The 144179-nt window shown below is 34.3% G+C and overlaps 2 protein-coding genes, 3 long non-coding RNA genes and 5 pseudogenes across 5 annotated transcripts; 2 read left to right on the forward strand and 8 right to left on the reverse strand.

The window, feature by feature from the left end:
• Nucleotides 1–5184: 5184 nt before the first annotated feature.
• On the reverse strand, nt 5185–8835 carry LOC107403826 (elongation factor 1-alpha-like; annotated as a pseudogene).
• Nucleotides 8836–17436: 8601 nt separating this feature from the next.
• Nucleotides 17437–19178, reverse strand: LOC107403825 (elongation factor 1-alpha 1-like; annotated as a pseudogene).
• A 6209-nt stretch (nt 19179–25387) lies between these two features.
• On the reverse strand, nt 25388–27324 carry LOC112489603 (protein LIGHT-DEPENDENT SHORT HYPOCOTYLS 4-like; annotated as a pseudogene).
• A 1850-nt stretch (nt 27325–29174) lies between these two features.
• LOC125423593 (uncharacterized) lies at nt 29175–30906 on the reverse strand. Its single transcript, XR_007242300.2, has 2 exons — nt 30781–30906; nt 29175–29549 (listed from the first exon to the last, which is right to left on the reverse strand). It is a non-coding gene; the product is annotated as an uncharacterized LOC125423593 (long non-coding RNA).
• Nucleotides 30907–43619: 12713 nt separating this feature from the next.
• Nucleotides 43620–49160, reverse strand: LOC107403823 (elongation factor 1-alpha-like; annotated as a pseudogene).
• A 12071-nt stretch (nt 49161–61231) lies between these two features.
• LOC125423198 (adenosylhomocysteinase-like) lies at nt 61232–62272 on the forward strand (annotated as a pseudogene).
• Nucleotides 62273–62684: 412 nt separating this feature from the next.
• LOC107403830 (elongation factor 1-alpha) lies at nt 62685–63211 on the reverse strand. The gene is made up of 2 exons (XM_048476840.1): nt 62923–63211; nt 62685–62773 (listed from the first exon to the last, which is right to left on the reverse strand). The coding sequence occupies exons 1-2, from the start codon at nt 63209–63211 to the stop codon at nt 62685–62687; spliced, it is 378 nt and encodes a 125-aa protein (XP_048332797.1).
• A 35833-nt stretch (nt 63212–99044) lies between these two features.
• Nucleotides 99045–106538, reverse strand: LOC107403829 (elongation factor 1-alpha). The gene is made up of 3 exons (XM_016010738.4): nt 106349–106538; nt 102574–103046; nt 99045–100277 (listed from the first exon to the last, which is right to left on the reverse strand). Exons 2-3 carry the CDS (start codon nt 103030–103032, stop codon nt 99237–99239), a joined length of 1500 nt encoding a protein of 499 aa, XP_015866224.3. The 5' UTR covers nt 103033–103046; nt 106349–106538; the 3' UTR covers nt 99045–99236.
• A 2073-nt stretch (nt 106539–108611) lies between these two features.
• On the reverse strand, nt 108612–110614 carry LOC132803320 (uncharacterized). The gene is made up of 2 exons (XR_009638441.1): nt 109769–110614; nt 108612–108935 (listed from the first exon to the last, which is right to left on the reverse strand). It is a non-coding gene; the product is annotated as an uncharacterized LOC132803320 (long non-coding RNA).
• Nucleotides 110615–113783: 3169 nt separating this feature from the next.
• On the forward strand, nt 113784–115436 carry LOC125423399 (uncharacterized). Its single transcript, XR_007242014.2, has 3 exons — nt 113784–113972; nt 114513–114618; nt 115069–115436. It is a non-coding gene; the product is annotated as an uncharacterized LOC125423399 (long non-coding RNA).
• Nucleotides 115437–144179: the final 28743 nt, after the last annotated feature.

A 144179-nucleotide genomic window follows, 5' to 3' on the forward strand; every position in this document is an offset into this window, starting at 1 on the left:
AAATTTATGTGCTCTACTTTGTTTAGGTTTTATTTTTTAAAAGACCATAACAAGTATTTATATTACCGTATGTGTTATTGTATAAAGCCATCTCCAAAAGGTTCAATCTTCTTACCGGCATTGTCTCTGAAGTTGCTATTACGGTAACGAAAGACCCGACCCGATTGAGAACGGCTTTAAACAATGGGTTTGAGCAAAGAAGCTGAAGGAATGAACTGGGTTAGGACCCAACTGAAAGAAGACGATTGAGCCGTGGGTTTCTTTCAAATGGTTTTAGTCTCCTGGGGTCGAGGAAGAGCCAATACTCGTGTGTCCTTTTCTTTTTTTTTTTTTTTTTTTTTTTTTTTTTTTTTGGTGTTAACAAAAGTTAGATAAAATAAAACAAAACACAAAAAAAAAAAAAAAAAGTGACCTCAATATTCATAACGGTCAAATGTAAATAATTTTTCCTTTTTCCTTGGTCAAATGTAAATAATTCAAAGTGATTATTTTGATTTTTTATTTTTAACTGAGTTTTAAACGATGTATACCTACATTCATGCATTCTTTTATTACATATTTATTAAAAAATTCTCTCTCAAAAATAAAAGAAAAAAAAATTCTTTATTTATTCACAAACTGGAAGACCCTACAAAAGTGCATGGCCCATTGCAACCCCTAAGTTTTTCCCTCACTTGATGAAAGCTGATTTTATTCCCTAACTCCCCAGCCATATTCCTTCTCCACATTTCTATAACCCCAAAAGCAACAATCTGTCGCATCTCACTAATAGTAAAGCCTCCTAATAAGGAATGACGTTTGAATTTGATGTGAAGCTAATAGCTTCTTTTGCCGGATCATTTAGATGCATCCTACTCACATTTAAGATCAATCTTCTTCTTGAAGTAGAAACTGATATTGCCTTTTGATTTTTTACAGTGAGTGCATGATGGAATTTAGAGGTTTTATAATCACCTGTGGATGACAGAGACAATTCTAAATCATCAACCAATGAATGCCGTGTGTAGATTTCTCTTAAGGATTTTTGAAAATAGTAATATAATTTTATGTGATTGCAAAAGGGCCAAAAGCAAAGCTTCCAAATAGTGGACCAATTTGGGGAAGATAATGTGGAAGAACAATTCCGGATATAGTTTTCGCTTAGACAACAACTTTTTTGAAAGGCCACGGGTTGATATGTATTTTCCAGAAGTGAAGTAGGGTCATGTTAATTTTTTTGGATACATTTACAATGTTATGTGCGTCATTATATTTGAGTTTGCACCCCATTAATTTATGTTTTCGTTTTTTATTTTTTTCAATTTTATGTTTGCAGCCCGTTAATTTATGCTTTCGTTTTTTTTTTTTTTAATTTTATATACTCTATATCATATAATATCACAGTTTCTATGTTTAAACTTCAACAATAATGGAACATAATTTGGTATGTAATAGAATTTTTTATTTTTATTTTAGAAATCCTTAAAATCACATGATGAAAAATGGAAACTCATTTTATTTTCTAATAAATTTTTATGTGATTTCAGTTCAAAATCTTAATAAAAAGTGTGTTGAATTTGGTTTTATTTATTCTCAAAGAAAAATATTCTATTTTATTATTAAATATAATTTATGAATTACTAGCATATAAATAACAGTTAAGGAATTTATCAGATAATGCCTTTTTTTTTTCTATTTTTGAAAAAAATAAAAACAAAACTAATCAATGGAATAATTCTCAGTACAATAATTTTTATATATAATATATTAATATAACGATGACATAAAATAACAATATATAAAAATTTAAGTTAAAATGACATTTAAAAATGTTTTGCGGTATTAAGTGTAAACGACGGAGGAAATCACTCTTACAAAATTTTGAGGTAGATGGTTATGATAAATTGGACAAGTTGTCATGTGAGAGACTCCAATCCCATGAAAAAGCATAAACATGTATGGTGATGAAAATGATTAGCTCAATATTTCACTTACCCAAATGCCAAAATTTCATACCAAAAGCCCTCCATTTTCCCAAAAAGAAAAGTGGGTTCTGTGGTCATTAGGTGGGGCTAACAACTTGTTCCTTGCTTTGTGAAAGGTCGGCAAAATTACTGAGGTTTGAAAGTTTGGGTTTTGGGTTATTGGAATTAGAAAAAGGCAAGGTCATTCGAAGGTGGTTAATTTCTTTCATGATTCTTTTTTTCTTTTTGCGCTTGGTTTTGGTCCACTAAAAGCTTTTTTTTTTTTTTTTTTTTTCATATCGCTGACCCTTCTCATTTAATAACCTCTGAATCCTGCACTAAATGAGGAGCAGAGAGAGACCTTTTCTACTTGTTTGGTATTTGTGTTTTGTCCATTAGGTTGACCAAATTGGGATATACATAATGCCAAGGGAAATGAAAGACCCGACCCGACCCGATTGAGAAGGGCATTAAACAATGGGTTTGAGCAAAGAAGCTGAAGGAATGAAATGGGTTACGACCCAACTGTAAGGAAGAGGATTTGGGCCGTGGGTTTCCTCAGCTTTCTCTTAGTGGATTTCCTTTGGATGGTTTTAGTGTTTTGGAAACATGGAAGAGTCAATACTCATTTTTATTTTTCTTTTTTTCTTTTCTTTTTTTTTCTTTTTGACAAAAATAAAATAAAAAAGTTACCTCAATATTCATAACGGTCGAATGTAAATAATTTTTCTTTTGTCTTTGGTCAGATGTAAATAATTAAAAGTGATTATTTTAATTTCTTATTTTAGCTGAGTTTTAAATAATATCCAACAATCACACAATCTTTTATTATATATTTATTTAAAACATTCTCTCTCTCAAAAAAACAAAAAAAAAAATCTTTATTAATTCACAATGCATCAATAACAAACTGGAAGACCTGCTACAAATGGTGCATGGCGCGTCCCTCTCTTGATGAAAGCAGACTTTATGCCCTCAACCCCCTAACCATATTTCTTCTTCTCCACATTCTCTATAACCTCAAAAGCAACAATCTGCTGCATCTCACTAATAGTAAGGCCTCCTAATAAGGATGAGGTTTGAATTTTATGTGAAGCTAAAAGCTTCTTTTGCAGGATCATTTGGATGCAACATACTAGCATTTAAGATCAATCTCTTCTTCAAATGGAAACTAACATTGCCTTTTAATTTTTTGCAGTGAGTTCAACATGGAATTAAGAGGTTTTATAATCAGCTACGAGTGACAAAGACGATTCTAGATCATCGATCAATGAACACCATGTGTAAATTAATCTTACTAATGCTTGATGACATTAAATAATTACAGAAATTTTAGGAGGTCCAAATAAATTATTGGTCAGGCTGCGCTTTTCACTTACACTTTTCACAATTTTATTTTAAAGATTTTTGCAAATAGTAATATAATTTTATGTGATGGCAAAAGGGGAATAGTCTTTAGTATTTTTTCCTCTTTAAATTTATAATTGTTAGGTGTGTCTATTAGTTAACAATAAAGACATTTGAAGCAAGCAATTTGCAAACAATTAGATTAAAAAAAACTAAAACGAAAAATATATTACCAAAATGACACATAAACTGAATACAAAAATAACATGCATGGCCAATTTAAAATGAAGGAAAAATAGAGGATTCAAATTAATTAGTCACTCACTCCCTTTGGTTCACTGTTTTGATCCTCATGAAGAAGTCTCCACCTGGCTATGCCCTGGGAGAAAAAACATAAAATCAAATAGAAATGGTGCTCTTCATTACAAATCACAAGTATTGCCATTTAGATAATTAAAGTATAAAAAATACAAGAATTGCCATTGTTAAGAAAAATAGAACAAAAATAATAGCAATAGAAGAATAAAATCAAAACACATACAAATTTACGTGAAAAACCTTTGACAAGAAAAAAACACGGATAAAAAGAGGTAAAACCTTTTTATTGATAAAGATTGGTACAAAAAGTGAGCAAATATAGAGACAAAAACTCAATACATCCGAAAACCTTCGAAAATATATCTATATATATTGTACGAATGGAATAAATTTTAAAATTGGATCGGCCATTGACCTCCGCTATCACCACATAGCTCAAATTTTTTTCTCAAAATAAATTTCACCAAACAAGTTGCACCGTGAACTTTTCGAATCAGGTCAATAAAAATTCGGATTACTAACTTTAACAGCCACTTGGATAATTAAAGTATAAAAAATGCAATAGCAATTCCTTTATTAAAATTATTTTTCTTTCCATAAAATATTCTTTTATCTATGAACCAAAAAATAACAAAAAAAAAAAAAAAATCTTTTTTGTACAAGCAAAAAATAAGCTTTTATTTATTTATTTATTTTTATCATAATTTTTTTTTTATTTGAATTAACTTAACTAGTACATTTTAAAAGCCAAACATTGAAACGTTATGATACGAGAAGAAGAAGTGATACCAACAGAGTGCATAAAAGACTAGACGAGTTATTTATTTATTTATTTATTTATTTTGTGAATAAACATCTTGATGAGTTGTCATCACCCTCATGGTGACAGAACATTCTAACCATCAATTTCTGAAAGGCCACATATAAATTACTCTTATTAGTCCTTGATAAAATTAAATAAATAATCGTACTAATTGTGAAGAAAGCAATGCTATGTGTATCAATTTGGTTATGGATCGATTTTACTAACTAATATATAGAAAATATTATTAGGTCCGACAATTATGTCCAAGTTACCTTTCACGTTTTTAGTTTTTGATTTTGATAATATAATCTATGTGACGCAAAAAGGCTAACGACGGCGTCCAAATACAGGGCTAATTGGGGAAGATAGCATGAGAGAAGATTAAACTTCAAGTCTTCAACAAAATAACCAGAGGAAGAAAAAAAAAAACACGAAGAAGAAAATCAAATAATTAAAATGTGACTCCATAATAAATTTTCGTAAGGCTTATTAAATGTGTAAATTGTAGTCCAAATTTTAAGAATTAATATAATATTGTTAATACATATTTTGATAATGTGAGACTAAATTTTTTTTTTTTAATGTAAACTATATATTTGATTGTACGTACTTTTTAAAAAATATATATATATATATATATATATATGGAAAACACTTACTTAATCGTCGTACATAATAATAGAACCATTATAATCAATATATACCTCAACCCCAAAAAAAAAAAAAAAAAAAGGACAAAACAACAAAAGAAAATAAAAATATACAACCAACCATAAAAAGGAAAAAATAAATAAAAATACAACAAGAAGAGATTGTTTCATTACATGATCAATAAAAAGCATTCTTTCACAGATACAAAATCCAAAAACAAAGGAACATATTTCGAAACACGGTCCTTATTAAGTGCCTACATTTAATGTTCAACACAGTTAAGTTGCCAGAGCCACAGCAACCTGGATCCCTCCTACAACACATGCATTAAGACAAGGAGGCCCAAATTTCTTACCCCCTTCAGCTAGAGCAGCCCAAGATTTCTTACCTCCAGTAATCGTAGCAACCACAAATTTCTTACCTCCATTAACTATAGCAGTCCCAAATTTCTTACCTCTCTTCATGGCAGCAGACTTGATTCTCTTACCTCCATTAGGATACTCCTTCTCAAAACATTTGTCAGAGGGTCTCTTAGGATCTTGAATCTGGTGAAGTGCTTCAAGGAGAGTTGGTCCCTCGTACCAGGGAGGGTTATTCGACCTCTCAATCAGGTTGTCCCCTTCTAAACCTGAGATGGGAACAAAAGGAATCTTGGCCGGATTGTACCCAAGATTCTTCAGGCAGGAAGAGGTTGACTTCACACAATTTCATCATACCTCTCCTTTGAGTAATCGGCCACATCCATCTACAAGGGAAAAAGCATTAAATATATATAACACCATTTAAGTATTATATATCAAACAACTATTTAGCAATTGTCCAAAAATATGTCTACGAGTCCCGATACTCTGAAATGGACACTTAATTTTAAGAGGTTTAATCGGGAAATAATCACCTTGTTGCAGCAACAGATAACATTAAGAGGTTTAAACAATGCATGCTCGGGAGTCTGTCCATTCCCAAAAGTGTCAACTTCAAAACCACCAGTACTGGTGGAATCAACGACAAGAAGGGCACAGTCAGCCAGCGAAGCGCCTGAGATAATGGCCTTAATAAACTCGGCATGCCCATGAGCATGTATGAAAGTGAAATGGTACTTGTCCGTTTCCAACTCCGACATGCCATTGTCAATGCTGATACGACGCCCACGTTCGGCCACCCCGGCATAATTGAACGAATTCTGGCTCATCTCAGCAGGTTCTTTCTCAAGTTTCTCAATGATATGCTTGTCAATAAGTCCAAGCTTGTAGATAAGACGGCCAATTGTGGTTGACTTGCCGGAGCCAACATGACCAATGACCACAATGTTAATATTGACCTTCTCCTTGCCCATTATATGTATAAATGAGAAATTGAACTATAGTCGAACACAAGAAAATTCCCTATGAGATGCATGGTATCACAAGCTCAAGAATTATATAACACAAATATGAACTTCTGATTCAAATGAGGCCCAAAGTACCTTTTTTTTTTTTTAACAAGTTATTTAAATTACAGATTATCCAAAATTCTTTATGTTTTTGTAAACATAAATAAGATATTCTGGAATTATCTACTTTATCACAGGCCAAAGTACCTTGAAAAAAAAAAAACAAAATCAAAATTTTAACCTAAATTGATATGGGTTTATGCCGGATATCGGGTCGAATATTTAAAATCCGACCCAACGCCCCTTCAAAGTCAAAATTTTCATTTTTTATAAAAAAGAATTTACCCAACCATCAACAGCCACGTTGCGGTTTACCCAGATGGCCAACGAAACCCTGTCCTGCAAACAGGTACAGTTCGCCGCAGGAATTTTTTAATTTTAACAACTTATAAATTGTTTTTCTTCCATATTCTTTATCTCTACTCTCCCACTCTCACAATCTCTCTCTTTCCCTCTCTCGTCTTTCTCTGTCTCACATTCTCTCTCTCCTCACTCTCTCTCTTTGACAACTCTCTCTCTCTATCTCTTCTTAGATTTTTTTTTTTCTCTTTTTTATTTTTGAAACACCAAACATGAGAAAAATTTGTAATCTTTTTTTTTTCCTTTTTATTTTCCTCACAACTTTCTTTGATCTAAAACTTAAAGATTCCATTATCTGCATGCATATTGAAAAAAAAGAAATCTTTACGAACAAACAAAACTAAAAAAGCAATAAATAAGCCAAAAGACGTAAAAAGAAAATACTAATCCAAAGCAAAACATTGTAAATGGGCTAACACACCGTAACCATCTAAATCAAAGATTAATATACTTAAAACCATATTGCTTCTGAACAATAAGAAATCAAACTTGCTGGCCAACGACCATTTGATTCTCTCCGACATTCCAGATAGCATCATAGCCACTCCGTCACTTCTCGACTGCTTCGTCGGCTTTGATGCCACCCAATCAAGTAGAAAGGACTTCGTCCCTATTAGCAAACTAAGGGACATTAAGTTCATGAGCATTCAGGTTCAAGGTCTGGTGGACCACCCATTAGGTTCGGCTCAAGAGGCTTGACGAAAGCCTCCTCAACCGAATTCCAAAGCCTTCTTTATCTTCACACCGGCGATGATTCGATCCTTTCGCTCATGTTAAGGAAGCGTGCATGAAGTTCAAATGGGAACTTCCAGGCTTTTGGAGGAGAAAACCCCTCGGTATATTTTGGTTGGTGCACGTGGGATGCATTCTACTTTAGGGTTAGGCGTTTTGGAAGGGATTAAAGGACTCGTTTGAAAGTGAGTGCCCACCTGGGCTTGTCCTGATCGACCATGGATGGCAATCCATCGGTCATGATTAGGATCCAATCACTCAGAACTTGCCAAAAAAAATAAAAGAAAAATACTAATCAAGCGAAAACTTACATGTAACCGTCTAACTCCGTCGCTATTTAAATAAAACATTCATATGACCAAAATTAGAACCATCAAAATCATGCCTCAATAGTAAGAAAAAATGAAAAGTTGCTAACGTACATAAAAATTTAAAATAAAAAAATCAAATTCAAAAATATCTAACATGTAAAAGGCACAAAAAGCAAAAATAAGATTAAAACATTTTCTGGCTTACTTGAGTTGGATCTTGGAAGTTTTTGAGAAAGAAAGACGGAGAGGATAGTTGAGTTGAAGAAGAATAGAGTGAGGGAGCGGCAATTTTCTCTCAGCTAGCTACATTATATAATGAAAGGTGACTACTTCCCTCGTTTATATATTCAGAGAAAGAGAGAGGAGAGAGAGAGAGGCATAAGGGAAGTTGTCCCTTTACAATCCCTTCTGGGAAGAACTTTTTTTAAATTATTAAAAGTAATAATAATACCTTCTGGGAAGAACTTTTTTTAAATTATTAAAATTAATAATACATATTTTTAAAGGTGTCTACTTCCCTCATGTATATATTGAGAGAAATGGAGAGGAGAGAGATGTTCTGTATATGAATATTGAAAGAGAGAAGACAAAGAGGGTTAGAGAGAGAGAGAGAAAGAGAGAGGGAGAGAGAGAGAGAGGCAGGAAGGAAGTAGTCACCTTTACAATCCCTTGTGGAAAAAACTTTTTTTAAATTATTAGATATAATAATATATATTAATCTCCTCATGTATTGAGAGAGGAAGAAAGAAGAGAGGAGAGAGCTGTTATTTTTATGTAATATTGAAAGAGAGAAGAGAAAGAGGGTTAGAGAGAGAGAAGCGGGAGACAAATGCATTGAGAGAGAAAAAGGAGGGAGAGAGGAGACAAATGTATTGACCATTGAGAGAGAGAAAGAAAGGAGAGAGGCGAGAGTCGTTATGCATACGAAGAGGGAAAGAGAGAAGAGAAAATGGCCGAGAGAGAGAGAGTGTGAGAGGGAGACGTAAGGGAAGTAGTCATCTTTACAATCCCTTTTGGGAAAAACTTTTTTTAAATTATTAAAAATAATAATAGTATATATTTTTAAAGGTCTCTACCTGTTTCATGTATTGAATGAAAAGGAAAAAAAATGAACAACCATCTATTTTTGTAAAGTTATTCATAAATTATGTTTTCGTATAATAAAATTGAATTTTAAAATAATTAATATGATTTAATATTTTATTATTTTAATTATATTTTATCATATTATAAGATGTTTGTTGAAAAGTTATGTAAAATTGATAAGATGTTTATACAAAAGTTACGTAAAATTGATAAGATGTTTATAAGAAAATTATGTAAAAGTGATAAAATGTTTACGAAAAAGTTATGCAAAATTGATAAGATGTTTATAAGACAATTATGTAAAAGTGATAAAATGTTTACAAAAAAGTTATGCAAAATTGATAAGATGTTTATAAAAAAATTATATAAAATTAGATTGCTCAAAGATCATTTGAATTTATCCCCGAGAGGAGAGAGAGGAAGAGGAGACAAGTGAATTGAGAAAGAGAAAGTAGGGGAGAGAGGAGAGAGATGTTCTGTATATGAATATTGAAAGAGAGAAAAGAAAGCGGATTTGTGAGAGAGAGAGAGAGAGATGAAGAAAGTGGTAACCTTTACAATCCCTTGTGGGAAAAACCTTGTTTATTTTTAAAAAAACAATAATATATATTTTTAAAGGTGACCACTTCCCTCAAGGGGAAAGAGAGAGAGAGGAAAAACGAGACAAATGTCGGCAGAAAAAAGGGAAAGAGGAGAGAGATGTTATGTTACTTATGTACATGTTATATCGAAAGAGAGAAGAGAAAGAGGCTCAGAGAGAGAGAGAGAGAGAGAGAGAGAGAGAGAGAGAGAGAGAGAGAGGGAGATAAGGGAAATAGTCGCCTTTAATTAGAATCTCTTGTGGGGGAAACTTATTTTAAAAATATACGTCATTAGTCATTATTATAAATAACGCTGCGATAGGATGGGACCCAGAGAGGGTCAGAGGAGAACAGCACAGTTTGTTTGTTTTTGGGTGATTTGGGAGAAGGGCAAAATATTCTCTCTTCAACATTACAGAGACCATATCCTCTCCTCCTCTCTTTCTGTCTCATTGTTGAAAATTTGTACATAAAGACTATCTGTGAATGGTGATGGTGGGCCATGGTAGAGCAGTGTGAAGCAGCTAATAAGTCTCCAAAACATGTAAGAATTTGACACCACGTAATTAGAAGAGAAACAGGGTTAGAGAGAAAAGTTTAATGGCATCCTTCTCTTAAGTGGGAGAAAATTTTCCATACAACAGGATTTTTTTTTACATGGGCTACTAGATCGTTTCGATCATAGTTTATTTTATTATTATTACTATTTTTTTATTAAAAGGGGGCAAAAGCCCAAAAAGAACTACATCACAATCTCATCAGAGGATAAGCTCCCAATGCTATCCAGATGCATCAAGTCATAATTGGCTAAAAAGTCGGCTACTTGATTAAATTTTCAATGTACATGAGTTGTAGAAAAATCAACGTTCTGTTAAACATATTTTTGCAGCCAGCAGTGATTCCAAAGGAAGGATGATTCCCATCCAAATCCTCGTTGGTCCAGTCAACTACAGCAGATAGTCTATTTCAACTTTAACTTTCTGGAAACCAAATTTTTTGCCAGGTTAAAATTATCAGACAAAAATATAAATAAAATAAAAATATATTTTTTATCAATTTAAATTTTTAGAATAAGTGATATTTGAATATGATATAAAAATAAAAATTCATGAGGTTCTGAATTATTTTATTCAAAATAAAAAAAATAAATATAAAGATCCAGAAAAAAAATCTAAAAATATAGGTTTACATTTGAAAACAAGTATTAGAAAAAAATAGGGATAAATGTACTTTAATATCTTTGTAATCACAAATATTTCCATTGAATATTTTAAAATCAATTTTAACACATTGATATTTTTTATTTGAAAAATTATTTCAATGTGGTTTAATTGTATTAAATTTAACGGATTCCATCAAACTGGTGCACGTGACCCTTGAAATTTTTTTTTTTATTTTTAAAATTTCATTTGTTTGTTTTGTGGGAGTAAAAGAAAAAAAAAACACTTTAATACCTTCTAAAATACCAGAAATATCAAATACTAAAAAAAAAAAAAATTGACATTCTTAAAAAATACCAAATATTTTTAAAAAATTTAAGAGTAAAAAAAATATGATACTAAAGTGTTTTTTTCTTTTACTCTTACAAAATAAATAAATAAAATTTAAAAAATAATAAAAAATAATTTTCCAGGATCACATGAGATGCACATTATCTCAATTTAACGGAATATGTTAAATTTAACACAATTAAAATATATTAAAATAATTTTTCAAATAGAAAATATAAATATATCAAAATTAATTTTAAAAAATTAATTAAAATATTTATAATTATAAAAAATATTGAAATGCATTTATTTCAAAAAATATATATAATAGCCGTACACCATATAAAGCAGCCGCCAAACAGTATTCTCCTTCCATGGTAGCAGACTTTTAGCCCTTGGTTCCACAAGATATTCCTTCTTCTCTTAAGCACTTAAAAAATAACACTAATTACAATAATATTTTGGTGCCAAATTTAGCATCATGTCCAGCAACCGAGTGGTAATATAATAATATTAACCCCCTTGAGTTGATTTTTTACTTTTAATTTTTTATCCTATACGTAGAGAGGTGTTTGAACTCATAATCTAAATTAATTTCCTTTTACCTAACAATGTGGTAATTTTTTTATTACAATGTGAAAGTGAGGAATTTATCACTGATTCAAACATACTAATATAATAACATGACAAATTAATCTACTAATGTTGTGCCTACAATGATCAAAACAAGAATAATGCTATGATTAATATTTAATACAACTTGAATAGATACTTCGAAATTGTCGAATAAAGTCCTACCTTAACTAAATTTGGTTATATTTATATTAAATTCGGGATCCTCCTCCGAGAGTGTCGTGCTGATGAGATTTTGATTTTTCAGTAAATGACGTTGTTGTCCTTGGTATGGAATATAAATAAACAAATAAAAATCTGGTTCCTTGTTATGATCATCAAATTGATTAATTAATACATTTTTTTTAAACTGCCAAAGTACATTGTCAAATCCTGGTTATGTCCCTTTTCTTATATCCCTTTTCTTATATGTGATATTTTTATCGATTTATTTAATGTTTAATTACATATACTTTCTTTTTATTATTTTTGTGTTAAAAAACCATTAATTATGTATGGTTTTGTATAGATTATATTTATTTAAAAAAATGTTATATTTTTAGAAATCTATTTTATAATTAAATTTAAAATGGATTCTATTACAAGTAAATAATGATTTAATAAATAGATTTAAATTTATACGTTACGATATAAAATTTTAACAGCTATTTGAGTAAATAAATTATTACATGAATACAAACACAACGTGTGTTTATCCATATATAGTTCATTTTTTTGGACTACACAAAAAAAGAGTTATAATCAAACTTATAAAGATATGGATACACTTCATTTTAACCCTGAAGTTTTATCAATTTCAAATTTTGAACATTTCTTTATAAATGTTGTAGATAATGTGAATTCGGTAATAACTTTTCAAAACGAGAGTGAGGTACTTAATATCAACCTATAATCATAATTTTCAGATTTCATGTAAAATGTATGTCCTCTTTTTCCTTTTTTTTTTTTATTTGGGTTTTATTTTTTAAAACATCACAAAAGTATTTAAATTGTGTTATAATATGGGTAACTGACACGTACAGTCAGGACTTTCATACGAGTAAGTCATACGCAAAAAGGTTCAATCTTTGAGCCGCCATTGTGGCTGAAGTTGCTCATGCGGGGATGAAAGACCCGACGCGATTGAGAAGGGCAGTAAGCAATGGGTTTGACTTTTGAGCAAACAAGCCCCAAGCTGAAGGAATCAAGTGGGTCACGACCAATCTGCGAAGAAGAGAACTTGGGCCGTGGGCTTTATCTGCTTTTTCTTGGTGGGTTACCGTGGATGCTTAGTCTTTCGGAGCACGAAAGAGGGAGTCGATTTTTTTTTTTTTTTTTTTTTTTTTTTGTGACAAACAAAAACAAAACAATAAGTTACCTCAATATCCATAACCGTCAAATATAAATAATTTAAAGTTTCTTCTTCTTCTTCTTAAAAAAAAAAAAGAAAAAAAAAAGTAAATAATTTAAAGTGATTATTTTGATGTATCATATTTTTAGCTGATTTTAAACAAATATGTTTATACCAACAATTTGCACATTGTCTTATTATATATTTATTAAAAACATCTCTCTCAAAGAAAAAATCTTTATAATTCACAATGCATCAGTTTTAAATTGGAGCACTGCTGGAAGAAGTGAAGGATCCACTGCAGCCCCCAAGTGAAGGGCATATTTCAGTTTAACCTGAAGCTGTATTAATTGCAAATTTTGAACATTACAATTAGCATTTTTATAAATGTTTTAGATAATACTTATTTTAAAAGTATAAACGAAATAATAAAAGATCACAATAAAAACTTTTCGAAACAAAAGAGGAGATTGATATTATTATTAACGCAATCTCTAATCATAATTTTCAGATTCATGCAAAATTTATGTGCTCTTCTAACCGGCATTGTCTCTGAAGTTGCTAATAGGGTAATGAAAGACCCGATCCGTTCGAGAAGGTCATTAAACAATGGGTTTGAGCAAAGAAGCTGAAGGAATGAACCGGGTTACGACCCAACTGCAAAGAAGGCAATTTAGGCCGTATGTTTCTCGGCTTTTTCTTGGTGGGTTTCTTTGGATGGTTTTAGTCTTCTGGAGCCACGGAAGTTCCGATACTCATATGTCCCTCCTTTGTTCTTTTTTTTTTTTTTTTTTTTTTGACAAAAATAAAATCAAATAAGACCAAAATTAAAAAAGTGGCCTCAATATTCATAACGGTCAAATGTAAATAATTCAAAATGATTATTTTGATTTCTTATTTTTACCTGAGTTTTAACGTAGATACCAACATTCACACATTCTTTTATTACATGTTTATTAAAAACATTCTCTCTCAAAAATGAAAGAAAAAAAAATCTTTATTAATTCACAATGCATCAATAACAAACTGGAAGACCTACTACAAAAAGTGCATGGCTCATTGCAGCCCCCAAGTGCTTCCCTCCCTTGATGAAAGTAGACTTTATGCCCAGCCATGTTCCTTCTTCTCCTTATTTCAATAACCCGAAAAGCAATAATCTGCTGCATCTCACTAATAGTAAAGCCTCATAATAAGGAATGACGTTTGAATTTGATGTGAAGCTAGTAGCTTCTTTTGCAGGATCATTTAGATGCAACATACTCACATTTAAGATCAATCTTCTTCTTCAAATGGAAACTAATATTGCCTTTTACTTTTTCGCAGTGAGTCCAAAATGGAATTTAAAGGTTTCATAATCACCTGCGGGTGCCAAAGACAATTCTAAATCATCAAACTTGATGAAATTAAATAATTAATCCTTGATGAAATTAAATAATTACAGAAATTTCAGGAGGTCTAAATAAATAATTGGCCAAACTACTCTTTGCACTTTTCACTTTTCACAATTTTATTTTAAGGATTTTTTAAAATAGTAATATAATTTTATGTCATTGCAAAATGGGGGCCAAAAGCAAAGCTTCCAAGTAGTGGACCAATTTGGGGAATATAGTGTGGAAGAACAATTCGGAATATAGTTTTCGCTCAGAGAACAACTTTTTTGAAAGGCCACTGGTTGATATGTATTTTTCAGAAGTGAAGTAGGGTCATGTTAAATTTTTGGATATATTTACAATGTTATGTGCATTATTATATTTGAGTTGCACCCCTTTAATATATGTTTATTTTTATTTTTATTTTATATACTTTATGTCATATCATATCCCACTTTATATGTTTAAATTTCAATAATAATGGTATGTAATAGAATTTTTATTTTTATTTTAAAAACCCTTAAAATCACATATGAAAAGTGGAAACTCATTTTATTTTCTAATAAATTTTTATGTGATTTCAATTCAAAATCTTCATAAAAATGTGTGTTGAATTTGGTTTTATTTATTCTCAAAGAAAAGTATTCTGTTTTATTATTAAATTTAATTAATGAATTACTAGAATATAAATAACATTTAAGTAATTTATTAGATAATGCCTTTTTTTTTCTTTTTTAAAAAAATAACTAAGTAATGGAATAATTCTCAGTACAATAATTTTATGTATAATATATTAATATGACGATGACATAATATAACAATATATAAAAGTTTAAGTTGAAATGACATTTAAAAATGTTTTGCGGTATTAAGTGTAAACGATAGAGGAAATTACTCTTATAAAATTTTAATCCGGTTATAACATATATTTTCTATGATATTTTTTACTCTCTTTTCCCCCTAATTTCATAATTGCTATGTACATTCATTTTTTGCTAGTGTTTAACTCAAGTTTGCTTTTAATATTAGTTTTAAATAGATCCCGCATTTTGAATTTTTTGAACTGAAGTCTTCAGTCTTGGTCAAAACATCAAAAAAATTTGGACAAAATAAATGTCTTAATTCTCATTATAAAACTTGAGTCAAGATAGAGGGTCCCAAAATATTAATAACTTCTAGAGTGAAGTTATTAATAGAGTGAAGAGAGGAGCACACGTCTCCCTCTTCACCATTACACAAAACATCTCCTCTCATCTTTCTCCCTCATCTTTCTCTCTCATCGAAAACATCGCCTCTCCTCTCTCTCGTTGTTGAAATTTTTTACGTAAAGTGTCTCTCCGAACAGTGATGGACCGATGGTGCGGCCATGGTAAAGCGGTATGAGGCAGCGAGAAAAAACTTCTATGGGACTGTCACACAGCTGACATTGTAGAACCGACCAACAGATAATGACCACGTGTTATTTTGCTTAAAAATATAACCTTTTTTTTTTTTTTTGGTTTTTTCCAACTCTTCCCCCCGTCCGGGCTTCATCCCCACTTTCCTTTTTCTTTCTTCCCCTTTCATCGTCCCTATTTTTTTTATTTACTTCTATTATATATAAATATATATTCACACACACACACACACACACATACATATATATATATATATATATATATCGCTCCTATTGATTTGTTTCCCTTTCCTGGCAGCTTCTTAAAAATCCACTGGGCTGACATTGATTATTCCCAGGAAATGGGGTGGGTGAGGGTAAAGCAACGTTGTTAAGCTTCTCAGCGTGTTTGTTGGGGGATTATAAATTGCTATAAAAAAAAAAAAAAAAAAGTGTTTGTTGGGGATTTTAGGGCTATTAGGCTCTAGAAAAGTCGTTTTGACAACTTAGAAAAATAAAAATAAACGTCTTTGACCCTTATAGGACAAAATAATAATAATAATAATAAATAAATAAATAATATTTTATTTATTTATTTATTATTATTATTATTATTATTTCTATTGAGGAGCTCTTTGCATTATTATTATTATTATTATTTTTTCTATTAAGGAGCTCCTTGCATCTGCAGATTTTTTTTTTTTTTTTTTAATCATTAACAACTTTTTTCTTTTGGCTTGGAAGATCATTAACAACTTGCATAAGAAGAAAGACAATCATTTTTTTCTTCCATAATCTACCAAATCATGGGTCCTCCCCTAGTCCTACTTTATTGAATATTATAAAAAAAATAGACAAAAAAAACTGAAAACACCGAGCCTCTATATATCCACAAGTACGCCTTATAAAACTATACATAATGTGAACAAGTAGGATGATATTAGGGTTCTTATTATTAAAAAAAAAACCCCAAAAAAAAGGGTAGAATGCTATTAGTGTTTGAATTTGTCTAAATAATATTGAATCAATATCATTATTAGTATATTAAGGATCTCTTCTAAAGTGATTTATAGTAATAACCTTAAGTGCTTTTCAAAGAATCATTTAATTAGCATTTCTTCGAAAATCATCAAATAGATTAATTTTTTTACAACAAAATCACTAAAAATGATTTTTAATTTTTTTTTTGGGGTCAAATACTATTGGAAATGTTGTTATCTTCTTTGCCGCTCTTTTAAGCCTTTAAAAATTACTTCTAAATAGGTTTTAAATATGTTAGTTAATAAGTTGTTAACAATGGAATATCATTACAACTTATTAACAAGTTAAAAAATGTATTTTTGAAATATATTTTGTATTTATTAAATATTCATTATTTGTTAATATTGTTTCATATTATTTTCTTATACAGTGATTTATTTATATAGGAATCAATAAAAAAAAGTAAAATAAATAAAATTACAAAATAAAAAGTACGAACCGTAAAATAAATAAAAGTACAACAACAATGACACACCGTTTTATTACATAATTATTAAAAAACATTCGTCCACACCTCCAAAACCAATAAAGGCATAATTATTAAAAAACATTCATGCACGCCTTCAAAACAAAGGAAAAATATTTCAAAACCTGGTCCTGCTCCTTCTACACTACCAAACATTTCACGTTCAACTCAGTTAATGTAATGTAAAGCGAGCTGGACCGCTGCTGCAACAGATCCATTAACCAAAACATTCCCAAATTTCTTACCTCCATCAACCATTGCAGCCCCAAATTTCTTACAACTCTCCATGACAGCAGACTTTGTGCTCTTATCTTTATCAGGATAATCCTTTTTCTCCACACTTTTAACAACCCCAACACCAGCAATCTGTTCCTTGTCACGTATCATAAACCGTCCCAGTGGCGGACACTCGCCGAAAGTCTCCACAACCATTGGCTTTTTGGGAATCATCTCCACAATCGCTGAATCACCATTCTGCAAAAATTCAGGCTCTTTCTCAACCTCCACGCCGGTGGTCGGGTCAATCTTGCTATGGAATTTCTCAATCTCTACGGCACCACTATAGGTGCCGAAATCAATAATTGGTGTATATCCTTCAGAAATCTGTCCTGGTGGTTGGTGATAATGATCTGGGATGTGAAACTAATAGCTTATTTAGCAGGATCATCTTTAAAGTTGAATACAACATACCCACGCCTTAGATCCTTTGGATCGATCTTCTTCTTCAGTATGAAACTAACATTATCACCAGCCAAGGCTTCTTCAACAGCCTTTTGATAAATTTCAATAGACTTTAGCGGTGATTCCAGTTGGGCCAAATGTGACCTTCATACCCGCCTTGAGTGTTCCTGTCTCTAAGCGACCAACTACGATGGTGCCAATTGCGCTGCCGATCTTGTAAACATCCTGAATTGGTAGCCTAAGAGGCTTCTCCAAGGGTCTCTTAGGCTCCTGAATCTGGTCAAGTGCTTCAAGGAGAGTTGGACCTTCGTACCAGGGAAGGTTATTCGACCTCTCAATCAGGTTTTCCCCTTCTAAACCTGAGATGGGAACAAAACGGATCTTGACTGGGTCGTAGCCAATCGTCTTCAAGTAGTAAGAGGTTGACTTTACAATTTCATCGTACCTCCCCTTTGAGTAAATGGAAGTGGTCGCATCCATCTACAATGAAAAAAGAAACATTAAATATGAACACCATTTAAGTATTATCAAACAACAAGTTAATTTAATTATTAACTGTCCAAAAATAAAAAAATAACGGCTGTTTAGCAAAAGAAGAACAAGATATTTTATCCTCAATTTCCTATGCCAAAAAAACAATAATAATAATAATATGAAGATATTGATATATATATATATATATATATATAATTACTTAGATACTGAGTTGTTTGCTTCCAAAAATACCACCAACATATCTTCCAGAAAAAGCGGAAACCCTCATAACAACCTTTCACAATGAGAGTACAATAAAAACCTTATTGATGCAACAGATCATCTGCTTCACACCAAGGAAGTAAGCAAGGAATTCAGGCCCAAAAGTACCAACTTCCAAACCACCAGTATTGGTGGAATAAACAATGAGAATAGCACAGTCAGCTTGCCAAGCCCCGGTGATTATGTTGTTGATAAAGTCGGGATGCCCACGAGCATCAGTGACAGTGAAATAACTTCCACATCGTCTTGTCAATATTGATGATATCACGCTCACTTTCAGCCTTGAGTTTGTCGAGCACCCAAGCATACTTGAATGAGCTCTTGTTCATCTCAGCAGATTCCTTCTCAACCCTCTCCACAACACGTTTGTCAATTCCTTCAAGATTGTAGATAAGATGGCCAGTCGTGGTTGACTTGGCAGAGTCCACATGGCCAATGACCAAAATGTTAATGTGGAGCTTCTCCTAACCCATTATAAATTTGAAACTAAACTGCAATAGAATACAAGGAGATTAGCTTTCACATGCATGAAATCACAAGGCTATAAATGATAGTACAAATACAGACTTAGTATTAAAAGAAAAAAACAAAAAAGAGTAAACTTGTGATGCGATTCCGTCCGAACCCACACAACTGACAATCCGTTAGAGTGCTGACCTTATATGGATAAAAACCGGGCTGATCACTAGGGCTCAAGCTAAGAAGTTTAGGGACAACCTTGCTGCCTTTATCCAGGGAGTAATTCATTCTCAAGAGGGCTTGTCTATACCCGAAGATCTAAGATCTGTTTTGAGCATACAAGTGGTAGAAGCCGATACGGACCCGCATAGCTGTTTTCGTGCAAATTTGGACTTCGAGCAACAAGGCATGGTTACAACACTTAATGAACTCAATGAATATCATTAAAAGGACATGGAATCCAGTTAAGGTAGAATCAAAAGCATCTAAAATGGACCTGTATAGACAGTATCTCAATTTGGCTGAAAATGTGCTGTTCAGCCACTGGCTTTGACTTTTCTTGTTGTTTGATTTATTCCAATCAAGGGACAATATATGAGAATCATTATTAATCATATTTGGCATCCTACATGGCATATGGAGGCTGATTTGGAGCCCAAAAAAGCTGGAGATTGGTTAAAGATATCTTAGTAGTCAAACTAGTTTCTAATTTGATTTTGATTTTTTGTTTTAGAAAATTAGTCTTTTATTTGATTTATATTTATTTATTTACTGGACAAATCAACATAGGAAAGTTATATTTTATTATTTTCATTGTAAATTAATTAATTCTTGATTCAAAATAAAAGAATTAATTAATCCAAATTAGATTAGAAAAGTAGGTGAATTTCGGCCAAGCTAGGTTTCCTATTCTTTGGTGGCCGATTTTACCTATTGTAATTAGGGTTTATTTTGTTTTCTCTTAGCCTATATAAGGTTTACTTTTTAGGAAGAACAGACCATATAATATTCAGAATTTATTTTGTGAATTGAATTTCTCTTTATTCTTTTGAACAGTTAAAACACCATTAGTGAATGAGTGTTTTAATTTTGACTTATCAATAGGATATCCATCACCTATTGTGGCGTCTTTATTATACCAAGGTTTCTAATGACAAGTTGGTTAGGGGTTAAGGTGACCATTAGAATTTGAATATAATTAGATTCGGGCTAATATAATACGGGTTTAGGTGCAGGTCGTCCTAGGTTCGTATCATTTAGTATTAGAGCCGAATTTTGTTCAAGTTTGATCTATCTTTATTTGCTTTATTTGTTTTTGTGTTATTCTGCAATTTTAGCATTAGGTTAAGGTTGCTTCTATCATCATACACGCTCTGCATATTTTTTTTTTTTTTTAAAATTTCATTCCTAGTCAAATTAGGTTTTCCTTGTTTTACCGTATTTTTGTTTCCTAGTTTGTTGGTTGTCTTTCATTATTGTTTTTGTTAATTTTGGTTTTTGTTGATTTTTTCTTTGTTGTTTTAGTCTTAAATATTTGCATTCATATATTCAAAAAAAAAAAAAAAGGAATAGATATTAAAAAAAAAAAAAACTGCACATTTGTTCTTTATTGGAGGCCACGGGTTTGGTGAGATTTTGCTATTGGAATTGCTACTTGGTTGCTAATTTATGTTACTGGATTTGCATTCCATATTCAGTAAAAAAAAAAAAAAAAAAAAAGAAGAAGAAGAAGAAGAAGAAAAGTAGAATAAAAAAAAAATTCAGTTTGTTGAATTTGGTGTTGAAAGTTGTTGCTTAAAATTTCTTGGAGCTGCTGTTTTGTTGATTATTTATTAAATATTTGGAGTTAATGGAGAATTATTTTTGTTGCTGGATATTGAATTTTGGGCGCTTAAATTGTTTGGATTAAAATTAGTTCAAGGAATTGATACAAAACTAGCATTATAAGAACAACAAACAACATTATTCTTTAATTTTGTTCGCATTGATTCTTGTTCGTGTTTGAAATTCGTTTTTCTAAAATTTTATTCTTGAATCTTTAATTTCTTACCATCTGGTCCAGTTTTTATTAACTCCAAAATTTTCTTGTTGATTTGCTCTATTTTGCCTAGAAAGGCCGAAAACTAGGTTTTGTTAATTTATTCGGTCTTGCTTACGTTTTACTACTGTTTTGTTGATAAGTTTAATTAAAATATACTTTTAATTTAATTGCTATTTTTGAGGTATTTTAATAAGAACTTTGAGATAATTCATTAAGACGAAAAAGGCAAGAGTGTGTGAGTTCCAAAGAGTGTAAAAGGCAAAACTAATGAGCAAACACGAGTGTCGAGACCTTGTTTAAGTGAAACACGTAAGAGAGTGAATTTGGTGAGGTTTTATTTTATTTTTTGTGTTATTTATACTGACATGGAAGATTCAAGGATGAGGAGAGGAGATCCACCACTAAGAATTAATGAAGAAGAATCTATAGGATTCCATGGTGATTCCCGAGCTACGGGGAGTGGTTAGTAAATGGACATGAAGGCTGTCTTGGAACAATTGCAGCAGATGAATGCTCAATTCAACCACATAAATCAAAGCATAAACATAATAGAAACATCTCATGGTGGACCGAATTTGAGGCAAGAGTTCCATGGAGGTCGAGGTCGAGGTCAAGGAGGCCGTGGACGACCTAGAGAGGAGTTGAAGAGGAAAATTTTGGAGATGATTTTGAGGAAGGAGTGGATGAAACACTTGCTATCCAAGAGAGGCTAGGCCATGAAAGGTATAGGAGAGAGGGGGTAGAAGATGATCTTGGCAACATCAAGGTAAACATACCATCTTTCATGGGGAAAAGTGACTCGGAGGCTTACTTGGAATGGGAGAAGCATATGGAGATGATCTTTGATTACCACAACTATTCGGAACTAAGAAGGTGAAATTGGAAGCAATGGAATTTAGCCATTATGCACTCCAATGGTAGATCAATGAGCAAAATACCCGAAGGAGAGTTGGTGATGACTTGATCACTAATGGCGATAACTGAAAGGAGCCATGAGGAAGCAATTCGTACCATCACACTATCATAGGTTGCTGCATCAAAGGCTTCAATCTTTATCTCAAGGAAATAGGTCCGTGGAGGATCATTACAAGGAGATGGAGATGCTTATGATGAGGTTAAGCATGAATGAAGATAGAGAAGCAACCATGGCAAGGTTTCTTGGTGGGTTGAATCTTAAAATAGCCAATCAACTAGAATTACAACAATATGTGGAATTGGAGGAGATGTTGCATGTAGCTATTAAATTAGAGCATCAATTCAAGAGGAGGGGTGTAGGCTTACGATTTGGAGGAGTTTCCAATAGCAGAAGATCAAATCCAAGTGGCTGGAGAAACAATCCAACCTTTGAGAACAAGCTAAAGCCGAAAGTTCGAGAAGAAAGCATCAATTGGCCAAAAAGGGAGTTCAAAGCGAAATCTGTCCAAGCACCAAAGAATGAGGTAAAATCTGATTCTAAACCTTCAAGATCTAGAGAAATTATTTGTTCTAAGTTTCAGGGACGAGAACACTTTGCTAGCCAATGCCCAAATAGAAGAATCATGGTGTTAAAGGGTAATGGTGAGCTAGAATCGGAAAGTGAAGAAAGTCAGTGTGAGACCGAACAAGGAGAGGAAGAACTTAAAGATGAAACCGAATTAAACTTGGTTTCTAGGAGAGTACTTGCTGTATACAAGGATGAGGATCAAGTCCAAAGGGAAAACATCTTCCACACCCGATGTGAAATCCAAGGTAAGATTTGTAGTATGATTATTAATAGTGGAAGTTGTACAAATGTAATTAGTAACATTGTGGTTGATAAATTAGGCTTAACAATTATTAAACATCCCAAACCATACAGATTACAATGACTCAATGATAGTGGTGAAATGAAAGTGAATAAATAAGCCAAGGTAAAATTTAGCATAGATAAATATGTGGATGTTGTTTTATATGATGTTGTGCCTATGCATGCCGGACATATTCTATTAGGTAAACCATGGCAATTTGATAAAGATGCTACTCATTATGGTTGACAAAATTGCATTTTTTTTAGATTTAAAAGTAAGAAGGTCAAGCTAGGGCCATTAACTCCCAAGGAAGTATATAGAGCACAATTACAAATACAACAAAGGAGGGAGATGGAAAAACTCAAGGAGAAAGCTAGTATGGCACCAACAGCTTCACCATCCATCCAAGAAGGTAAGTCCAAACTTGCTGTCCAAGGTAAGCATTCTAAAGCATAAATTGAGTGGAAAAATCATGAGAAAGCTGAAAGTGGAGTGAGAAAAAGAGAGGAAGCCGAGAGACAAGGTGAGAAACTCGAGAGACAGGGAGAAAGTGTGGTGGCCAAGAGAGAGAAAGGAAAAGAAAGAAAAGAAAGGAAAAATAAAAATTTTTATTTGAGTTTTAGGGATGTTAATAAAGACATCTTGAGTAAGAAACCATTGCTAGTCATGAATTATAAAGATGCTTATTTAAAAATGTTTTTGTTGTATAGAACTTTATCCGCCTTGTTAAGAGATTTACTTTGTGGAAATTCGAAAATTTAAAAGAGATTATTTGCTAACTTTAAAAAGTGTAATTTTTGCCATAATGAGTATGTATTTCTAGATTTTGTTGTGATAGTGTTTGACCCAGGAGATTTGATTTGGTTGCACTTAAAAAACGAGAGGTTTTCTGAACAAAGGAAGTCCAAGTTTATGCTGCATGGAGATGGACCTTTTCAAGTTTTGGAGCAGATAAATGACAATGCTTATAAACTTGATTTTTCGGGTGAGTATAATGTTAGTGCTACATTTAATGTTGGTGATTTATCTCCTTTTGATGCAGGTGATGACTTTGATTTAGGACAAACCCTTGTCAAGAGGAGGGGAATGATGCGAATCCACCCAAACCCGCACAACTGACAACCCACTAGAGTGCTAACCCGATACGGATAAAGACCAGGCCGATCACTAGGGATCAAGCTAAGAGGTTTAGGGACAACCTTACTGCCTTTATCCAGGGAGTAATTCATTCTCTAGAGGGCTTATCCATACTTGAAGTTTTAAGATTTGTTTTGAGCATACAAGTGGTGGAAGTCGATACGGGCCCGGATAGCTGTTTTCGTGCAAATTTGGACTCTGGGCAGCAAGGCATAGTTCCAACACTTAATGAACTCAATGAATATCATTAAAAGGACATGGAATCCAGCCAAGGCAAAATCAAAAGCATCTAAAAATGAATTGTACTAACATCATCTCAATTTGACCGAAAATGTGCTATTTAGGCTTTGACTTTTCTTGTTGTTTGACTTATTCCAATCAAGGGGCAACGTGTGAGAATCATTATTAATCATATTTGGTATCCTACATGGCATATGGAGGCTGCTTTGGAGCCCAAACAAGTTGGAGATTAGTTAAAGATAGCTTAGTAGTTAAACTAGACAATTAGTTTCCTAAGGAAATTAGTCTTTTATTTGATTTTTATTTATTTATTTACTAGACAAATCAACATAGAAAAATTATTATTTTATTATTTTCATTGTAAATTAATTAATTTCTAATTCAAAATAAAAGAATTAATTAATCCAAATTAGATCAGGAAATGAGGTAAATTTTGGCCAAGCTATTGTTTGGTGGCCGGTTTTACCTATTGTAATTAGAGTTTATTTTGTTTTCTCTTAGCCTATATAAGGCTTGTTTTTGAGGAAGAACACACCAATAATAATATTCATAATTTATTTTGTGGGATTGAATTTCTCTTTGTTCTTTTGAACACCTAAAGTACCATTAGTGAATGAGTATTTTAGTTTTGACTTATCAATAGGATATTCATCACCTATTGTGGCATCTTCATTATACCAATGTTTCTAATGATAGGTTGGTTAGGGGTCAAGGTGACTATTAGAAATTGAACATAAGTAGATCCGGAATAATATAATACGGGTTTAGGCGCAGATCATCCTAGATTCGTATCAACTTGTAACACAAACATATATATTTCAGGCTAGAATTGCAAAAAACATTGATTCAATTGGAAACCAAAGTTCTTAAACTTAAGGAATGTTAAAACAGAGTACTCAAAGAGCAAATAAATGAATTATTTCAATTGAAAAAAATCAAAATTTTAATCTAAAAAAATTATTTACGAAACTACTTGAAAATTTTAAAAATTAAAGTTCTCAAGTTCTTATTTAACCAAACTATATGCTAGAAACTAGTGTTAGAACCTAGGGGGAGATCCACTGTAAGGAAGCTCCAAATTCCAAAACCCATAACATCTAGAACAAGCACAGCCAAAAAATAAAAAAAAAATAAAAAAATAAAAAATAAACAGGAGTCATGAAAAACAAACATCCTCGTAGAATTGCAAAATTGGCGGGCTAATAAGACCAAACACATAAAAGCCAGAAACGAGAGAGCCGCCCGGGCCTCTAATCCACGGCGGTGGACACTGTGATGCCACTCACATCCCCACCGACCAACCTGTTTCCCTTCCGTCAAATGTGATCGAAAAGGTCTCCTCCATCACTATCGCAAGCCTATGTTCAATCGGTTGGCCTGCGGCGCGTGGCTTGTCGTGGTACTCCTGTCGGATATTAAAAATCGAAACAGCACGCGCTGTTCAGATTCGGCCAGCGGGGGCGCGTCACTCGTCAGTGGTCTTGCCCACAGCCAGTAGAAATGGGATTATGCATTTGGTATTTGGGGTCGGATATCTGAAATCCGAACAGCACGCTGTTCTGATTTAGCCTGCAGCCGCGTGACTTTTTATTGGTGGTGCCAGTGGCCGATAGAAATGGGTTTATGCATGGGATTTGGGTCGGATAGAAATGGGTTTATGCAATGCCGACAGATAAGAAGCTTGACTACAACTACTACTACTATTATTATTATTATTATGAGGAGGAGGAGGACTTTTTGAGTTTTTTCTTTTCATAGCTAATACCTCTTGCTTTGGCCTGTGAATCACGAACTTCTCGCAGATACAATATCACAGCTTTTGCGGCGAACGGATTCGCCTCCGGTCTCACTCCGTGCTCTTCAAAAGCAGCGCGGAGGCCGCAGATGAGGGCGTCGAGGCTCCCCCAGTCTTCGCATAGAGGGAAGGGACAGGGTGCCGGTGGGTTGGGACCCCGAAGAAGGGACAGAACTAGGTGTGAACCTTAGTCTTCCCGAATTGGTCCAAGCTCCCGCAAGCTTGGCGTAGAGGGAAGGGACAGGGTGCCGGTGGGTTGGGATGGCCGAAGAAGACAGCGGCGGCCTGTGGTTTCGCAGGTATTGACCAAAAGTGTTCCAGTCTTTTCGTTTCTGGTTCTCGTACCGGCTCAGCGTCGAGCTCGGCGACGATGACGATGAGGATGACGGTGACAACGCTGATGCTGCCCCAGCTGCTGCAGCTAGTGTGGTGCTGCTGCTGCTGCTGCTGATGTTGGTGTTGATATTGATGATGGTTGAATTTGTTTCTGGATTTGAATCTGTTTCGAATTCTTGAAGTGAATCCTTGGGATATATAATTAAAATCCGAATAGCACATGCCGTTCGGCGAGTTAGTGGCTTGTTAATGGTGGTAATTGATAGAACGACCCCTGTGAACAAGTCCAGTTCGCCGTAGGATCTCTTGCTCTTAAGCACAAACAAAAGGGAAATTTACGTTTTCCTTAAAGATTCCTCCATCATCTACATGGATATAAATAAAAAGAAATCTTTTCGAACAAACAAAACTAAGAAAGCAATAAATAAGCCAAGAAGACGTAAAAAGAAAAATACTAATTCAAGGGCAAAACATTGTAAGTGGGCTAACAACGTCACCATATTAATCAAATATAAATATATATATATATATATATATATATAAACCGAATCTTTATAATCAAAACCATGCCTTAGAACAATAAGGAAAAAAAAAAAAAAAATCGAACTAACACACAAAACAACAACGACAACCAAAAGAAAAAAAAAAAAAAAAATCTCACTTAAAGACGCAGAAAGCAAAATAAGTCATGTCAGATTAAAAATATCTGGCGGCTGCTTACTTGGGAATGGTGGTTGCTTGGTTGTTATTGTTGTTTTTGAGAAGAGCGACTTGAAGAATAATGTGAGAGAGAGCGCCACTCTCATTTGTAGCTGCTGCCTTTTATAGCCGAGAGTGGAGACCATTCGTTCCAGTTAGTAACACATGGTCATGGGCGGGACTCTGACTGCATGTGTATGGTTAGGTACATTTTTATTGATTAATTTGTCCTTAATAATTATTTAATTGTTTAGAAGCCTCTATTACCCAAATTTCGGTACCTTGGAAACACATTAATTTCATATATCCTTTTGTATCCATAATGGTCTTGTGTTTCGAATAAACTATAATTTTGATGTTTCTATTCCGATCTTTGATGCTGTCTCGGTTATCCCTCTATAGTTTTATAATATTGGTTTCGAATAAACTACAATTTTGATGTTTCTATTCCAATCTTTGATGCTGTCTCGGTTATCCACCTACAGTTTTATAATATAACAATATCAATTATAAAAAAATTGAGTGTTATATATATATATATATATGACATAATTTGGCTGCTGCGTGTTTGTTCGGTGTCAGGATTGGTGAATCTGGAAAGCCAAAATATGTCAAATAAATGGGTCCCGTATAATCCACGTCAAATAGATCCAAATGAAGAAATATGTAACTTTCGACCGTATGACTGGTCTGATATTCTTACACTAATACCCCAGCTGCCTACCCTTTCCCACACATGTCCGGAATCCATGCCCAGGGCATAACTGCGAGCGTGCTTTCACCACTTCAGCCACCCCACCTTGACGATCGTATGCGAAGGTTGACTTTGGGAAAACAATACTTTTTATTTATTTATATTTAATTTCATGCTTGGTTTAATTTTTTATGCTATTTTTCTTGTCTTTTATTCCATTCTTTATTTAATTTTTTAATTTCGTCATTTTTTTTCTATTTTTGTTATTTCATTATATATATTTTTATTTCTTTTTTTTATCTCCTTATTTTTCTTTTTTCTTTTTAATTTATGTTATCCTATTTCTCTATTTTGTAAACAAAAACTTTATGTCAAAAATTGTAAAAAATATATATATATATATTAAAATATAAAATAGTTCTTTAATGAAAAAAATAATTAATTTATAATATAAATTAATAAAAGACTAAATAAGTTGGAAAATAAATTAAATAAACTACATACAGAAATGTTGAATTGATTTGATTTTGTTTACGTAAACATATATTCAATAAATTAAGTATATTTTCATAATAAATATAATATTAAGCATGGCAACACGCTTAATATTTCCTTTTTCAAGTTTTATTATTATTATTATTTTAATAAACAATTTTATTTCTCGGTCATTCTTTATCGTTTAACTCCAAAGCTCATGCCCTATCCTATAGAGCATGTGCATCTATATCTTTCCACGCAAAAAATAAAAATGTGACAAACTGGAAAAATTTTCCAATAGGTATACATCTAGTGGTAAAAATCTGAGTTCAAACTATTTTCCTAATGTCAAATATATATATATACATATATCTATAAGAATGGTAAAAATGTATATATATATATATACAAAATAAATTCTTCATAAAACATATGAAAAAATCAATATTTGTCAGTAAAAATCTCTGAGGTTATTTTTTTTTAATGTTGATTTTCTTTTTTATCCAATATTTTTAATGAAATCACATCAAGTTTATACAAAAAACAAATATAAATAAGGAGGCAAGTTTATTTTCAAAATAATAATAATAATAATAATAAGGAGGCTAATTTGTTAGCAACTATCACTTAAATAATGAATGAATTATTAAATATGTTTGGTATAATTTGAATATCCTTTCAAGTAAAAAATTATCTAAACAATTTAAATTAATCATAGAAGTTTAAATTTTAAAACTTTTATATAATAATATTTGTAATTTATAGTTTTGAAACAAAGCTAAAATAAGAAGAATTGGTTAAGTGAATTATATTTTAATAAGATAATTCTACAGGAAATGAAAGATTTATTGATTTAAAGACCAAATTAGACTAAATTGGGCCACTTTAGTATTTAAGGGGTACAAAAAGTAAATAAGTAAAAAGATATTTAAGAATATTGGAGAAAAAAATTGAGCAGATCGCGTGTCCCTGTTCTTAAACTTCAACGAGGAAGTAGTGATACATCGCTTACGTTCAGCCTTGAGCTCGTCAAGCGGCGAAGCATGCGTGAATAAACTCCTCACTTGAGCGGCTTGCTCATGAAGCCTGTCAATGACATCGTTGTTAATAATAACTCTACGGTCCACGAGCCAACGTGACCAATTACCACAGTGCTAATCTTAACCTTCTCCTCATCCATTATTTGTCTGAAAAACTGAACTGCAATAGAATAATAGGAAATTTCCTGTCAGATGCATGAAATGACAAGCTCAAATTATAACACAAATATGAATTGATTGAAATGAGGCCCCAGAGTACCCAAAAAAAAGAAAATACAACACAAACATGTATAATCCCAGAATTGCAAAATACATTGGTTCAATTGAAAATCAAAGCACTCTCAGTAAAAAACAAATCTCAGCCTGAAAAGCAAAACCCATATAAACAAATTTAGGATTGACAAGAAGTCTCAACGGAAAAGCTCAAACTTAAAACAGAATCCCCAACTTCAAAAACCTATTAACATTTTTAACAAACCACATGCAATAAAATATAAAATAATAAAATATCCATTATCACATCAAAGAGCAGAAGTAAACAAAGAAACATAAAAACAAGTAAAAAGCAAAATAAGAACCAAACATGTCATAAAACTGAAAAACTGCCAGTGTAAAACAAAATCAATCGAAGCCGAAAATAAGAACCCGTCCCGGCTATAATCCAGGCAATGGCCACTTTGATGCCGCCTCTATTCCTCTTCGTCTATCACTATCGCAGTCTAATCGGTTTGCTTGCACCGTCGTGTCGGGGGCGGCCGGAAAATAGAAATGGGCTTATATTGTCGGATATCGCGTCGGGTATTAATAATCAAAACCAAACCCGTCTCCCAAAGTCAAAATTTTCTCGGTTTTAAAAAGACGTTAACCCAACCACCAACAGCCACGTTTCGTGTTAGCCTGACGGCCAACGCAACCCCGTTCCACCAACCTGCCCATTAAGTCCGGTTCCCCGGCATCGGCATCAGAGAATCATGGGAATTCGCACAAGTTAAAAGATCTCATCCGGGATTTTTGTCCAAGAAGCAAGTTATATAGGTGGATCTAACTTAGATTTCTACACAAAATTTGTCCGATATTTCGCGGATGAGAGTATAACTGTACATCAGAAAATCTTTTTTGAATAAGAAAAATCTAAGCAATTCAAAAGCCAAAAAAGAGAAAAAAAAAAAAAAAAAACTAATCCAAGATAAAACATGCGATAGTCCAACTCCATCACCATCTAAATCAGACATCCATGTAACCAAAATTAGAAATCATCAAAATTATAACGAACATAAGAATTTAAAAAAATAATTAAAGAAAGAAATTCAAATTCAAGAATCATTAACGTGTAAAAGACACAAAAGAAAAAATAAAGTAAAACTAAGATTGAAAATTTTTGTGTGGCTTACTTGGGTTGGTTACTGGATGTTTTCGAGAACAAAGACGGAAGCGGTAGCTTAAGCTACACTAGAATAGAGCCAGGAAGCGGCACTCCTCTAATATAGAGCTTCAGAACTTTGAGACATCGAAACTCGTGCGAGTGGGACTACCGTCCGTGAATTTTCACGGCGTCTAGGTAAATACGTAGCCGTAGTTGTCTGGGTTTGATACGAGTGTCGTTCATGAATGACGCTTTTGTCCTTATCCTTTTAAGACTTCGGACAGGACAATAGGACTGGTACATCCCCCTCTAAAGACATTCTTGGAAAAAAATTAAAAAAACGATATTTTGGCCGTTAAATCTAACGGAACGATATCATACGCATTACGCGCAATTTTCTTCCCCAGCTCCGCCCACTCAACTGGCGTCCAATTAAAAAAAAAAAAGACTGGTAAATGGTTTTTTATTTATTTTTTTATTTTTTTTACTCTTTTTTATTTTATTAATATATGAAACATTTCTTTTACCAAAGAGAACTGCACGATACTCGGATAATTTCGCTTATTTTGAGTTCAGAGTCCCTTTCGACAGTTCAGACCATTAATGATACTTTCTAGATTGAACTCAAGATTTCCCTTTCCAATTTATCAGACATAAATTGTGAGTTTAATTGTGAAACCATTAATTATATTATTTTTACATGTATAGTTTAAGGGAAAAAAACAAATAAGCAATTTTGAGCAAGTCTATCTATATTATGGAAACATAGATTCAAATTGTGAAGATGAAATTTGAAATAATTTATAATGAAAAAAAAAATAGTTTAAGAAAAAAAAATTTTAATTATTAAAAAATAAAAGTAAAAAAAAAAAAAAAAAAACAACAAAAAATTTCCCAGTCACACTTAAGCGTTCAATTTCTTTCAAAGAAAAAAAAAAGAATCTTTAGCGTTCAATACGAACGGCCATAACATTATAGCCTGCGCCACATAACTTTTAGAACTTGCTGACTAAGAAAATAAGATGCGGCAAACTGCTTATACCGTAGTGACATGGCATAGTCACAACATGAAAGAGAAAGTGATTCTTATCCATCACCTACGTCAGATTCCGAAGTAATCTAAAATCCTTTTAGAAAGTGCATTTTCTATGGAATCTGAATTTTCATTTTTGAGTCTAAAATTAATGCAGTTGAGAAAACCAGATATACATGCTGCATAACTCTTTCTTCTTTTTTTTTTTTTTTTTTTTCTATCTATATCTTATAACTAAATAAGCAAATACGCTGCGTTTTGTTTCTTTTTTCAAGTTTCTTGCTGATGTGGCTTTATCTCTTTTATTTTACTCACCCTGTGTGGTGGAAAAAAGGATATACGGATTAGACTAGAGAATGTAAGGGGCAGAGACCTTTTATTTTGAAATATTGAACTTGACTATTTTTTTTCTCTCTTCTGCTATTGTTCGAAAGAACATGGAATTGGACCAGAACATTTTTGGACAGGTTGAAGGCTTGAGAATTGTTTTGTGGTGATTCCACTTTGACTCTCTATGTCAATTGGTATCAGAGCCACCGAAATCCTCTCGGAGTGCTCATGGCCAATCCTGGCGAAAGCTCACATCGAAATTCCCGCGAAGAAAATCACTTGAAAATTCTTCTATCTGCTGTTGCTAAACTAGACCAAAAATTTGATATTCTCTCAATGAGATCCGGCAGCTTTGTTCCGTGCTTAGCTCCACTTTGGTGCAAAACAATGGGACTGCTACTACTCATCTTCTTGACCGTTCTGGTGACAGATCCACAACAACTCCGATTCAACAAACACCTGCCCAGCTAGTAAATCTTCCAGATCTGGACCTTCAAGACTCTCCACCACCTCGAATCCCACGAGTCCAACGATGGCAATTTCACAATGTGCAGCCCTGCGCTCCTCTTCCACTCGATTCAGATTTGGAGGATGAACTAGAAGCCATGGCACTGGGTCGCCGTATTCAATCCACAATTGGTAGGTATGCCCGAGATCAAAATACTTCCAATTACCGTATTAAGGTAGACATACTAAAATTTGATGGGTCTCTGAACATTGAGGACTTCCATAATTAGTTGCAAACTGTTGAATCTTTCTTTGAGTATATGTCGATACCATAGGAAAAACAGGTCTGATTGGTAGCTTATAAATTCCATGGAGGTGCTTCAGCCTGGTGGGAACAAGTACTTAGTAACAAAAGGAAACAAGGGAAAGGTCTGATTCAATCTTGGTCTCAATTACGTCGAATGTTGCGAGCCAGATTCCTCCCTACTGATTTTGAGCAAATTCTTTATCAAGAATACCATCATTGCCACCAAGGTACCCGTTCCATTAGTGAGTATACTGAAGAATTTTATAGACTGAGTGCTCGGGTGAATTTGAATGAGAATGAGGGATAAGTTGTTGCTAGATATGTGGCCGGATTAATCACCCCAATTCAGGAGAGGTTGGAACTTAATCCTGTTTGGAGTCTCAGTGAAGCTATTAATTTGGCTTTCAAGGTTGAGAAACAACTAGAGAGAGCAGCCATTAAAACACCAACTAAATGGAAGCCACCAAATGACTTTTACCCATCTAAATCTAAGCCCCAGTCCTCTCAACTACCTGACCATAAGAATACACCCATTGAAACCTCTATGAAACCAGTTGGCAAACCTCAACAGCCATCTAACAGGACCTCTAATCCTTATGCCCGACCTTATCCTCTGAAATGCTTCAAATGTGGCCAGCAAGGCCATAAATCTAATGAGTGCCCACTCCGAAAGCAACTTAACCTAGTGGAAAATCAAGAGGATTCAGGGGAAGAATTTGCCACTGTGGGAGATGAAACTGAATTGGTAGATGAGGATCAAGGAGAACTAGTAGTGTGCATTATACATAAACTTTTGTTTTCTCCCAAACATCCCACGGAGCCTCAACGCTATGCTATTTTCAAAACTAAATGTACTATCAACAAGAAAGTGTGTGAGGTGATCATAAACAGCGGGAGTAGCGAGAATATAGTGTCTAAATCCCTAGTTAAATCCTTGAAACTTCCCACCATGAATCACCCAAATCCTTACAAAGTTGGGTGGATTAAAAAGGGGATTGAAACTAAAGTTACTGAGTTATGTAAAATTCATTTCAGCATAGGGAAGCATTATGTTGATGAAGTTGTTTGTGATGTCGTGGAGATGGATGCATGCTACATCCTCTTAGGTTGGCCGTGACAATTTAATAATTCCGTGATACATGATGGTCGACAAAATACTCATTCCTTTCATTTGAAAGGAAAGAAAATTGTTCTACTCCCTTCCAAGCTGCAACCTGATCCTAAATTCCTGCCCACACAAGGACTCCCACCAGCTCAACCTTCGGACAAGGGTCCTATACTTTTAAAAATTTTCAGGAAGCATTTTGAACTACAAACAAAACAGTCACAACTGTGTTTGGGTATTGTTGCCTCAGTTCAAGCCACAACAGGTCCTCAAATTCCTCAACCAATTCAGCAACTCCTTGATGATTTTGCCTCACTCTGTCCAAATGAGTTGCCCAACTCCCTACCTCCCATGAGAGATATTCAGCATGCCATTGACTTGCTGTCCGGAGCAAGACTTTCCAATCTTCCTCACTACCATATGACGCCAAAAGAAGCTCACATTTTACAACAAATGGTTGAATACTTGCTGAAAAAGTATCTTACCTGAGAAAGTCTTAGTCCCTGTGCAGTACCTGCTCTTATTGTTCCAAAGAAAAATGGTGAATGGAGAATGTGTATTGATAGCCGGGCCATCAACAAAATCACTACCAAGTATCGGTTTCCCATTCCCCGCTTAGAAGACATGCTTGACAAGTTGAGTGGGGCTCAAGTATTCTCCAAGTTAGACCTCCGCAGTGGGTATCATCAAATACGTATCCGACCCGGAGATGAGTGGAAGACTGCATTCAAGACTCCTTCGGGTCTCTATGAGTGGCGAGTTATGCCTTTCGGTTTGTGTAACACACCAAGCACCTTTATGCGCTTAATGACTTAGATTTTGCAGCCTCTTATTGGACATTGCATGGTGGTATACTTTGATCACATCCTTATCTACAGCCATTCCAATGAAGTCCATATTGAACATGTAAAGCAAGTTTTCCAGATTCTCAAGGATCACCAGCTGTATTTTAACCTCCAAAAGTGTTCTTTTATGACTACGGAGCTTCTCTTCTTAGGATTTATAGTGGTCAAACATGGAATCAAGGCTGACCCATCCAAAGTGGCTGCAATTAGTGATTGGAAAACCCCAACAACAGCAACTGAAGTTCGCAGCTTCCACGGACTCGCCACCTTCTATAGTCCTTTGTTAGGAATTTTAGTTCTATTGCAGGACCTCTAACAGATTGTCTAAAGAAAGAAAAATTCCAATGGGGCTCTATCTAACAGCAAAGCTTCGAAACTTTGAAGAAACACTTTACCGAAGCACTTGTTTTAGCCCTTCCAAATTTTGATAAAGTCTTTGAAGTTGAAACGGATGCATCTTCCACGTGAATTGGAGTTGTTCTTATGCAAGAACAACGGGCTATTGAGTTTTTCAATGAAAAGTTATCCTCTGCAGTCAACTATGGTGTGCTTACGAGCAAGAATTATATGCAATTGTGCACGCTTTCAAGCATTAGGAGCATCACTTGTGTAACACCCCGTCCCAAATCGCACCGGAATCCGTGCACGTTGACCGAGGTTGACTGTTGACCGTTGACCAGAGGGGTCAAAAGTTGACTTTTTGACTCGGTGGGAATTTCGAGATGACTAGGGCACCGTGGCGAAGTGCACGATGCCACGAGTTCGTAGACTGGTAGCACGTCGAAAACGGAGCTACGGTTTGGAAGTTATGGACGAAAAAAGTTGCGGTCCAAACTGGACAAGGAGTGCTGAAGTTGACTTTTTGTTTATGGGGAATTGAGCTTTGACTTGTGCATGGTTATGAAGTGCTCGTCGATACGAGTTCACAGACTAGCGGCACGCTCAAAACGGACATCCGGTTAAAAAGTTATGGACGTTTGAAGTTTACCGGATACCGTATTATTTTAATGTTTTTTTGGTCGGTGAACAGTGAAATGCCACGTGTCAACTTCTGATTGGTCCACGTGGCATGAACAGTGTCATGCAGGGGTTTTATTTGTTAAAATTCTCGGGGAAGAGAGAGAGAGAGAGAGAGAGAAGAGAGAGAAAGAGGGAGAGGAGAGAGAAAGAGAGAGAGAGAGCCACCGCCGGCCACCGGAGTTTTCCACTTTTCCGGCCGAGTTACTGTACATGCCCCGGACAGAAAGCTTGCCCACCTCATTTCCGGCAAAACCTCCAAATTTCACGGCGAACGGCCGCCGGACGCGCCCGGATCGGACGTCCGAAGTTTGGCGGCGATTTTTCCCCTCCACCGCCGGCCACCGCGAATCGGCACTGTTCCGGCCATTTTCCGGCCACACGTGCCTGACAGCCTTGATCCTCTCCTCAAGTCCGGCCTACCCACCAAAAATCACGGCCATCGGACCACCGCCGGAAAATACTGTTCCGGTGACGGTTGCCGGTGACGTGGCGGCCCACCGGAAAATACTGTTCCGGCGAGTACCCGAAAATTCCAGCCAGCTCCAGTCCGCAGTGTTCGACCTCCTGAACCCAAATCCGACTTCCGTTTCCGCCAATTCGCGACGGTTTGGGAGAATTGCGGAGCCGAAACTCGAAAAGCTTTCCGGCGAGATTCCGACCCCGTCGGGTTCGATCACCGGAAAGTAAGACCGAATCCGTGATCCTCATCACGCGAGCTTCGATTCGGTATATAACTCGTAACCCTTAGATGTCGCTTGGTGTTCGCTCCCCGGGTATCTATTTGGGAATTACCCGAATAAAATATTAATATTTTTGGTTTGTGCACTGTGGTTGTTTAGGTGCACGCGCGAGTAGTGGAGTGGATCCCGAGGAGGATCTTAGTTGATTTGCGCTCTCCAGGTGAGTGACCCACCTTCAAAAATTATTTTGGGCAATTAATTAAATTTAATTGGTATTTAATTTAGTATTTAATTACGCTCATGTGGTGTGGTTTAATTATGGTTTTAATGCGGTTTAATTTAATTTATTTGTTATGCATGAGCAAGGTATGTTTCGGTATTAATTTTACGTGGTTTCAAATGTGATTTCTCGGGCATAATTGGGTTAAATATTTTGTGAAAATATTTGGTTAAATTTTATAAATTATGCCCGCGGTATTTTTATGGTTGCATTTTGTATTTCGAGAAAATTGTGGTTTGTTGTTATCGCTGTTTCGTACCGGGTGATTGGATAAAATATGTGGGATGGTGTTTTGTGAAATTTTGGTATACTTCCCACGGTGGTTTTTGGAAAAACGGTACGGTTGGTTGTTTATGTTTATTTTTAGACGCACTCATACAGTATTGGTGTTCTGGTGTATGGTGTATGGACACGTGGTTTAGCACGCGGTTATTATATGGTTTAGCGTGCGGTTATTACTTCACCCGTGAGTTGCCATTGGACCGTGGGCAGGCAAGGTTATTGTTGCGCACAGCCGCCCCCCTCCTTGGCCGGGTGATGGTTTTTTTTTTAGCAGTCGGTACTGTCGGGACGCCGAAGTGACCACTGCAGGTTTCTCTCTTTAACCTCCCGCCAGTCGGTGCTCGGGACGCTGGGTATCGGAGGGCATCACCGGTATATGGTGTGGTGCGTCAGGTGTAATTGTCGGTGTAATTGCAAATAATGGTTTAAACCCCAAAGGTGTTCATAATTTATTTATTATAATTTATTATATTTTTATTATATATTTGGGGTATGTATTTATTTAATTGTTGTTGTTAAATTATTTAATCCCTTGGTTTTTGGGAGGTATGCACATTGGGTTTTGCGAAAAGGTTTTAAAAAGGGAACATTTCAAACGGAGCGATTGGTGAGAGTTTTGAGGGAAATCATTATTTTCCAAAGGTTATTATTATTTATTATTAATTGTTGGTATTTGTTCCACTCCTTAATTATTATTATTTTATTATTATTATCAAAAGGTGTTCAGTAGTTCGGGTTACTCACGGAGATGATTAGCATCTCACACTCTTAAATTCCGTTCCCTTAGGTGCAAGTGGTGGTAGACGTTCTTCCGGAGCGAACCAAGTTTTCCGCTGCTGTTGTGTTTCGAGAAGTTTCTTTGTACTCTTTCATTTCAGTGTATTATTTCTTTTCAGCCTTGTTGTATTTCTGTTGTTTAGCACTTCTTAAAGCTCTGTATACTATTGGAATACTTCTGTTTTATTTATGCACTGGACTGTTGTTGCTTTGAGAAGTGCTGGAATTTGTGGAATCAGTTTGTAGTTTGTGGGAGGAATAAGGGGATGTTTTTAGAAGTGTGTTTTCAGTGCAGGTAATTTGTGGTAAGTAAATCCCTTAGGGGAGGCTCTGTCGGATTTTCCTTTGGAGGGTCCGGTAGGGTTTCCCTGGGATCAGGGCTGTCTAGAGTTCCGGGGAAGGAATTCTGGACGGGTCCTGACAACTTGGTTCAAAAGGAATTTGTTCTTCATTGCGATCACCAAGCTTTGCAACATTTTAATTCGCAGAAGCATATCAATAAGATGCACATTCGCTGGTCCCAATTCCTTTAGAAATTTCCTTATGCTTTCTATCATAAAGCTGGAAAACATAATAGAGTGGCGGATGCTCTCAGTTGCAAGGTGTATCTTCTCAACAAATTACACCTTGAGGTTGTGGGGTTCTCTACACTTAAGGACCAGTACCCGGACGATCCTGATCTTGGTCATATTTGGCACAAGTGCCGCTTGCACGAGGCGGCTGGAGATTTCCATATTCATGACGGGTATCTTTTCAAAAGGCTGCAACTATGCATCCCTTAAAACTCTCTTTGCTTTCAGCTTATTAAAGAACTTCATGGTGGAGGCTTAGCTGCTCATACAGGACGGGATAAGACTATTTTCCTTCTCGAAGAGCGTTATTTTTTATCTCACTTAAACGGGATGTCACTAAGTTTATCAAGCATTGTGCTGTTTGTCAAACCGCTAGGGGACATCACCAAAATATCGATCTATACACTCCCTTACCCATTCCCAACAACATTTGGGAAGATATTTCACTTGACTTCATTCTTGATCTTCCTCTTTCGCAACGCAAAGTTGATTCCATTTTGGTTGTTGTTGACCGTTTCTCGAAGATGGCTCACTTTCTTCCTTGCAAGAAAGCTGTCGATGCATCCTATGTGGCTGTCCTGTTCTTTCGCGAAATTGTGAGACTTCACAGCATACCAAGATCCATCACCTCCGATCGGGATGTCAAGTTCCTTCACTATTCTTGGAAAACCTTATGGCACAAACAGATGGCCAAACGGAAGTTGTGAATCGTACCCTTTGTTCCATGCTTCGTAGCCTTGCTGGTGACTCTCCAAAACAATGGGATTCATACTTGCCTCAAGCTGAGTTCGCCCATAACAGCATGGTAAACCGTTCAACAGGATTCAGCCCCTTTGCTATTGTCTATATACCAAACCCCCTAACCACATTGTTGATATTACTTCTGCCCCTTTCCCTCCTCACAAGACAGCTAAAGCATTAGCAACCAAAATTCAAGATATTCATACCCAAGTCAGGCATAATTTAAACGCCAACACTGCTCGTTACAAGGCTGCAGCTGATCTCCATCATCGCCATAAGGCTTTTGAAGCTGGTGATCTTGTCATGGTTCATCTTCGGAAAGAACGATTCCCTGCTGGCACCTACAACAAACTTCAAGCTAAGAAGATTGGTCCTTGTCGCATACTGAAGAAACTTGGAGATAATGCCTATCAACTTGAGCTCCCTTCACATCTAAAGATTTCCAACACTTTCAACGTTGCTGAACTTTTTGAATATCATCAACCTGATGTTGCTAATTGCTCTTCATCTTCCTCGCTCGTGGTCGAGCTCTCTTCCAGTGGGAGGGAATGATGCAGCTAGGGGTGGGCAAAATCCAATCCAACCCATTCAACCCACCCAATCCAATCTATTTTTAATGGTTTGGATTGGATTTTTGCATCAATTGGATTGGATTGGGTTCAAAATATTATAAATTATATGAATTGGATTAGTTATGGATTGGAAATATAAATCCAATCCAATCCAAATAATATATTATATGATTAAAAAATTATAATTTTTTTTTAATTTTTTTAATTTTTATATATAAATTTTAATTTTTTTTTCATTTTTGTATATTAATTTTTAATTTTTTTTCATTTTTATATATTAATTTTTAATATATACTTTTTTTTTACATCCCCAAATCCCAAATCGATTCTTGAGTGAATGAATTTTGATGAATGTATTATTTTACATTATTTGTTCTAATAATTTTAATTTGATTTTGTAGGAATGAGATGATGATATTAATGCTTGCTACGTGATAAGTGCATGATGTGTATCATTTGCTACATTTTCTTTTTTATTTTTCATTGTAAACTATGTTATATTATTCTAATTGTATTTTATGTTTGGATAATTATAATTTATTATTTATATTTTATATTTGAAAATATTTTTATTTGTATTATATATTTATAAATTAGTAAGTTTCAAACCGATCAATCAATTCAAACCAAATTGATAATAAATAGTTTGGTTTGGTTTGGATTTAACATTTTAATAGTTTGGTTTGGATTACATATTAGAAAAACCGATAAGTATGGATTGGATTATATTTTAGTTTAAAACCGAACCAACCCAATCTATGTTCACCCCTAAATGCAGCTGAGAAAACCAGATATATTCTTTTTTTTCTATCTATATCTTATAACTAAATAAGCAAATATGCTGCGTTTTGTTTCTTTTTTTTAGTTTCTTGCTGATGTGGCTTTACCTCTTTTATTTTACTTATCCTGCGTGGTGGAAAAAGAGATATAAGGATTAGCCTACAGAATATAAAGGGCAGAGACCTTTTATTTTGAAATATTGAACTTGAGTTTTTTTTTTTCTCTCTCTGCTACTATTCGAAAGAACAAGGAATTGGACCAGAACATTTCTGAGCAGGTTGAAGGCCTGAGAATTGTTCTTTTGGTGATTCCACTTTGACTCTCTACGTCAAAAACTTTTTGTTTTGAATTCACCTCAACACCTCAATCTGTTATAATTAAACTCTTTTCTTGTCTAATCAATTTCGTGTTATTACATTTCAAAATTTCCATAAAAAGCGCATCAAATTTGTAAAATCTATAGGGAATTGTAATTTTACGTTGCACAACCTTAACGTCTGACATGGAAGTGATGGAACCTATTAAATTATGCAGCCCCTTCTTTTTTTTTTCTTTTTTTTTTTTACATTTTTTTATTTTATTTGATATTTTCACATTCTACAATACAAATTCATTTTTATATATTACATAGATGTAAAAATATGAAAAAATTAATAAAAATCTTAATAGGTTGCCATGTCACCCAACATAAATTTAGCAATTATGCAGGAGAACATTTCTATTTTTTTTTTTTTCGGGGAGAAGAACATTTCTTATGTAAATATACATTTTAAGGTTTGATCTTTATGTTAAATACTGTCACATGGCAATTAAGAATTTAAATTTAAGTCATTAATTGTAGTATAATCAGAAATTTTTTTTTTTCAAAAACTAAAATGTATCACCCTATAACATTTATCACTTTATCATATTTTTTATTATAATTTGAGAGATAATTCTATATATAATAAATTTCCTAAAAACTTTAAACATTTGGACATAGATACTTTGTCTCATTTTTCCCGTTTCAATATATGTCCTACAATTAACCTAAAAAAAAAAAAAAAATTTCCTGTCTTAGAATCCTAAATCATCTTAAAAATAATTATTCTTTTTTATTTAAATTTACCTTGTTTCTTAGTTAATATTTTTAAATGAATGAAGACCAAAAAAAAAAAAAAAAAAAAAAGATAGAAAATCTACATCCTAGACATTCAAACCGTTAATGTTAATAGTTTAACCAATAAAAATTGAACAATGACCAAAAAATAAATAAATAGGAACTACCTAAAAAACCATTACATAAAACCAACTCGGGTAGTGGCACATTAAAAAACACTTAAAAAGATTTAGTCTATACTTACAAATATGCCGTCATGAAATTGTAAGTTTTGTCTGTGCCAGTGCCATTTTCCTTCTTTTTTTCTTGGTAAATTGGCTGTGCCACTAACAAATCGCCGATTCGTGCTCCAACATTATGCTTTTTATTATTCTTTTTTTAATCTTTTTCTTTATTTATATATTTACAATTGAATGCGGCTCATACAAGTTAACTATTTTTTATAAAAGGCCACATTATCTCTAGTAAAAGTGACATATATATTTAACAAATAAATATTTCGTTCTAATTACCAAATGTAGTAAAATTTTGATAAATAAATGTTCATTATTCTATTCTTTATAGCAAAAGAAACTTTAAAATTTCCACAAGACAATAAATACATATGGAATTTATTCATTTTCAAAAATTAAAAATTATAGATATAAATATTAAATTGGAGTTGATGTAGGATTCAAAGTCAAAATTCATATATTTTCAAAAAAAAATTTATTCTATTTTATTGATTTAATAAAATAATACTAAAAAAATATACAAAGCAATATATAATCCTTTTACTATAAATTTCTTTTGGGCCCCTTGTTAGTGGGGCCCTTGGCGAAGGTTATCTATTAAAAGCCAAGCCTATTTTACGCACAGTCCAACAACAAAGCTTTACCGTTTCCCGAACAGAATCTGAGCTTGAATCTTCACCATATAAAAGAAAACTTCCACCACATAAATAAAATAAAAATTAAAAAAAAGGAAAGTTTGTTTCCCTTTAAAAGGTGTAGTTATTTAATATAATATATATATATATATATATACATATTTTTTCTCATATAGGGTGTCGATCCCATACTCTAGGAGACAGGGGTGTATACCACTGAATAATCTCTCATGTAAAAGCTCCATTTCTAGACGTACTTTAGATTTTATTATTTTTTGTCTGATCCGATTTCAGAATGTCAATGGAAAAAAGTGTCCAGTAAATAATGAGGCAAATCAAGCAATCATTTAGAAAGATAGCTTCAAGTATTGCTTACTTTCCATTTGTCACATTGAATTTTTTGATACATTTCAAAGTTATGCGCATGATTATATTTGAGTTTGTACCTTTTTAATTTTGCGTACTTTATATCATATCATATGGTGTGAAATCCCTTTCTATATTTTTCTTGTATCACTGTTCGACAAAAAAAAAAAAAAAAAACTATATAAAACTTCAGATCAAGGGGGAAAAAAGCCCAAAATCTCGTTTTGAAAATATAAACATTTCGTTTCTAATCAATTTTTATCTGATTTGTTTCAAATTTTCATAGAAGTGTATCAACTTTGTAAATTGAAGTCCCTAATAGTAAGAATTCACATTCTGGTGTTTAAATGTGGAAAAAAAGGCAAACTTTAAACAGCGATTAAAGCAAACTCTTATTGTTTTAAAATTTATCAAAGCAAAATACTATATTCAAATGTTTGAACTTTCTACCGATAAACATTCCATCAAAAAAAGAAAATAAACATTGCACAATGACCAAAACAGTTATACAACAACATTGTTTCTATTTTGCTTAACGCAGTTCTTTTCCAGCAAAAAAGAGAAGGCACTTCTGTCAGTTTACATTGGTCCTCCGCCCAGGAAACATTGGACCCCAGCTGCAAGCAGTGGCAGTGCAGTACGCAGAGCAGCTGCAGAGCGTTTTGCTGCCTCCTTCGCATCAAATTTCATGTTGCTTGCTCCATAGGGATATTCTTTCTTCTCAACACTTTTAATAACACCAATGGCAACCGTCAGGTGCCTGTCACGAGCAACAAATCGTCCCAGTGGTGGGTACACAGAGAAAGCCTCCACAACAATGGGCTCGATGGGAACCATCTTCATGATCGCAGCATCACCTTTCTTAAGAAATTCAGGCCCCCTCTCAATCTCCTTACCAGACCTTCGATCAATCTTGCTCAGGATTTCAGCAACTTTGCCAGCAACACGAGCGGTGTGGCAATTAAGAGTTAGAGTACATCCATTAAAAAGCAGACCAGGATGGTTCATTATAATGACCTGTGACGTGAAGCTAGCAGCCTCCTTGGCAGGTTCATGTTTTAAGTTGGACGCAACATACCCACGTTTAAGATCCTTTGCATTGACCTTTACATGGAAGCCAACATTGTCACCAGGGAGGGCCTCTCGGAGATCCTCATCGAGCATTTCAATAGACTTGACTCCAGCGGTGAGTCCAGATGGGACAAAGGTAACCTTCATACCAGGCTTGAGGATTCCAGTCTCTATGCGACCAACTAGAACAGTACCAATTCCGCCAATCTTGTAAACATCCTGAATTGGAAGCCTGAGAGGCTTGTCAAAGGGTCTTTCAGGCTCCTCTGTCAGGTCAAGTGCGTCAAGGAGAGTTGGACCATGGTACCAGTCAAGGTTGTTAGACCTTTCAATCAGATTGTCACCTTCAAATCCAGAGATGGGAATGACAGGGATCTTCACAGGGTCATAGCCAACCTTCCTCAAGTATGAAGAGACCAACTTCACAATTTCATCATACCTCTCCTCTGAGTACGTGGGAGTGGTGGCATCCAATTGCAGGGAACAGTAATGTTAACCAAGGACAGTCACATATAAAGGCACATACAACAAACTCAATCAAACTGACCAAATAAAGACCATCCAAATTTTACGACACACAGTTACTAATCAAGTAAAAGAAACCAACTTGCTAATGTTATTTCGGACTAAACGAAGGAACAAATTCAGTTACATGCTAATTAGATATATGCAGGGCTGGACAAAATGAGTAAAAGTCTGAAGAAGGAATTCTTTGAAATATAACAACCATTTGAGAATTGAATTGCATTCTGGAGATGGAAACATCTGAAAATGACTAGATACTTATAAACTCCAATATCCACCAATAGAATCAGCACATGAGCATTTGAGAATTGACTTGCATTTTGAAGAAGGAAATATCTGACAACTACTAGATAATTTAACTTCAATAGATACTTTGGGAAATGGCACAAAGCTGTAGACTAGTGATAGATGAAAACAGAGAAGTAAAAAACATAACACTAAGATGGCAGAGGGGGAGGGTATGGAAGCCACATTTACAATAGTTCTTTGCTTGGAAAAACACATCTTCCAATATGGTGCAGGACACCCTTGTATAGTTTCAGAGACCAAGAATTAAAATATACAGATAGATATGTAGATAGACCAAAATAAAATTACTAGGTGTAATCACCTTGTTGCAGCAACGGATCAACTGCTTGACACCAAGAGTGTAAGCAAGCGATGCATGTTCACGGGTCTACCCATTCATTGAAAAACCAACTTCAAAACCATCAGGGGTGGAATCAATAATGAGAACAGCACAGTCGGCCTTTGAAGTTCCTGTGATCATGTTCTTGATAAAGTCGCGATGCCCCGGAGCATCATTGACAGTGAAATTGTACTTGGTGGTCTCAAACTTCAACGACGATACTTGGTGGTCTCAAACTTCAACGACGAAGTGTCAATAGTGATACCGCGTTCACGTTCCGCCTTGAGCTTGTCAAGCACCCAGGCATACCTGTATGAACTCTTGTTCATTTCAGCAGCTTCCTTATTGATCCTCTCAATGATACCGTTATCAATTCCTCCAAGCTTGTAAACAAGATTGCCAATTGTGGTTGACTTGCCAGAGTCAAACATGACCAATGACAACAATGTTAATATCAGGGCCGGCTGAAGGCATAGGCCACTAAAGCATATGCCTAGGGCCCATTTTATTAGTGCCCCAAAAATATATATTTTCAATATTATATATACATATATATTTATTAAATAAAATATTATTATTAATTTATTTTGAAAATATAAGAAGTTGGTAATTGTTAGGATTCTAAATTATCTTTAATTGATCATTTATTGCTATAGTTATCTATAATTATATTTATCTTTGGAAAAGAACATTAATAAAGTTTAATTGAAATTTTTTATATTTTATTTCTATAATTAATTAGATTGTAATGGTAAAAAAAAAAAACACATATTAAATACTCATTTCTGTTTCTGCAGAGTTTATGTATTTTTTTTTCTTGCTAATTTCCTTTATTCTCTTCTCATTCACTCATCTTTCATAATTGTTTAATATTTGATACTCAACATACATAATTGCAATTCTAATCCAGAAGGCCTCAAAATTAAAGGTAAGCTTGTTGGTTTTTATTTATTTTAATGAATTTACATTCATTCTCCTCATATATTATATATTTATATATATATATATATATTATTTTATATGAATTCATGATGTAGTTATTTACTAATCATTCTTATTGTTCTTATATATATATATATATATATCTCACGGTTTTGTTCTGTATTTTGTGTTTTTATTTTTTTTATATCTTTTATTCTACTAAATTGATTGGATTTGAATCTTTACATGGTGTTTTTAATTTGGGCCAATTATTCTCCTAGATCCTCATTTTAATTAATCTAAATAAAAATTAATATTTGTTTTTTCTTTTATCATATTCATGCAGATAACAGTGTCAGACTTTAAAGTATCATCCAATTGAAAATATAAGGCATAAATCAGGTTTTATTTTTTCTTTAATTTTAAGCATTTTGATTTTGATAAAATATTAGGGATCTATATTTTCTATTATTTGAATATAAATATGTCTGCTAGAAAATATGAGTCTAGATATACAAAACGTATGAAAAAAAAAATAAAAAAATAGAAAAATTTATTCAATCTCAAAAAGGTGCACTTGATAGGTTTGTTACGGATACTAAAAATCAAAACTCTGAAAAACCAATTGAAAATTTAAATGTAAAAATAATTGAATTTTCACTAGAAGATGATACTTTATTAGGACAAAAAAAAATCTGTCAAGAACTTTATGATAATCATAAATCTAATTCACCAAATATTAATATTAACGAAGAAGATAATAATAATTTAGAAGATCAATTAGTTGATCAAGAAGATAAAAATTTTAATGATATTGATGAAACTATTGTTAAAAATATATATGATCCAGCACAATGGGAAAACATAAATACAAATTTAATAGATTATTAGTTGAAAAAGGTCCAATTAGAGAAACTAATTTATGTTTCCACATGATGAAAATTCTAGACACTTTTCTACTATTTCGAAAATTACCAAATGGAGAAAAACATGATAGGAGATGGCTAGGATATTCAAAAGAATTAGATAAAGTATTTTGGTTTTGTTGTAAATTATTTAGTCAAAAATCAACTACAATTCAATTAGCAAACGAAAGATGTCAAGATTGGAAAAATCTTAGTGCCAAGCTTAAAAGTCATGAAACAAGCGGTGAACATATTATAAATCTGAATATTTGGTTTGATGTTGAAATGAGATTACTTAAAAATAAAACTATTGATCAAAATTTACAAGAAAAAATAAACAAGGAAAAAGAGCATTGGAGGAACGTATTAGTAAGAATTATTGCTGTAGCTAAAAATCATGCAAAAAATAATTTGGCATTTCATGGCACAAATGAGAAGATTTGTCAAGATAACAATGGAAATTTTTTAGGTTTAATTGAAATGATTGCAGAATTTGATCTTATAATGCAAGAACATCTTAAACGTATTCAAAATGGTGAAATTCATAATCATTACCTTGGCCATAACATACAAAATGAGTTAATAAATATAGTAGGATTAGAAATAAAAAATATTATAATTAAAAAATAAAAGAAGCAAAATACTTTTCAGTTATACTTGATTGTACCTCAGATATAAGTCATCAAGAACAAATGTCTTTTATATTAAGATGTGTAGATATTTCAACAAATCCAATCAAAATAGAAGAGTATTTTTTAGAATTTTTAAAAGTGGATGGTACATCAGGAAAATGTCTTTTTGATATGATTATTAGTGTAATAAAAAATTTTGAACTTGATATAAATGATATAAGAGGACAAGGATATGATAATGGGTCTAATATGAAAGGTAAATAACAAGGCGTACAGAAGAGATTGTTAGATATAAATTCTAGAGCTTTTTATACACCATGTGGATGTTATAGTCTTAATTTAGTGCTCTGTGACATGGCTAATTCTTGTACTAGTGCTATAACATTTTTTGGTGTGACACAACGTATATACTCATTATTTTCTTCTTCTACAAAAAAGATGGAAAATTTTACAAGACCATGTTTCTAATTTAACTCTTAAACCATTGTCACAAACATGTTGGAAAAGTCATCTTGAAAGTGTTAAAGCAATAAAATATCAAGCTCCATAAATAAGAGATGTTTTATATCAACTAGCAGAAGCTAGTGATGATCCTAAAACAAAAAGCGAAGCGATTTCTTTAGCAACATATGAGGTTGAAAATTTTGAATTTTTATTAGGTATGATTATTTGGTATGATATAATGTTTGCAATTAACACTGTTAGTAAATTTTTACAATATAAAGATATGGATATTGCCATTACATTAGATCAGCTAAAAGGTCTTATTTCATTTTTTAATGACTATAGAGAAAATAGGTTTACATCTGCTATGATTTGTGCTAAAGAGATTGCTAATGAAATGAATATAGAACCAAAATTTCGTGAAAAACGTGTAATTAGAAGAAAAAAAGAATTGATGAGAATGAAACTAATGAGGTGAGACTTTCACCTGAAGAATCTTTTAAAATTAATTATTTCAATCATATAGTTGATCATGCCATTTCTTCACTTCAAATTAGGTTTGAACAGTTTAAGATATATGAAGATAATTTTAATTTTTTGTATGATGTAGAAAAATTAAAATTGCTTGGTGATGATTTTCTAAAAGAAAAATGTTTACATATTGAAATTTTTTTAAAACATGATATGTTATCTGATATTGATGGTTTATATTTATTTTCAGAACTAAAAGTTTTAAAAGAAATAATAAATCCTGAATTAAAAACAGCACTTGAGATATTAAATTTTATAAAAAAATTAAATTATTTTCCTAATTCATGGATAGCTTATAGAATACTATTAACAATACCTGTTAGTATAACTTCAGCAGAAAGAAGTTTTTCAAAATTAAAATTAATAAAATTTTATTTACGCTCAACAATGTCTTAAGAAAAATTAAATAATTTGACAATTTTATCAATTGAAAATGATTTATTATCAAAATTTAAATATAAAAATTTAACTAGTAACTTTGCATCTCAAAAAATTAAAAAAAATAAATTTTATATAAAAATTTACTTTTTAAAAGCTAATATTTAATTTTTTTTTAAAAAAAATATTAAGGCCCCAAATATTTTTCTCTGCCTAGGGCCTCAAATGACAATGACAACAATGTTAATATTGACCTTCTCCTTACCCATTATTAGCCTGAAACTGAACTGCAATAGAATACTAGCAAATTATAACACAAATATGAAAACATACAAATTAGGGCCAGAGTACCCAAAAAAAAAAAAAAAAAATGAAAAACGCTACAACACAAGCAAACATGTATATTGCAAAATACATTGGTTCAATTGAAAATCAAAGAATTCCCAGTGAAAAGATATCAATTCGGAAAACAAAATCCATATAAACAAATTAAGATTAACAACAAGTTTCAAAGGAAAAACTCAAAACTTAAAACAGAAGCCCCAAATTCAAAAACCCACAACATCTATAACAAAGTACAGCTACGAAATAATTAAAAAAAAAAAAAATCCCACCATCACATAAGGTGCAGAAGTAAACAAGCCAAAGCAATAAACTTAAAACAAACAAAAGCAAAATAACCTTACCCATAAAAATAAAAGAAAAAAATGTAAAATCAAAATAAAACCAAACATCGTCTTCCTAAAAAAAAAAAAAACAAAAAAAAAATGCAAAAGCCTAAACAAACAAACATTGTCATAGAACAAAAAAACTGCCGGGCTAAAACAAAACTCATCCAAGCTGGAAACAGGAACCCGGCCCGGCCCGGCTACAAACCATGCCGTTCATCCCCACCGGCCGACCTGTTACTCTTTGTCAAGTTGAAAAAGTCTCATCCATCGGATACCGCCGTCGTCGAAATGGATCGTCATCAACCCGGTGTCGCACACCCATCAATATGCTTGCGACGTCGTGGCTTCTGGGTGGTGCTGTAGGCGGCCGGAAATAATAAATGGGTTTTACTGTCGGATACCGGATCGGGTATTTAGAATCCAATCCGAACCCGTCTCGAAAGTCGGAAGTTTTTGTATTTTTAAAAAAGAAGTTAAACCAACCACCAACCGCCACGTTTGGCATTGCCCAGACGGCCAACGCAACAGCGTCCCACCAATAGGTCCATCAAGTGCACAAAGTTAAAGATTTCATTATTACATAATAATAATAATATATATATACATAGTATAATATATGCACAGAACTTTTGTCCAAGAAGCAAGTTTTATCCGCCAATGATGTGAGCTATGTTGATGGATATAACTTGGATTTCTATGCCTACTCATAGGCACAGTGGTCTGTACACCATCAGGTTTGCGGTTGCTATTCTTAGATTTATAGACAGAATTTGATTGGGATTTCCCAGCTGCATAGCGGCCGAGGGACAGACTGGGAAGGAGCGATCCCTTCGAGCACCGGACCCAAAATGGATCGAACTGGGAACGGTCTCTTCAGGGGCCTTCCCGATGTTGAACAGTCTACTCAAATCCACGGAGATGAGAGAATAACTATACCACAGAAAATCTTCTTTTTTTTTTGGTTGTGTGTGTGTGTGTGTGTGTGTGTGTGTGTGTGTGTGTGTGAGAGAGAGAGAACAGAAAATCTTTTCTTGAACAGAAAAATTCTGACCAATTCAAAACCCAAGAAAGAAAAAGTACTAATCCAAGCTAAAAAATGTAACGATCTGAATCCGTCTCCATCGAAATCAAACATCCATATAACCAAAATTAGAATCATCAAAATCATGACTGAATAGTAAAAAAATATGAAAAATTGGAACGTACATAAAAAGTAGAAAAAAAAAATCCAAATTCAAAAATCTGTAACGTGTAAAAGACACAAAAAAAAAAAATATATATATATATATAATAAGTAAAATATGAGTTTAAAATTTTTTCTGACTTACTTTGGGCTAGTTCTTGAATGTTTTTGACATGAAAGACATAAGCTTTAATGTGTTGAGATAGTTGAAGAAGAATAGAGTGAGAGAGCGAGGCACCCTTAGCCGCTAAATTTTATAACCTGGGCGATTTGAGATGCCGTCCAGGCGGACTACCGTCCGTGAATTTTGACGGCTAGGAATACGTAGCCACGTAGCCGTGGACTCTGCGTTTGGTTTCGTATTATTTTATTCCTGTTGTTTTTCTTCTTAAATGACTCTTTTATCCTTGGCATTTACGACTCCGATACGACCCCCGCAATGACATTACCACGTCCTTAAAGACACATGTCAATTGTACAGTCCTTTTATGTAAATTCTCACAAAAAGAAACGAAAAATGAAGGTTTTACTAATTCATATTGTTAAATCTAACGGAAACGTTATCGGCCCCACTTCGTGTTAAACACGCTTCCACAGCTCCTGCTCGGCTGACCTGCAAAGGAAAAAAAAAAAAAACAAAAAGGCATGTTATTTTACTGTGACATTCCAAACATAAAAAAATGTTATATATATATATATATGATATAGTTTTAATAAAAGCAAAACAAAAACAAAAATTTCCATGTCAATCTTTAGCATTCAAATAACGGTCATCGGATCATGCCATATAGCTCTTCAGAACGTGCCGACTGAGAAAATAAGATGATGTGGCAGACAGCTTATACTGTAGCCTGTTAAAATTCTTCGTTTTTTACACCATTCACTTTCTTTGATATTTTCGCATACTACAAATGCTTTTCTACTTATTAAATTGATAAAATAAAATATTAAAAAGTCAATAGAAAATAATAGGGTGCCATGTGTCACGGACTTGTTTGTTTACCCTTCAAGCCGTGCGGCCTTAGTTGCTATTCCGACCCTTTGTTGCAACTAAGTAAGCCTTTTGCCCACTAAAAGAGAGAGCTAAGCAAAGAAAGCTAGAGCACAAAGAGAGTTTGGGAGAATGAAAGTATATTGCTTAGAGGAGAGCTTTACAAGAGTAGCTTGGATTCTTGGATGGTTTGGCCAAATGAGGCCTCCACCTATTTATAGGCACACAAAGTCTAATCCTACGGCTATAATGGCTTTGATCCTACGGTGGAGAATGGATGTCTAGATCCTTCCCACCTCCTTTACAAAAATATCTAAAGAAACATCTAGAAATGGATATGTACATGGCTTGACCTAGAGTTCTCCATAATGTTCTAGAGAATTCTACACTACTCTAGGTGCTTGGCCCATTGTAAGGCCCAAAATGGATTATAAGGCCCAAAATGGAGAGAATGCTCACCAAGTGTTTGATGAAATGCCCCAACCGTGACATTCTCCCCCACCTATGCCGTCGACGTCCTCGTCGAGCTTGCTTCATGGAACCTCTTGATATGATCTTCAAATTGCCAAAGCGCGATAGCAGGTTCCCAACTTGCTTCGCTATCGGGAAGTCCCTTCCATTTCACCAAGTACTCATGACTCGGATGGTTGTCCCTTCCACGAACTACTCGATCAGCTAAGATGCTCTCCACATCCTTGTCATAAGTGTTGTAGACCCCTATTGGTGCTCGCTTGGACTCCCCTCTTGTTTGGTCTTCCTCATCCTTGTAGTATGGTTTCAGACAACTTACATGGAAGACTGGGTGAAGTTTGAGTGTAGGAGGTAACTCCACCTTATAAGATACCTTGCCCACCTTCTTAACGATTGGAAATGGTCCCTCGTATCGGCGAACAAGGCCTTTGTGTAGTCCTCGGGTAGACTTGTGTTGGGATGAAAGGATTTTGATGAACACCAAGTCTCCCACTTGATACTCCACGTGCCTTCTTTTGGCGTCCGCCCACTTCTTCATTTTCTTGGTGGCCTTATGAAGGTACGACCTTGCTAAGTCCACTTGTTCATGCCAACCTTTGGCAATCTTGAATGCGGCAGGACTCCTTCCTCCATACTTGGTAACAAGTGTTTGTGGAGTGAGTGGTTGTTGCCCCGTAGCTAACTCGAATGGACTTCGATTGGTGGACTCGCTCCTTTGCAAGTTGTAGGAGAATTGGGCAACATCTAGTAGCTTTGCCCAATCATGTTGATTGGCACTCACAAAGTGTCGTAGATATAGCTCCAATAATGCATTAGCTCGCTCGGTTTGCCCATCGGTTTGTGTATGAAAGCTTGTAGAGAAATGCAACTCCGAGCCCATGAGCTTGAATAACTCCGTCCAAAACCTTCCGGTGAACCTTGAGTCTCGATCACTTATAATTGATCTTGGGAGTCCCCAATACTTCACCACGTGCTTGAAAAATAGTCGTGCCGTCTCCTCAGCTGGGCACTCCTTTGTTGCGGCAATGAATGTAGCATACTTGGAGAATCGATCAACTACTATGATTATAGTGCTACATCCCTCGGACTTGGGTAAGCTAATGATGAAGTCCATGGAAATGCTCTCCCATGGTCTCTCCGGAGTTGGTAGTGGCTCCAATAAACCTGCGGGTTGTCGTTGCTCTACCTTGTCTTGTTGACAAACAAGGCAGGTCTTCACATACATCTCGATGTCGTCCCGCATTTGTGGCCAATAATAGTTGGTCTCCAACAAAGCTCTCGTACGCTTTTGCCCCGGGTGGCCGGCCCATTTGGTGTCATGGCATTCCTTGATCAAATTCTTCCTTATGTTGCCCCACCTTGGTACATAGATGCGATGCCCCTTTGTGTAGAGAAGGCCATCTTCAACCCAAAACCTCTTAGTCTTGCCCTCCATGGCAAGTTGTAGGAGTTGTTTGGCCACAACATCACGGTCCATGCCCTCCTTTATTAGGTTGGGTAGTTCCCCTTGGAACTTGGTTATCGATGCTAGTTCGGCTTTCCTACTTAATGCATCGGCAACTACATTGGCCGTACCGGGCTTGTATTCGAGCTTGTAGTCAAACTCGGCAAGAAAGTCTTGCCAACGAGCTTGCTTGGGGCTTAACTTCTTTTGAGTTTGGAAATAGCTTGTGGCCACATTGTCAGTCTTTACCACGAACTTAGACCCCAGCAAGTAATGCCTCCAAGCGCGCAAGCAATGGATGATGGCGGTCATCTCCTTCTCTTGGACCGTATACCTCCTCTCCGTGTCATTGAGCTTGCGGCTTTCATATGCGATCGGATGCCTTTCTTGCATCAACACGCCCCCTATGGCAAAGTCGGAAGCATCGGTGTGCACCTCGTATGGTTTGGAGCAATCGGGCAATGCCAACACGGGTTCCTTCATAATCGCCTCCTTCAAATTCTCAAAGGCTTGTTGGCATTGGATGGACCAACTCCATGTCTTGTTCTTCTTTAGTAGGTCGGTGAGTGGTGCGGCTAGGGCAGAATACCCTTTGATAAACCTCCTATAATAGTTAACAAGACCAAGAAAAGATCGCAGCTCACTCACCTTGGTTGGAGGATCCCACTCTTGGATGGCTTTCACTTTGGCTTCATCCATGTGCAGCTTGCCATCCTTGATCTTATGGCCGAGGAAGTACACCTCATTGGTTGCAAACGAGCACTTCTCTCTCTTCACGTAAAGCTCATTATCCTTTAGAACCTTGAACACAATTCGTAGGTGGTGGATGTGCTCCTCTAGCGTCTTGCTATAGATGACAATGTCATCCAAATAGACCACCACGAATTTGTCCAAGTAAGGATGGAAGATCTTGTTTATGAGAGTGCAGAATGTGGCGGGTGCGTTGGTGAGACCAAAGGGCATGACGAGGAATTCGTATGCTCCATATCGAGTAACACATGTAGTCTTTGGCTCATCACCCTCCGCAATTCTAACTTGGTAGTACCCCGACCTTAAGTCAAGTTTAGTAAAGTACCTTGCTCCTCCAAGTTGATCAAACAAATCGGCTATCAACGGTATAGGGTACTTGTTCTTGATGGTAACCTTGTTGAGCGCCCTATAATCGATGCATAGCCTTAATGAACCATCGTGCTTCTTTTGGAACAAGATGGGTGCTCCATAAGGTGCTTTCGACGGTTGAATATAACCGGCATCCAAAAGCTCCTTAAGTTGTCTCCTTAGCTCCTCTAGCTCCGGTGGAGACATGCGATATGGTGCTTTTGCGGGTGGTTTTGCACCGGGCTCCAGTTCGATGCAATGATCCACCTCCCTCCTTGGTGGAAGTTTCTTGGGTAGTTGTGGTGGCATGACATCTTTGAACTCTTCAAGGACTTGGCTAACCTCCTTCGGTGGCTCCTTGGAAGTAACTTCCTCTTCCTCGCGTAGAGTAGCAAGGAATGTAGGCTCTCCTTTCTTTACTCCTTTCTTGAGTTGCATGGCGGAGAGGCGGTTGGAAGTACTTGGCTTGTGCATTGTTGGAATCATGCAAGGGCCTCCCTCCATTATGCACACCGTGTTGTAGCGAGGGAGAGGGACCACATTGAATTGCATAAGGAATTCCATGCCAAGTACAATATCAAAATCATCCATAGGAGCAATGGAGAAGTTTACGTTACCTTGCCAAGTGCCAAGGTGCAACTCCACGTTACGGGCCATGCCATCTAGCGGTTTAGCCTCCGCGTTCACCGTTTTCAACCACCCTTGACCTTTGTCAAGTTTTAGGCCAAGCCTCCTGGCCTCCTCCCTCTTTATGAAATTGTGAGATGCTCCGGTGTCCACCATGACTTGAGCATCCTTACCATTAATACGTGCCGCCACGTACATGAGGGAGTTGTCCTTTGCATTGTGAGCTGGGATTGGTCTAGCCTTCAATGAGTTAAGGAGTTGTAGACAACCCATTTGTGTGTGCTCGTGAGTTTCCCTCTCCTCGAGCATGGCACTTAAGGACTTCCTCTTCGGACAATCTCTAGCCCAATGGGGACCATCACATAAGAAGCAATTTTCCTTCGGCTTGAATTCGGGCTTGCCTCCTTTCTTCCAATCTTTGCTAGGTAGTGGTGGCCTTCTTGGAAACTCCTTACTTTGGGGAGTTTTATGGAACTTGGCTCCCCCACCTTTAATATAATTAGTCTTAGGCTTAGGGTTGGAAGACTCACCTCGCCCATATTCGACAAGTGTTTCGGCCGTAGTGAGGGCGGTGGAAATATCTTGTACTCCCCTTCGTTGAAGCTCTTGGCATGCCCACGGTTGCAACCCATCCATGAAGTTGAAAAGGAGATCCTCCTCACTCATGTTGGGAATTTGGAGCATTAACCCAGAGAATTGCTCCACATATTCACGGATGGATCGTTGGTGCTTCAACTCCTTCATGCGTTTCCTAGCATCATTCGCTACATTTTCGGGATAGAATTGCTTCTTCAATTCACTTTTTAAGTCTTCCCAAGAATTGATAGCGCATATGCCTTTCTTCATTTCCTCATGCTTTCTACGCCACCATACCGCAGCAAGATTAGTAAGATAGAGGGTAGCGGTGTTTACCTTTTGCTTCTCGTCTTGGAAATCTAAGGCCTCGAAGTACCGTTCCATGTGCCACATGTAGTTGTCCAACTCCTTTGCGTCTCTTCTCCCACTAAACTCCTTGGGCTTGGGAGCATCTACCCTTGGAGTAGAGACTATTTGTTGGGTAGTGACGGTGCCACTAGTTGCAGCTCTCTTGCATAATGCCCAATCCTCACGAGTCTCCTCTAAACTCTTCTTAAACTCATCTAATTGAGCTTGCATAAGGGACAAGGTTTCAATTACCTTTGTTTGGAAAGCTTGGCTTTCATGACGCCACGCCTCGGTGTTGGCCTCGTTGGTGTATTGCATGGTACCTCTAAGCTCTCCCACTTGGTCACCCACACGACCATCGAGCTCCTCCATGCCTTGCTCCACCTGATCAAGCCGCTCCAACATATCGGCAACAACCAACTCCATCTTGACCACCTTGGTCTCCATGGCGGTGAGAACGTCCTTCGACTTTGAACGCCCACGTCCCTTCCTTGCAGCTTCGGGGATGACCTCCCTTCCCCTTGCTTCTTCAATCACAACCTCTGATGAAGACATTGTGCTCTAAATGCTAGCTTTAACCTTGGGCTCTGATACCACTTGTCACGGACTTGTTTGTTTACCCTTCAAGCCGTGCGGCCTTAGTTGCTATTCCGACCCTTTGTTGCAACTAAGTAAGCCTTTTGCCCACTAAAAGAGAGAGCTAAGCAAAGAAAGCTAGAGCACAAAGAGAGTTTGGGAGAATGAAAGTATATTGCTTAGAGGAGAGCTTTACAAGAGTAGCTTGGATTCTTGGATGGTTTGGCCAAATGAGGCCTCCACCTATTTATAAGCACACAAAGTCTAATCCTACGGCTATAATGGCTTTGATCCTACGGTGGAGAATGGGTGTCTAGATCCTTCCCACCTCCTTTACAAAAATATCTAAAGAAACATCTAGAAATGGATATGTACATGGCTTGACCTAGAGTTCTCCATAATGTTCTAGAGAATTCTACACTACTCTAGGTGCTTGGCCCATTGTAAGGTCCAAAATGGATTATAAGGCCCAAAATGGAGAGAATGCTCACCAAGTGTTTGATGAAATGCCCCAACCGTGACACATGCCAGTACCACCCAACATAAATTTAAGAATTCTATAGGAGAAAGTTTCCATGTCTTTCTATTTTATTTTATAATTTAGGAATTCTATAGGAGAACGCTTCTATTTCTTTTTATTTTCTTTTTATTTTTTATTTTTGCGAAGGAAAACATGTTTTTATATACATATACATTTTAAGATTTGATCCTTTAGAAACTATATCTACATTTACAATAAAAATTTTAAATATTGTTGCATCGAAATTAAGATTTTAAATTTAATTTATTAATGAAAATATACCATTCTATCATATTTATCACGTTATGAAATCTCCTATTATAATTTGAGAAATAAATCTAAGCATAATCAATTTTCTAAAACTTTAAACATTCCAATGTGAATTTTCGGTTCTAAAATTTTATCTCATATAAAAAAAGTTAATTTTTTCAATTTAATTTAATTTTTTTTATTAATTAATATTTTTAAATGATGTGATATTTCTTTTAAAATCAATAATGTGATATTATTGATGGAAAAAGAATAAGGAGTAGAAAAAGGAACTAGAACATCCACACTCAAACCGTTAATGCTGATAGAGGTATTACATTTCAAACGTTTCAACCAATAACCTAAACAAAAAGGGAAGAACCGAAAAAACCATTGTATGTGCTTAAGCATACACCAACTCAGCTACACGTTCCGTGGGGGCACGTGGCCCGTTAAAAAACTTTTAAAAAAGATTTTAGTATATACTTACAATTATGCCCTCAAAAATGTAATTTTTGGCTATATGCCCCTTCCAAGGTGCCAATTCTGGCTCAATATTATGTCAGCTTTTTACTTTTTTCTTTAATATTTTTAATTGAGTGCGCTTATACAAGTTCACTGTTTAAATTGTGTGTGTGGGTATTTATATATATATATATATATAGTCCGTTTATAATACGGATGGTCCTCATGCAGACCATAGTATTGGTGACGGTTTTTTATAGTATTGGTGATGATTTTTTAAAAAATCATCGTTAATACTATAAAAAACCATCACTAATACTACGGTCCTCATACGGACCGTCTTCACTATAGAATTTCCATATATATATATATATATATATTTATTTATAATTATGTAACCCACACTATCTCTGGTAAATGTGAAATGGGTATTTTTAGAAAATAAATATTTGGGTTAATTACCAAATATTTTTTTCAACTCTTTATATCTGATTTATGACATCAATAATACATTTTCTATTTTATTAAATATCATTATTTTAGTTAAAATTTATATTTTTATAAAAATTATAATGTTTTATTTTTTTGATAAATTGGAAAAAGGGGAATTTCATCTTCCAACCTTGAATTCAGAATGTGGGGATTAATAACAGTGTCAAATTGTTAATGTTAATATATAGAGGTATAATAGTTAAAATGTTCCAACCAATAAGCATTGCACGATGACAAATAAATAAATAAATAATAAAAAAAAAAACAAAACAGGAACAACCAAAAAACATAAAAAATCATTACATATAGTAGCCCATTAAATTTTTTTTAAAAAGATTAAGAAGGGACATACCAACTCAGGTGAGTTAGAAAACTTCTAAGAAGATTTAGCAGCCCGATCAAACTAAATTAATACATACTTACGATTATGCCCTCAAAATGTAAACTTTGGCTGTGCCCCTGTGCCCCTTTCAAATTGCCAATTCGTGATTTTACAAGTTCACTATTTTTAATAAATATATAAAATAATATACACATATGTGTAAATACATATATATATATATATATATATATATTGGATTAATTACCAAATATATTTTTTAAGCCTCTATATCTAATTTTTCACATCAATAATACATTTTCTATTTTATTAAATGTCATTATTTTACTTAAATTTTATATTTTTCTATTTCTAGTTTGACTTATAATTATGGTTAACTAATCCTAAGTAATTAAATTTAAAATTATTTAGTCGAAACTGTATACATAATTTTTTTTGTTGTATGATAGTTATTATTTGTAATATATCAATAAATCTATTATCTAAGTTTTTATATATTATTTTTCTTGATTCTTTTTTCTATTTTTTAATTAACTTTGAGTTAATTAATTGTTCAAAAATTTGGGAATTTTTATTTTGCCTTGAAGAACATATATATTTTTGTATAATTTCTATCATATTTATAATGAAAAGTAATGTTAAATGTATTTACTAATCTCCTAAGTTATTTACTTTATATATACTTGTCATCATTCAATTGATTTATATTTAACACTTAAAAAATAACCCTGATAACAATAATTTGGTGCGAAATTTAGCATCATACCCATCAATCCCGTGGTACTAATAATATTAATCCTCTTGAAACTGATATATATATATATATATATATATATTTTTTTTTTCTGTATGTTTGAAAGGTGGTTCGAACCCATAATCGATTTTAATTGAGTTTCTACATATTACCATGGCAATATAATTCAATAATGTTGCGTTATTTAATACAACTAAGAATGGATACGTTGAAATGGAATAAAATTGAAAGTCCTACCTGAACTGAATTTGGTTATATTTGTACATTTTATATTAGATCTGAGATTCTCCTCCAGTCATCCGAAAGTGCCGCAATGAGCAGATTTTGATTTCTCCATAAATGACGCTATTGTCCTTGCTTTGGTAGACTCTGATATGACGTGTACTCCATTGCAGATTGATCCAGGCCGTTCATTGGAAAATTTGCAACAATTGAAAGGAGCTGGCTAGGACCACCGATTAGGTGGCTGGGGATATATATATATATATATAAATATATATATATATATATATGTACATATATATACACACACACACACAAACGAGGGGGAGAAAAAATGTAAATAAAATAAATAAACAAATAAAAGATTGGTTCCGTCTTGTGATCAGCAAATTGGTTTCTTCTCGGTTCACCGAAATTTACGAGCTGAAAAATATTAAACAAAATCAGGTCAGAAAAATAAGAGGCCCACCACAGAACAATCGACTACTGCCATGCGTTATTTGCTGCAAAATCCTGTGCCCATCTCTTACCCACGAACTTAGACGGACCAGGTTACGCATGAAAAGAACATAATCTGAGAGAAAATTAAATTTCAAGTCTTCAACGAAATAACTAGAGAAAGAAAATCAAATTAGAAAATGTGATTCCATATTTAATTTTCATAATGCGTATTAAATGTGTATATTTTAGTCCAAAATTTTAAGAATTAATATAATATTATTAATATATATTTCGATAATATAACACTATGATATTCAATTTATAATTTAAAAAATTTAAAAAATTTTAAAATATTTAATTTAGATTTTAAAGAAGTTTATACAAATATAATGATATTCAATTCAAATTTTAATAAATTTTATAAAAATTTATTAAAATCTAGATATATTCAATTAGAATTTTATAAATTTTTTTTAAAATCTTATAATATTGAAAAAGTTATTTATTTTAAAAAATTTTAAAAAATGATGAATTTTAATAAATTTTAAAGTATTTTAACAGTAAAATTATGAAAAAAATTATTAATATAAAATTTAGTTTTAAATTCAAAAATTTTGTTGAATTCTTATAAAATTTTTATGGAATCTGTAAAATTTCATAATAATTCATCAAATTTTTTAAAATCTATAACTCATTCTAAATCCATCAAATTTTAAATTCAATCTCTCCTCTATATTTTTTTAAAAAAAATAAAAATACGAGACTATATTTATTTGATGGTCCATACTTATATTAAAAAACAAAAAAAAAAACACAAGAAAACACTTACTTTTGACTAAAAAATAAATCACAACCATCCAATATTCTCCATTCCAACCTATATATGCACCCTCTTCTCCAACTCTCTCTTATATAGCCATGGCTTTGCTCCTCGAGAGGACAACCTCCGGCCGAGAATACAAGGTCAATGAATTCTCTCAGGCCGATGTCGGCCGTCTCGAAATCGAGCTCGCCGAGGTCGAAATGCCCGGTCTCACCAGAGAGTTTCTTCTACCTTAAAACTACTCCCCACGCCCACAATTCTCTTATATAGCCATGGGTTTGCTCGTCGAGAGGACAACCTCCGGCCGAGAATACAAGGTCAATGACCTCTCTCAGGCCGATGTCGGCAATCTCAAAATCGAGCTTGCCGCACCGAATTCGGACCCTCACAGCCCTTCAAAGGATCCAAAATCACTGGCTCGCTCCACATGACCATCCAAACCGCCGTACTCATCGAGACCCTCACGGCTCTCGGCGCCGGAGTCCGCTGGTGCTCCTGCAACATCTTCTCCACCCGTGACAGTGCCGCCGTCTTCTCCTGGAAGGGTGAGACCCTCCAGGAGTACTGGTGGTGTACCGAGAGAGCTCTCGATTGGAGCCCAGGTGGTGGTCCAGATCTGATAGTCGATGATGGTGGTGACGCCACTCTTTTTTGATCCATGAAGGTGTTAAGGCAGAGGCGATTTATGAGAAGAATGGTACTTTGCCTGACCCTGCTTCTACTGATAATGCTGAGTTCCAGATCGTTCTCACCATTGTAAGAGATGGGTTGAAGACCGATCCCAAAAGGTACCACAAGATGAAGGAGAGATTGATTGGCGTTTCTGAGGAGACCACTACTGGTGTTACGAGGCTTTATCAGATGCAGGGCAATGGGACTTTGTTGTTCCCCGCCATTAATGTTAATGACTCTGTTACTAAGAGCAAGGTGAGCTTTTCCTTTTTTTTTTTTTTTTTTTTTTTTTTTTTTTTGATCTCTGTTTGTTTTGTTTTGGTTTACTGTTTTGAGTTATAGATCTAGTAGATCTTCTGGGCTTGCACTGTTCACTGTTTTTCGCAAACAAATGTTAGCAATTGTCCCAAAAAAATAAAATAAAATAACAGCTAGCTGCTTAACAAAAGAAAGAGGAAGAAGAAGTTATTTTAATCTCAAAGTTTCAATTTTAAAAAATAAAATAAAAAATAGTTTAACCTCAATATAAACTAAAAGAATTAGCACAAAGATCTATAGCGGTTATAACTTACAAATAATTATATAAAATATATACACAAATATGACACCGGGGGATCGGAAATTGAAACAACTAGTTCTTAATTGCTTTAAGCATATACTTGGCTAAGCTTTCTGTCCACAGTACCAGTTACATCCTCCCCCCTCCTGCTCTATAACTCCTAGCTCCTAGCTCCTAGCTCCTAGCCACTAGCTAGCTGCTTCTAAGCTCCTAACTACTAACAGAAAAGGTAGTCTTAGACTCTGATAAGATGAAGGCTTGGCTTACCATTTCAACCAACGGCTAAGGCTGACAGAAGGCCTTGAAGCCAAATTCTTAACACTAGAGCTGTTAAAACACCTTCCAAAGAAGTGGAAACCCCTATAATTTCAGAGACAAAATATGTATACAAATTCCAACAGTTACTGGAGTCAACACCACCATCCGCTCTGAAATGGACACTTAATTTTATGGGGTTTAATCAAGAAAAAACTTTTAAGAGGGTGCGATGATCACCTTGTTGAAGCAACAGATCATCTGCTTGACACCAAGGGTGTAATCGACAAAGAGAAGGGCACAGTCAGCCCAGGAATCGCCTGTCATCCCGTCCTTCATAAAGTTGGGATGCGCATAAGCATCAATGAAAGTGAAATGGTACTTGTCCTTCTCCAACTCCCGCATGGCATTGTCAATGGTGATACCTCGCTCCGTACAGCCTTGGCAGCTTCTTTTCTCGAGCTTTTCGCCAATTGTGGTCGACTTGGCAGAGTCAACCTGACCGAAGACTCGAATGTGAATTTTGACCTTCCCATTACCCATTGTTAACGTGAAATTGAACTTTGAACTACAATAGAGTACCAGGAAATTGCCTGTCAGATGCATGAAATCGCAAGCTTAGAATTGTATAAAAAAACATGAACTGATAGTATATATTAAGGCCAAGAGTACCCCAAAAAATAAAATAAAAAAGTTGCAATACGAACATATGTGAACCCAGAATTGCAAGATACATTATTTCAATATTGAAAAAATCAAATTATAATCTAAAAAAAAAAAATATTTAGGAATCTACTCGAAAATTTAAAATGACCCATTATTCTTTTTAAAAAAAAAAACAAAAAAAAGAAAAAAAAAAAACTAAAAATCTCAAGTTCTTATTTAACCAAATTATATTCTAGAAACTAGTGTTTGAACTTAGAAGGAAGAATGTTTAAAATATTCAATATTTCATATTCAATATTTCTTCGATATTTTCATTTTTTGAAGAGGTCGAAATAAAATTTAAGTTAGATATGGTAATTGATAGAATTTCTTTAACATCCATTAAAATTTTTGAAATTTTGGCAAAATTTCCATGAAAATTTCTATAAAATATTTACATCAAATCCTTAACAATTTGGTTAAAAATTTTATAATTTCCATTAAATTTCCACTGAAATTTCAAAAATATCTGTGGAATTTTTTAATTTTTTTTAAAAAATCACAAATATTATTGATATTTAGTAATTTTTTTTATCAAATTAACTTCATTACTAATTTTTTTTACCCTTTAGTTGCTTTTTAGACATTTAGTGATATAAGCAAAATAGAATGAATTGAATTGAATAACATTAATAAGTTTCACTTATTTATTGAATATCGATAAAGCAAACATACAAAGATTGTGGATTATATTTTTGAACCTTGGAAATCGTATTATCGGGAATATCTATTTTACAAATGTGGATAAATAAATGATGAAACATATACATGTCAATTGTGAAATAATAATCTTTGTTTGAAAAATAATGGCAGATGATGATGAAGAGGGCAATCAAATGTACCAATGGATTAGAGATGTTCATTTAAGTGATCATGAAGGAAATCCTGATCCAAATATTGCTCAACAAGCTGAAAAAGAAGAAATAAATGCTCAAAAAGTGATTACTGAAGAAGTAAATTCTAGTAGTGGTGATTTATTTCAAAGGCTTATGAGAGAGTCAACTAGAACTACTAGTGCTTTAGCTCCATCAGGTGGTACACATTCACAATTTGAGACTATTAGTAATTACTCTAGCTACAGTGGTGATGAAGATAACTTCAATAAATTATCTGAATTAGAAGTTAAAAGAGGTAGTGGCCAAAGAGAATCATCAAGTCAAGAAGTTGGATTAAGCCCATTTACCGGTGAACAATATTACACACATGCAACACAAGATGAAGATCATGGGAGTAGAGATGTAGGTCAAGGATTCGGTGCTATTGGAAAAAACTATATACATAAAAAAAAAAAATCTATAATGGAGATGTCACAACAACAAAAAGATTTAATTTTTATGAATTTTGGATCTATAAGGATTGGAAGTCATTTTCATAATCTTTATTCAATGGAGATGTATGGAATGTCATCAAATAACAATTCATGGGTACCATCTCAAACTCAATCATCAGAGAGTAGTTGATACGAACCTAAGACGACTTGCTCCTAACCCGTATTATATTAGCCCGGATCTCAATTAAGTTCAAGTTCTAATGGAATGGATCTCAACCCCTAACCAACCTGTGGTTAGAAACCTTGATATAATGTAGATGCCACAATAGGGGATGGAAAACCTATTGATAAGTCAAGCTAAAACAACCAATTATCTAATGGTGTTTTAGGTGTTCTCAAAGAACAAAGAGATAATTAATGTCACAAGTATTTTCTTGATCAAATCAAAAGTTGTATTCTTAATGAAAAATAAGCCTTTAAATAGGCTACAAAGTCACGAAATAAAACCCTAAAAACAAAGGAAAAATCGGCCATACAAAGTACTTTCCTATGGTGGCCAAAATTCTCACTCCTTTCTTATTCTAATTTGGATTAATTAATTCCTTTATTTTGAATTAGGAATTAATTAATTTACAATGAAAATAATAAAATAATTTCCTAAACTTATTGTTCCAGAAAATAAATAAATAAAAACTAAAAAGTAATAGTAATTTCCTAAAACAAAAAGTAGAATCAAATTAGGAAACTATAATACTAGCTTTTTCACTAAGTTGACTTTGACCAATCTTTGACCAAATTGAGCTCCAAATTAGCTTCAATATGCTTTGTAGGATGCCAAATAAGCTGCATATGAAGTCCCACACGTTTCCCATGCTTGGAAGAGGAACAAAAAGCCAACTCAGCAAAATACAGTAAAGCCAGCACAAAATACAGTAAAAGACAGGCCAAATTTGAAGCTGTCCATACAACCCCTTTTTGAATGCCTTTGAATCTGCCTTGACTTGATTCTATATCCTATTAGACATATGTATTGAATCCATAAAGAGTTGGAACCATTTCATGCTGCCCGTTGTCCATATTTGCACCAAAACTGCTACCCAGGTCCGTATCGGCTTCCACCACTTGGATGCTTAGAATGGGCTTTGTATCTTTAAGTATGGACAAGCTCTGTTGAGATATGATTATCCCCTGTATAAATGATCCCAGGTTTTTCTTAAATCTCTTAATGTGAGCTCTTATGATTGGCCTGGTCTTCATCCGTGTTGGGTCAGTACCCCAACGGGTTATCGGTTGAGTGAGCTCGGGAGGAATCACATCATTCCCCTCCTCTTGAAAAGGATTTGTTCTCAAATCAAGATCATCACCTGCAGCAAAAGGAGTTAAATCAGCAACATTAAATGCAGCACTAACACTATACTCACCTATTAAATTAAGTTTGTAGGTATTCTCGTTAATCCGCTTCAAAACTTGAAAAAGTCAATTCATAGGCGGCATGAGCTTTGACTTTCTTTATTTAGGAAACCTTTCCTTTCATAACTGCAACCAAACCAATTCTCCTGGGTCAAACACTATTACAACAAAATCTAGAAATACATGCTCATTATGGTAAAAATTACACTTTTTAAAGTTAGCAAACAATATTTCCCAGATTTTCAAATTTCCACTAAGTAAAGCTCTCAACAATGCAGATAAAGTTCTCTACAACAAAAGCATTTTTAAATTAGCATCTTTATAATTCATAATCAGCAATGGTTTCTTACCCAAGATAGCCTTATTAACATCCCCAAAACTCAAATAAAAATTCTGGTTTTTCCTTTCTTTTTTTTCTTTTCTTTTTTTTCCCTCAGTTTGGCTCTCATTGGCGGAAATTTCCAGATTTTTGGTGCTCTCGGGTTTGCTCTCTTTTTTCACCCCTCTCTCGGCTTTTTCTTGGTTTTTCCACTCAATTTGGGTTTTAGAAAGCTTACCTTGATCAGCAACCTCAATCTCACCTTCTTGAAAGGATGGTGAAGCCGTTGGTGCCATACTTGTTTTCTCCTTGAGCTTTTTGGCCTCCCTCCTTTGTTGCATTTGTAGTTGATCTTTGTAGACCTCTTTGGGAGTCAATGCCTCCAACTTGATTTTCTTCCCTTTAAACCTGAAAACAACACTATTTTCTCGACCAAAATGAGTAGCATCTTTGTCAAATTGCCATGGTCTACCTAGTAAAATATGTCCGGCATGCATTGGTACAATGTCACACAAGACAACATCCACATATTTATCTATGTTGAATCTACCTTGGCTTGTTTATTGACTTTTATCTCACCACTATCATTAGCCATTGTAATCTATATGGTTCTGGATGTTTAATAGTTGTTAACCCTAATTTATCAACCACAATGTTACTAATTACATTAGTACAACTTCCACTCTCAATAATCATGCTACAAATCTTACCTTGAATCTCACATCGGGTGTGGAAGATGTTCTCTCTTTGAATTTCATCCTCATCTTTGTATGCAGCAAGTACTCTCCTAGAAAGCAAGTTTAATTCAGCATTGGATGCTTGCAAGGTTTCGGGTTCATCCTCCAAGTCCTCCTCCTCTTGCTTGGCTTCATCCTCACTTTCTTCACTTTCCGATTCTAGCTCATCATTGCCCTTTAACACCATGATTTTTCTATTCGGGCATTGGCTAGCGATGTGTCCTCCTACTTGGCGCTTAAAACACACAACATCATGAGTTCTAGAAGGTTTAGGATCTAATTTTACCTCATTTTTTGGTGCTTGGATAGATTCGGTTCTAGTCTCCTTCCTTGGCCAGTTTGAACTTTCTTCTTTGACTTTCGGCTTTGGCTTGCTTTCATAGATGGGATTGTTCCTCCAGCCACTTGAATTGGACCTTCCACTGTTGGAAACACCTACAAACCACTTGAATTGGTGTAAGCTTAATGGCTACATGCAACATCTCCTCCAACTCCAAGTATCGTTGCAATTCAAGCTGGTTGGCAATGTCGCGGTTCAAACCACCAAGAAATCTCGCCATTGTTGCCTCCCTATCCTCATTCATATTCAGCCTCATCATGAGCATCTCCATCTCTTTGTAATAATCCTCCACGGACCTACTTCCTTGAGACAAAGATTGAAGCCTTTGATGTAACAGCCCAGACCACCCGCATCAAGATATTGTCCGCTTTGGGGTATTCCAGGCCGTAGCCCCCCTCACGGTTTTGTTTCTGCCAGTCCCATTGGCAAAAGGCCTCTTAGTGGTTAGAGGTCTCACCTCTCAACTTGCTAGTCCCACTAGCTCGGGCCTCCCAGGCCCAACCAAGATATTGTCCTCTTTGGGGTATTCCAGGCCGTAGCCCCCCTCAAGGTTTTACGTTCACAGGATCTTTCACCCGGAAGGCCTCTTGAAGGGAAAGGTATCCACATGCTTATAAGCCATGCTTCGTTCCCCTTTCCAATCGATGTGGGATGTTACAATCCTCCCCCCTTGGGGCCCAGCATCCTCGCTGGCACACCGATCCGGGTACTGGCTCTGATACCACTGTAACAGCCCAGTACCACCCGCATCAAGATATTGTCCTCTTTGGACCAAGGTTCACTCCCTCTCTCCCTCTTGGCCTCAAGGTTTTGTCAAAATGCGTCTTGAAGGGAGAGGTGTGCCCCTCTCCAATCGATGTGGGATGTTACAATCCTCCCACTTTGGGGCCCAGCGTCCTCGCTGGCACACCGATCCGGGTCCGGCTCTGATACCACTGTAACAGTCCAGTACCACCCGCATCAAGATATTGTCCTTTTTGGACCAAGGTTCACTCCCTCTCTCCCCCCTGGCCTCAAGGTTTTGTCAAAACGCGTCTTGAAGGGAGAGGTGTGCCCCTCTCCAACCGATGTGGGATGTTACATTTGATGCAGCAACCTATGGTAATGTGATGGCACAAACCGCTTTCTCATGGCTCCTTTCATTTGACACCATGTAGTAATTAAGTCATCACCAACTCTCTTTCGGGTGTTTTGCTCATTGGTCCACCATTGGAGCGCATAATGGCCAAACTCCATTGCTGCCAATTTCACCTTCTTAGCCTCTGAATAATTATGGCGGTCGAATATCATCTCCATCTTTTCTTCCCATTCCAAATATGCCTTGGGATCACTTTTTCCCATGAATGGTGGGATGTTGATCTTGATATTGCTAAGATTGTCATCTGTTTCTTCCCTCCTATACCTTCCACAGCCAGCTCTCTCTTGGACAGCAAAGGTTTCGTCCATGCCTTCCTCAAAGTCTCCACCGAAATCCTCCTCCTCAAATTCCTCTCTCGGTCTTTCACGGCCTCCTCGTCCTCGACCTCGACCTTCATGGAATTCTTTCCTATTTCTTGTGTACGGAATTCCTTGGGAAACTTAGAGCCTTCCCATCCTTTGATTCATGTGCTCAACTTGGGCACTCACCCGCTGTAATTGTTCCAAAACAGCTTTCAAATTCGTTTGCTTACCACTCCTGGTAGCTCGTGGATCACCATTAAATCCTACGGACTCCTCTTCATTAATTCTCAGTGGTGTGTCTCCTTTTCTTATTCTGGAATCTGCTATGTTAGTAAAATACTGCAAAAATAAAATAAATCCTCACAATATTCACTCCCTCACATGTTTCACTCAAACAATGTCTCAACACTCGTGTTTGCACACTAGTTTCGGCTTTTACCCTTTTTTAAGCTCACACACTCTTGGCTTTTTCCACTCAATGAATTATCTCAAAGTTCTAATTAAAACACCCACAAAACAGTAATTAGATCACTAGTATGTTTTAATTAAACTTATCAACAAAACAGTAAGCAAAAATAAACAAATAGCGAACGGAATGAAAATACCTATTTTCGGTTTTTGTAGATAAAATAAAGCAATTAATGAGAAAACTTTGGAATTTTGAAGAACTGGACCAGATGGTAATAGATTATGAGTTCAAGAATAAAATTCTAGAAAAAGAAATTCAAATACAAACAAGAATCAAAGAGAACAAAAATATAGAAAAGTTGCTGGTTGTTGTTCTTGTAATTCAAGTTTTGTATCAAATCCTTTAACTAATTTTAATCCAAATAATTTAGCACTTAAACTCAAATATCCAGCAGCAAAAATAACTCTCAGAAACTCCAAATATGGAATAAATAATCAACACAGCAGCAGTTACAAGAAATTTCCAGCAACAAACTTCAACACCAATTTTCAACAAACCGATATATATATATATATATTTTAATATTTGGCTTTCTTCTCTTTTTTTTTCTTTTTTTTTTCACTCACTGAATATCAAACAAAACTGCAGTAGCAATAATAAACAACAAATTTGCAATTTCAACTCCAAAAATTCACCAAACCCGTGACCTCCAAATAAGCACAAATGTGCAGTTTTTTTTTTTTTTTTTTTTTTTTTTTTTTTTAAATGTTGCTGCAAACTCTTTTCTTTTTTTTTTTAATTTTTTTTCTTTCTGAATAGATGGATGCAAATATTTAAGACTAAAATAGCAAAGAAAAAGCAACAATAACCAAATTAAAAGAGCAATGATAAAAGACAACCAACAAACTAGGAAACAAAAAATAAGGTAAAACTAGGAAATCCTAATTCAACTAGGAATGATTTTTTTTTTTTTTTTTTAAGGTGCAGAACGTGTATGGGATGGATACAACCTTAACCTAATGCTAAAATTGCAGAATAACATAAAAACAAATAAAGAAAATAAAGATAGATCAAACCTGAACAAAATTTAGCTCTGATACCAAATGATACGAACCTAGGACGACCTGCTCCTAAACCCGTATTATATTAGCCCGGATCTCAATTAAGTTCAAGTCCTAATGGAATGGACCTCAACCTCTAACCAACCTGTGGTTAAAAACCTTGGTATAATGTAGACACCACAATAGGGGATGGAAAACCTATTGATAAGTCATGCTAAAACAACCAATTATCTAATGGTGTTTTAGGTGTTCTTAAAGAACCAAAAGATAATTAATCTCACAAGTATTTCCTTAATCAAATCAAAAGTTGTATTCTTATTGAAAAAAAAGCCTTTAAATAGGCTACAAAGCCATGAAATAAAACCCTAAAAACAAAGAAAAAACCGGCCATACAAAGTAGTTTCCTAGGTGGTCGAAATTCTCACTCCTTTCCTATTTTAATTTGGATTAATTAATTCCTTTATTTTGAATTAGGAATTAATTAATTTACAATGAAAATAATAAAATAATAACTTTCCTAAACTTATTGTTGCAGAAAATAAATAAAGAAAAACTAAAAAGTGATGGTAATTTCCTAAAACAAAAAGTAGAATCAAATTAGAAAACTATAATACTAGCTTTTTGACTAAGTTAACTTTGACCAATCTTTGACCAAATTGAGCTCCAAATCAGCTTCAATATACTTTGTAGGATGCCAAATAAGCTGAATATGAAGTCCCACACGTTGCCTATGCTTGAAAGAGGAACAAAAAGCCAACTCAGCAAAATATAGTAAAGCCAGCACAAAATACAGTAAAAAAAGGCCAAATTTGAAGCTGTCCGTACAACCCCTTTTTGAATGCCTTTGAAGCTGCCTTGACTTGATTACATATCCTATTAGACATATGTATTGAATCCATAAAGAGTTGGAACCATTTCATGCTGCCCGTTGTCCATATTTGCACCAAAACTGCTACCCAGGTCCGTATCGGCTTCCACCACTTGGATGCTTAGAATAGGCTTTGTATCTTCAAGTATGGACAAGCTCTGTTGAGATTTGATTACCCTTTGTATAAATGATTCCAGGTTTTCGTAATCTCTTAATGTGAGCTCTTATGATTGGCTTGGTCTTCATCTGTGTCAGGTCAGTACCCCAGCGGGTTATCAGTTGAGCGGGCTCGGGCGGAATCACATCAGTAGTAGTTATGCACATAGTTAACCAATAATGCAAGATCCATATGGTTGGCATATTAATAATTATATGCAAAATTATCAGGAGACATCTTTTCATAACTACTTCTCAAATTTCACATCTCAAAATCAAAATGAGGAAGAAATCGATAATTGTCAACCATCCAAAAATTCTATGTGATATTAAGATGACATTTATGAATTACAATGTAATTGTAATAATCATTTTACATATTTTAGTTAATAAATAATTTTATCATATATGTATTTTTTGATATATGTTTATTAATAACAATTCATATATGGTCATTAATGCTTATTATAAATTAATTCACTAAGTAAAATATAACATCCATTCAATACTTTAGTAAGTTTTATAATCAATTTGATAATCAATGGATTAATTCTAAAGTTTCCATAAAAATTTCCACTTTTTAAATCAAATTTTCATAATTTTTTATCGATATTCGATATTTTTCGATATTTCTATGGAAATTTCCGTATTTTAAACTTTCAATATTTCCATTGATATCGATTTTTTGAATCTTGAGAAGGAGCTCCATTGCAAAGAAGCTCCAAATTCAAATACTCATAAGATCTAAGACAAGCACAACAACAAAATAAAAAAAAAATACAAAAATAAAAATTCACAGGCACACAAGAAGGCAGAAGTCAGAAAGACAAACATCCTGATAGAATTAAAAAACTGGTAGGCTTATACGACAAAACCCATACAAACGGGAAACGAAAGACCCGCCCCGGCCTCTAATTTATGGCTGTGGCCACTGTGATGCCGCTCACATCCCCACTGCCAGACCTGTTTCTCCTTCGTCAAAAGTTGAAAACGGTTTCCTCCATCACTATACCAAACCTATGTTCAATCGGTTAGCCAGCAGCGCGTGGCTTGCCAGTGGTGGTGTAGGCGGCCTGCGACCGGTAAAAGTGGTAGGTTTTTAAGTGGTATTCATGTCGGATATTAAAAATTTGAATAGCATGCACTGTTCATATTTAGATTGAGGGGTGTGTGGTTCTTCAATGGTGGTGCCCGCGGCCGAAGAATTGATTTTGCTTGGTAATTCGGTCTGATTCCAAAATCTGAACAGCACACGTCAATCTGATTTAGCTTGATGGCTCGTGGCTTGTCAGTGGTGATGCCGGCGGCTGATAGAAATGGGTGTATTGAGTGGTATTTGAGTCGGATATCTAAAATCCAAACAGCACGCGACTCCACAGTCAAAATTTTCTTTCTGAAAAAAAGAAAAAAAGATTACCCAACCACCAAGAGCCACGTTGCAGGACCAAAAAGGCCACTGAAACGTCGATTATCTATGTATGCATATAGATAAAAAGAAATCTTCTCGAGCAAGCAATATATTATAGCATTAGAAAAAGCCAAAAAGACGTAAAAGGAAAAAAAAAATACCAATCCAAAGCGAAAACATGTAAATGACCTTTAACACCATCGCCATCCAAATCAAAGATTGATATATATTTATAAATCAAATTTGTAATCAAAACCATGCCTCTGAATAATAAGAAAACATGTAAATGGGCTTTAACACCATCGCCATCCAAATCAAAGATCAATACATATTTATAAATCAAATTTCTAATCAAAACTGTGCCTTTGAACAATAAGAAAAAGAAAAATTCAAACTAACATATATATATATATATATATAAATCTCTTAAAGACACAAAAAGCAAAATAAGTCATATGATCAGATTACAAATGTTTGGCGACCTTACTAGGGAATGGTTTCTTGACTGTTGTTTTTCTTGAGAAGAAAGACTTGAAGAATAATGTGAGAGAGAGCGCCACTTTAATACGTAGTTGCTGCGTTTTATAGCTGAGAGTGGAGACCATTCCTTCTAGTTCATATGGTTGTGGTTGTCTGTATGTGTATGATCAGGTACATTTTTACTGACGATATTGTCCTTGATCACTCCTAAAGACAGTTTAGTCATTTCCCATATATATATATATATATGGTCTACAATGAGGACCACATGCATAGATACAATGAGGAGGTGTTGGATTTCATTTTTTGCATGAATGGCCCAGATTCTGAGTTACTCACGTGTGGAATTTTGCCCAGGACTCCCTTTCCCTTTCGCACCTTTCTCTTCTCTTCTCTTCTTCCTCTTTGCTTCCACACTGCCACCCACAGTTCCAGCCAGCTGAGCCCATAATGAACATAGAACGAAGCAAAGAAACTGCACTTATGACTTGTTTCTATTGGTCAGTCCATTTGATACTAGTTCTACCTTCTACGAGTTCTTTCTCAATGGCTTTTTTCCTATATCTGTTTCCAAACTACTTCTTGGTTTTTGTAGTAGTTTTGGTACTAAAATTTCTATATGTGGTTATTGCAATGGCTAAAAAGCTATAACCCATCATTTCTCTCTTTGATTTCTTTTCTGGGTATTCAAAATTTTGCCAAAAATATGCAAACTTTCTTTTCTCTCTCAAGATGGATAATCATAAAAGTAATTTCCAAATATATCATACATCATGAAATGAGATAAACAGAGCAAATTGATTTGGAAAATGAGATTATTCTATAATTTTGCAACAAAATGATATCCATGGAAGAAAAAAATTGCAAATTGCAGTTAGCAAGAGAAAGAAACTTGAGAGAGGAAAACAAGATCAGCTAATGACTTGGATTCTTCAATGAATCTGCTTTACTAAATTGAGAGATTTTAAGAGAAACTGCATGATGCATTGGATTGCAGGTAAAATTTTTGTTTGGAAAGGGAAGCCCGGGCAAAATTCCACACATGAACAACTCAAAATCTGGGCCATTTATGCAAAAGATGAAATCCAACGGCTTCTATTTTGCCCACATTTTTTGTCCTCATTGTATCTATGCGGGTGGTCCTTAGGCACCCTCCATATATATATATATATATATATATATTTATAGCGGCTGCGTTCTATAGCCGATCACACATAACCGTGGGTGGAATCTGTCCCTGTATGGGACATGGTTGGTAAAATTTTATTGACGATATTGTCCTTGCATTCAATTCCGTCCTAACCTAACCTGGTGTTTGGAGCTAGGATTGGTGAATGTGGAAATCCAGATTGTAAAAATAGGGTAGGTCCCATAGAGCCCACGTCAAATAGATGAGTCGAGGAGGTTCCAATATGGAGAAGTTATTATTTAATCATCTTTATGAGAAGGTTCCATGGGAAGTGGAGAAGTATGTAATTCTTGAGCATAAAAAAAACATAGTATATGGGCGAGTTTATTTATTTATTTTTGGTTATAAAACGGGTTGTTTCTTTACACCTACTTCTCTTCGGATCTACCAAAAAATTAGCATCACCTGATTCGACTTTGGAAAAACGTTACTTTTTTATTTATTCATTTTAATTTCATTATTGGTTTCATTTTTTATGTCTATCTTTTTTTCTTTTGTTTAATTATTTTTTATTTTTAATTTCATTATTTTTTCTATTTTTGTTATTTCATATTATATATATATATATATATATATCTATATATACACCCTATTTCATTCTTTGGAGATAAAATAAGTTATCCTTCCATGGCCTTGGTGATCTTCTGGCGTTATTTTTTATTTTTGACTTGTAACATTCAAGTATCATTATAGGAATTTGTGCACTGGTTTTTCAAATACTAAAATATCTTTTGGTGTCCTACATGTTGTGGTTCTCCGACCACTTTAGAGAAGAAATATGAGAAGAAAAATAAAAAGAATTCTATTAATCTCTTAGAAATAGAATACAAAAATAAAAACTTCTCTCATGGAGGATTCTCACGTGGAACCTCTCTCTACACTCTCAAATTCTCTCTGGAATTGCTCACTCTTCTCTCAAGCTCTCTCTGGAACTTAAACACACTCTCTCTCGGAGTTTTCTCTCAATATTCCTCACTTGGGATAATATTGAGCTTGCTCTCTTGGCTTGGCTTGCATACAATGGGATGGAGCCTATTTATAGGCTTACAAGGTCGGTTGCATGGCCACAATCTTCAACAGCCTCTGCAGAGCCCACAATTGTTGAACAATCCATTTTCGGTGCAGCAATGGCCATTGTCAAAAATGGTGGCTGTCGGTGCAGTGGTGTCAAACATGATGGCTGTGCAGTCTTCACACTGTCGGTGCAGTGGTGGTGCGGCTAGACTTCACAATTCTCCCCCTCCAGTCGCATTTAAACTGATGGTCATCTGCCATTTATTCCAGCTATGTCTCTGCATAGCTTCAGCTTCTCTTGAGCAACAACTTTTGTTAGCATATCTGCTGGATTCTCTTTTGTGTGGATCTTCATCAGTTTCAGCAACTGTTGATCTATTACTTCGCGTATCCAATGATAGCGGATGTCAATGTGCTTTGTACGGGAATGATACATTGAGTTTTTGCTCAAATCCATGGCACTTTGGTTATCACAATGTATCTTGTAGTCTTCTTGCTTGATGCCCAATTCTGTGAGAAAACGCTTTAACCACAACATTTCCTTACCCGCTTTCGCTGCGGCAATGTACTCTGCTTCAGTAGTGGATAAAGCAACACACTTCTGCAATCTTGACTGCCATGACACAGCTCCCCCCGCAAAAGTGTAGAGATAACCTGATGTAAACTTTATATTATCAGGGTCTCCGGCCATATCTGCATCTGTATAGCCTTCTAAGATTGGATCACCTCCCCCGTAGCACAAGCATAGCTTCGATGTACCTTTAAGATACCTGAGAATCCATTTGACTGCTTTCCAGTGTTTCTTTTCAGGATTTGAAAGAAATCTGCTCACAACACCTACTGCATGAGCAATGTCTGGTCTGGTACACACCATTGCATACATCAGACTTCCTACCGCTGAAGAATATGGTACTGAAGCCATCTCCTCTATCTCTTCTTTGGATGAGGGGCACAATCTCTTACTCAGCTTGAAATGATTTGCAAGTGGAATGCTGACCGGTTTGGCTTTATCCATGTTGAATCTCTTTATCACCCGTTCAACATACTTCTCTTGAGATAGCCATAACCTTCTATTCTTCCTGTCTCGGATTATTTGCATTCCCAAAATTTGTTGAGCTGGTCCTAAGTCTTTCATATCAAAGGACTTAGACAATTCTTTCTTCAGCTGACTAATCTTCATTGCATCTTGTCCAACGATCAACATGTCGTCCACATATAGCAAAAGTGCAATGAAGTTTCCACTTGAAAATTTTGAATATAAACACACTGGTCTGCTACAGTCCTTTTATAACCTTGACTCACCATAAACGAGTCAAACTTCTTATACCATTGTCTTGGTGCTTGCTTGAGGCCATACAAGCTCTTCTTTAGCTTGCATACGAGGTTTTCTTTCCCTGAAACCTCAAATCCTTCTGGCTGCTCCATGTAGATTTCTTCATGTAAATCACCGTGAAGAAATGCTGTCTTCACATCCATCTGTTCAAGCTCTAGGTTTAGACTTGCTACTAAACCAAAAATGACTCGAATTGAAGTCATTTTTACCACTGGTGAAAAAATCTCATCAAAGTCAATTCCTTTCTTCTGAAGAAATCCTTTGACCACCAATCGGGCTTTGTGTTTCACCACCTTTCCGCTGCCATCTTTCTTGAGCTTGAACACCCATTTATTCTTTAGTGCCTTCTTTCCTGTTGGAAGCTCAACCAACTCATAAGTATGATTTTTCTGCAAGGATTCCATCTCATCTTGCATTGCTTGCAGCCACTTTTCCTTCTCTTGATGAGAAACAGCTTCCTGGAAACTCTCTGGCTCCCCCTCTTCAGTAAGCAGAATATACTCAGATTCTGGAAATCTCTTTGATGGAATTCGGCCTCGCTCAGATCTCCGAACTTGTAAACCACTGGTTTCAGGAGATGTACCATCATCTGACCGCTGTGATGGCCCTGCAGCTGCTTGAGAGGATTGAGTCTCCCCCTGCTCAATATCCCCTTCTTCCTCCTGGTCTGCTTCTGGTATATCTTCATGCACCTCATTATCCTCTGTGGCTATTTGTGCTGGTGCTAGATTAGGACAAAAATTCTCGGCACTAGAACTACAATTAGGAGACATTCTGGGCTTTTCAATGTCTTCCATTTTCTGGTTTTCATGGAATACTACATCCCTGCTTCTAATAACCTTTTTTGTTTTCGGGTCCCATAACCTGTATCCGAATTCTTCATCTCCATATCCTATAAAGATGCATGGAGTAGATCTTGCGTCGAGCTTCTGTCTGAGCTCCTTGGATACATGTACATAAGCTAAACAACCAAACACTCTCAAATGAGAGTAGGAGGGAATCTTACCCGACCACATTTTCTCCGGAATTTCAAAATTCAACGGTACTGACGGTGATTTGTTGATTAAATAGCAGGCGGCACGAACAGCTTCTCCCCAGAATGGCTTTGGCAGCTTAGCCATACTAATCATACTTCTGACCTTTTCCATAATGGTTCGGTTCATTCTTTCGGCTATTCCATTATGTTGTGGGGTGCGAGGGATCGTCTTCTCATGTCGAATGCCGTGTCTTCTGCAGTAGGCATCGAACTCCTTGGAAGTATACTCGCCTCCATTATCTGAGCGGAGACATTTCAGCTTCTTTCCTGTTTCACGCTCTACCATGGTATGAAACAGTTTGAAGTAATCTAATACCTGGTCCTTGGTCTTCAAGAAATATACCCACACCTTCCGAGAAGCATCATCAATGAAGGTCAGGAAATACTTGTTGCCACCTAATGATTCCACCTCCATGGGACCACAAACATCAGAGTGCACAAGACTAAGCAACTCTGATCTTCTCGATGCAGAGGAACTGAAGGAGACTCTATGTTGCTTACCAAACAAGCAGTGATTACAAGGATCTAGCACAGCATCCTTGCAAACAGTGATAAGCTTCTTCCTTGCCAAAGTGGACAATCCTTTTTCACTAATGTGACCGAGTCTCTGGTGCCACAGATTTTGAGACGCCTCTCCTTCTGCAATATTGAGGCTTTCTGCACATATCTTCACATGAGTCTTGTACAGCATTCCACAAATATGTCCTCGGGCGACAACTATGGCACCTTTCATCATTTTCCATGTGCCTTTGCTAAAATAGTTGTCATAGTCTTGCTTGTCTAAGGCTGCTCCCGAAAGTAGATTAAGCCGAAGATCTGGAACATGACGGACATCCTTCAAAGTGATTGTACAACCAACATTCGTTTTTACCTGAATATCACCAGTTCCCATAATCTTTGCAAAACTGGAATTTCCCATCTTTACCATACCAAAGTCTCCTGCTTTGTATGTTTAGAAGAAATCTCTGTGTGGAGTGACATGGTAGGATGCTGCAGTATCGACTACCCACTCAACATCTTGGGTTAATATATGAAGGCATGTCTCTTCTTCGGTGGAGCAGAGCACCACTTCTCCTGTAACAGTGACTAGTGTCTCTCCATCCTTCTTCGGCTGATTACCTTGGAGTCTCTGCTCTCTCAACAACTTTCTGCAGTTCTTCTTCATGTGACCCTCCAGGCCACAATGATAGCACTTATATGATGATTTTCTACCATCTGTAGATCTGCCTCTGCTCTTGCTCCTGCCTCTCCCCCTATCTCGACCACTTCTTTGCTGTCTTCCTCTTTCTGTGACGAGGGCATGTGACTGATCCATGCCAATGTCCTTTCTCCTGGCCTCTTCATTAAATAGGGCATCCTTAACCATAGACATAGTAAGTTTGCCATTCGGGGCCGAATTGCTGAGAGAGACTACCAATGTCTCCCAACTGTCTGGAAGAGAGCTTAGATGTAGGAGGGCCTGATCCTCATCCCCTAGTTGGTAATCCACAGCAGATAGTTGATTTACCAAGCTCTGGAACTCACTGGTATGCTCGGCTACAGAAGTTCCACTCTGTAATTTTAAATTTACCAATCGCTTAAGCAACAGGGCTTTGTTCCGAGCAGTCTTGGCCTGGTACATGTCCTCCAATTTTGTCCAGAGGGCATATGCATCCGTTTCCTTCGCTACATGATGGAAGACACTGTGGTCGATCCATTGCCTGATCTGACCGATCATTTTCTTGTTTAATTTCTTCCATTCTGCTACTTTGCTGGGATCGGGGTTTTCTCCTTTAGCTTCTATAGGATCAAACAGATCCTTACAATTGAGGAGATCTTCCATCCGAGGTCTCCAAAGTGTATAATTTATGGCAGTGAGCTTAACCATAGCTCCCGAAGATGATTCTTCCATTGACATTATGGCTTGACAAAAAATGGAGCCGAATTTGGCAAAACGGAGTTAACCGTTGCGTCCGGAACGGCCGAAAATGGTGGACTTGACTCTTCCGGGGTCAAAATATAATTACCAGAAATTTTGGGGCAAAAATGTAATTTCACAAAATTTCTGGGTCAACCTGCAAATACAGAAACTACAGGGGTCAATCTGTAATTTCCAATAGTTCAGGGGCTGTTCTGTAATTTCAGAAACTTCTGATGACGTGGTAGATTGTGCTGACGTGTCAACACGTGGCAGATGACGTGTCGGCTGGCGTGGCTGACGATGTGTCGGCTGGCGTGGCTGATGACGTGGCAGGGTGCGCTGACGTGTCTGCTGACGTGGTCGTCTTCAACCTCCAGACGGCGCGTGACATGTTGCAGAAAATTTCAGGTGGCGCGTGCGGGCGCGTGAGACGGTGTCTTTCTCTCCGAAAACTTGTGTGTTCTCGTCTCGTCGACTACTTTCACCTGGTATTGTCAAATTAATTATTTGAGCAACCTTTCGAAACACCAACTTGAAGAACAGTAGCTCTGTTTCTTCAAATTTTGAACCCAAGCTCTCGACCTGGAGCTCTGATACCACTTGTTGTGGTTCTCCGATCACTTTAGAGAAGAAATATGAGAAGAAAAATAAAAAGAATTCTATTAATCTCTTAGAAATAGAATACAAAAATAAAAACTTCTCTCATGGAGGATTCTCACGTGGAACCTCTCTCTACACTCTCAAATTCTCTCTGGAATTGCTCACTCTTCTCTCAAGCTCTCTCTGGAACTTAAACACTCTCTCTCTCGGAGTTTTCTCTCAATATTCCTCACTTGGGATAATATTGAGCTTGCTCTCTTGGCTTGGCTTGCATACAACGGGATGGAGCCTATTTATAGGCTTACAAGGTCGGTTGCATGGCCACAATCTTCAACAGCCTCTGCAGAGCCCACAATTGTTGAACAATCCATTTTCGGTGCAGCAATGGCCATTGTCAAAAATGGTGGTTGTCGGTGCAGTGGTGTCAAACATGATGGCTGTGCAGTCTTCACATTGTCGGTGCAGTGGTGGTGCGGCTGGACTTCACACTACAAGCTTAGGTGGTTTCAGTGAGAAACAAATTTTTGTATGTGCTGTTTCATTTTAAGCTGAAGGGACATGACCACTCTCTTATTCACAGGCTCATATCTTCCTTGTTAATTCATGTAGAGCACGTTGGAGTAGAAGTGGTTGAGTGTGCTTGTGTTATTGAATTGCCTAAGCTAAGGTTGTGGTGCTTTATCTGGTTGATGTAATTAAAAATTGTGAGCTTTCCCACCTTTAGTTTTGGGGAAACCATGTCATGGAATGTATTCATGAATATCTGGGATCGAGTGATTCTTGATTGCTCCATTTTGTCTTTATTACTGGTGGTGCATATCATATTACATTAAGGATTTGGTTTTGTGGAGCTTCTCTGTTGGGTAACAAATTTGTTAATATTTCTTCAATTATATAGTTTTCTGAAATAGTTGATTAACAATAATACTTACACCTGCTTCTTGTGGAAGTGAAATTATACAAGGTCTTCCGACCATCATACTTCTATAAATTGTATATCTGCGTTGGTTCAGCTTAAGTATAATGATTGCTTTATGAAGATAAATAAAATGCAATACCACTATCTATTAGATATATGGCCAATTAGATATAAGGTTACGACCCTGTGTTATAATGCTTACTGCTTAATCTTGTTGCTCAATCAATCTACCGTGAATTTTACTGACTCTTTCATTGGTGGGTGTTATCATGTGATTAGGCATAGAGAATTGGACTGGGTATAAGCTTCATAGCCACAATTATGCGTTCGTGAACCATTTCAAGGCCAGGTATGTACAGTATACAACAATTTTGTTACTTTCCCTACATGCCATTACTTTGTTGTTCTGTTTCTTTCATGATTTTGTATTCATTGATTATCCGTTTGAAGGCTAAATGAGTTTACAATTATAGGAATTTTCTAGAGGTCTTCTTCTAATCTTATGAGTATCCAAATAGTAATACACCGTCCATTAGCCAAGAAGAAAGTATCAGTGCTTTGATTAGTTGTTTCCTTAGATATCTAAAGTTTATTATATAAGTGTTCTATTTTTTTGTGATGGAATATATATTGTGTTGTATATTGATACATTCAAATGCACTGCTTTGGAAATATTGAATGAAATATTTATTTGTTATTGTATAAATATGTTAACACACATACATTAAATTAGTTGTATAAGTCAAAACGTGGTTATCCTCAATTTTCCATCCGTGACCACTAGCAGTGACCGTGGCAGTGGTCATGGTTATGGTCGTGGTCATAGCGATTCAGTAGATATAAATGCAGATGTTTCAACTCCGATCATTCCGACACCGAGTATATGAGATCCAGACATATTGATTTCACCCCCTCCATCTGCTCCATCCGCTCCACCCTCTCTTTCTGCTCTAGCTGCTCCATCTATTTCACCTACCACATCTCCGAGTCTTCATGGTAGCACAGGTATATCAATAATTTATTATTTGACATATAATAGATATATATATATATATATATATATATTATATTTAGCTATTGTTTCTGATTTGTTCATGCTCAAACTATTTCAACTTCTGATATTATACTTTGACATTCTATGATAGTCTTTAGTAATCATTATCTTTAAATTTATAAGGGTCATAAAGTTATAGATGTTAAATATCAATCGCAATTTAAGGTCCCAAAAGATAGAAAAAAAAGAAAAAAAAGATTGTCTGGACTACAAAAAGTAGAATATTCAAAAAGAGTAATGCTTTGTTGAGTGGCGGTAGAAAAGATTGTTTGGACTCAGGAAATTAGACAGGCATAACACGAGAGAGCAGTGGGAATAGCTAATACTCTGCCAGCTAAGGAACACTCTCTTGTTGGAGAAAATGTGCATGTTGCAATCAGTTGAATGGCAATCTGTCAGGTCCATTATGTTTTCTTTTTTCATATCCAATAAGCATCTTTGGGATACAAATAGTTACTGTCAAATAAAAAAGAAAAAGTATTAATTGAATATGATAAATAAGCCATAGATTATCAGATGATCAGACCCCAAAAAAGCAAAGAAACAAACACATGCATGATGTTGCATATATGTATCAAGTCAACTAGAAGGTTGAAATGTTGAAGGATCATCAGATAGAAACATATATATATATATATATATATGTATATACACATATATATTGTTATTTAGACAATGATATTGATGGTAGAAAGAAGTTTCCAGAAGTGGAAAGCACATATGCATACAACATTTTTGGCTTATTTCTATATTCTAATATGTCATATGTCATATTTGTTACTATATTTTTGGCTTATTTCTATATTCTAATATGTCATATTTACTAACACTTCAGGATCTTTTTTTTTTTTTTTTATTTTCCTATGTCATTTGCGGTTCAGCTGTTGCGTTTGTTGCATAGTTAGTACCATAGACTAAATGGAGAATTTTAGAAGAAATACATGACTTAATAACAACATTTATTAGTTAACTATGTGTGCATGTTGAAATACTATATGTGTATATATATATGTTGATATATGTTGAAATACATAACTTAATAACACACATTTATTAATTCACTATGTGTGCATGTTGAAATACTATATGTGTATATGCATATATATATATATATATATGAAATATCTTAAGTCATCGCTAAAACTTTTTGCCGAGGAAATTAGTTCGTCGCCAAAACTCTTTGCTGAGGAAATTATATTCGTCGTTAATACTCTTTACCGAGGAAACTAATTGCGTCACAAAATATAGCTTTGCTGATGACATGTAATTTTGATGGAAAATAACTTATTGCCGACAAAATAATTTTGTCGCTAATTACATTTCAAGAATATAAAAATATGCTATATTTTTGTAGCCAAAAGATTTTACCGACAATTTTTGGTTTGAGGGAAATAGTTTTTGGCGATGAATTTTTGTTTTGGTCGGAAAAAGGTTTTTTCGAGAAAATTATAAAATTTGTCGGTAAAGACAATTGCAGATGAAGCATGGGCAACAAAGTTTCCGACGAATTTTTTTTTTTTTTTTTGGGAAAACATTTACCGACCAAAGTTCAATTTTTCCCAACATAAAGCTTTTGTCAATAAAATTTGAATTTCTTGTAGTGTATTAGGCAAAGATTTTGAGTAATTGAAAATGGTTATATTTGTTTTCTTCACTAGTGGTTAAAGTTAGTAGTATCGAGTTCAATTTTTAAGAGCATGAGAATGCTATTGATAATTCAGTGGATTGTTATTTCCTAAAATATGATTAGAAAAAAATTGGTGTCATTTACTAATCCTATTGTTTGTGTTAAAATATTATAAATATCATTGGTTTCATTAACAAAATGATACATTGTAGAAAAATGATAGATTCTGGAACTGCCATGAAAAATATTGTTACTATGTTGTTGGAATAAATGTTGGAAAATTTTTTCCAACAATTTGTGGTCCCCTAGATATGCGGATGTGCCACTTCAAACCTGTAACAGTTAAAAGAAATGAAAGAAATATGTGCGCCAATTGAATCACAATTGTATTGATTATTGGAGAATAAAAATAATCTACAAAGGTTCGATTGCCTTAATTATTAAAGAATTTTTAAAATTAAAATTTCAACTAAAAATAACTGCTAACAATAGACTAATTGAAAGTAAATTCTAAAAAAAGAATAAACTAGATAGTCTAGTGTGTAGTAGTTATATGTAGAGAGATGTGTGTAGAGATCCCTCTTAAAGAAAACGGAGCCTCAATTTATATAAGAGAAACTGGCTAAATACTTCATGCGCTTTCGATGTGGGACTTTTTCAAAATCCAACCTCAAAATCATAATTTATACATGTGCAAGTCATGTCTCTTGGTCATCTTCAATCAACATGAGACTAATGCTCTTTCAAAAGATAATATTTAAATAAATTAGAAAATATTAATTTGGAAAATTAATATCTTGGTCCAAACATTGCCCTCCTTACTTTGTAATTTTGTAGTCACATGTAAAAATTGCAAAGCAAAGTCAATCCAAAATGGTTTTTCACTTCTCTAATCTTTGAACAAAATTTACTATCACCATTCAACCTACTAAAAGAGTGCCATTTATGGGTTTTCAATATATTTTTCCACCTTGTAGACTGACATGGCACTTTGCAATTACATCACCTTAGCCAAAAATTGACTAATCACCATAAGCTGCCACATATATAATTGCCATCGCTTCCATACACATCAAGATTCCATACACCAATTAAAGGCTAAGCTCACCCCACTTTTATAGATTCAATCAAGCCTTCTACGTAAATTCCTTGCACCAAAAATCCTAGAACTCCAAATTGCTACTCAAATGCAAGATTTTCTTTTGAGCCACCTTGTTGCCCAACCATCTTTTGCAATCACCTTGAACAGGACCCAAGGCCAACCATTGTAAAAATCTTGTTTCATAAGACTTCCCAAAAGCAATTAAATCTCAATATTTAAACAAAGGTAATTGCCATTACTTCATTCCAAATTCAATCCAGATTCTTCTTGCCAATTTACCTTCTTTTCTTATTCCATGTAATCCTTAAAACTTCCTTTTACCACCTTGAACGCCTTTGTGACCTTGTATCAATTATGAATCAATCACTAATTTCCATAAAATAGCATGTCCAGCTTTCATTAAATTAGATAGCCAAAAAGATAGCCACACAAGGTGAACCTTTATTTCCCATGGAAGATTTGATGTAGCAAGAATAAAACCAATTCAAGGTAAAGTCTTATGGCCACACAAGGTATTTATCGATTAGTTGTCTCCAAATATATCATATTCAAAGTATGCCAAGATTACCTCTTAATGCCAATCCATGATTTTCAACTTCATAACCTCCAGAATGTGTTCCTTATTCCAACCTTTTCAATTTATTTGATCAGCGAAACTTTTATAACGTTATAAAAATTTTGCCGAATCTTATAAAATACATATTAATTCTTTCACTACCAAATTAAGCTTTAGCTTTTTGTAACACCCCATCCTGAAGTATGTCAGAAATTTCTCAAGTTGACCGTTGTTGATTGAGAAGGGTCAAACTTTAACTTTTTGACTCGGCAAGAATTCTAGGTTGACCGAGGCACCGTTGCAAAGTACACATTGACATGAGTCCGTAGACTAGTAGCACTTCAAAAATGAAGTTATGGTTTGAAGGTTATGAGCGAAACAAGTTGAGGTCCGAACTGTCCAAGGGTGCCAGAGTTGACTTTTTATTTTTATGAAATTGAGCTTTGGCTCATGTATGCTTGTGAAGCACTCATCGATATAAGTTCATAGACTACTGACAGGCCTAATTTGGACATTTTGTTGAAAAATTATGGACCTACAAATTTTTCTGAATACTATAATATTTTAATATTATTTTTGAATATGTGAACAGTGTGTGCCATGTATTAAAATCTGGCCAACCCGTGAGTGCACAGTGACACCCACTAGAGGCATTTTTATTTTGCAAATGATTGTGTGGGGCGTGCGAGGAGTGAGGTGGAGGAGAGAGAGAGGACGGAGAAAGAGATGAGAGAGAGTCACCATTCGGCCACCACCGTTTCTTCCATTCTGGCCACTATTTCCATACACAGGTGACCCCACCACCTCCGCCTCCTCATTTTCGGCCAGCCCACCAAATTCCACGGCCAGCCGACCGTCGACGCGCCTGGATCAAGGGTTTTTCTGGCAGCAACATCGATTGCTTCAAACCCAGATTTCTCCCTATTCCGGCATCCGTTTGCCTCACCATCGGACCCATCCGTTCACCCATCCTTTGATATACCTTTCCTTCAAAAATCACGGCCAATGGCCACCGGACGCGCCGCCGATGGTGATGGTTTCTAATGACCATGGTGACTCGTCGAAAAACTTGATTACGGCGATTTCCGATCACACTGCCCACCTTTTTCCACTAATCCAAACCCCTTGAACCTAAATCTGAGGTTAGTTTTATAACATCCCACATCGGTTGGAAAGGAGAACGAAGCATGCCATATAAGTGGGTGTGGATACCTTTCCCTTGCGAGGCCTTTTGTGGACCCACCGTGTAACAGGTGTCGCAGAGCAAAACCGTGCGAGCTGGACCCAAAGCGGACAATATCGCATGCGGGTGGTCTGGGCTGTTACAGTGGTATCAGAGCCTGACCCGGATCGGTGTGCCAGCGAGGACGCTGGGCCCTAAGGAGGGAGGATTGTAACATCCCACATCGGTTGGAAAGGGGAACGAAGCATGCCATATAAGTGGGTGTGGATACCTTTCCCTTGCGAGGCCTTTTGTGGATCCACCGTGTAACAGGGGTCGCAGAACAAAACTGTGCGGGCTGGGCCCAAAGCGGACAATATCGCATGCGGGTGGTCTGGGTTGTTACAAGTTTCCTCCAATTCACGGTGGTTTATGAGATCCGAGTACGTAAAGATCAAAACATTCTCGGTGAGATTCCGGCCACCTCAGGTCCGATTTCCGGAAGGAACATGTGTAAATTGGAGAATTGATCTTATGGAGGATCTTGGTTGAATTGCTTGCTCGAGGTGAGTGACCCACCTTTAAAACTATTTTTGGGTGATTAGTTATATTTATTTTATGTTAATTTAATATTTAGAAAATATGCTCATTTGGTGGAATTTATATATAATTTTAGTTAATTTGTATTCTTAATTTTGGTGATTTATATATATATATATACATATTGATGCTAAATTAAGGTTTGGATTATTAAAGAAATTCTTGATTATTATTATTGTTATTTAATTGAATTTATTATGCATAATCAAGCTGTTCCATTAAATTAATTGTACTTGAATTCTATATGAATTTTAATTTTATTTTTGACATAGAGGTTTTAACGATTTCAGGAAAAATATTTGTTCAAGTTGATGCTTCCAAAATATAATGTTTATGCACTTAAATTATTAATTGATTGATTTTATAGTATTGGAAAAATTGTATAATTATATCAATTTAAGAGAATATGGGTTTGAAAAATGGTATAATTCCCACAGTGAATTTTGGAAAACTTGGTATTTTAATAATAAATTTAGTAATTGATTTTAGACGCACTCATATAGTACTGGTGTTCTGTACTGTATATGTGGATAAGCGCGCAAATTGTAATGTCTCCCGTGAGTTGCCATTAGACCGAGGACAGGCAAGTTTGATATTGGCCATAGCCGCCCCCCTCTATGGCCGGGATGACAGTTTAAGTAGCGGCGCTGTCGGGACGCCGAAGCGACCGTATGCAAGTTTCTCTATTTAACCTCCCCCCAGACGTGCCTGTAACACTGGGTATCGTAGAGCATCACTGGTATATAGTGTCGCGCGTCAAGTATTTTTTAGATATAAATTTTAAATCCTAAAGTTTTAAAGTCGTATTTAAATTAAATGTATTTAATTTGTTTTATCATCTATTTCTAATTAGTATTTTCTAAAATGTGTTTATTCATATTTTATGTCAATTATTTTAAATCAATATTTCTAAAATGCATTTTACCTTGATTTTTACTATTTAAATGGATTTGGTGTTTTAAAATAAATTCTTTTATATTTTTACCATTTACTTCAAATCGATGATTAAATTGATTTAAGTATTTCCTTTATTAATTAAATGATTTATCCTACTTATTTTAAATTGATTGTTTAAATATATTTTACCATGTTTTTATTATTTGTTTTAATTCGAGATTTTAACATGAATTTTATTTATAGTTCTTAGTCTATCTCAAGTTAAAGTTAAAATTAATTAAAAGTTTTCTTTGATTATTCCATGGATTTAACTAATAAATTTTGTAATTTATATTTTGAGTTTATTTTTGTTTTATGCCAATTTCCTTCAATCCAAGTTTGTTTATGATTTTATTTATTTTATCTAATGATATCTTATTCTAAATTTAATAACTAGATTTTTTAAAAAAATATTTTCAATGTATATATTGAGTTCTAAATTAATATTTGTATTTTATGTACATTCTAAATTATTGCATTCCATTTAATTTAATATTTCCTAGATTATTTTTAATGTAAATTTATTATGATTTTGCTTATTTTATTTATGACATTTTGTGTACAATTTAATAATTATTATTAAAATTATTCTTGTTTCTTATTATACATTCTAGATATTTAATTTAATATATTTTATTTATAATTTATTTAATTAATTATTCCTTAAATTTTGGGGTACAATTATTGGGTTTAGTGAAAACATTTTAAAAAGGAAAACTTTTCTAACTAAGTAAACTGTGAGGGTTTTGAGAGAAAATAATATTTCAACTACTTATTATTTATTTGATTATTTATTATTAATTAATCAAGTTTGCCTTATCGTTATATTATTATTATTATTATTATTATTATAATTATATTGTAATTAGTGTCACTTACTGAGATGATTAGCATATCATGTTTTTAAATTGCCGTTCCCATAGATCCAGGTTAGTAGACATTGATCTTCCGGAGAAGAGTTTGATGTCTTGTTCGTTCCTGAAAGTTTAAGGAGCCTTACTTTTCTTCGCTATCTTGTATTGTTTCTTTTATTCTTTGTTGTATTAAATTCCATATTTAATTGTATCTTGATAAAGCTTTGTATACTATTTTGGACATTTATATATTTAATTATGCATTGATTCCCTATTATTCATTTGAAGTGCTGCAAATTTGTGGAATTAAATTGTAGTAAGGTGGGAAGAATAAGGTGGTGTACATAGAAGTGTGCTTTCAGTACAAGGAATTTGTTGTAAGTTCAACCCTTAGCGGAAGTTCTGCAGGATTTTCCATTGGAGGGTTTGGTAGGATTTCCCTAGGATCAAGGCTTGTCTAGGATTCCAGTGAGGGATCTTGGACGAGTCTTGACATTTTTGTTCCAATTCCAAGTATTTTCAGAAAATAGCTTGCTAATATTTAGCACTTTTTTTCGACTCAAAAATTAATTGCCATATAATGCACCAAATAATTCAATATTCATATGCATCTCATGCGGCCATCAAACCCTAGAGTATATAAACATAACATCACAATTACTAATCCATCGCTTCCAAAAAATTCTTCTCGCTTTTTGCTGATCATGAACTCCATAGATACACATGTGATTGCCTCTTTTTCAATTTATTTTGCTTGCAGCTGAAGCACTTCAACTACAAACGGAAAACTCTTGCAAATTGAGCCATCTTCCAAGTGGGATCAACCATCCATTTTCAAAGTGTAGACCATCCAAGCCTTCTTTTCTTCTTTAATTGCAGGATCTGGCTTACAAGGAAAGCTTATATGCATGTTTTTTTATTTATTGCACCCATATTCAGCTTCATACTTCTCTAATGCACGGCCTCTTTATTAGCTACTGACTTAGTATTGAAACTTTGTCTTTGCAAACTTAATTTTCATGTAGATATGTGGCTTGTGTTTGCCGCTGGTTCTTGAATTCATTAACCAGACGAATATGTGTGTATATTGACTTGTTTATTTACTTGAACCTGCACAAAGTAATGCTCCAAACCTGCACTTGCTCACAACTTCATATGACACCAAAGCAATCACGTGTCTTCAATCTAGCTATTCCATCATACCTTTCGGTTATATATATATATATATATATACATATCTAAATAGCATCTAAGCATCTCATGCCTTTATATATATATATATATATATATATATATATATATATACATGTAAAGCATGAAAAACATCCACAAAAGCACACGGTTTCATAGATATATATATATATATAGCATCAAAGTATCTCATGCTTTCTCTGATTTTCTTTTCTTAATATATTTGGGCATGTGAAGCATAAAAATACTCATAATAGCACACGGCTTGTCAGGATCCGTCCAAAATTCCTCACCGGAACCCTAGACAAGCCCTGATCCCAGGGAAACCCTACCGGACCCTCCAATGGAAAATCCGGCAGAACCTCCCCTAAGGGTTGGACTTACCACAAATTTCCTGCACTGAAAACACACTTCTATATTCATCCCCTTATTCCTCCCACAATACTACAAATTGATTCCACAATTTTACAACACTTCACATGAATAACAGTAACCCAGTGCATAAATAATACATAAGTGTCCAGAACAGTATACAGAGCTTCATGAAGTACTATTAAGCATAGAATACAACAAGGAGGAAAGAAATATTATAATTGAAATAAACGAATACAAAGGTACTTCTCGAACTAAGACAGCGACGGCTCCGGAAGAACGTCTACCACCCTTTGCACCTAAGGGAACGGAATTTAAAAACGTGAGATGCTAATCATCTCAGTGAGTGACCCTATCTACTGAACACTTTTAATATTAATAATATAACAAATGAAGAAAATTAATTAATACCAACAATTAAATAGATAAATAAATAATAAACAGTTGGAAGTAATAATTTCTCTCAAAACCCTCACTATTCACTCCATTGGAAATGTTCCCTTTTTAAAACATTTTCACAAAACCTGATATTCGTATTTCCCAAAAACCAAGGGATCAATTAATTTAATAAACAATAGATAAATACCCCAAATATAAATAAAATGTAATAAAATATAATAAATAAATTTTGAATGCTTTGGGGTTTGAAATTTCTTTATCCAAAAATTTATACTTGACGCACCATACTATATACTAGTGATACCCTCCGATACTCAGCGTCCCGAGCACCGACTGGCGGGAGGTTTGAGAGAGAAACTTGCAAACGGCACTTCGGCGTCCCGACAGTACCGCTGCTGAAACCGTCATCCCAGCCAAGGAGGGGGCGGCTATGTGCACTATATAAAACTTGCCTGCCCTCGGTCCAATGGCAACTCACGGGAGACATAATAACTTGCGCGCTAACCACATATACACCGGAACACCAATACTGTATGAGTGCACCTAAAATAATTATTAATTTAATTATTACCGTATCGATTTTCCAAAATCACCGTGGGAAATATACCAGTTTTCAATTTCACCGTCCCACATTTTCCTTTAACATACTCGGTATGAAACCATCGATAACAATATAAAAATAATTTCTCTCGTAACACGAGGTCCAACAAATAATATTCCATGGGCATAATTATAAAATTGAAATCACCAATTTAAACAAATAATTTCCTTAAAATATTTAAACCAATTATGCCCAAAAATAATATTAAAACCACATACGATTTATTACTGAAAATACCTTGCTCATGCGTAATAAATAAAATTAAATCACCATAATAAAAATCGGGGTTTCTGAATAACCCAAAATTTCATTTAGCACCAATAAACATACACGTACTTATAAAATAATATTTTTCCATAATTATAATTAAATTTCACCACATGAGCATAATTGTAGATATCAATTAAACACCAAATAAATATAATTAATTACCCCAAAATGTTTTTAAAGGTTGGTCACTCACCTTAAGCACGTATATCAGCTAAGATCCTCCGCAGGATCAACTCCACTACCCACACGTGTACCTAAAACATTCACAATACACCAAACCAAATATATTAATATTTTAATCGGGTAACTCCCAAATGGGTACCCGGGGAGCGAACACAAACGACAACTAAAATTGACGAGTAATATACCGAATCGAAGCTTGAGTGACGAGGATTATGAATCCGGTCTCACTTCCCGGAGATCGGACCCGAGGTGGCCTGAATCTCGTCGGAAAGCTTTCAGGATTCAACTATTTGATTCTCCCAAACCATCGCGAATTGGAGGAAAAGGACACCGGATTTGGATTCAGGGGGTCAGAATTAGTGGAGAGGGACCGAAGACAGGACTGGGTACTCACTGGAACAGGGATTTCTCCAGCGAGCCGTCGTGGTCACTGGCAACCGTCGCCGCTGGCGGCGCATGCGGTGGCTGATGGCCGTGATTTTTGGAGGTTTTGTAGCTTGAAGGGAGAGGGTTCCAACAGCACCAGCGGTGACAAGAACGGAGGCCGGAATGTGGAGATCTTGGTGGTTGAAGGATTTGGCGCTGCCGCCTGAAAAAGCCCCGATCCGGGCTCGTCGCCGGTTGGTTGGCCATGAGATTTTGGAGTTCAGCCGGGAATGAGGAGGCGCTCCCATCTCGCAGCGCATGTAGCAAGAATCAGCTAGAAAATTTGACAACTCCGGTGGCCGGCGATTCTCTCTCTCCCTCTCTCTCTTTCTCTCTCCTCCCCCGTCATTTTTGCCAAATAAAAGCCACTGTGGGTGATACTGTTCACCCATGTGGAGCAATCAGGTGTCCACACGTGGCGTTACTATGCACTTAAGCCAGATATAATAAAATATTACGGTATCCGGAAAACTTCACACATCTATAACTTTTTAACCAGATGTCCAATTTAAGCGTGCCGCTAGTCTATGAACTCGTATCGAAGAGTACTTTACAACCATACAAAAGTCAAAACAAAATTATACAATGATAAAAAGTCAACTCCCGGCACCTCTTGGACAGTTTGCACCTCGACTTGTTTTGCCCATAACTTTCAAACCGTAGCTCCGTTTTCGACGTGCTACTAGTCTACGAACTCAGGGCATCATGCACTTCGCCAAGGTACCATGGTCAACTAGAAATTTCAACTGGAACAAAAAGTCAACTTTTGACCCACTCGGTCAACAGTCAACCTCGGTCAAAGTGCACGAATTTCGATGTGGTTTGGGACGGAGTGTTACACGGCTTCATATATATATTTATGTTAAAAAAGGTACCCACATGTCTTTTACCAACCACACAAACTTTCTCTTGGTTCCATATATATATATATATATATATACATATCAAAACATCTTATGCATCCTTTTTTTCTCTTTTTTTTCTTTTTGTTCTTTAATATATATATATATATATATATGCATGTATACATAAACATGAATGCATTCCTTTTTATATATATCAATATAGCATCAAAACATGCCATTGGCCTTTCCAATTTTCAACTTATGGCTGTTTAAACCTCATTCAAGCTGTTGAATTTTTTTGAATGATCGGCTCAATTTTTAAACATAAGGACACAGCTTTACCAAAGCTGCAATACAAAAAATAATAAGGCCCACAATTCATCTTCACAGTTAAAGGTACTAATGGCCTTAATTTAGCATACTATATATATATATATATATATTTTTTTTTTTCAAGTATGCTTCTTTTTTTATATAGAAGCCCCCCAATAAAGACAAATTGTCATATGTGGAGCAGCTTCAGCATGCTATCAATCACATCAAAAATTCTATTGATGGTAGGATTTTGATCGAGAGAAACTAACTTTACAAGGAATTTAGCCTTGGCTCTCGATTCAAAGATAAAACACCTTGTGAAGTTGAAGCTGTATTCCAAACTCGCCCGGATAGAGTTTCTACCGTTCTCCTCATCATCCTTGGATTGGGCTAAGTGGGAAAATTCTAAACCTTTCAAATCATGGCCAGTCACACCTTCGAAGTGGATTACATGGGTGGATCATCTGGACCCCTATTACAGCAGTACTTGGAAAAAAACTGGAATTTATGCCACGATACGTCTATCCTCTCTTAACATCCCATGCGACAAAGGCCTGATTGCAGCTGCACTTTGTTTTTGGCCTTCTGTTTCCAATGTTTTTTATTTCAGGTTTGGGATGATGACACCGACTTTGATGGATCTAGCTGTTTTGCTCGGCTTTAGACCTCATGGCAAACTGCTATCCATTACTGCTCTATCTCGACACTACATGCTGCATTATGAAGAAGCCAACTTCCTAAAGCATGAATATTCTTGCAACCATTTCCCCAAAAACATTCAAGGCAAAGACAAACCACCTTTGGATCAAGAACACCTTTCTTTTCTTCTTTTGCGGTTGTGCAGGTACATCTTTTGTGTGCCTTCAATGCAAGTGATGAAAGAGTACATTCACATAGTTGAAGCTCTTGTTGCTGGTTCACCCTATGCATTTGGACTGCTTGTTCTTAGTCACCTGTACCGAGGAATCAATAATGTCATCACTGCTAATATGGATCCGCATCATGCCGGTCCTCTATAGATAGTGCAGCTTTGTCTCCATGCTTATTTTCCTGAGAAGAGGTCTTCTCTGTCCACAAGCCCTCCCAATACACTCCTAGGCCATGAAATCTTACAAAATGGTTTGCAGGGACATTCAACCAAAGACTACTTTGACTTTTTTTACTCCACAGATCATCGGGTTCCAGAAACTTTTTCAATGTTGAGTAAATATCCTTTTCTTCCTTCTTGGTTGAGTACTACACTTAATCCTCGCTAGGGCATAAACAAAAACCCTCAATCAATGAAGATTTTGAAGATTGTTTGGTCCAGCATTCTGATCAATTGAGATCTTCCTTTCGGTTGAAAATTCAAATCCAATCAATGCAGTGTAGAAGTCTACTATCCAAACCTCGTGGCTCGACAATTTGGTCTTTGCTAAGCTATTCCTGTACCATGGGTATCTTCCCATAATCTTTGTTCTACAGATCGGCCATCTTTTTCTATCATGCACTCTTGACTAGGTCGAGATCCAAATGATAAAGGCAGGATGACAACCATGTTGACCATCACTTTTTCCATAGTTCTAAATTTGACCATTGAAGACTTGCCGAATGAAGAAACAACTATGTCTTTCTCCCACTAGATTGTTGTCCATGTCATTTGAGTATGAAAGGACTTCAACATTTTGCTTTCTGATCCATCTCTTTGCAGATTTCTTCATCTGTAAAGTGCTAACTTCATATGAGATGACCACTTTTTTAGCAGTGGTTTAAGCTAAATTCTTCAAGTTTTCTGGTATTCCTTCCGAGCTGCAGACTTGTGACTTCAATTCCTTTATTATATTGTCTTCTTTTTTATTTTCAAGCCAAGTTAGTATTGTCATTGGCCTTTTTTCGATGGATTTCTCATGAACATTTGCTTTTTCTACTAGTCTCCTTGCCTTAGCATGCTGGCATTGCATTATCTCTTTTGAGTCCTGATGAGTGGCTGATAAGATTTATATCCTGCATGGTACTAACGACCTATTTCTGTAATTGGTGGCCAGAATGTCCTTAACTTCTCAACTTTATGAGAAACTAGTCTTGTTTGATTATCCCTCGAAAATATAACCTGGAGCTTGGAGTCAAATTGCCCTTTCCGGCATTGATGGTTCAACTTTCAATGTCCATCTCGCACCTTTGGTCCTAGGTGCTGGAACATTGACTTTGGACTATAAGGTCTGTAATTCTCTAGTGATGACTTTAATATATTTTGTTCACGTATCTCTAAAGGTTGCTTTTTTCCCATCGTCAACTTCATATTTGCAACGAGTACAAAGTACCTTAGTAGACGGTTCATTTCTTTTAGCCGAATACTCCTTTTTTGGTCTGTTCTCACTTTTTCAGATCTACCAGATGAGGGTTATCTTAGATCGACCTTAACTCTAGGTTTGGTTAAATCAGAAATGTTAGCTAAAACCATATCCTCTTCTGTTGCTAGAAAAGGATTGCTACCAACCCCCAGTACATCCTTTCCTTTTTTTGGGAACTTCAAGATGCCCTTGTTAATTAGAGCTTGTATTGCATTTCAGAACAGCACACAGTGCACAGTTTGATGCGTCCACATACCATGTCACTTGCACTACGGTTTCTTTTTATTTTTTTCAGCAGTGGGTAAAACATGGCCGTCAAGTAATTTAATCACCTTGTCGTCCAACAAATGGTTAAAAATTTGATTGACTTTGGAGATGTCAAAACTATAAACCTTCTCCAGCTCAAGTCGATTCTTTTTTCCATGAGTAATTGAGGAATCCTTTGGTTCCTTATTGGTCTAGCTAAAGCTTTGCATACGTATGGCCTAGTGGCCACTACTTCTGCTGCATCGATTTTGGTGGCGGCCTCCTCGATTCCTTAATCTTAATCTTCGACTGAATCAATCTCCGTATTTGGGTCTCTATTGTATGAATCCACAGATGAGTTCTTCCTCTGATACTCTTCCCTTAAAATACCTTCATATCTAGATGCTCGAGAGACTAACTCAAACAAATCATGAAACTCCGTATTCCCAAATTTCTTTTGAAGCTTATAGGTCAGTCTACTCTGAGCTAGCTTGACAAACTCTCTTTCTGTTATATCTAGATGACATCTGATCTTTGCCCTATTGAATCGGGCAATAAAGTTCTCCACTAATTCTCCTTCCATCTGATACAAACGAGACAAATTAGCCATGGAGATCTCCGGCTCAATCCTGTAAAATTGCTCATGGAATTTCTGCTCTAATTTGTGCTAAGTATGGATCGAGTTTGGTTGCAGGTTAATATACCAAGAGAGAGCAAAACCTGTCAAAGAATTTGCAAATAGAGCCTTCTATAGGATGCCCGAGCAACTTTTCTGAATGTAGGAGCGATCATCTCCTGGATGATGGTCTTAATGGCCTCCCTATCCATACCATGGCCATTGGTCATCCAGTTTTGGACATCATGCCCATGTCTACATGCCGGACCGTGGTAGTTGCCTAGTGGTGATGGTCTTCATTCTGGCTATACAGAAAGTTTTGGCCATACTATTCATCATGCCCACCACCATTACCTTGATTTCAGATGGGTGGGAAAACATAAGGCTGAAAGTCTTCTCTTCCTCCATTAACATTATTTGTGGCCGAGGGGTCAGTACAATCTGTTCTTCTTGACCATTTATGATGTTCTAGCCTTGATTTTCAGTTGGTCCTCCATCATGGATTGGTACCGAGCTGGTGGGGGAATATAAGGTTGTTGTTTTGGTGCAATCGTCCTTCCTTCATTTCCATTTGTTCTCATCGGAACAATTGGTGCATCAGTCCTTGACGTGTTGCCTTCATGCACAGCCAAAAAGGCCTGCACTTGTTCTTTTTGGCCAATAAATGGCCTTGCGCCACTCAATGAGGCTTGAGTAACCTGCAATTGTTGACACAACAAATCCATAATGTCGTCCAACATTCATTGCTGGGTCTTCTGGAATTGTTGTTGATTTCTTGAAACACTTCCATCTTCCTTTGACCCTCCTTTAGATCGCGATAGCTCCTGGATCGACTCTTAGGTGGACATCTCTGTCGAGTTGAGAGTCTTGCCAGCTCCTTTCTCTTTGTTGTTATTATGGGTGTCGACTCCAGAGACCTTGATCAAGTCTGAACCATTATCCTCGGTTGAAATTTTGTGTTTGTCCCACTTGGCGTGCTGAAAAGATATGTTGGAATAAATGTCGAAAAATTTTCTAACAATCTGTCATCCCCTCAATATACGGTGTACCACTTTAAACCTGTAACAGTTCAAAGAAATAAAAGAAATATGTGCACCAATTAAATCAAACTCCTCAGATGATTGTATTAATTATTGAAGAACAAAAATAATCTACATAGGTCCGATTGCCTTAATGATTAAAGGACTTTTATAATTAAAATTTCAACTAAGAACAACTACTAACAATAGATTAATTGAAAGTAAATTCTTAAAAAAGAGTAAACTAGATAGTCTAGTGTGTAGTTGTATGAAGAGAGATGTGTGTAGAGATGCTTCTCAAAGCCAATGGAGTGTCAATTTATATAAGAGAAATTGGCAAAATACTTCATGCGCTTTCAATGTGGGACTTTTTCAAAATTCAACCTCAAAATCATAATTTATACATGTGCAAGTCATATCTCTTGGCCATCTCCAATCAATGTGGGACTAATGCTCTTCCAAAAAATAATATTTCAATAGATTAGAAATAATTGATTTGGAAAATTAATATCTTATTCCAAACATATGTTTTGGAATCTTCATCCGTATCTTTGTTACTCTTTCTTCACCGCCTCCAATGTATCAAAGTACAGAAACTTGCCTGAACTGTCTTAAGAGAAAAATATATTTGTATTTTTTATTTTTCGATTTTAATTACATCAAATAATATATTATTTTAAAATTATTTTTTGTCCATATTTAATTTGTAGTATTTAGTTTTCAATTTTAATTGTAACCGATTAAATATTATTTAAAATTAATTTATGTAAATTTTTTATGCATTTCAAAGTTGTTTGAGGTTTGGAAATTTGTGCATGTACCTCATGAGAAATGGAAGACATCATCCGACCAGCAATGCTTGATTTAACATGCGCCACTGCGAGTTGAGGGAGTCTAGTGGTTTGGGTCGTTAAAGTCATGACCCGAGTATCTCTAGGCTGGGATACCACGAAAATAGTTGGCACAATATAATTGTGGGAATTGAATTAAATATTGTACTGACTAACTATGTTTGAATACAAAGATATTGGGTATTGATAAATCTGATTACAAAAACAACTTGATAAAAGGTCCTAAATTGATACGTGCAAAGATATTGAGTATTGATAAACCCGATTACAACAACAACCTGATAAAAGGTCCTAAATTGATACATGCTATATCAAGATAGAATAGGTATATATAACAACTTAATTTGCAGATAGATTCTGTTAACAAAGATTATTACAAAAGTTGATTACTTAGTTATGACATCACACTACTAATAGTTCTACCTTTTATTGTCCTCGTTGTCGTCTTCTTCATCGTCAGATTCCGGGCAAAGCAATTGATTTACATAACTAGTCGTCAATGCCTCCAAAATTAAATCAGCCACTGCAATCACCAACTTCTTCCCATACTTGATGACAACAGACTTTTTGCCCCTCTTATTAGCTCCATCACCATCTTCCTTATCTACAGACATGATAACCCCAACACCAACCATCTGCCCCATGTCAGTAATAGTAAAGTGTCCCAGTGGCGGATACTTTTCAAAAGCCTCCACAACCGTGGGTTCCCTCGGAACCATCTCCACAATCCCAATGTCACCCTTGTCCAAATGGTCGGGGTTCACCTGAGTAATATGCTTAAGTTCTTGATCATCCTGATCATCGGTACCGGACATCAAGTTGGACTTACTCATGATTTCCTTAAAAAGGAAACAACCATGAAAGGTATGGCAATGAAGCATTGCTTCATATCCATTAGGAATCAAACATCCTCCAGGGAGGTTCAGTATAACGAGCCGAGATTTAAAGCTAATAGCTCGTTTTGCAGGATCATCCTTAGAGTTGGATGCAACATATCCACGTTTAAGATCAATCTTCTTCTTCGTCATGTGGATACCAACAATGTCACCTGGAAAGGCCTCCTGAACTGATTCACGATTCATTCCAACGGACTTAACTTTTGCAGTGAGTCCAATTGGTGCAATTGTGATCTTCATACCAGGCTTGAGAATTCCCGTCTCAATTTGACCAATTGCGATGATACCATTTCTGCCAATCTCGTCATGATCCTTAAGTGAAAGCCGGAGAGGCTTGTCAGAGTGTCTTTCAGGTTCCCGAATTTGGTCAAGTGCTCTAAGGAGAGTTGGACCATTGTACCAGTCGAGTTTGGTAGACCTCTCAATGAGGTTGTCACCCTTTGAACTAGAGATGGGAATGAAAGGGATATCGGCAGTGTAGCCCACCCTCTTCAAATAGGAAGAGATTGACTTTACAATTTCATTATACCTCTCCTCGGAGTACTCGGGAGTGGTGGCATCCATCTAAACACCATCGATTAACATCATATAACTATTTTATATATAAAAAAGAATAGAAACTGTATGAAGAAAAAGAAGATTAAAATTTGCTTATATAAAACTATACAAAGAAACAAATTCATTGAATGCAGATTAAAGAAAAGTCTAAACAAAATGAGTACTGAGAAGGCAAAGTTGAAATGCAATTACCACAAAATCATTTCAGAATTGACCTGCGATAGGATACCTGACGGTGACACCTCATAAATATTTTTAGGGCACTATCATAAACAACAATTAATGATCAAACGTAAGATAACTATAAAAGTTTTGGGAAAAAATTGTATCCCCTCAACTATGCTAGCTTTTACGCTTTTCCCTCTAAACTACGAAACTTATCATATATTGCCTTCGTACTATTATTTTTCAATCAGTTCAAACCAATCACGCAACTTTTTCTTGAAATTAATTTGACACAGTTAGTGAGATGTCTTGTTCACGAAGTAAAGTAAAATAAAATAAAATAAAACGGTTTCCAAATAGAATTATGTAAGTTTGTATATTTAATTTTATCAAATTTATTATTTAAAAACAAATCATCAAATTTATTGAAAATATATAATTAGACTCAATCATATAAGGGGGGTTTAATAGTTCATTTATTGTCAATGGATTGGAAATTAATAGTTCAAGGTACTGCTATATAGACCTGGCAATTTGGATCATGACACGGCGACACGACTCGAAAATGACACGGAATAAATGGGTTTGGGTTTATTATAAATGGGTTCGGGTCATAATCGGGTCAACCCGTTTAACACGATTATTAATCGTGTCATTTTCGGGTTGACCTGTTTAACTCGAAATTGACCCGTTACGACCCATTTATTAATCGTGTCATTTTCGGGTTGACCTGTTTAACACGATTATATACCTATTACAACCCATTTAAATTTAATTTTAAATTAATATTTTATCACTAATATAATATTTAATAACTAAAAAATATTATAAATTAAAAATTTTATAAAAATAATTTTCTATTACTAATTTTTTAAAAACAAAAAATACATCTTTAATAAAACAAAAACATAAAAATAAAAAAAAATAAAAAAAATTTCGGGTTAATAGGTTAATTTTCTGGTTAACGGGTTAATAGGTTAGTTTTCGGGTTAATAGGTCAATTTCAGGTTAACGGGTTAATAGGTCAACACGACCCGTTAAAATAATCGTGTTAAACGGGTCGTGTCGTGTTGACCTGTTTATAAACAGGTCGGGTTAGTGTTTTAGGTACCTGACACGATTAATAAATGGGTCGTGTTCGGGTTAGGCATTTTTGACCCGATTATTAAACGGGTTGACACGAACACGACCCACCAACCCGAATTGCCAGGTATACTGCTATATATGGGGGGTTTTATAATAAAATAATAAGGAATTGTTTTCAGACTATCAACCGAAAGGGTGTAACGTAATTATCCCAAAGCATTTTTGCTGAACATATTTGAAACTATATATTCTCAACAATATATTCATATTAATTTTGTTTTGAAGTATTCATCCATATAAGTGTTCTAAGTTTAACATATAATTTTGCTTTTTAAAAAAAAATAATTTAACGTATAATTTCAATAAATATAATATATAGTAGCTTTATATATGATATAATATAAACTATTAATTATAATGTAAAATTTATAAAATAAAGATATCTAGCTTTCACAATTAAGATTATTTTAATTATTTAAAAAAAAAAAAAAAAACCTACTTTGACGACTAAGTCACCAAAAACTTAGAGAAAAATGAATACATATATACTCTTTTTTTTAAAAAAAAAAAATTATAATTTTGGTAATGATTTTCACTCTCGCAATAAAAACTGGGAAAAAAATTAATGAAATAAGTATTGAATTATGGATTAATTATCAACCTCAATTGTTAATAAGAAAAAAAAACCATATATGTAATAGACTTCTAGCATCAGCACAGTAAAAACAAGAATTGAGAAACATATACACATTGTGACATAGGGGCAGGGGGAAGTGACAATTGAACCCACCATTTGCCATTTGCCATAGAGTGATGGGAAGGCAAAAAATAAAAAAATAACAAAATAGAAAGCCAAACTTTAAAACCACCTGATAGGCATATGCAGACAGGGAGAGCTTCTCTCAAGCCGGAACTTCCGACAAACTTTGTCTACGAGATATCGAAATCGGATTAAATGTAATCCGATAGCTCAGAACAAGTTCTCCCCTTGATTTTCCAGATAAGATAAAAAAATTTATGCGGACATAAAGTCAATAATTATATAACTGACCTTGTTGCAGCGACAGATCATCTCTTTGACACCAAGGTTGTAAGCAAGCAATGCATGCTCACGAGTCTGTTCATCTAATCTGTAAGGAGCAGCGGTGGAATCAACAATTAGAATGGCACAGTCAGTCTGAGAAATGCTGGTGATCATGTTCTTAATAAAGTCGCGACGATCAGTAACATCAGTGACTGTGACTAGGTACTTGGTTGTCTCAAACTTGAACAGGGCGGTATCAATTGTGGTACCATGCTTATGCTTAGCCTCGAGCTTTTTAAGCGCCCTATCATACTTGAATGATTTCTTCTTCATCTTAGTAGCTTCCTTGTCTGACTTTTTAGAAACATGCTTGTTAATGTTAGTAACTTCGGGATTAGAGATTTTACGGGCGATTGTTGATTTGCCAGATCTGAATTGGCCCATGACCAAAATGTTAATGTTAACCTTCTCGTTGCCTGTTGGCATTTTGTAATTGAGAACTGAAATGTAATAGAATACAAAGAAAATTATCTATCGGATGAATAATATCACAAGGGATCAAAATTATATCACAAATATAGAAATTGATAAAAAATCAAACAAAAGTCCTATTAAAACAAAAAAAGAAAAAGCTCCAGGGTACGAAGTAAAAGACAAACATATCTCTGCGCACAATTGGAAATTACAATGTTTCAATTTAAGCATCGAAACTATGTGAATATTTCAAATCTCGAGTCTTAAAAGAAAATGGTCAAATCAAATTAAAAGCCGTTGGGAAAATTAATAACAATCACAATGATAACAATAATAATAATATAATAAAATACTCAAGTTCTTAATTTAGCCTAACTGAACTATACATCACAGCATTGCAGCCCCGATGAAAGACAGCAACCGAAGAAACAACGACAAAACCAAATAAACAAGCCAAAGCAGAAATTTTTTAAATAAATTAATGGAGATATGAATTTCAAAAAGCTTCACTCTCAACTCTAGCAAGGTAGGCTTCTAAAACTGCAGTGGGTAAAACTAATTTGAGAAGTTAAGAATCAAAAACAAAACTATGATTGGGTTTTAAGAAATGCTTCTGATTTTATTAATACGTTTGAGATCGGCGCTCATCGTACTTCGGTAGCGGCACCAGCTGGTGTTTTTAAAAATCTGCAAATGGTAATAACCGGTTGTCTATGGGCCCTATGCCCAGCATTGCAATGTAAAACAAACTTTTCACAATCCCATTTAATATTGATTACCAAAAATATCCTTTCTTCTCTAATTATTTAAAATCCTAATTTTTTTTTTTTCCCTTTTTTACGTATAGGGTTAGTACTTCCAATACCCTCCTAACATACGCCATTGTCCTCCACCAATTGAAACGATGGCTATTGTGGTTGTTGAGGTTCTTCCTCCTCAAATTTTTCTACCAATAAAAGACTGGTTTTAGATCTTCAGCCATCGATTAGATTTGCCTCTGGTGACTGATTTTGAATTATTTCTTCTAAACACAAACCTTTACAAACATTTAATTTATTTTTTAAAAAAAAAAAAAAAAAAAAACACCATCAGTGGAGGACTAGTAAATGCCTTGAGGGACTTGCCACGATGTGCACATCCTTCTACTGATGGAGGAAAAAGAAGTAAAAAAAGAAAAAGAAAGGTTTCCATTTCAAATACAATTAAGAAAGAAAAGGATATTTTGGTAAAATAATTTATTGGAGACTGTATAAAGATATTGTTGCAGTGCAAGTAGAATTACTCCAGCATCTTCTTTCTTTTTCTTTTTAATTTTGGTTTTTTGTAAATAGCCCTTTAAAATAATCTCAATTTATTTATTGTAGAAACTTCTCATTTATATGAAATGGCTAAATAATTAACTACGTTAATTATAAAATAAGTTAATGTGCTGCATTATATTTTTTTTTTCCTTTCGCTTTGTTCCATAAAAATTCAATGAAATTGTAATAACTTATATTATTAACTGTATAATACATGAGAATATATATTTATAAAATTAAACCTAGATTAATTATTATCCCATTTAATATTAATTTCAATGCAATCATATTTCATGCCTGTGTCATTATGCAGCAAAAGACGACCGAAAATGCCGCGTATGGGTATGACGTAAGAAAAGGGCCGCGTATGATGTAAGCTGATGACGAGAAAATATAAGAGACCGTAAGGGCGGAAGAGATCAAGGTGGAATTCAGGGAAAAAAAAAAAAAAGGCAAGAAAATTGTCAAATAGGCCCCACCAAATGCCCAATAATAGTTTGACACGTTACATACTTGTATATAATATTAGTTTACTTATTTATTTTTCTTCAGCACACGTGTTGTTTTTTTATTTGTTTATTATTTATTTTATTTTATAGTTTTTCCTCTCTCATTCTACCTTTTCTCGGCAACTCATCTTTCCATTCACCTTTCCAAAAATTCAACTCAGAATCCCAGAAGGGAGAACTAGCTAGATTGATTTAAAGGGATTAATTTCAAAAACATCCCTCATGTTTTAAAAAACTCAACTGTAGCTCCTAGTGTTAGTTAAAGTTGACACCTAAAAGGTAGAAAAACAATTATGTCTTAAAAATTATTAAAAAAAAAAAAAAAGTGAGAAGCATGTTAGAATAGTGTATAAATATAATAAAATTATTATTAAAAAATATTCTCTGAAAACAGAAAGTTAAAAAAAGTAAAAAATAAAAACTATTATAAATATATGTATATATATATATAAGAAACACAAATTAAATAAAAACAAAATGCTATTTGGAACATTCTAATTTTCTTTTTGATAATCTTTTTCAACTTAATTTATTGAGATTTAGACTATCGAGAATATCTATTAGAAAGTTAAAAAGCTTTTTTTTTTTTTTCTTCTTCTTCTTTTTCTGCTGCTTCAGTTAAAAATCATAGGTATGATAACCTGATATGCAGTTAGTCGCCAAGGAAAAAAAGAAAAAAAGGAAAAAGTAAGAAAAGAAAAATGCAACTGTTAAGTTAAAATATATATATATATATATATATATGTAAAATACAACAAAAGAAGGGGGGAAAAAAATCTTACAATGGTATTTTAAATTTAATTTAATTAATCATCAAGGATAAAAAAGTAATTCACAATTGCATAAGGAAGAGATTACCAATTTCAAACGAAGATGAAATAGTTAACTGAAACCTTGAGAGATGAATTTGTATTTAGACCAAGCTTGGGAGGATACAGATGAAATAAACCTTTAAAAAGAAAAAAAAGAAAAACCACTTGTTTACCAAATTTCATAAAAAAATCCATTGCTTGAAAAAAAAATTTCAAATCCAAATCCAATCACAGTTAGAACTGTTGGGAGTATCAAAAATTTGAGGCCAGGAGATTTTCTTCAACGAAAATTCATTAAATATAAGTAAGAAAATCTGTTCAAACAAAACTAAACTTTTGACAAAAAACCCAAAAAAAAAAAAAATTGAAAAAAAAAAATAAAACATAAAACAAAAAACAAAACCAATCTGAACAATTAGAAAGCCCTCTTACATTCCAACAATAAAAAGGCCCTAAAAAGGAACAAAAGCCATCACAGTCAAACAACAAAACTAATTCCGTCAAAGTAAAACTTGACCAAAAACCAAATCTATATAACGAAGCATACTAAAAATGAAAACCAGGTCAGGGGTTGCAAACTCTGGATCCATCGGAGAAAACATTGGAAAATGAAAACGCCAACCACTGAGAACAAATAACTGGAAAAAGAAGAATACTAACAAGAATGATAGCAAAGAAAATGCTAAATAGAAAGAAGAATACTAACAAGAAAGTTGGCCAGAAGAATTTCCACTGTTCGAGCAAGAGTGCTAGCAGGAAAAATGCAAGAAAGAACAATTTCTACTGCTCAAGCAAAGATTTATAGCAAGGATCGATACTTGAGGACGCCAAACCCTGTCTGCATTTTATAGCCGAGTCGTAGGGTGTTGGTATGAAGTTACCATATTGACTTTTGCCTGTTAAATCTGCTAAGTCTCCTCAATCATTCAATTTTTTGCCCTTGAATTTAAAGGCAAATTCCCTAGATCACCTTTGAGTTTGGGGTAATTGCATGTTGCCACCATAATTTGGGACAACTATCAATTTGCGCCCTAAACACTGTGAAATCTAGCGGGTTGGCCAGTTGGCTTGTTTGACCATGAATTTGACCATTTTCTTAAAATCAACCTGATATTAGATGATCAAACTACCTATCTTTTATGTCATAATACCAAAATTAATAATGCTTTTTAAAATTGTTAAAAAAAAATTGCAAAGAATTATTATTATTGTTATTATTGTTGTTGTTATTATAAGTACTAGCTATGTAAAAAAAACAACAATATTAATACTTTTTGTGACAAATAATGTTTTTAAAGATAATTCAAGAGTAAAAATAAAATAATGGAATATATATTAAAAACAGATCGAAACATATAAAATAAATATAAATGAAAACTTATTAAACTATTAATTGAAAAATTATTTTCTAGTAAAAAAATTATTTTATTTCAATTAATAATTCTCCAACAGGATTAATGTTCTCAATTACTTTTTCTCTATTTCTAAATAACATTCTTAAAATAAATTTCACGAGAAAGATTATTTTCCAGCAAAAAATATCATATCAATAATTCTCCAATAGGTTTTATGTTCTCATTTTTTTCTTATTTACAAATAATATTTTTAAAAAATTAATTAAAAAATATCAATATTACGTTTTCGGTTTTTGCCTGTTCCAACACCACCGTAAGGTTCCTTCATTTGAAAGCATAGATTAACAAAAAGATGAAAGCATCCAAATATGGATGAGTGAACTTTTAAAAGAGTAAGTTTAATACTTATAAGCTAATCAAATATTAATACATAACGGTTGATATATATTTTGATATATTAATTTGACACTCTAATACTATTCTTTCTAATATGTATTTCTTTTTATTTATATAGATTTTTAATTTTCCAAAAAAACAAGTTTTTTTAATGCTTATTCAAACTTTTTTATTGGTTTTTATATTTTTATTTTAGGAAATCTATTTATTTTTATAACATCTAAATAGTAATCCAGAAATATTATAAAGATTCTAAATTAAAAAAGTAAAAATTTATAAATTAAGTGATAAGGTATTTATAAAATCTAAAAGGAAAATTTGGAAAGTTATTTTTACAAAATATGTTCTTTTATTTATTAGATGTATTTTTTTATATTGATATTTATTATTTTTTAAAAAATACTTCTAATATTTTCTAGTATGTATTTTTTTTTTTTTTTACAAATTTTTACTTGTCCAAAAAACATTAATTGATTTAATGCATCTTCAATTTTTTTTTTTTTTTGTTCTTTACTTATTTGGTTTTTTAGGATATCCATAATATGTAATTTTTTTTGTTTAAATTTTCTTCTTCTTCTTTTTTTTTTTTTACACTTATTAAAAAAATAATAATCCTCTTGTAATAATTTTTTATTTTTTTATTAATCCTTTATTAGGAAATTTTTGCTCTATTGCCTCTAAATTATATAGATTTGCACTTTAAACGCTCACTTTTAGTCCCATGTACCAGTTATGTAATAACTCTCTTACAAAGTTAGGAGAAAAAATGAGCATAGGATGATGCAACAAAAAGTAAAACTCAAGATACGCAAAACCTTAAAAAAAAAAAAAAATTATTTTGAATGGAAAGTGCAAAATTATATATAATTTAGAGTGCATTAGTTCAAACATTCCTAAACATTCCTAATCTTTATGAAGGAGGTATTTGGACTTCTTTTTGATAAGAATATACTATTTGGATTAAGTGCCAAAAAAAAAAATATTTGAATATATATATATATATATATGGCAATAGTACGGTGAGAATTGACGATGCTTTTTTTTAATTCGTTAATTTTTATCTTTTTCGTACGCTTATTATTTTTTTTATGATAATCTTTTTATTTGCTTTTCTTTTTGTCTTTTTGGTAAATTATGCTTATTGTTGTTGTGATATAGTGATGCATATAGAATTTAGAGGTGACCCGCTGGTGGCAGGCTACGAATATTCAAAAAAGGTGGTAAAGCTGAAAATATAAATAAAATAATAAAAATAAAAATAACCCACAGCGACAGGTCTACCAACATGAGGTCCCATGCCACACCTTTATTTTTTGTACTTTTTGTAATTTGTTTATCATTTCCTCCTTTATATCATCAGCAATTTTTTCCACCAATGAGCGTCTCAATCTTTCTGCAGCGAATCCCTTGGTTTTTCTCTATTTCTTATACTTTTGTATCCCACAAGATCACGTGCATTTCTTTTGATTGGGCCTTTCGTCTTTTGTCAGTATCGAGGATCGACAGAAATGACCTAGGCCCACTGCTGTTTCGCCCACGTTTCTTTGAAAAAAAAAATTATATAACTTAGTTTGCATAATTTAACTTTTCTTTATTCTTAATTCAATGGAATTAGATTTTCAGAAAAAAGAAAAAAAAAGAAAAAAAGAACAAGTAAAGGCTTATATTAATATGAAAATTCCTCCTCTATAAATTAAAAGATACTGGTACTGCTATACCTCAAATTATATCAGCGATTATACTGTGCACTTGAATTAATTTTCTGGCGTTTTATACTTGAATTCAGCAATTTTTTTACAACGTTGGTCCTTTTGCATTTTTCTGTCAAATTAACAAACGGAATTGGCATGTGTTGCACACATGATCCTCATTCAGGGGACCTTTTTGTCACATGGCCGTTCAGTCAACTGAAACAAGGCTCGAAACTCTGCTTTTTCAGTTGCCAGAATGATACAGTGTTGGATAAGGATTAAACAGAGGAAACGTACGATTACCTTTTTTTTCTTTCAATAAAAGATTCTGAAATATAATCAGATGTTAAACTGCCTAAATTGAATGAAAGATAATTACTAAAAAAAAAAAAAAAAAAAATTGAACGAAAGATATACATAAGGATCCTCACAGAAACAAGTAATTAAAAAAAAAAAAAAATTTTGAACGAAAGATATACATAAGGATCATCACAGAAACAAGTAATTAAAAAAAGAAAAGATGCCACAAGAACACACACACATATATATATATATATATACATACGTATAAATCATTTTTGGGACTGTCAAAATTTATATACTCTCATTGAATTTCAAGCTAGAAAACCATGAAAGAAGAATTAAAATTAAAAATCTAAAACGCAATATTACTAGTTTGCTTACTTTTAAGTAGGAATCCAGGCCAATTATCAACCAGCCAAGCCAAAGGGAGAAACTTGCATCTTGCAGTTCAATACATTCCTCTACCGCCATTGAGAATGGACCCCAGAGTCCCCCAACACAGCGAATTTCAAGCGCGGTCTTACATTCAAAGTCTCGAAAATTGGCGGAATTATATTGTACCCCTATGAATTATGCATTGTTTTTCACTTTACTCTCTCAATTTTGAAACTCACATATAGCAAATTGATATCGAACTGGGAACAATCTCTTCAGGGACTTTCCCATGTTGAATAGTCTACTCAAAACTACCGAGATGAGAGAATAACCATATATAGAATAGAAAAGCTTTTCTTAAACAGCAAAATTCTGAGCAATTCAAAACCCAAAAAAGGAAAAAAAAAAAATACTAATCCAAGTGAAAACATGTAATATATGGTCTAATTCCATCACCATCTAAATTAAACATCCGTATAACCAAAATTTATAATCATCAAAATCAAAATTAGATCAATATAACGGAATTTAGAATAAAGAACCATGCCTCTGAACAGTAAGAAAGCGTAAAGTTCGAACCCAAAAAACAAAAAAAAAACAAAAAAACAAAAAAACAAAAAAACAAAAAAAAAACCGAAAAAGAAGAAATCCTCGAATTTGAAAATTTGTAGCATATTAAACTCGCCGAAAGCAAAATAAGCCAAATCAGATTAAAAATGTCTGGCTTACTTGGAATGGTTTCTTTATCTTTTGTTGTAAAATGGATTATTGGTTGTTAATTTTGAGAACTCATAAGAGAATATGAGAGAGAAAGAGGCAGGCACGCTTATACTGGGTTGTGTATTTGGTTGGTAAATTTTATTTGACCGTAATGTCCTTGCTGCTGAGAGTCTGGGGTAGATATAATTTTATTGACGATATTGTCCTTGCCTACTTGCGATTCTCCGCTACAAAGACAATTTAGTCATTTCAGTCTTAAACTGGGTGAAGTGGAGTTTGGTAGGTATAAACCAATGATGCAAGTGTCGAAAAACCTCTTAAGCATTGTTTGGTAGGTATAAACCAATGATGCAAGTGTCGAAAAACCCCTTAAGCATTATTATTATTACTATTTTTTTTTTTTTTGGTAAATGGGTGGGTTTATTTTTGGAATATTGTTAGTATTAGTTCCTTAAGCATTATTTTTTTTGGGTAATAAAATGGTGGCTTATTTAATCCTTGCCAAAAAGCTAAAATTTGACCCTGGAAAAATATTACTTCTTTTATTTCATTCCTTATTTATTTTTTTCTGTTTCTTTCCATTTTTATCATTTCATTATATTCCCTTTTTTATTTCATTGTTTCTTTTTCTATTTTATTTATGTCATTCTATTTTTATATTTTGTGAACAAAAAGTTTATGTCAAAAATTGTAAAAAATATATATGTGTATATATGTATTAAAATATAAAATTGTTGTTTTTAATGAAAAATAAATAATTTATAAAATAAATTAATTAAAGACTAAATAATTTGGAAAATAAATTATGTAAACTAAATAAATAAATATTAATTTGATTTGATTTTGGTTACATAGGCATATATTCAAATCTCCGTTCCAGACGGCCAACCCAGTAGCCTCCGAGTTGCCTGCCAGGGCAACCAATTAAAGACCGGCCCGTCGTGTTAGACAGCCAAATCAGAGCCGCTCTGCTTTACGCAGATTGCCAATAAGCCTCGTCCCGGGAATTCTCACTCTTCTGGATCAATTCTTAGTTAAAATAAAAAATATAAAGATATATAAATTAAAAAAAAAAAAAAGGGAAAACATATTGAAGCAGGACGTCGATACTGCACAATCAAATCATTTTCTTCTTTTTAAAGATTCATTGGAAATCTTTTTGCCGAGCTCCCACGCGAGTCTGATCTGCTAAGTCTCCTTAATCATTCAATTTTTTGCCCTTGAATTTAAAGGCAAATTCCCTAGATCACCTTTAAGTTTGGGGTAATTGCATGTTGCCACAATAGTTTAGGACAACTATCAATTTGCACCCTAAACACTGTAAAATCTAGCGGGTTGGCTAGTTGGCTTGTTTGACCATGAATTTGACCATTTTCCTGATATTAGATGATCAAACTAACTATCTTTTATGTTATAATACCAAAATTAATAATGCTTTTTAAAATTGTTAAAAAAAAATTACAAAGAATTATTATTATTATTATTGTTGTTGTTGTTATTATAAGTACTAGCTATATAAAAAAAACAACAATATTAATACTTTTTGTGACAAATAATGTTTTTAAAAATAATTCAAGAGTAAAAATAAAATAATGGAATATATATTAAAAACAGATCGACACATATAAAATAAATATAAATGAAAACTTATTAATTGAAAGATTATTTTCTAGTTAAAAAAAATCATTTTATTTCAATTAATAATTCTCCAACAGGATTAATGTTCTCAATTACTTTTTCTCTATTTCTAAATAACATTCTTAAAATAAATTTAACGAGAAAGATTATTTTCCAGCAAAAAATATCATATCAATAATTCTTCCAATAGGTTTTATGTTCTCATTTTTTTCTTATTTACAAATAATATTTTTAAAAAATTAATTAAAAAATATCAATACTACGTTTTCGGTTTTTGCCTATTCCAACACCACCCTAAGGTTCCTTCATTTGAAAGCATAGATTAGCAAAAAACATGAAAGGATCCAAATATGGATGAGTGAACTTTTAAAGAATAAGTTTAATACTTATAAGCTAATCAAATATTAATACATAATGATTGATGTTTATTTTGATATATTAACTTGACACCTCTAATACTATTCTTTCTAATATGTATTTTTTTATTTATATAGATTTTTAATTTTCCAAAAAAACAAGTTTTTTTTAATGCTTATTCAAATATTTTTATTTTTTTATATTAGGAAATCTATTTATTTTTATAACATCTAAATAGTAATCCAGAAATATTATAAAGATTCTAAATAAAAAAAGTAAAAATTTATTAATTAAGTGATAAGGTATTTATAAAATCTAAAAGGAAAATTTGGAAGGTTATTTTTACAAAATATGTTCTTTTATTTATTACATGTATATTTTTATATTGATATTTATTATTTTTTAAAAAATACTTCTAATATTTTCTAGTATGTATTTTTTTTTTTATAAATTTTTACTTGTCCAAAAAACATTAATTGATTTAATGCATCTTCAATTTTTTTTTTTTTTTGGGGTTGGTCTTTACTTATTTATTTTTTTAGGATATCCATTATATGTAATTTTTTTTGGTTTAAATTTTTTTTTCTTTTAACACTTGTTAAAAAAATAATAATCCTCTTGTAATAATTTTTTATTTTTTTATTAATCCTTTGTTAGGAAATTTTTGCTCTATTGCCTCTAAATTATATAGATTTGCACTTTAAACGCTCACTTTTAGCCCTATGTACCGGTTATGTAATAACTCTCTTACAAAGTTAGGAGAAAAAATAAGCATAGGATGATGCAAGAAAAAGTAAAACTCAAGATACGCAAAACCCTAAAAAAAAAAAAAAATTATTTTGAATTGAAAGTGCAAAATTATATATAATTTAGAGTGCATTAGTTCAAACATTCCTAATCTTTATGAAGGTGGTATTTGGACTTCTTTTTGATAAGAATATACTATTTGGATTAATTGCCAAAAAAAAAAAAACTATTTGAATATATATATATATATATGGCAATATCACAGTAAGAATTGATGATAATTTTTTTTTAAATCGTTAATTTTTATCTTTTTTTATCTTTTTCGTACGCTTATTATTTTTTTAATGATAATTTTTTTATTTGCTTTTCTTTTTTCCTTTTTGGTAAATTATACTTAGGGTTTTTTTAAAAATAACCACTTTGTAAATCAGCAATTGAAAAATAACAATTTTTTTTTTAAAAAAATAACCACCTTTTTACATATCTAGACCAAAATACCCTTTAACAATATATATATATATATATATTTTTTTTCTACTTTCCCTTTCAAATCGTTTAGATTAGTGTTGAATTGTTTTACTTTTAAAAAATCCATCGCCGCCGTCGTCCTCACACTGCCATCATCCTTGCATTTTGAAGCTCCAACCTAAAGATGCCGCCGAACACATCTTCGTCAAAGGGACTTGGTTCCACTCCCATTTCGACCTCTTAATAATAATTGATGGCCTTCACACTTGGATCTGCCAAGGTTCTTCTTTTTTTTTTTTTTTTTTTTTTTTTTTTTTAATGAAGAAATATAGGTTTGTGCTAACCATTGTCTATTCTTGTTCTTGCTTAACTATTTAGTACATAGTACCTACTTATCTAGTTCTCTGTCTTTGATAATTTATATATAAAACAAAATATGTATTTTCTTCATTTGGTTAATGTGCAAGTAGATTGATGCTTTGGATAACATTGGAAGATCTTAGCTACAGAATTTTTATGTGTTTTAGTTTTACAAAACCAATGCTTATGAATTATTGCACTAGAGAATGAGATATGTGAAATCCCTTGAGAGTTTATTGATGGTACAAACTAACTGGAGCAAGTACTATTTTGTTGATAAATAGTTTGACGCGTGTAATGGATATTATTATGATGGCTACAACCAAATTCCTTTAACAAACCAACTATCTGGACAGAAGGTTGGGATGGATGGCATGATTTAGACATTATTATTATGTTGTGTTGAATATTTTTTATTTTGTTTGGTTAAATGGTTAACAATCTGTATTTTATAATGTAGGTATACGTCATGGGGTGGAAGATTACCTCATAGACCTGTTAAGGTTCTAGCATTTGCAGTTTCACTCTTTTTCCAGCATGGAAGGAGCTTTTAAAATTACTATATGGTATTATATAATGACATACTGTGATTAAGGTTGAGAAATATGTACAACATGATATAATTCTAGTTGACATGGTATCAAAGTATTGAAAGAATAAACATCTCTTATATACTTTTCTTTGGTAGCATCACTTGTGTTATTAAAGCCATGTTGGTTTCCTTAGGATTGATCATTATAATTTTCTTTGGGGCCAAAATCAATTTCTCTATTGATATTGTTATTTAAATTTGGTAATAGAAGATGGATTTAAGATAGAATATGGTAAGTGGCATTGTTTCCAAAAAATAAACTTTATTCATTAACTGGCTTTTATCTGTGTCTTTTTTTCCTTTTATATGTATTTTATTATTTCTTCTTATTTAAACATGTTTCCTATATGTAGCCTAAAATTTACCGGCCAGTGTAAATGCTAACATTTTGAGTCTAATATCAATAAATGTTTTCTTGCTACAGGTCTACTTAGTGAGCCTAAATGGGGCATCTGAAAGATCTACATGCTTCTATAAAGCTTTGTGAACCTACACTAGTTGCAGTTGATTCACTCTAGTATATTAAATTGGGACCAAAGTAGGAGGTTTGTACTAACCATCGTCTATCCTTGTTCTTGCTTAATTATTTAGTACATGGTATCTACTTATCTAGTTCTCTGTCTTTGATAATTGATATATAAAATGAAATATGTATTTTCTTCATATGTGTGATGAGTCATTGTCATCTGCAAACTCTGATGTCCTAGCATGAATTTTTCACATTTTTAAACATGATTTGATCTAGAAATTTTTTAGAGGAGTTAAATATAGATTGTTCCATTTGACCATAAATTTACAGGGTCTAATACAGCTCTACTCAATGAGCTTACTCATTATTCTCTCAGTGTGTCTTAGTATGAGACCTAGATAGAGGAGGCACTGTCATAATTAACTCATAATACTCTAATTTCATTTTGCTAAATTCATGTATTGCTATTTCATCTTAATGATATTGACGAATTTCATGTAAAAAAATGAAAAAAGAAAAGACCTCATGCTCACATGTGGATAGAACAAATTGCTCATACTAGAATGTAAGCAACTTAAAGGTCACATACGTTAGATTTGATTAAAAGAATTATATCTAGATTAATAGTTTCATGAGTTGTCTAATTTGTTCCTGCCTTGATCATATTCCCAACAACCAAATGATTAGAGCTTCCAAAATATTTTCCATGTGTTAGCATATTTTATTTTAAAAAAAAAGTTGTGACTCCTTATAAATTTGTGTTTCTTAATGACTTTTTCCTCCTACTGGTTGATGTTTAAGTTTTAGTAGAAGATATTTTTAAGTCTAAAATTGGTTTCAAAACCCTACTGTTAAAGTTTCTCTCCTTTCAACATTTAGCATTTTGATCCAATAAAGTTTCTCAGTTCTAAGATGGTGCCAATCATGAGGACCCTACTAATCAACAGCCATAAATTAAACCAAACCTTTGCAAAAACTAAGAAAGATACAAAATTTAGGATGTTGTATAATTTATTTAAATTATGGTCTCAAACTCAAAACAATAGTTTTTCTACATATATATATATATATATATATGTATACACATGGACGAAAACAAGCTTTCATTCCAATGCCAAATTGTATATTGTTTGCTTTGTACTTTTATTTGTGAAAGATAAGAGAGTAAAAAGAAAATGGGTTGGGGTATTAACAAAGAAATGTAAATTCAGTCTAACCATCCAGTGCAGGATATATGACCATCTAGACCAAACCACCTCTTTTCCAGCAGAAAGTTGACCAGGGAATAAAACAATCTCTTGCTCAAACCAAAAAATGACCCCAAGGCAGAAGGCGATCTTTTATTAGATTCACTCACTCAAAAATATCACCATCAAGAATTAAATCCAAACTGCAAGTTATATTTCATTTCCTTAGTGGTTTGATCAAATGTAGGGTACATGAAACAAAAGACGAGACAAAATAATGGGATTATAATTTAAAAAACTAATGAATCACTGAAAGAAATTCTAGATGCAATAACAAGATTTTAGATGATGCATTTCATTATCAAGTCAACAAGACAATAGCTCGAAGTCCATAATACCACTAGCCAGAAGCCATTAGATTCTTTAACAAGGAACAAAACAAAAATAGCAAGAAATTATAATTTGTCATTGAGATGTGGACATTAGATAAATGGGGAAGTGTGTGAACACCATCATTGTCGTTGATCGCTTTGGTCCAACCTCTCGTTCGCCGCCGTCGTCTTCGTCGCACTGCTGTCGTCTTCGTCACGCCACCGTCGTCCAACCAAGACGAGTCTTCCATGGAAGAGATAGAGAGGTAGGCAATTGGCATAACTTAAACCTCGAGCCGATGGGTCTCGCTTTTGGTATTGTGTTTGTTATTGTTAATATGGTTAGGTTTGTAATATGTATTATGCATCTGAGTAACATTTTTTTTTTTCAATTTTTAAGAGGTTGCCAAAATAATTATAAACCTTTGCTTTCTTTGCTTTCTAGATTTTCTTTGGCTTACTTTCTTTCCTTGATTTTTAAATCTTTGTCAATATTTAGGCAATGAAGAGCTAGTCTCTTTGGAAATATCTAAATGTTACGTGGAAACAATTTAATCCCATTTTCATATTCATCCATAAAAAAAATAAAAAAAATGTTACTGGAAATGGAGCAGTAACTTTGAAAGGAACTCTCTCCATTTCAGAACTCCTCTGTTTTATTTATTCATTTATTTATTTTCCTCCTTCCTCTATTTTCTTTTATTTGTTGCCAAGTGTTTGAAAAGTAATTGAATGTTGCAGTGTAGATAGGTAATGTTACATTTACTATTTAAATATGTAAATTTTGGATAGCAGATTGAAAAATGGAATGTGATTCAAGAAGGAGAAAAAAAAAAAAGAAGATTGAAAATTGGAATAGTATTTTTCTTCTTATGAATCAAGATGTGGATATCGAGCTTTTCAAAAGGGAAAGTAGAAAGAAACCTTAATTGTTGAAAGGGAAAGTTGAAAGAAGCCCTATTTCGAAAGGGAAAGTAATAAGAAAATGAAAAGCAACCAAAAAATAAATAAATAAATAAAAAAACACATGCATTTTGATAGAGAAAAGAAAAAAATATCTTCATTAAGGGTATTTTCATCCAAAAACGTAAAAAATGGGCTAGTTTTTTTTTTAAAATTTTTTTTACTATTCTTCAAAAATCATATTACGGGGTGCCTATTTTTCAAAAAAACCGTCGAGACAAATGCCCTAGGCCCACTGCTATTTCGCCCACGTTTCTTTGACTTTTTGGTTTATAAAGCCCATCTTCTTTGAAAAAAAACCGAAAAAGAAGAAATCTCCAAATTCGAAAATTTGTAGCATATTAAACTCGTCGAAAGCATGTCTTTAGGCATTTATCTGATTTTGGTTACATAGGCATATATTCAAATCTCCGTCCCAGATGGCCAACCCAGTAGCCTCCAAGTTGCCTGCCAGGTCAACCAATTAAAGATCAGCCTGTCGTGTTAGACAGCAAAATTAGAGCCGCTCTGCTTTATGCAGATTGCCAATAAGCCTCGTCCCGAGAATTCTCACTCTTCTGGATCAATTCTTAGTTAAAATAAAAAATAAAAAATAAAAAATATAAAGATATAAAAAAAAGAAAAAAAAAAAGGAAAACATATTGAAGCAGGACGTCGATACCGCACAATCAAATCATTTTCTTCTTTTTAAAGATTCATTGGAAATTTTTTTGCAAGCAACAAAACTAAAATAATTCAAACAAAACTATGTTTAAAGGATGAAACAAATCATTTTCTTTTCCTTTAGGCTTTGTTTGGATGTTGGAAAGAAAGGAAAAAAAAATAGAATTTTTGTTATGTTTGGTTCAACAATTTACAAGAGAAAAAAAAAATCAGCATGCTGTTACACAGAGAGAGAGAGAGAGAGAGAGAGGAGTTACAAAAGAGAGAAAGAGGAGAAAAAATAGAGAAGAAAGTTACAGAGAGAACGAGAGAAAAGAGAGAGAGGGGAGAGAGAGAGAGAGTAATTTTACTAGCCATGCAAACTTATAGGGCTCACTACTATCAAACGAGAAAAAAACTAAGAAAAGATAAAAGAAGAGTTACAAGCCTCACCAATAGCAATTAATTAATGGGTAGCCAATGGAGAAGCTTCTTTTAGGAATTGGTTCAGACATGCCCCCATCAATTCATCGGACCTATTAGCATTCTCACACCTGAAACCATTCTACACAGCTTGCTGAAGTTATTTTTCTTGAAACAGAACCTAAAACGGTTGAATATGCCTTGCAAAATCCACAATGGAAACTACCAATGGACAAAGAATATGAAGCCTTAAGGAAAAATAGTACCTGGTCTCTTGTTCCATATGTAACGTTTTAAATGTTTTTTGGTTTGAATGATTTTGCCATAAATTGCATTAGTGGGCTTTAATTGCTTGCTATAATGGGTTTTACCATTTTTGGAATTTGAAAAAGCTTTTTGAAAAGAGGTGAAGGAATAAAAGAAGAAAATGTGTTTTTGTCTGAGGATACACACATTGGTTTTCAGGACAAATTAGAGAAAAATTAGTTTTCGGCATATTTTGGTTAGTGAGTGTGGTAAATATCAGGTACACTGAAAGTTTGAGGGAAATCCAAGTGGTGTTTTACTTGCGATTTCGAATCTGTTGTATCCTAGGAGACAACCGTCGAGAAACCATCTGCACTGGTCAGAAGAAAATTGTTTTAAGAAAACTATGATACCACACAACCTCTGACCATTTTTCCAACCAGCAGATTAAAGTTAAAGACATTCAGGTTCTCAATTTTATTTCATTATTTTTGTAAATTGTTATTTACTTTTGTAGATCCACATGTATATACACATATATTATATTCCCACAATGTTTCTTACAATCTTAAGACAATCCGAAAAATATATGTTGATATACATGTGGGTTTGGTGATTCGTGTTTAACCTGTGAATGTGTTGTGAAAAAAAAAAATATATATATATATATATATGTATATATTATTTTTTGTTCTCAAACCGGGTACAAGCTTGTGGAATTAAATTTTTTGTATAAATCAATTTATGTTGCCCATGGTTTTATGGTGATGATCTACAATTTTGTATTGGGTTTGAAAGGAATTGAGTGTTATTCTGGATTTGAAAAAAAAAATTTGTTTTTCCCGTGGGTTTTAGGATTCTTAGGTAATTCTTAATTTTTGTTTAAAAAGCCAAATTTTTCAAAAATTGAATTACCCATGAATTTCTAAATTTTTTGGTATTTTTCCGGCATTTTTCCGCTGTTGGAATAGTAAAAATGGGAGAAAAATTGAAATCGGATAAAAAAAATCCATTTACTAGTGAAATAGGTCGAGAAAACCCGGCTAAAGGTTGAAGACAGATCAAAAAATGGGTTAAAGGGCTGGAAAAACGGGTTTGGATAGATTTCTGGGTTAGTGGACTTGAATTTTAAATTCTGATGGACTTGGCCCAATTCCAAAGCCCAGCCCATGGTTAGAACAGGCTACTGTTTAGACCAAGCCCAAGCCTAGTCCAAACCCAAGCCCAATGAAATTGGCCCGATTGGATATACCACGTGTCGGATTCTAAGGCAGCCACGTGTCGACCTGTTACAGACGACACGTGTTATGTCAAAGCAAGCCACGTGTCGTGCTAAGGATGATCCATGGAGAAGGTGACACATTTCAATCTCCCAATGCGACACGTGGCAGTCCCATACGGTGACATGTAGCAGTGAACAGTGAAATGTGAAAAGTCACGTGAACAGTATGCGTACACAGTAATATGTGAACAATAATTTTTGTGGTGTATCCAGAAAGCCTAAAAATCACATTTTTTGTGTATTTTCGTTTTGGAAATTGGTTTAAATTAGTTTGTTGAGATAAAAATGACAACTAATTGATTTGTGTTTTTTGTGATATTTAGAAATGGCTAGTGGAGATGCGGCTGCTGCACAAGTACCTTCTCATACCCCTATTTTTCAAGTGCCTCCACTTGCAAGTCATACAGAAAGACCAGAGAAGTTCAATAAAGCTAATTTCAAGAGGTGGCAGCAGAAAATGCTATTCTACTTGACTACTCTGGAACTTGCAAGGTTCCTAACTGAGGACGCACCACCAAGTAATGAAGAGAGTGATAAAGAAACTCTGATGGCGATGGATGCATAGAATAATTCTAATTATTTGTGTCAGAATTATGTCCTGAATGGCCTATCCGATGCCCTGTATGGAGTGTACTGTGGCACGAAGTCGGCAAAAGAGTTGTGGGAAACTTTGGACCAAAAGTACAAGACTGAGAATGGTGGGTCCAGAAAGTTTGTGGTAGATAGTTTCTTGGACTACATGATGGTGGATACCAAGCCATTGATAAGTCAAGTACATGAGCTGGAAGTGCTCATCCAAGAACTTCTTACCAAAAGGATGTTCATTAATGAAGCATTTCAAGTTGCTGTAATGATTGAGAAGCTGCCTCCTAGTTGGGGAGACTTTAGAGACTATCTCAAGCATAAGAGAAAGGAAATGGACATGGAGGCTCTTATTGGAAAGCTTCGAATTGAAAATGAAAATAGGAGGTTTGACAGAAGATCCATGAAGGCCGGAATGAAGGCAAATGTTATGGAGCATGGAAGTAGCTGCAAGAACAAGAAAAAACCTGGAAAGAATTCCAAGGTAGGGCCAAAAGGAGGCATCTCCAAGAAGGCCAAGTTCCAAGGAAAATGTTTCAATTGTGACAAAATAGATCACAGAGCGGCGGATTGTAGACTGCCAAAGAGAAAGAGGAACATAGAAATAATGATGATGGAGCACAAACAAGAGAGGTTGATGAGATTGACCTAAGCGCTGTTGTCTCTGAAGTGAACCTAGTGGGTTCTAACCCGAGAGAGTGGTGGATAGATACAGGTGCAACCCGCCACGTGTGTGTAGATAGAAGCATGTTCACCTCCTTCAAACCAAAGGCAAATGGAGAGAAATTGTTCATGGGGAACTCTGTATATTCAAAAATCCAAGGGGAGGGCAAGATTGTCCTGAAGATGACCTCTGGGATGGATCTGACTCTGAATAATGTACTATATGTTTCAGATATTCGTAAGAATTTGGTGTCTGGATCGTTTTCTAAGCAAACATGATTTTCGCTTAGTGTTTAAGTCAGACAAGGTTATCTTGTCTAAGTATGGGATGTTTGGGGGAAAGGGCTATGTAGTCAATGGTATGTTTAAATTGAATGTAATGACTGTAATGCCAAAGAATATTAATAATAAACCTAGTACTTCTTTTGTTTACTTGCTTGAGTCTTCTATTTTGTGGCATGGTAGACTAGGTCATGTTAATTATAATTCTCTACGGAGGTTAATTAACTTGAATCATATTCCCAAGTTTACTATTGATACCAAACATAAGTGTGAAACTTATGTAGAGGCAAATTTAACGAGATTATCATATCAAACAATTGAAAGAAATAATGAACCTTTGGATTTAATACATAGTGATGTATGTGATTTAAAGTTTGCACCGACTAAAGGTGGTAATAAGTATTTTATCATCTTTATTGATGATAGCACTAAATATTGCTATGTGTATTTGCTTAAAATCAAGGATGAGGCTATAGAGAAATTTATTCTCTATAAAACGGAAGTTGAAAATCAACTCAGCCAAAAAATTAAAGTGATCACGTGGAGAGTATGTGATTTCATTTGAAGAGTATTGTGCTCAATATGGCATAATACATGAAGTTACTCCACCAAACTTGCCGCAATCAAATGGTGTGGCTGAACGAAAAAATAGAACTTTAAAAAAAATAATGAATGTAATGCTGATAAGTTCTGGAGTACCTCAGAACTTGTGGGGGGAAGCTGTTTTGTCGGCAAACGACCTTTTAAATAAGGTGCCCTGAAAGGACTAAGTAAAGACACCATATGAATTATGGAAAGGAAGACAACCTTCCTATAATTACTTAGAGTGTAGGGGTGTCTAGCTAAAGTTGTCGTATCCACTCCGAAGATAAATCCTAAAACAATTGATTACATTTTCATAGGATATGCAAAAAATAGTAGTGCATATCGGTTTCTCATGTATAGATAAGAAATTCCTGATATGCACAATAATACGATAATGGAATCAAGGAATGCATCATTTTTTGAACATATTTTTCCGTATAAAGTGGAAGAAGGACCGAGTTCGTTGAAACGAACTTATGATACTATCAATGAAGATAATCATGATAGTGATCAAGAACAAGAAACCGATGTTGAGACTAAGTTTGAGCTTAGATGCAACAAGAGAGTAAGAACGGAAAAATCCTACGGTCTGAATTTTCTTATGTATATGTTAGAAAATGAACCTCAAAGCTTCCAAGAGGCTATAAATTTTCTTGAAGGAAATTTATGGAAAGAAGCTGTGAAAAGTGAGATAGATTCTATTTTACAGAATCACACTTGGGAGTTAGTAGATCTTCCTATAGATTGTAAACCTTTAGGTTACAAATGGATTTTTAAAAGGAAGGCGAAAGCAGATGGAACTATACACAAATACAAGGCAAGGCTTGTAATTAAAGGATACAAGCAACATGAAGGCCTTGATTATTTTACAGTTACTCTCCAGTGATGAGAATAAATTCCATAAGGATGGTACTAGCGATCGCTGCATTGCGTGATCTAGAAGTACATCAAATGGATGTGAAAACAGCACTTTCTTAATGGAGATCTAGATGAAGAGATCTACATGGAGTAACCAGAGGGTTTCTCTGCTTCAGGACAAGAAAAGAAAGTCTGTAGATTGGTGAAGTCCTTATATCGACTTAAACAAGCTCCGAAGCAATGGCATCAAAAATTTGATAATGCCATGCTAAGTGATGGATTTAAAATAAATGAGTGTGACAAATGTATCTACGTAAAAGATACAGAGACTGGATATGTCATTCTTTGTCTATATGTAGATGACATACTCAAAGTAGGTAGTGACGATAAGATGGTTTGAACTATGAAAGCAATGTTGAAATCCAAATTTGATATGAAAGATATGGGGCTTGCTGATGTGATTTTAGGAATAAAAATCACAAGGACTTTGAATGGAATAATTCTTAGTCAAACGCATTATGTGGATAAAATATTGGCTAAGTTTAGTAAAGATGATACTAATATGGCCAAAACACCCATAGATGTGAGTTTACACTTATCCAAAAATAAAGGAGAAAATGTATCTCAAGTGGAATACGTGAGGGTGATTGGAAGTCTGATGTACTTAATGAATTGCACAAGACCAGACTTAGCCTACGCTATAAGTAGACTAAATAGATACACGTGTAATCCGAATGAGGATCATTGGAAAGGAATCGTAAGAGTATTAAGATAGTTACGATATACTCATGAATATGGACTGCACTGTACTAGATATCCAGCTGTATTAGAAGGATACAGTGATGCTAACTGGATATCAGATATCAAGGATTCAAAATCCACTAGTGGCTATGTATTTACATTAGCGGGTGTAGCTATGACGTGGAAGTTCTTAAAACAAACAGTAGTAGCTCGATCCACGATGGAATTTGAGTTCATAGCATTAGACATTCTGAGGTGGCCTAAACCTATGCCAGCAATAAGTTGATGTGTAATGGAAAGTCTAGACATATTCATCATAGATATAATTCTATTAGACAACTAATCTCAATTAGATTTATCTCGATAGACTATGTAAAATAGAAAGATAACATTGCGGATCTGTTAACCAAAGGGTTAAATAGAGAATTAGTTGAGAAATCATTAAAGGGAATGGGATTAAAGCCCGTGAGTAAAGTTGATACGATGGAAATCCAACCTAGTTGACTGGAGATCCCAAGATCTAGTTTCAATGGGACAATGCAATTGTAAAGACTTGTATGGATTACTGTTGGGATTAATCCTCTACTCATTCCTATGATGAAACAGTAATAGAAAAAGGTTAAGCATAAAGTATGCTTTTAATGATTCTTATAAGTGTGTGTTTAGTAATCTTTGCATAGTGATGCTGATTACATTGGAAAACGGAATCATCTATGTGAGAGAGAAGAGTGGCCACTTCAAAGGAGAATTGTTGAGGGTGCAATTCTCTAGAAACTCTCTCAGAATTAGGCAGGTGCTCAAGGCCAAAATGAACACAACAGTGAGAACTGAAGTGTACAAGGAAGGAATCTATGTGAACTATGTTGTCATTTACATAAATAACGAAATGGTTCAAAGATATCGCATCTACCATTAGTCAGTAAAGAAGATATAGTTTCACAAGGGAAGGTTCAAAGAGTAACATCTACTTATCCTATGCAGGTTCCAACTGCAGAGCTTTACTACCAAAGTCTTGCATAGTCCCTAGTAGTCAAATCATTCATGTGGGGGATTGTAACATTTTAAATGTTTTTTGGTTTGCATGATTTTGCCATAAATTGCATTAGTGCGCTTTAATTGCTTGCTATAATGGGTTTTACCATTTTTGGAATTTGAAAAAGCTTTTTGAAAAATGGTGAAGGAATAAAAGAAAAAAATGTGTATTTGTTTGAGGATACACATGTTGGTTTTTTAGACAAATTAGAGAAAAATTAGTTTTCGGCATATTTTGTTTAGTGAGTGTGGTAAAAATCAGGTACACTGAAAGTTCAAGGGAAATCCAGGTGGTGTTTCACCTACGATTTCGAATCCATTGTATCCTGGGAGACAACCATCGGAAAACCATCTACACCGGTGGGAAGGAAATTGTCTTAAAGAAGCTGTGGTACCACACAGGCCTCGGATCATTTTTCCAACCAGCAGATTAAAGTTAAAGACATTCAGACTTTCAATTTTATTTCATTATTTTTGTAAATTGTTATTTACTTTTGTAGATCCACATGTATATACACATATATTATATTACCACAATGTTTCTTACACCATATTCATCTGATATGAATGTTATAGGAAATAAGTGGGTGTATAGAATTAAATATAATTCTGATGGAAGTGTTCAAATATATAAAGCAAGGTTTGTAGCTAAAGGCTTTCATCAACAACTTGGTTTTGATTACTTTGAGACTTTTAGTCCAGTTGTTAAACCTACAACAATTAAGTAATCTTAACTTTGGCTCTTGTTTACAACTGGCTAGTAAAGCAGATAGATTTTGATAATGCTTTTCTTAATGGAGATCTTCAGGAGGATGTATTCATGGAACAACCAAAGGGCTATGTAAGTTCTCTCTATCCTATTCATGTTTGTAAACTGCATAAAGCACTCTATAGATTGAAACAAGCTCTAAGAGCATGGTTTGAAAAATTAAAAGGAGCTCTTTTTCAACGAGGGTTTGTAAATTCAATTGCTGATACTTCTTTATTCGTATTGAAAACTGAAGATGTCTATGTGATATTACTGGTGTATGTTGATGATATAATTATCACAGGTTCAAGTCTCACATACAGTTTAGATTTGGTTCAAGATCTTAATAGGGATTTTTCTTTAAAGGATCTGGGAAATCTACACCACTTCCTGGGTATTGAGGTTTCAAGAATTGAAAATGACATGTACTTATTACAGATAAAGTACATTAAAGACTTACTACACAAAACAAAAATGAGTGATGCTAACAGTTATTCTACATTGATGAACTCAGGAAAGTTGTTATCCCTTCATGATGGAGATTTATTGAGTAATCCAAAAGAATATAGAAGCATTGTAGGGGCATTACAATCTGTGACAATTACTAGGCCTGAGATCTGTTTTTAGTAAACGGATTTTGTCAATTTGTTCATTCACTAGACAAGTCATTGGGAAGCTTACAAAAGGTTACTTAGGTACTTAAAAGGCGCAATTGATTGTGGTTTACATCTAAAAGTCCCTGATTGCAATAAAATGGTTTCTCATGGTTTTGCTGATAGTGACTGGGCTAGTTGTCCTGATACTCGCATATCTTGCATAGGATATTGTGCTTTCTTTGGACCAAATTTGGTATCATGGAGTTCTAAGAACCAGCCTGTTGTTTCGAGGTCTAGTACTGAGGCAAAGTATAGGGCATTAGCAAATATTATAGCAGAACTTAGTTGGTTGATTGAACTTTCGAAAGAGCTTAAACTGCAGCTTCAAAGACCAATCGTGTGGTCTAATAATCTAAGTGTAACAGCCTTGGCTTCAAATCCTATTTTTCATGCTCATGTTAAACATATTGAAATTGATATTCAATATTTTAGAGAAAAGGTTTTGCAGAAGTTATTGGAAATTAGGTATGTACCCACTTGTGAGCAAATTGCAGATATCTTCACAAAACCTCTTGGACCAACTCGTTTGCTGATTTTAAGATCAAAGTTAAATATTGTTCAAGTTCCAAGAGCTTAGCTGATTTTTTGTTAGTCAAACAAAAGACTTGTTGTGAAGATATGGAGCCTTTTGTTTTAGGGGGGCTATTGAAGCTATACTGGTTTACAGGTTAGTAATAAGTTTTAGCAGTTCTATTTAACTGAAGAAGACGGCAGCTCAGCTTAATTGAAGAGGATGCCAACTCAGCTTAACAACTTGCTATTTTACACTGTGTTCACGTGTTTCTTGTTGTTTGTAAAAAATAGTTATAACAGATGTATAAATAGTTGTTTAGGTGTGAAAACTTGTTATGTAAGCAAACTTTACAGTAATATACAGTAGAAAATTTCTCTCAAAGTCTCTCATTTCTTTCTAGTTTTCTCTTTCTTTCTTAAGAAAAACTACTAGATTTTTCTTCTTTCTCTCTTATATCTGTGATTCAAGAATCATCACAGTTATACATTGATGAAATACAGTGGCAGATTTTATTTTATTTTTTCCAAGAATAACTTCTAATGGTAAAATTGTTGCTTTTTCGAATGAAGGTTCTTAGTGCAAACTCTCCTCCAATGTTGAAAAAAAAATATATATATATATATATGAATGATAAAAATACATTCTTCTTAAAATACATTAAAAAAAAATCAATTTTTGATGTTCCTTTTATCAAATATTTTGAGTAAAAATCCACAATAAATTTATGCAAAAACAAACATAAATAAGGAGGCTTAGTTTTGTTGGCAATTATCACTTAAATAATGAAATAATTATTAAATATATTTGCTATAATTTGAATATTCTTTCAAACTAAATAATCATATAAGCAAATTAAATTTAATAGAGAAATTTAAAATTTAAAACTTTTATCTAGTAATATTTGTTAGTAATAGTTTTAAAACAAACTAAAATAAGAAGAGTTAATTTAGGTAATGAAATTTTAATAAGAAAATTTTAAAGGAAATGAAAGATTTATTAATTTGATGACCAAATTGGACTGAATTTGAGGGACAATTTAGTATTTGAAGGGTAAAAACGTAAAAAAAAAATTTAAAATTGAAGAAAATAATTGAGGGGGCATGTGGCCTTAGGCCCTACCTCTATGATGGTGACAAGGGCATTACCATAGCATGAAATAGTAAGCGTCATGACCACCTATTTATTTGCTATAATTTGAATATTCTTTCAAACTAAATAATCATATAAGCAAATTAAATTTATTAGAGAAATTTAAAATTTAAAACTTTTATCTAGTAATATTTATTAGTAATAGTTTTAAAACAAACTAAAATAAAAAGAGTTAATTTAGGTAATGAAATTTTAATAAGAAAATTTTAAAGGAAATGAAAGATTTATTAATTTGATGACCAAACTGGACTGAATTTGAGGGACAATTTAGTATTTAAAGGATAAAAAAGTTAAAAAAATATTAAAATTGAAGAAAATAATTGAGGGGGCATGTGGCCTTAGGCCCTACCTCTATGATGGTGACAAGGGCATTACCATAGCATGAAATAGTAAGCGTCATGACCACCTATTTCAAACTCAGGAGAAAAATTTGTCTAATAGTACCATGTTACCACAATCCAATTCTTAGGCAGGTCATTTTGTTATTTTTTAATCAAAAAATTAAAATAAAATCATAGAAATACCGCCCTCAGAAAATCTTTTCTTGAGCATCAAAATTCTGTGCAATTCGATCAAAAGCCAAAGAAAGAAAAGTACTAATCCGAGCGACAAGTATCAATTTTGTTAGCATTTGAGTGAAAGAACGGCACTCATTTCACCCAACTACTAGTAAAGGCCTATATTAATATGAAAATTCCTCCTCTATAAAGTTATAATAAAATATTAATATGAAAAATCACATCTTAACTGAAAAATAAAATTGAAAGATACTGATACTGTTATACCTCAAATTAAATTAATACTTATACTAATGCACTTAAACTATTTTTCTGAGATTTTACGAATTCAACAATTTGTTACACCGTTGGTATTTTTTGCAATTTCTGCCAAAATACCAAACGGAATTGACATTTGTTGCGCACATGATCTGTTAGAATTTTACAGATCTAAATAAACATAATAAATTCTATAAATTATAAATTACTAACCTCCAAACGCAGCCATTGACAAATTAAATCTTTAATCCTGCAAAATAGAAAACAACGTAAAGTAGTGCCTATGAACACACCACTCTCAAACCACTTTTAGATCTCTGAAAATCCTAATTCTCAAAATACCATATGGCATATTTTTCTTTGCTTGCCCTAGACCTTTTATAGTCTCTGCAAATCAGACTTACCCATTAATTTTGACACACACCAAAATAATAATAATTTAATAATATAATAGTAATAGGAAAAATATGAGCAAGTCATTGGGCTTATAAAGAGAGTTGGTCCTCCAGTCCAATGGGCCAACCGGAGTATTAAACAGAGTGTGTGACCAAGGGCCCTACTACAAAATAATAAAATAAATCAGTCCCATTAATGGCATAAATGGACCTTGTAAGTGAGTAATTAATTATGCTAAGTCCATAAATTATTTATTTATTTAACATGATCCTTATACAGGGGGGCCTTTTTTGTCATATCGCCGTTCAGTAAACTGAAACAAGGCTTGAAACTTTGCTTTTTTAGTTGCCAGAATGACAAGCAAAGAAAAGAATGTGTAGGGTGGGGATTAAACAGAGGAAAAGTGTAACAGCCCAGACCACCCGCATGTAGATATTGTCCACTTTAGCACTGAGGAATCCTCTTATAACCTAGTCCTGATGGGCTTAAAACGCGTCTTCAAGGGAAAGGTATCCACACGCTTATAAGCCATACTTCGTTTCCCTTTCCAACCGATATGGGACTTCACAATCCATTCCTCTTGGGGTCCAGCGTCCTTGCTAGCACATCGATCTGGGTACTGGCTCTGATACCAACTGTAACAGCCCAGACCACCTGCATGTAGATATTGTCCTCTTTGGCACTGAGGAATTCTCTTACAACCTAGTCCTCACGGGTTTAAAACGCGTCTACAAGGGAAAAGTATCCACATACTTATAAACTATGCTTTGTTCCCTTTTCCAACCAATGTGGGACTTTACAAAAAGTATAATTACCTTTTTTCTTTCACTAAAAGATTTTGAACTATAATCGGATGTTAAATTGCCTAAATTGAATGAAAGATATATATAAAAAGGGTTAATTTCATTTAGACCCTCTCATGTTTAGTATAATTATAGATATTACCCTTACTTTTAGTATAATTTCATTTATTTCTTGTCCCGTTAAGCTTTCTCTGTTAGATTTAACTGAAAATTAGTAATAAGGTAATTTTATATTAAAAAGATGGGTTTCATACTTGAGATGACGTTGAAAAAGGCTTGAACAATGTGCAAATCGTGTTGAAGAAGTTTCTAGCTCTCACTATGTGGGAGATTTTTTTTTTCTTCTTTTTAGCATAAAAATATGTGGGGGTTTTTTGCTTTTTTTTTTTTTTTAACCCAAATCTATGAGGTTTGCATTTTCCTCATCAACAACTTCTCTCTCCCACCAGACAAAGCCCTCGCTATCTACATCCAGTCGCCTAGATCCCTTTTCCTCTTCTATGGCTCCATCACCATTTCCCGTCCCTTTTTCGTTCTCAATCTCCCCTGGCCGAAGCCCAAAGGTCAATTCCAACTCAACACCGACGCCGTCCCGCTCTCAGCAAAGATCTGGGTCTCCATGGAGGATTTGGCCACCCTACCATCCCTGGATGTGATCGCTGAGAAGAGGATCAAGAGGTTGGCGATGAAGGTGGGAGAGAACTTGTTCAATTTAATGCAGTTGTTTTATGAGGTTGATGGGAGCAAATTGGTGGTTCCCTTGTGTAACAGTCTAGACCACCCCCATGCAATATTGTCCTCTTTGGACCTGGAGAATCCTCTTACAACTCAGCCCATCCACATGTCATATTTGGGGAATCCTCTTACAACCCAGCTCTCAAGGTTTTAATAGACATCGCAAGGGAAAAGTATCCACACCCATTTATAAGAAGTGTTTCGTCCCCCTTTCCAACAGATGTGGGACTTCACAATCCTCCCTCCTTGGAGCCCCCCCTTTCCAACATATGTGGGACTTCACAATCCTCCCTCCTTGGGACCCAGTGTCCTCGTTGGCACATCGATCCTGGTACTGGCTCTGATACCATCTGTAACAGCCCAGACCACCCGCATGCGATATTGTCCTCTTTGGGCCTGAGAAATCCTCTTACAACTTAGCCCACAAGGTTTTAAAAGCCCTCGCAAGGAAAAGGTATCCACACCCATTTATAAGGAGTGTTTCATTCCTCTTTCCAACTGATATGGAACTTTACACCTTGGATATTTTGGATAGATGGTTCAAGAAGTTATGGAGAGGAGAGAGAAAGCAAATAGGAAGATGAGGTAGCAGAATTGGCAGATAAGCAGAATTCTCTCTAACCATTATTTCAATATTTTGTTAAAATTTTAATAATTTTTTTATTCCCAATGGTTACATCAACTAATGAAATAATGGTATTAATGTCATTGCAATATGGCACTAGAAAAAATAATAAATTTAAATTGATAAATCTGATGATTAAAATTTTATAAACTTAAAGGTCTATTTTGTATTTTTCCTTAATCTAAAAGGGATTTAGCTAGAATTTTTCCATATAAAAATCATTACAGAAACAACTAATAAATAAAAACGCAACAAAACACACACACACACACACACACACACACACACACACACACACACACACACACACACACACACACATATAAATATATAAATCATTTTTGGAACTGTCAAAATTTATATACTCTAACTGAATTTCAAGCTATTGTAATATTACACATCAACAACAACCGAACCCAAAACCATAAAAGAAAAATTAAAATTAAAAATCTAAAACACAATATTACCAATTTGCTTGATTTTAAGTAGGAATCTAGGCCAATTATCAACCAGCCAAGCCAAACCCAGAAACTTGTATCTTCCAACTCAAGACATTCCTCTACTGCCACTGAGAATGGACCCAAAGACCACGAACACAGCGAATTTCAAGAGCGGTCTTACATTCAAAGTCTAGTAAATTGGTAGAATTATATTGTACCCTTATTATTTATGCATTGTTTTTCATTTTACTCTCTCAATTTTAAAAACTCACACATTGCATATTGATATCGAACTGGGAACAGTCTCTTTAGGGACATTCCCCATGTTGAATAATCTACACAAAACTACCGAGATGAGAAAATAACTATATAGAAAAGAAAATCTTTTCTTAAACATCAAAATTTCTGAGCAATTCAAAGCCCAAAAAAGAAATAAATTAGTAATCCAAGCAAAAACATGTATTATATGGTTTAACTCCGTCACCATCTAAATTAAACATCTGTATAACCAAAATTTATAATCATCAAAATCAAATTTAGATCAATATAACCAAATTTAGAATAAAGAACCATGTCTCTGAAGAATAAGAAAGCGCAAAATTCGAACCCAAAAAAAAAAAAAAAAAGGAAGAAATCTCCAAATTTAAAATTTTGTTGCATATTAAACTCTTAGAAAGCAAAATAAGCCAAATCAGATTAAAAATGTCTGGCTTACTTGGAATGTTTTTTTTTTTTTTTTTTTTTTTTGTATATGAATGTTTGGAATGGATTCTTGGCTCTTAATTTTGAGAACTCACAAGAGAATATGAGAGAGAGAGAGAGAGAGAGAGAGAGAGCTTATACGTGGCTGTGGATTTGCTTGGTATAATTTATTTGACCATATTGTCCTTGCTGCTGAGAGTCTGGGGTAGATATAATTTTATTGACGATATTGTCCTTGCCTGCTTGCGATTCTCCGCCACAAAGACAATTTTAAACTGGATGAAGTGGAGTGCGTATTTGGTTGGTATAAATCAATGATGCAAATGTCGACGAGTTCCTTAAGCATTATTATTATTATTTTTTGGGTAAAAGGGTGGGGTTTAATTTTGGGATATTGTCAGTATTAGTTCCTTAAGCATTACTTTTTTGTGATAAAATGAGTGCTTTATTTAATCCCGCTTGTGTTCCGAACAGCTAAAAAGCTAAAATTTGACTTTGGAAAAATGTTACTTCTTTTATTTCATTCTATATTTATTTTTTTTTCTGTTTCTTTCCATTTTTATTATTTCATTATATTTTCCATTTTTATTTTATTGTTTTTTTCTATTTTATTTATGTCATTCTATTTTTCTATTTTGTGAACAAAAACTTTATGTCAAAAATTGTAAAATATATATATGTACTAAAATATAAAATTGTTGTTTTACTGAAAAATAAATAATTTATAAAATAAATTGAGTAAAGTAAATAAATAAATATTAAATTGATTTGATTTTGGCTATATAGGCATTTATTTGATTTTGGTGATATAGGCATATATTCAAATCTCCGTCCCAGACGGCTAACCCAGCAGCCTCTGCGTTGCCTGCCGGGCAACCAATTAAAGACCGGCCCGTCGTGTTAGACAGCCAAATCAGCGCCGCTCTGCTTTACGCAGATTGCCAATAAGCCTCGTCCCGGGAATTCTCATGCTTCTGGACCCATTCTTTGTTAAAATAAAAATAATAATAATAATAATAATAATCAATAAATATTTAAAAAAAAAAAAAACGAAAACATACTGAAGCAGGAGGTCGATACCGCACAATCAAATCATCTGCTTCTGTTTAAAGATTCATTGGAAATCTGTTTTGAAACAACAAAACTAAAATAATTCAAACAAAACTATGTTTAAATGATGAAACAAATTATTTTGTTTTCCTTTAGGCTTTGTTTGGATTCTGTAAAGTCAGAAGAAAAAACAATTTGAATTTTTCTTATGTTTAGTTCAACAATTGACGAGAGAGAAAAAAAAAAAAAATCAGCATGCTGTTACGGAGGGGGAAGAGAGAGAAACCGGTTTTTTATGGATCTTTTCAGGGATCTGTGAGAGAGAGAGAGAGAGAGAGAGAGAGAGAGGCGAAAGAGAGGAGAAAAAAATAGAGAAGAGAGCTACAGTGGATGCTCGGAGAGAGAGTTACAGAGGAGAAAGAGAGAAAAGAGAGGGAGGAGAAAGACGTGAGAGAAAGTAATTTTACAAGCCATGCAAAATTACAAGCCTCACTATTATCCCCAAAAAAAAAAAAAAAAAAAAAAAAGTTACGAGCCTCACCAACAGCAATTAATTAATGGGCTAGCCAATGGAGAAGCTTGTTTTAGGAATTGGTTCAGACATGCCCCCATCAATTAATCGGACCTATAGCAATTAAAAATTCTCACACCTGAAACCATTAAGCTACAAAGTTCAGAGTTTCAGGCGGCAGGGGAAAATGGTTTTCGTTATTAATTTTTTTTCGTTTGTTTGGTTGTTGAGGCTGACAGAAACACAAGGAATTTTTATTTATTTATTTATTTTCTCTCTCATGGTCCATTTTGTTAGTTTTCTATAGAACATTTATCTCCTGATGTTCCTGGTCGAGACCTAGGAACGCCCAAATAGGTTTGTAAATCGGGAAATGCCCAAATGGGCTTGGGATTTAAAAACATCAAGATGGGTTTGGAATTCATGATTTGCCCAGACAGTACCTGAATCCGAAACAACCGAACTTGCTCGGTCCGAAAGGGGAATTTGGCCCAATACCCTCATAGGGACGAGGTCAATGATTTTTGCCCCCTCATTTGATATTTTTTTTTTCTACCCCTTCAATTTTTGATAATCCCAAAACACCTTTATATCCAAATTAAATATTTTTATTCTTTTTTTTTCTATGTTTTTTTATTTCTTTTCTTCATCCGACTTTTCTCTTCTCCTTATAATCAATATCCAGCCCATTAGGAGCCCTTTGTTTCCTTTTGCATCGGCTGGATTGTAAGCTTGGAGACTATGCGTTTTGAAGGAAATGGTGAAGAGGCGACTTAGAGAGAAAACTACAGGGTTCTAGAGAGCCCTAGGAGTAGAAGTAGAAGCAACAGGCAGGCAATAGCGAAGTAGGAAAGCATGAGGCTCATTCTATCAATCACCAATAATCTTCTCCTCTCCATTTTCAAATTCTTAAGCTTTTCCCCAGACATTTTCTTACTCGTTTCGCTAATAATGAAATAGTTTTTTTTTAAAAAATAAATAATATATTTTAGATTGTTATAATTCAGGGCAGTGTAATTCACTGCTGCAAGAGGTGGGACGACGATACTTCAGTGCGGTTTCAACAGAGGAATACACAAGGAGGAACTACGCAAGCAATGTCTCTGAGTATAACACTGTTATCGGTTCTCTCACCGTACAGAGAAGGTAGATTCTAATTTTGATTTTCTTTTTGTGGTTTTGGGATTTTTTTTTTTTTTTGGGAGAAATTGTGAAAGTTGTGTTCTTTTTTTTTTTTTTTTTAAATAATGGTGGTGGTAGGCATTTCTTGCTGAGAGATGTGTATGATGATATGATGCTGGATGGAGTACCCCAGATGATGTTCTATCTGCTTTAAGACGCCATTCTTCAATTTCTCAACATCGAAAATCTCTGGATTCTAATTTTCCAAGGAAGAATAGAGGATCAAGATGGAACAAGGAAGATTTTATCAGTACTAGATGCTGTAAAATCGAATATGTAAAAAGATGTTTCTGATAGGTGCTTGCCACATGCCAGTCACATTTACTATGAGGAAGCATTGACCACGTTACAAATATTTGATATTTTCAATTGCTTAGGAAGTGCTTTTTGGGTAGCATCCCAGAAGTCCTGGTGGCATTTTTCTCCTTTGTGGAATTTTTTGCTGAATAACCTTTCTTTTGTCTTGTGGAATTTTTTGCTAAATAATCTTTTTTTGGTTTTGGTTTAGTTGATTTACTGATATTTTGTTTTCAATCTTTTGATAATTTTATTTTATCATTAGCTCTCATGTTCACCATTCTCAAGGCTTCCTGTATAAGATCAAGGACACATACTACTTGCACAATAAAAACTGCCTTGATTAGGTTTGCCAGTTTGCAAATATACTATGAAATACCCTAGCCATTTGGATTTGTTGATTCTATACTCTCATATATATTTCTCTTTCATCTCTCTCATATAATGTTGATGATCACCTTAATGTTATATATAAAAAACTAGCAAAGGAGAGTTCATCAAGAAGAAAACCAACTGGTCCTTTATTTATTTGGGATAATTGTTAAGTAGCCTGTATTAATGGACGAATGAATGGTTTTCTCAAAACAGTTTCTTAAAGTGAAGATGCTGAGGATGTTGTGTCTCCAATAAGTAAGCCACAGATTGTTGCTAAGTCACAGTAGTTAACAATGAATGTGGAAATCTTAGCTTAAGTACTTGAAAAAGAAAGTAACTGCTTTGAAGATTGATCTGTATAAGAATTGAGGGAAAAGGAGCTCTGATTTGCAATAACTGGTGAAATTTTTTTTTTCTGGACTTTTTTTGCTCATTGTTAAATCCCCAAGTTTAATTGAAATATCCTTTGCATAACAAGGAACTGGAAAACAAGATTTCCACTATAGTGGAATCCTATTTACATTTCCCATGTTTCTTTGACTTGTATATGACTGATTGATGTATGCAGTAATTGTTTCTCTTGATTTTATATTTGTGTGTGTCTATGTTATTAACTTATGTTAGTAGAGTCCATAAACATGAGCCCATACATTATTTTTTCCCTACATTTTATTTTTCATTTTTTTTTCTTTTTAACACTTTACTTTTTAGTTTCATTGTTATCTCTTCTAGTCTGTTATTTCTATTTCCTTTATCTTCCCCTCAAGTGTTTTTTACTCTGTAGGTTAATGCTAGTGATGATCGGTCATCATCAACAATTGAAGCAAAAATTCTTGATGTACTGCAAATGAACTCTGTCACTATTGACTCGAGGGCAAAGTGCTTGGTTGGTATTATTTTTTATGGTTACCCTTCTTATTCTAGAATGTATGCAGAAGACACAAGTTACTACTTTTCCTCTAGGTGATTGATGAAATAGATGGAGCTCTTGGTGATGGCAAAGGTGCTGTGGAGGTTATTCTAAAGATGGTAATTGTGTGTTTTATATTATTATTATTATTATTTTGGGTCTTGTGTGTTTTCCATTATTGAATGCTGCTTATTCATTAACTTTAATTGTCTGCACGCTTATTTGTGTTTTAATATAATTGTAGTTATAGTTATTTTATTACTATAATTGCTGTTGGTGATTAAATATAACTGCTTTCGTTGTTATCAGTTATTGTTGTCATGTATCTATAATTGTTGTCATGTATTTTATTACTATAGTTATTTTCCTTAATGTTTAATGCAAACTGCCAGTTATTGCATTTACTTCATTATCAACATGAGAATCATAAGGGAAATTTACTGTTTACTTTGTTGCTTTCATGATTTCTGAAATTTCCTTAGAATTTCTGATATGAAGTCAGTGAATGGAAATAGGATCTTTAGATGGAAGACTTAATTATTTTGATTATCCAATTCAATCTTCGGGACAACATATCCACTTGCATACTTACTACTTACAAGACAGTTTGATAATGACTCGCTTTGTGATATTTTTCTTCCTTTGTTGATGTCTAGACCAATAATTCTACTCTTCACAGTTTGCATATAGCATTTATCGCATATCAGGACAGCTAAGGTCTTCAGTTCTCATTATATTTACTTAAAATTTTTTTGAGGGAATCCCTTATTTTATTAAATCAGAGATGTTTTTTTGTCAAGTATTAAAATAAGTTAGTCATTTTTTTAGGTTGAGATTTAAAACAAAATGCTTTTGTAATTTTCCTTAATTATTTACAATAAATTTTCTTTTTAAAATATTTCGAATCCAAGACTGTTTGTATGAATCCAATAAAACAAATAAATAAGTGTATATATAAGTGGTCTCTTAACTATATTGTGAATTTGTGACTCCTATTTTGGTTTTAACAATCATATCCTCCAACTCATCCAAACACTCCACCACCATTAGTCCTTTTTTAATCTTTGGTTAAAAAACTTTAATAGATTCAAAACATTTATGTCATGAGACACCAAAATATTAGAGTCCTTTTTTAATTTTTTGTTAAAAAAACCTTAATAGATTCAACACATTTATGTGATGAGACACCAAATATTAGCTAATTTGTGGAATTTATTATTATTATTATTATTATTTGGGGAATTTGGCCCAATGCCCCCATAGGGATGAGCTTCACGATTTCTACCCCTTCATTTGCTTTCTTTTTTTTTTTTCCTACCCTTTCAATTTTTAGTAATCCCAAAATACCCTTATATCCAAATTAAATATTTTTATTTTTTTTTTATGTTATTTCTTTCTTTTCTTTCACCCGACTGTTCTCTTCTCCTTCATTAGGCTTCCCTAAAGCTGGCTCATCTCTTCTCATTCATCCATCAAGCTTTCTTCACCTAGTTGCCGTTTTGCCAAACAGCCCCGTTTTGTCTCACTGGTCACCAAAATTCCATACAAAGAAAGAAATTGATGGTTTGGAATTCAAAATTAGGGTATTGTGAAGAAGGAGGATGTGGATTTGTATACGAAGCTTAAGGGTGTACTGCATGGCGGAAGCAGATGCGTAAGCTTGCTGTTTCACTTGGACTCTCTGATAAAATGCCTGGTCTGTTTGCTTCATTTTTCCTTTGACTTTTCAATTTGAATGGTTTCAAGGGTTTATTTAAAACATTTTTGGGGTGTATTTTTTTTTTCCTGATTGCTTTTGGGATAAGTTGGAATCGAAATTAGGGTTATGTTTTTCTATTTTTGCTATTTCTGTAATTTTTTTCCTTATGCTTTTGTAATTTTTGTTTTAGGTAGTGTTCGGTGTGCAATTTGACGGTTTGATAATGGAAATCGGCAAGGATTTAGGAATGGAGGATGGGGATTTTGTGGTGGAGACTTATATTACACATACTCTACCCCCGGCATTGAAGCTTGAGAAGGGATTAGAGAGTATCAAAGATGCTGTGGGGAAGTTGAAGCTGAATCCTCCTTCTACCTCCAATGGGTTCTTTCGGTTTCAGGTACTGGAAAATTCCGTATGTGATTTTCATTTCACATACTATGTCATTTCACTTTGTTGTTTTGATACTATGTCATTTTGTTTGGTTTTCATTTCATATGTGATTCTGTGAGGATTTCTAAAGGTCACTGTGCCTTCCAGTGCAAAAGCTTTGGATTGGTTTGCCTGTCAGTCAGAGTCTTGTGAGGTTTTTCCTCTATTTTTATGTCGAAGGAAACAAAAAATCGTGATTGTATGTGAATGAAACCGTTGGAGTTTTTGGAATTGGGTCTGCTGTTCACTTTACACGGAGTTCTTCTTCTATCTCAGGAGAGAAGACAACGAGCAAAAGGTTTAGATTCTCGTATCTCTTATTTCTCACTCATCAAAAGCATCTCCTATGATGATTTAGGGGTTGCATTTGGTTTTTGTTGTTTGTTATCTGTTGTTCATTATATATATATATGTGAAAGTAATTTTAACTTTATTAGGACAAGAGTTTCCTTTTTTCCTATTGAGCTTGATGGCTAAACTGGTTAAAGTTGGGGGTTTGTAATACGGTTCCCCAACTCCATAAAAGAAAAGGTTTCCCTTTGAATAGTTAGTCTGAAAGATGGATGTTTCAAACTTCTATTTGGAGGGTCATGGACAATTTTGGAGCTATTGAGATTTACGGCTTACCCTATTCCATTGACATCAAGGTGCAGGAGGTTATGTAATCATTTTTTTAAGTGGCTTTAGGCTAATGAGTGGAATATGTGTTGAATAAGAACCCAAGATTTGTTAGTTATTTTGTTGAAAGGTCTATTTGGAAAATGACAAGGCAGGAATGAAATTGAATATTAACGTGAACTCTTCATTGGCAATTATGTAAGGAATGTTTCAACATATATGCTAAAGGCTCTAAAACATTTTATGAAATTTAGAATAATTTTGTCCATTTATTGGAAATTTGTGGTTGGTATGAAAAATTGATTAAGTAATGATGGTTAGTTGCTTATGGTTATGCATCTAATTATGATGCAAAATCTGTTGCCTTAAAAGGTTCCTGTGTGTTTGATAATTTGCATTTGGTATTGCAAATATGATGCATACTGTAGTGACAATTTTTTTATCTGCATTTAGGTGTACGTTGTTTTGCATGGATACTTGGGTCTTTTAGATTTGTATGAATCTTTTCCTTGACAGCTCTAAAAATGGTAGCTAGATGCTATTACATTTAAGTAATGTTTGTGGTTTCTCCATATATAGAACAAATGAGCTCTTGCAAAACAAAGGTAAAACTTCGACTGTTCATTAGTCACGGTTTTGCATGTGATGGTTATTTAATTTATTGCTTTACGTAGTTGCATGTGATACTTATTTAATGTATGTCTTTGCTGTACTTAGTTGCCTGATGCCATTGCTTATATTTTTATTACCGTAGTTGTGTTGTGTAATGGTATGCTTTTTCATATTCTTCTATTGTTTGTTATTTATTTATTTTTATTAATTTTTGGTTATTGGCATTCCAAAGCATTGTTAAATTTTGATCATGTTGATGTTTTGTTTGATTTGTTGCATCTGTGATGTGTAGTTTGTTCTCTACTACATGTTTTGTATTTGTTAGATTACTGGTGGATGAATTTGATGCTGCACTTTGGAAGGTTGGCAGAGGTTGAACCTTTATACTTCTTTATGGATACTCTAGGTATTTAATTATTTTCTTTGAAACTTGTATGCTAAATATTGTAACTAACTGCTAAATATGCTTTTAATGCTGTCACTAAAATTTGGCATTATATCAATTGTGGTGCCAGTTGGTGTTCGAGATTTTGACATTGATGGGGAACATTGGGTCAATTCGGGATTGATACCAACAGAGGCTTTTGTAGGAGCTGTAATATTCTCTAGAAGCTATAATATTCTCTAGTTTGTATTCATAAAACACTTGTACAATTTCCTCTTGCTAATTCAGATTTTGTTTTTAGTTTTTGTACATGATTCTCGTGTCAATATGATGTGTAAGGCGCATGGACTGTAACCATTGGTGTATTGTTGGACTTCTAGATACTTGGAATCAAATTTTTATGCATTTCTCATAATTGTTATGCTTGTTTTGGTATTTTTAGTTTATAAAAATGATCATACGGTTGCTTAGGTCCTTCCTTCCATAGATCACCATTTTTAAGGGAATCAAGTTTCAAAACACGACCAATCTTTTCGTTTTCAATGTCAACCAGATATTGAGAGTTAAACATCATTAATGAAACTCTACAATCCTGGATAATTTAGAGTATTTAATACATTCATAATTTGAACCATAAATTTCCACGACTCTTTGATTTTTTTTTTCCCTGGTAAATATGTCATTTAAAGGCCCACTCTTTAATTCTTTGATTGTTAAATAAGTCATTTGATAGTTTCCTGACCTTGCATGTTACATTACTATATGAGTCTTTGGAAAATTGCATGGTGACAGAGGAATGAGGCAAGGCTACATGAGTCAAACATATGAGGGATGCAAAGTGGTTGAGACTAAGACAAAGTTTTGAAAAAGTTCTCAAATTTGCACAAAAATTTAATTATTATAGGGCCTTCGGTAATTACCAATGAAACCTACGGTAATCAATTTGTCCTTACTTGAAAAATTACCGTAGGTTTCATCGGTAATTACCGAAATCCCTATGGTAATCATATTTTACCAATTTTTTGGGCCCCACAAATCCCCTTACGTGTGTTAAATAAAAAACCATGCAAAATATGGATTCTAAAATTATCCTAAGGAGGGAAAACCCCAAAATATCTGAAAAATTTCTTAAATTGGCCAAAAAATTACGATGACTGTAGACCTTTGGTAATTCCTGATGAAACCTTCGGTAACCAACATATACTCTCTGGAAAAATTACCATAGGTGTCATCAGTAATTACCAAAAACCCAGTGGTAATCACATTTTACCAATGTTATAGCCCCCACAAGTCCCATAATGTGTGTTAATGCAAAAACATGCAAAATATGGATTCTAAAATTATCTTAAGGAATGAAATCCCCAAAATCTCTGAAAAAGTTCTCAAATTGGCCAAAAATTTATGATGACTGTAGACCTTTGGTAATTCCCGATGAAACCTTCGGTAACCAACATATACCCTCTGGAAAAATTACCGATGGTTTCATCGGGATTTACCGAAACCCCTATGGTAATCACATTTTACCAATTTTTAGGGCCCCACAAGTCCCCTTAGTGTGTTAAATGAAAAACCATGCAAAATATGGATTCTAAAATTATCCTAAGGAGGGAAAACCCCAAAATCTCTGAAAAAGTTCTCAAATTGGCCAAACAATTATGATGACCGTAAACATTCGGTAATTACCAATGAAAGCATCGGTAACCAACATATACCCTCTGGAAAAGTTACCGAATGTTTCTTCGGGAATTACTAAAGATCTACAGTAATCGTATTTTTTTGGCCAATTTGAGAAATTTTTAAGCAATTTTGGGATTTTCTCTCCTTAGGATAATTTTAGAATCCATATTTTGCATGTTTTTTCATTTAACACACATTATGGGACTTGTGGGGTCCATAACATTTGTAAAATGTGATTACCACTGGGGTTTCAATAATTACCGATGACACCTATGGTAATTTTTCTAGAGAGTATATGTTGGTTACCGAAGGTTTCATTGGGAATTACCGAAGGTCTACAGTCATCGTAATTTTTTGGCCAATTTGAGAAAATTTTCAGATATTTTGGGGTTTTCCCTCTTTAGGATAATTTTAGAATCCATATTTTGCATGGTTTTTCATTTAACACACGTAAGAGGACTTATGGGGCCCAAAAAATTGGCAAAATGTGATTACCATAGGGGTTTCAGTAATTCCCGATGAAACCATCGGTAATTGTTCCAGAGGGTATATGTTGGTTACTGAAGGTTTCATCGGGAATTACCGAAGGTCTACAGTCATCGTAATTTTTTGGCCAATTTGAGAAAATTTTCAGATATTTTGGGGTTTTCTGTCATGACCCGTCCAGAATTCCTCCCCGGAACCCTAAACAAGCCCTGATCCCAGGGAAATATCAACGAACCTTCCAACGGAAAATCCAGCAGCACCTCCCCTAAGGGTAGGACTAACCAAAAATTACCTGCACTGAAAACACACTTCTATAAACATCCCCTTATTCCTTCCACAATACTACAAATTGATTCCACAAATTTACAGCACTTCAAAGAACAGTAAATCAGTGCATAAATAATAACTACACGTCCAATACAGTATACAGAGCATTATACAATAAATGTGGAATTTATACAATGACAGATAAAAAGTAATACAGGATGGAGAGGAAAAAGGGAAGAAATACTTCATGAACTTTCGGCAACGAACTGAAACGTTGGGTTCGCACTGGACAATCAACGTCTCCAACCTGGAGCTAGGGGAACAAAATTTAAAAACGTGAGATGCTAATCATCTCAGTGAGTGATCCTATCTACTTAACACCTTTAATATTAATAATATACCAAATAGAGGGATTTAATTAATCAATACCGAACAATTAAATAAATAAATAAATAAACAATTGAGGTAACAATTGCTCTCAAAACCCTCACTATTCACTCCGTTGGAAATGTTCCCCTTTTAAAATATTTTCACAAAACCCGATATTCATACTTCCCGAAAACCAATGGACCAAATAATTTAATAAACAACAAATAAATAAATAAATAACCCAAATATAAATAAACTGCAATAAATTATAATAAATAATTTTGTACTCTTTGGGGTTTGAAATTTCTATCCGAAAAATTTGTACTTGACGCACCACACCATATACCAGTGATGCCCTTCGATACCCAGCGTCCTGAGCACCGACTGGCGGGGAGATTAAAGAGAGAAACTTGCAAACGGCACTTCGGCGTCCCGACAGTACCGCTGCTAAAACCATCATCCCAGCCAAGGAGGGGGGGCGGCTGTGTGCACTATATAAGACTTGCCTGCCCACGGTCCAATGGCAACTCAAGGGAGAAATAATAATACTTGCGCGCTGAACCACATATACATATACCAGAACACCAATACTGTGTGAATGCGTCTAAAATAATTATTAAACCAACCGTACCGTTTTCCAAAATTTCCGTGGGAAATATACCAAATTTTCACACTTACCATCCCACATATTTTTATTCAACAAACCGGTACGAAAACATCGATAACGGATAAAAATAATTTTCCTCGCAACACGCGGTTCAACAAATAATATACCACGGGCATAATCATGAAAAT

Source organism: Ziziphus jujuba, chromosome 3 (genome assembly GCF_031755915.1).
Source record: "Ziziphus jujuba cultivar Dongzao chromosome 3, ASM3175591v1".
In the NCBI taxonomy this organism is placed as follows: domain Eukaryota; kingdom Viridiplantae; phylum Streptophyta; class Magnoliopsida; order Rosales; family Rhamnaceae; genus Ziziphus; species Ziziphus jujuba.

Coding starts and splice junctions, on each gene's coding strand:
- LOC107403830 (XM_048476840.1), bottom strand. CDS start 63,211: ATGGGTAATGGGAAGGTCAAAATTCACATTCGAGTCTTCGGTCAGGTT. Junction 62,774..62,922: donor TGGTGTCAAGCAGATGATCT/GTTGCTTCAACA, acceptor CTGAAATTATAG/GGGTTTCCACTTCTTTGGAA.
- LOC107403829 (XM_016010738.4), bottom strand. CDS start 103,032: ATGCCAACAGGCAACGAGAAGGTTAACATTAACATTTTGGTCATGGGC. Junction 100,278..102,573: donor TGATCTGTCGCTGCAACAAG/GTCAGTTATATA, acceptor GATGGTGTTTAG/ATGGATGCCACCACTCCCGA.